Source organism: Leuciscus leuciscus, assembly GCF_965113295.1.
Source record: "Leuciscus leuciscus genome assembly, chromosome: 4".
NCBI lineage: Eukaryota > Metazoa > Chordata > Actinopteri > Cypriniformes > Leuciscidae > Leuciscus > Leuciscus leuciscus.
This window is the reverse complement of record NC_138728.1, coordinates 14,740,348-14,862,243: the sequence shown is the minus strand read 5'-3', so window position 1 is coordinate 14,862,243 and position 121,896 is coordinate 14,740,348. Positions and strand designations below refer to the sequence as shown.

At 38.2% G+C, this 121,896-nt stretch overlaps 6 protein-coding genes and 1 long non-coding RNA gene across 7 annotated transcripts in view; 3 read left to right on the top strand and 4 right to left on the bottom strand.

Moving 5' to 3' along the window:
- Positions 1–7,225: 7,225 nt before the first annotated feature.
- LOC309497547 (plexin-C1-like) lies at positions 7,226–20,846 on the bottom strand. The gene is made up of 15 exons (XM_082167809.1): positions 18,983–20,846; positions 18,651–18,776; positions 15,555–15,686; positions 15,023–15,123; positions 14,773–14,884; positions 14,518–14,677; positions 12,428–12,539; positions 12,236–12,329; positions 11,666–11,704; positions 11,340–11,473; positions 11,064–11,243; positions 10,776–10,884; positions 10,345–10,515; positions 9,989–10,158; positions 7,226–9,808 (listed from the first exon to the last, which is right to left on the bottom strand). Exons 1-15 carry the CDS (start codon positions 19,892–19,894, stop codon positions 9,676–9,678), a joined length of 2,685 nt encoding a protein of 894 aa, XP_082023935.1. The 5' UTR covers positions 19,895–20,846; the 3' UTR covers positions 7,226–9,675.
- A 570-nt stretch (positions 20,847–21,416) lies between these two features.
- Positions 21,417–70,853, bottom strand: LOC309497532 (uncharacterized protein). The gene is made up of 29 exons (XM_082167772.1): positions 69,831–70,853; positions 69,481–69,606; positions 69,220–69,354; positions 69,020–69,120; positions 68,721–68,829; positions 68,468–68,627; positions 40,232–40,340; positions 40,046–40,139; positions 39,814–39,852; positions 39,277–39,410; positions 39,010–39,189; positions 36,563–36,671; positions 36,286–36,450; positions 36,039–36,200; positions 35,793–35,873; positions 27,232–27,357; positions 26,969–27,103; positions 26,769–26,869; positions 26,466–26,574; positions 26,213–26,372; positions 25,997–26,105; positions 25,804–25,897; positions 25,584–25,622; positions 24,006–24,139; positions 23,730–23,909; positions 22,837–22,945; positions 22,560–22,724; positions 22,313–22,474; positions 21,417–22,148 (listed from the first exon to the last, which is right to left on the bottom strand). Exons 1-29 carry the CDS (start codon positions 70,743–70,745, stop codon positions 22,062–22,064), a joined length of 4,329 nt encoding a protein of 1,442 aa, XP_082023898.1. The 5' UTR covers positions 70,746–70,853; the 3' UTR covers positions 21,417–22,061.
- LOC309497571 (plexin-C1-like) lies at positions 44,443–49,456 on the bottom strand. The gene is made up of 3 exons (XM_082167851.1): positions 48,821–49,456; positions 44,897–45,247; positions 44,443–44,671 (listed from the first exon to the last, which is right to left on the bottom strand). Exons 1-3 carry the CDS (start codon positions 49,376–49,378, stop codon positions 44,477–44,479), a joined length of 1,104 nt encoding a protein of 367 aa, XP_082023977.1. The 5' UTR covers positions 49,379–49,456; the 3' UTR covers positions 44,443–44,476.
- On the bottom strand, positions 63,077–68,452 carry LOC309496353 (plexin-C1; the record flags this gene model as incomplete). Its single annotated transcript, XM_082166347.1, has 10 exons — positions 63,077–64,764; positions 64,929–65,090; positions 65,176–65,340; positions 65,453–65,561; positions 66,451–66,630; positions 66,727–66,860; positions 67,820–67,858; positions 68,054–68,147; positions 68,251–68,296; positions 68,413–68,452. 10 exons carry the CDS (start codon positions 68,450–68,452, stop codon positions 64,678–64,680), a joined length of 1,056 nt encoding a protein of 351 aa, XP_082022473.1. The 3' UTR covers positions 63,077–64,677.
- Positions 70,854–72,684: 1,831 nt separating the features above from the next.
- Positions 72,685–74,915, top strand: LOC309497566 (uncharacterized protein). Its single transcript, XM_082167846.1, has 5 exons — positions 72,685–73,797; positions 73,898–74,023; positions 74,150–74,284; positions 74,398–74,780; positions 74,877–74,915. The coding sequence occupies exons 1-4, from the start codon at positions 72,889–72,891 to the stop codon at positions 74,500–74,502; spliced, it is 1,275 nt and encodes a 424-aa protein (XP_082023972.1). The 5' UTR covers positions 72,685–72,888; the 3' UTR covers positions 74,503–74,780; positions 74,877–74,915.
- A 4,218-nt stretch (positions 74,916–79,133) lies between these two features.
- The window catches only part of plxnc1 (plexin C1), a 57,340-nt gene continuing 14,577 nt past the window's right edge, over positions 79,134–121,896 (top strand). Inside the window, 31 exon segments of the mRNA XM_082166468.1 lie at positions 79,134–79,235; positions 82,562–83,539; positions 83,541–83,619; positions 83,713–83,838; positions 83,965–83,979; positions 83,981–84,100; positions 84,214–84,314; positions 84,488–84,596; positions 84,693–84,852; positions 84,962–85,070; positions 85,164–85,257; positions 85,442–85,480; positions 85,910–86,043; positions 86,140–86,319; positions 87,450–87,552; positions 108,913–109,080; positions 109,266–109,481; positions 109,683–109,724; positions 109,845–109,947; positions 110,028–110,130; positions 111,942–113,004; positions 113,098–113,223; positions 113,356–113,490; positions 113,604–113,704; positions 113,876–113,984; positions 114,081–114,240; positions 114,348–114,456; positions 114,550–114,643; positions 120,013–120,051; positions 120,481–120,614; positions 120,711–120,890. Coding sequence (XP_082022594.1) covers positions 79,228–79,235; positions 82,562–83,539; positions 83,541–83,619; positions 83,713–83,838; positions 83,965–83,979; positions 83,981–84,100; positions 84,214–84,314; positions 84,488–84,596; positions 84,693–84,852; positions 84,962–85,070; positions 85,164–85,257; positions 85,442–85,480; positions 85,910–86,043; positions 86,140–86,319; positions 87,450–87,552; positions 108,913–109,080; positions 109,266–109,481; positions 109,683–109,724; positions 109,845–109,947; positions 110,028–110,130; positions 111,942–113,004; positions 113,098–113,223; positions 113,356–113,490; positions 113,604–113,704; positions 113,876–113,984; positions 114,081–114,240; positions 114,348–114,456; positions 114,550–114,643; positions 120,013–120,051; positions 120,481–120,614; positions 120,711–120,890 — 5,237 coding nt within the window. The 5' untranslated portion in view covers positions 79,134–79,227.
- On the top strand, positions 91,313–94,655 carry LOC309497610. Its single transcript, XR_014205634.1, has 2 exons — positions 91,313–91,429; positions 93,092–94,655. It is a non-coding gene; the product is annotated as an uncharacterized lncRNA (long non-coding RNA).

The following is a 121,896-nucleotide window of genomic DNA, read 5'->3' as shown; positions in this document are numbered from 1 at the left end:
GGAAGAACATTTAAACCTGTGCATCATTCATCTCTAGTCAAATGTGTACAGGAGACACTTTATCAGAACAAACCATCACAGCTCCACACCTTCAAATCCAGATACCTCTCTTATCGTTTCCTGATCCTGTGTTTGTATGGCTTAACGGTTCTATTCATGAATAAAGCATAAAGATTAGTGATAAAGGTCACAGTCTCTCGTCTGATGGCTGGATCACAGTCTATAGCATCCTCCGGTGACCTTCGGAAGAAGTCTTGCTTATCTCTTTGTATGGATTAACACTGTGTTCCCATAATATGAGAAAAGCATCAGACTGTCTTATCAGGATCAATGCAAAATGTTCAGTTTAGCTGATGTTTACTTTTCAGAAATGCCACTGTCTAACTTGTTTTAAGAGAATACTGGTTCCAATTACCTTGCAATTTTTCCCCCTAGGTTTACCTGGAGAAATCATCTGAAGAAAGCTACCTGTTAGTATTCCTATGCATCTCATTAGAGTTTGATCATCTGGAGCAGGACTCTTCTGAAAGTAAGTGAAATTTGCTATCTCTGCTGGGATATTGGAACTTTTTAAGTCATGAAATAATGTGTGAAAAATGTTGCTACTCCAAAAATGTAGCTAGCTAAACCATATATAGGATACTGTGTCTGTGTCCAAAAGTCGTAAATAAGTCGTAAATACTTGACAAATGCATTCCCAACCACTATGTTATTGAACTTTAATACATAAAGTAATACATCCTTTCCATTCAACTTTTGGCCCTCAACAATAGAATAATAACAAACAAATAAAGTCGGCATGAAACGGAAGTGCTATAGTCTTTTCTTCCCTATTGTAACGTATCTGAGTGAAACGGCTTCTCGAAAAGCCGTTTAACTCGGATATACACAACAAAAGGGAAGAAAAGACTGTCACAACTTAATTCATGCCAAGTTGCCAACTCTATTTTCTATTCTCTAACTCTATTTAGTACAACACATACTACAATTTTTAGTTTATTGTTTTTGATGCTAATTAGAGGTAAGTTTAAGAAGCAAATTTTCTGGACATGCTTGGTAAGTACATGGTGGTATTAATATCTGATAGCACCACTGTATTTTTTTTTATGGACAGAACAACAGAAAGTACGTCAGTCAGTGCGACTTACTTTTCTAGCTGCCAGTGAGATCAGACTCAGCTTGTCCAACATTATGCTGCTCTATTACAGCCTATAGCCTTAAAGCCAGACTAACAGCTGCAGTGAATGAATGCAGGAACAAAGAGTTGTGTCTGAGCTTTAGATTTAGCCTGGCATACCCCAGTCATCTGACTCTGTGCATTACCGTGGTAATGAGCTCACCCCTGCGTTCGGCAGTGTAGTGTTTCAGGCCACACAGTGTTTGCACACAGATGTCAGTTTCAATGACATATAAAGCTCTGGTAAAGGGGGATTGTGTGTCTGTGTGAGACTGTGTGGAGGCAATCTGATTAGAATATGTAGGGAGACGTTTGTATTTAGAAAATAGGAAAAAATGTGTTTCTCTTGTACCATATTGAGTCATGAGGGTCGTTTGGGTTAGTTGTAATCTATTTTGTGATTTGACTTACAAAAATGGATAATCCTTATCAGAGCCAAAACATGCTTTCAAAAGGAGCCATCACAAAGCAGGCATACACTGTATACTAAATAAAGTGATAAACAATCACTGGGATTTGAATGTACATGTGTTGTGCAATCAGCTGTTATGCCCATGTGTGACATGCTAAACAAGGAAAATAATCCTCTTGAGATTTGTAAATAAGCCGAGAACGCTGTAGGCATTGAGCCTAAAACACTACAGAGATGTTTCTCAGAAATGCTCATGAATAACATGCCTACAAAATGCATAATTTTGCATAGCATTATGTCTACTGTAGTATATAAATAGCATACTGTGCTACTTATATACTACAGTAGACACAATGCTCATCTCATCATACTATAAGCATTACTATACATATGTGTAGTTTACATATAATTATCTACATATAACTATCTATTCATGTATAAAAAAATAAAATTCATACAAACATATACAGGGAATAAAATGATGAATATAGAAATAAAGCTAAAATGTCTGGTATAACCATTCAAATGTTGTCATAAAGAATAAAAAGCCGAATTGCAAGGCTGAAATTCTATTTAAAAAAGTTTATTTAATTATTTTGGCAAAATTATTATTCATTTTATTATATATTTTAAAGAGTAAGCAGTGAATCAGTCTGTTTCTAAATATTATACATTTGTGGCATAGTCAGTGGTACAACCAAAATCCAAGAAGTCAATTTGCTCTTATGTGACTATAAATCATGAAACAGGAAATTACATCACCAAGAGGACCCCTGAAGACCCCTTATTAGGGTGTGTCGAGGTTAAGTCTTTATAATATCAGATAATATGTCATTTGTTGGGCAAGGGTATAGGTTGTCAAATATTATAACATCCTAGAAAACATCATAAACAACATCTACAAATGTGTTATATATTATACATTTTATTTTGTCACTAGTCACACACTTGATATTTTTTATAGCAAATCTTGATTAAATTAATAATAATAAAACAAATATATATATATATATATACAAACCAACCTAAACACAAAGATTAGTTTGGCAGCTGCATTAAAAACTAGATTTGAAAAATATTTTTTTCCCTCATCCTGCTGAATGCTTGATGTTTTTAAATTTCAATTCAATAAAAAAAATGTTTCCCCTGTGTTGGTCTAGACTGCTGAACCTCCCTTGTTTCCTTACAGTTGTGTTCACAGTTTCTGATTCCTCCCTTTAATTCACGTCCTGTTATTCTTAAGCTGTGGTTGTTTTTGCTTGCACAGTAATGAGCGGGTGGGGTCTCTGCGTTCATATCCTTTGCGTGTGTGTTTGTGTCTGTGAATGTGTGAGAAAGAGACATTAGCTTTAACGCTAGGGGTCAATGTGGCCACTGTGAGCTCTGGGTGTTTGTGTGTAGGGAACGGTGTGTTTTCCAGTGAGACTGTATTCCAAAACCTCAACATTTTGTGTGAATGTTTGGCCCATAACTTGCCCCCAAATGAGAGGTGTCTCTCCCTATCCTGCCTGTTTCTTTGTCTGTCTAGAGGGGCCTACAATTATGATTGTTGGGTACTGTAATCCAACCTAGTAAATCATGTTTTACTGCAGTTCCAATTTTGCTGATCTAGGTATTTGAATGTGTCAGGGTTTAGGGTTGAGGAGATGAGGCGAGGACTCAAGTGCAGGAAACAAGGGCTTTTTTATTATTAATAAAAATAAAACAAAATACCAACAAAAACTACCCCAAGGAGAAAACAACACTTGATTGACTTGACTTGACTTGGAAACACAGGAGGAACATAACAGGGTAGAATTACGACGTACATATGACGTGCAAGCCATGTGCTCACAACAAACATAACTAGAACACAAGCACATGGCCAGTAAAACAAATCACAAGCCACGTGCTCACACAAAACGAGACATGAGCACGCAGCTAATGAGAACACTCATAAGCCACGTGTTCACGCAAAACATGACAACATGAAAGCACACAGCTAGTGTAAAACACAAACATGACATGACATGAAACCACAAAACACACAGACAGAAGAGCACACGAGAATGCGCAAATGCGCTCACGACAGAAGACAAACACTCAGAGCATGAATGTCCGAAACCCGACACAGAACCGATACCAAACATGACATGAGTGCCGGAATCCGAACACCATGCTCCGAACATGAAACCAGGCACACAGACAGACAAGGAAATACAAGTCTCAGGGCTCTGTCACAAAACCAGGAACAACCTAGACCGAAGAGACAGAACCCTGACAGAATGCTACAGAAATGGCAGATTCAGTTACACTACGAAGGGTTGACCGTTGAGAATCACATATTAATATAACATAATTCGTACACATCATGTTCGTACAGTCTGACAAGCAATAATCGTAAAGGACTTTTATAAATTGCAGTGTGCGCCCTGCTTAACAGTGCATTTTTCATTTGTGTGTCCTGAGATTGACAGTTGTTTATTAGATTTTCTTTTATCTCAGTACACTAAGTGCACTACAGGGCACTGTGTTCTCACACCCATGGGGACAGACATGCAACACAGATAATAAATAAAGCGCCATATGTGAGAGACAGATTTGAGTGAGCCTGCCCTGGCCTGAGCCACACGTTTATTCAGACGCAAGTAGATCCATATGGCTCTCGGCATATATGATGAAGGCAAAAACACAGCACTGATTCTGCAAACTGGTGGGTCTGCGCTGGGCTTGATGATAATGCACAGCAGTTAACCTTTAGCAGCTATTTTTAACTAAAAGTGCAGAAAAGGAGAGTGCAATGAGTGGAGGTTGGAGTGTGAGGAGACAGACTTTCATAACAGCTCTAACACATAGTTGTATGGCTTAACCAGCGTCACTCTCTCTGTCGCTCACTCACCCACTCACTCACTCTCTCACACACTCCTTAAAGGGATAGTTCGAGCAAAAATTTACATTCTGTCATCATTTAATCACCATCATGCACCATCATCATAACCTTTAACATCCATGGAACCTTTCAATTGCACAAAAGATTCTTTATAGTGGAAGAAAGTTCTTTAGATTTGTTTAAATGACAACCAGTAATAATAATTTAAAAAATGGTTCTTTTAAGAACTGTTCACTGAAAGGTTCTTTGGAGAACCAAAAATGGTTCTTCAATCATGGCATCTCTATAGTTTTAAAAGTGTGTCATTCCAAACTGTTATGATTTTCTGTCTTCTGTGGAAATCCAAAAGAAATATTTTAAGGAATATGTTCGTTGCTCTTTTCTATGCAATTGCATTAAATTGGTACTGAAGTCTTCAAGCTTTAAAAAAGCCACACGAGCATAATAAAAGTATTGTAAAAGTAGTCTATGCATTAGCTTTGGGTCATTATTCACTGAAAATATTCATGAGAGAAAATTTTTAGTTTTAGTGCTTTAGTTTTACTATCTGTTCAATTGGACAAAAAAAGTTGATGTCTGAGTGAAAGCCATAAGAGGATGATCAAACAGAACGCGTTTTTGCTCTTAAAAACACGAGACATGCATAATAGTATGAATGGAAAAGAAGGCTGGGTCTCGAGCGCGACACGTTGAAAGAGCTGGGAGATGTGGTGCAACGGTCAAAGATGATCATCTAACGTATATTTGAATAGAAAAACTATAAAACAGCGCTGAGTAATCACCTCATCTTCATAGTCTTTTTGATTGGCCCAAAGCAGACTTCTTTCGTAAGCGTGTTATGAGTCTGATGTTGTATGTGATCATACCTGTAATCTTCATTCTGCGTTCTCACAGAGCACATTACCGGTAAATAATCGGTAATGTTACAACTTCCCTTACGGTAATGTTATAACTTCCCTTACTGGTAAATTACTGAAACCAATTTACCAGTATTTTTGAAAAGGTCCAGTAAGTTCACACATGATCTCTTACCGGTGTAAAGACTGAATGTGTGAAAGGGGCTAATGTCTGGTTTGTGAACAAATCATTCTTTTGACACAAATTTTTTTTAATCAGCTGGTTGATTTGATTCACAGAACCGGTGTGAACGATTTGTTCACAAATGTCAAGAATTCTTATGAAACTTAAGTCTGTTTCTCAACCATCAATGACTTTATAAGAATGAAAAAACTCATGAATCATATTTATGATTATTTTGCATCCCTTTTGAAGCTTGAAAGCTCCAGTCTCCATTTACTGTAACAAAAAACAAAAAACAAAAAAAAACAGCAACCAGGACATAATTCAAAAATTTCTGCTTTTGTGCTCCATGAATAAAAGAAACAAATTCAAACAGATTTGAAACAACATGAGAGTGAGTAAATTATGACCGTATTTATATTTTTCTTCCTGTCAGTCAATATCCATCACACTAATAGGTTTGGTTGTGTACATAGATTTTTTTTTCTCATTTCTCTCTTTCTCTTTCTTTCTCTCTTTGAATCCGCATCACTGTGCTCAACTGGAGCCATAGATGGAACATAATGAGTGAAAAACTTCTTCTCTTTTCTCTCCTGAAACGCTTTTCTGGCTACCAGCAACAAAAGATGTGTTCCCAGAAGGGCATCTGCCTTCCTGGTAGCAGCGCGCGTGTACACACACACACACACACACACACACACACACACACACACACACACACGTAACCTTGATGTGTTGAATGATGGAAGGAGAGTGTCGTCTTTCATGGTCTAAGGAGATGAGAGATGAGAGGAATTTCTCTGGGATTACCTACAGTACAGCAGGCTTCCCAGAATTCCACACACCAGGAAATGGATTTCTAGGAAGTGGTGATTAGAACAAAGTGGCAGAACGCCAGAAAAGTAGGATCACCCATCAGGAGCTCCTCCCCTTCTGATGCATACTCTCTCTCTTTCTCTCGCTCTTTTCTCTTCTCTCTCTCTCAAAGTGCCCTAACTCAAGGACAGTACTAATGCGGCTAATATCTTTGTATTATCAGTATCATCCTGATTGCATTGTCCCAACATGCATTGCAGATAATACTTGAATACAGTTAACGCTTGAATGAGAATGTCTGGATATTACAATCATTGAGAGATTTCTCAGAAAAACACCAGATCATCATGCCCCAAATCACAATAAATGACATACAGTAAATTTGATTAATGGCACAAGGTTTGGTGCTGTATTGGTGTAACATAATTTACTCGTTTTAATGGTGAAATAAGTGCCTGGTTTCAAAGCCTTTGAGTTCAAACATTCACACAAGTAAACAGCTATTCCTCTTTTTGTTACCTTATTCAGTTGTTATATTCACAGTTTTTATGAGTTTTGTTTTATTTTATCTTTAAAGAGACTAATTATCAAATTGATAATGAATGTGAAGCATTTTTTTCCCTCATATTCAAATTAATTAAGGTGAGACATTTTATTTCTAAATCATGGCTGGAGCTTGAATTATTTCTTTTGTATTTTACTTAATGGAAAAAGACTAATAATTATCAAATTGTTAATTAATGTGAATCATTTAATAAAAAAAATTCTCATTCATGGCTGGAGCAGATATTATTTTGTTTTATTTTGTTATTTTATATATTTATTGAAATAGACAGTAATGATTATCAAATTGTAAATGAATGTGAAGCATTTATTGTTTTCTCACTCATGTCTGTAGCATGAATGATGAATGTTTTGTTTTTGTATTTATTTGATACATTTCCCTTGTTAAGGTACTTTTTTTTTTTATCAAAGAAGATCAGTGTTTTAACTGTTTCTTCCTGTCTGTCTTGCTTTCTTTCTTTCTTTCAGTCTTTCGCTTCAGCTCACCTTGTCACATGAGATTTACTGAGTCTAAATTAGTGTTGGGAAAGCCGGTTTGTTTGCCTTGCAGTTTAGTCTCTCTCTGATTACAGTCTTCACGTGCTTTTGGCACTTTTATTTAGTCAGGCAGAAAGAATCGACTATAAACACTGAACTGGACCTAACTGAATCGCTGCAATAGAGTTCAATCTAATTTGTGGAATTTACCTCACAAAATTGTCATATCTAATGGTAATTCCAGGAATGTTTGCTCACAGATTGTTTAATGGCTCTATAAAGAGTTGAAAAGAATACCTTTGCACAGAGCTGTCACCTGTCGTGTTAGCCAGAGGGTGAATAGGCCACCTGTGTGAAATGGCTGTTAGGTTTTATGACCCTTCTCTCTCTCACACACACACACACACACACACACAAACACACACATGCATACACATGATATTATTGGGATCAAATATCCCTACAAAAAAACATTGTGTGGAGTTCCCATGAGAAAAAAACGCAGGAAGGTTTATGTGACAGGTTTAAGAATATGAGATAAAAAATACAATTTGCTCAGTATAAAAATGAAAGGAAATGAATGGAAGAAATGTGAAAATATGTTACTTTAATAAGATGTCTTTCTTCAACGAGCTCATTAATACTTGCACAGTCCTCCCAACAAAAACTGAACACCTCGTCCTCTGCCGTCACAAGTTCTGTTTGGTCGGGTTTATAAAACATATTTCCGCTCGTTCCATAATTATTTTCAGTTTTATACATTTTTCCATATTTCTATTCATTCCTGCACGTAAATTTCATTGGGTCGCCTCAGGGACGTGGTGACAGCCTGTGGCGCTCCTTCAGCGAGTCGGATCTGTGAGGGGAGGTTCAGACGAGGATTCTGAGAAATCTCCATACCCCTGAATGTGCAGATAACAAGTATTAACCAGGGCTTATTGGAAGCAGATGCCCTTTTCCCAAAAGCCTCAGTAGGGTTAATTTCTGAGAGTTCGGGACTGTGTGTTTCTCTGCTGTGGTCCAGGGGAGCATTCGTGTGTGTGTGTGTGTGTGAGTGTGAGCACAATGCGTCTGTGAATGATGTTCTAATTCCTTGAAGGGCTTGCTGATGCGTTTCTCTTGCTGATGTGAAACCTGAATACGTTTACAAATTGATGTAATCATAGTAGTGGCCAAAAGTGATGTCCAGCCTAGGAAAATTGGCATCTTCACCCTTTATTTAAAAATTATTAAAAATTTGGCAAAGATTTTGTAAGCATATTCCACAGTTGTGCTTGGAGTCTATTGTTTTATTTATGATAACGCAATGAAACATGCCAGATTGTGTGGACATAATTTTTGAGAGAGAACCAACTAAATATTATTAGCTGATTTTGTTGTAGTCAATGTATGCTTTCTCCTGTGAGCTTTTTGTTTTTCTATGCATTTTATTTTTTGCAAAGTAAAATAAAACCTGTGGCTGTAGTTTGCTTTTATTTTCGGCAAACCATTTAGTCAGATAAATACCTTAACCAAGTTTAGTATTTTTGTTCTTACCTCATATTTAAAATATTTAAAACATACAAAATATTTTCTCCATATTTTGAGTCTAATAGTTTATTTCAACTTGTAGGGTCATTAAAAACGAATATCTTCTCTGGACATTACTTTATATATATAGGTGAATTAATTTACCCTCTCAGACTCCCCATCTAACTCTAAATTATCTGTTTAAATAAATAAATAAACACACATAACAAAAATATGAAGAAGTGGCTTTCCTAGAAGATAAGCTATTGATCATTCCACAAGCGAAGAGCTCAGGAATACGGCTCGTCTTGTTGCTATAGTCCATACCTTTATTTGTATCACTGTCTGATGGATTGTGTCTCAAAGCATGTGCTGTAATTGTATGAGTGTGTTTCTCTGTGTAAAATGTTTATTTGTTATTAAACTGTGTTTTTCAGTATACTTATTACATCTATAAAATATAAGATTAACAAGAGAACAATGCAATTGTGTGGGTACAATGAAATGATACAATGAAAAAAAAAACACTCAAAGCCTTCTACTACAAAATAATAAATAGCTGACTTGTCCTCTCCGTAGGAACTTTGAATGACGGTGTATTATAATAAGTGAGTGTAAAGCGCCACCTGCTGTCTGGAGAACAGCTCCACAGTAAGGATCTGACAAGATCAGAAGGGTGAGAAATGAGATAAGAATAATATTACTGTGGTGATCTCTGACTTATAGGTATAAACAAGACTTTACTGCATCATTTTAATTATAAAGTCTGTGTGTTTGTGTGTATCTGAATTGCAGTGGCCATTGAATAGAACAAACAGATTGGATAGTGTTTTACACTCGAAAAATAGATAACAAAATGCAAAAGATAAGAATAAAGAATAAGCATATTAAAGAAAATACTATAGAAAAAAACACCAAATACTCTGGACGTTCTCCCGTCATGAGATCACCAGAATCCCCAACTCTGATCTGAAATTACAATGTAATAAATTATCTATAATATCTATCATAAAATATCTCATGAAGTTTACTAAGATTTATATTAAACTTAACAGTCAAACTATGAGATCCCCCCCCACCCCACCCCACATAATTAATTAAGAGGCAACATTACAGTTACCATATGCATGAAAATATCAAAAACAGACGTACAGTTATTGAGTCCACTGCTGTGACGGCTCCTGATTCTCCTTTAATCTTACAGATGATGGCCTTGGACTCAATCTTGTCCAAAACACACTGATACTGCTGATCTCCCTGTAGACCCGTCACTTTCACCTCACTCACACTCAAGTTCAATGCATCTGCCTTTTTCTGAGAAAGAGAGGTAGAAGAGTGTGGAGGTTGTGAGATTCACATGCTGATGTGCAAAAACACTGACTGCTCACAATAATATATTTTCTGAGAGTTTTTAACACCAGGGCCTGGAAAAAATAGGCATGCGTGCCAAAACTTGCAGACTGTACATTGATCTCAAACTCACTGTAATGCTAAACTCACCTTAATGTTGACCTGTAGGTCGCTGGCCACCTGTAAGATGCTGAATCCAGTGAATTCTGGATCACGCTCGTAGGACAAATGCTTACAGTCCACAGTGGAGTTTCCAACATTCAACCTAAATGAACCTCTGGTATCATATCTATAACCATTTGGTGAGAGAAACCACATGTCCTGAGAAAGAGAGACAATTAAAATGTGACTAAATGAAGCTACATATAAGCTGGGAATACTAAAAATAATGTTTTACAATTATACTAGCAGTAAATAATGAAACAACCTGACAAAGTTCTCATGCACTATTGTGTGAAAAATGGCTGTTTGACTGTTGATCTCCATATATCACATAAAGTGTTGTAAGCTGCTTGACTGGATGTTTTTTTAGGGTAATAGCTCACTTTTAGCCCAATGCAAGCATAATAAGCACTTCTTACCCCTGCGCTTCGGTTGTAATGTGTTTGGAACACTTTCTCAGGATCTTGGAAAATAACTGATTCCACAAATTCCATATTGCTCCCTTCAACATAAATCTTCCTTCCACCACTGAATGAAGAGACATTTAAAACAATTTAATCACAAAGCAGACTTCAGAGCAGATATATATACTCCCTGGGCTTGGTCCTGATTATAATAAAATTAACAGAAAGTCAACAGAAAGTCCCCACAATAACACAAACGCCTGTATGTGGAAGCTGTTCTGCCAGTGGTCTGAAAGCTCTTACCTATACCAGGAGACTGTGGGCTGTATTCCTGTGCAGCTGGGCTGGGAACTGTAAGTGATGATACTGTTACCATGACAACGGTCGTCAGGAGTAACAACACACACTTTCACTGTTCCTTTAGTTCCACTGGAAGGAATGTGGAACTTTAAAGTGTCACTGGAGCGATTAAACACTGGAGATCTGAGGGGAAACATTCATGCACAGATATACAATATCATTTATCTCAATCTACACACATTCATAAATATGACTAAACACAAACACACAGAGTCTCACTCTTTAGGAATACACTCCAGATCCCCTTGAAAATGGATTTTTGTGACAGATTCCAAGTTCCTTCCTCTTAGTAAAACATTGTTTCTGCCATGGAAAGAAACCTTGTTGGGCTCCAGAGAGAGAATCTCTGGCTTCTGCAGGACACAAATGGTGGGCTCATTGAAAACATCATACAGACAAAGACATGGAAAAAATCCATAGTAAAGCACAGTATATAAGTAATTGAACGTTTTGTTTTGAGATGCAACAAAGTATTTTAAAGAACATTTTACATGGCCTATGGTGCTTATAAAAAAATAAAAAAATCCTCAACACATGACACTTACTTTGTAGTCCATGTCAGAGATTAGATCTTTACATGCATCCTAAAAAGTAGAAAAAGAGGGAGAACTCTGAGCGGTACATTTACTTCCTGACTTCGCTTCAGTCAACACAATGATATTTCTGCTATCAACAATAAATTAAGAGCAAATAGCCTGCCTTCTTGGCAAAGGCCATTTATACTAACTCTGGCCACCATTTTCTGGTTGAGCCAGACAAAATTACCAAAAACAATTGTGCTGATAACAGAAGTAGTGGTGCCTTTTTTCTGAACTCATTCTTCTCCCTTTTCCCATTGCATATTAGGTCGGAGCGGCATTTATTTTAAATAAAAATCAAGAAAATATTAAAAAAGTGTTATTGTATACTTTTTTATATGAACTACAATACACTGAGGTGCAAATAGTATCTACCACTATTTGCACTATAAGTATAATTAGCATCTAACTACTATTTTCACTTAGTGCAAATAGCTGCTGCCATAAATTAATCATCTTGACTTTTTCTGAAGATAATTGTTATTTCTCAATAAACAAATATACTGCATTGAATAGTTTGGTTAAACATGGTCTCGCCTGTATGAGTAACTGCGGTCCAGGTCCATGTTTCCAATCACAACGCTGAGAGGAAGAGGACCACTGACACCCAGATGAGACACACTGCACACACCTGCATTTATTTAATGTCAAATGTGACTGAAATGTGTTGAAACACTTTATGGCATTTTGAAGAATGAGAGATTCTCTTTTAGGCGGTGCAGTTCTTACTGTGTATATGAAGGATTTGGTGAATTATTTGTGATATTCAAGCAGTTCCTCAGTGTCAGCGTCTCTGTGATCTGATCCTTATGAACAGCAACTATAGCTGAGACATTTAAATCTGAATGGATTACAAAAAAATCATAATGAGATTTTAAAAATGATTACGTGGCTTTCTGGATAGTTAGTTATCACACAAAAAACAAAAACAAAAAACAGAAGTTTGATCAGGACTCAGGATTCTCACATTTATATTTACTGTATACATTTACCAGACATTAGAATCCAAAGTGGCTTACATTGCATGCAAGATATACTATATTTGATCAGCTCAGTCTTGTCTCTTTTTTCTTTTTTGCGGCTTCAGAGGTGTCATGACTTGAGGCTTACTACCATGGTTACGGTTGCTGAGAAAGTGAGAGGAAATAACTCATGGAAATAAGACATTTCTTGTGCGGTTGCTCTGTGGTCAAACAGTTTAGACAGAACTTTCCTCCCTACAGCCGAACAGACACACATATTACTGAATCAATGTTACAAGTCCCTGAGTTAAAAAAAAAAAAAAAAAAAAACACAAACACAGATTATAGGAAAAAGGACTAGAAAAAAATTATGTTAATTACTGTAGTAGTGAAGGCAATTTCGGAATACGGCACATTTTATGTACAGTATGTCATCATAACTTATGTATTGCTGATTTGGGTTTGATGTTGTGTATTTACACTTTCTTGATCTGTTATTTGGAAATCCTTTGTGCTAATTGTCTTTTATCCACCTTATTTTAATCTAGCAGAAACGGCCATTTTTAACTTTGAACGTGCTTGGCTTCTGATGTCATACGCTTCCTTAGTTGTACAAAAACAGTCCGTTATGCTTGATATTGCAAAATATCTTGATATTGTAAACTGGAATTTGTTATAACATTATCTTAATTTATTATTGTAATCATATACTCACTGGTTTGTTGCACAAATAGTTTAACCATTTCCTGAACTTTGTTACTCTTCCAGTTAATTACCTTTAGCAGCTAATGAAACCGCTTAATTCTACATTTAAAAAATAAGATTGACTACTTATTATAGAAATATACTTGTGTGCAAAACTGCAAACTAAATATAATGTTTTCAGACATTAATTGCATGTTATTTACACTTAAATGAAAATATTTGTTTTAATTAAATTTATATTAAATGCAATTAAAATTACTTTTAACATAAAGGGATAGTTCACCCAAAAATGTAAATGCTGTCATCCTTTACTCACCCTCAAGTTGTTCCAAACCTGTATAAATTGTAAACACACTGTATAAACACAAAAGATGATATTTTGAAGATATGGTTACCCAAACAGTTGATGGACCCCATTGACTTCCATAGTATGGAGAAATAAAATACTATGGAAATCAAGGGGAAATCATTTTTTATTTTTGGGTGCACTATCCCTTTAAGTATACATAATGTCATACTCCTATTGTCTGAAATATGCTAAACTAAAAAGTTACACTGTAAAAAAAATGACATCCCCAAGTCAAAATTTTCTAGTGACTGGTTACATCTACATTTTTCAATTAGTCTGACGTATTATTTCTCATTATTTCCCATTGAGCCAATGTTAACAGACTATTGCAACAAGAATTGCACTTGGGCCAATTTAAAATTTTAGATGTTATCAGTCACTAGAAAATTTTGACTTGGAGAGGCTAGAAATTTTTTACACTGTATGTTATGTAGCTCTTTAAATATATTTGTAATTATGCATTTGAAATTATGAGGTTGCAATTAAGTACTCATATATACTAAAATATATCAACGCATTGAATGACACTACAGTTCAAATTTAAATCAAGTACTTGACTTATTAAAACAAAGATTTAAAATATACTTTAAAGTAATTTTTTTTATTTGAAATTATAAAGTGTACTCTCGTTAATACATATATATATATATATATATATATATATATATATATATATATATATATTTTTTTTTTTTTTTTTTTTTTTTATATATACTTTTATAATATGAAGTACACTACAAGTGCACATTCAGTACAATTAAGCAAACAACTACACCAATCCATTGCACTGACAGAGAACCAACCTCCAGTATAAAGTATGTGGTCAGGAAAACTACACTTGCAGTTTGGGAAAACTGCCGTCAGATCAGACCCGTCACACAGATTCACACTTCCTCTGGTGAAGGAACATGAGAAAGCGGGATTTCCCGTGCTCTCCAGACTCAAGGCAAGATGTAGAGTAATCTGTGTAGGAGAGGGTATTGATATGTCAATAGGAATTGCTAATATGTTGTCAAAGGAATGAAAAATAGTTATATTTCAAACAAATATAATAATACCTTTCTGGAAGATTTGTCATCCCAAGCCTGAAAAGAAACCAGACGTTCCTGAAGTGAGTCTTTTGGGGTGGACATCCATGGAGATTTTGAACAATCGTCCTGGTTGGAGCATCTAGACAAGCAGAAATATATCATTTAGAGTTGTTATGCTAGGTTGCATCATGTTGGCCATGTTACTGATTTTTTTTAAAAAGTAGCTAGCATATATACTTAATAAAAACTTCACAAGTGCAACAGATATGAATCTGACCTCTGTGTGTTCACACACCAGCCGCAGAGAGGATCCAGAGCAGCTCTGCAGTCTTTCAGAGAGCTGTATTTAGCACACTGAACCACAGACACTCTTCTGAGCTACATCAAAAACATGAGCAGAAAGCAAGTAAACATCCACTATTGCGTTCCCATTGCTTTTTAAAATGAGAAATAAAACCCCAGATAGGTTGATTACAGCAGTCAGAAGAAATGTGTTGTCAGTTACAGTTGTTCCCTCCGCAGCTCTTGTAAAACCCATTGCAGCAGTGTTAGATAGTTTCTTAATTTATCGTCAGGATAATATAACGTAAGGTATGATGATATAAATGTACATTACACTTGATTTTTTTTTTAAATGGCTATATTTACAGTTAATAATTGTGTAAATGCAGCATCATTAAAATCATGAAAAGGTGCAAAAGTCTAAATGCTTCACAAATATTGTCAAGCATGATAAAACAACAGGTTAAAAAAATATATTTTAAATGTTGAGTATCACTTTTTATTAACTGTACAGTTTTAAACCTCACCTCTTTCCTCAGAGCGATGAAGATATGTTTGGAATCTGTATCAAAGTGCATTCTGGGAAGCACTGCTCGTTCATCATCAGATTTGTACAGCACTATTGGACAGCCTGGTGTGAGTTTCTCATCCAACATAAGCTAAAAATACAAACTGCATCATTATCCACACTTTACTCAAATCAAATCATTATATGATTGTGCTTTATTCATGTAATTTATTCGTGTCACTAAGATATCGAGTACCTATATTGTATGATTATTCAAAGATTCTACAAAAGTGCCCAAGTTTCTCAGAAATGCAGAAAGTTAAAAACTATAAAAAAGATCTAACAGAAACTAAAACAGACTGTTAATATAAAGGCATGGCAAGTTTATTTATATAGCACTTTTCATACACAATGGTAATTCAAAGTGCTTTACATAGAAGAAATTAAAATAATAAAAAGAAATAAGAATAATTAAAACAGTTTAGAAAAATAAAATAAAATACAGTACTTTAAAAAAAAATAAAAAAGAATATTATTATAGATCTTTCCTTCAAAGGATTCCCTTAAGCACTTTCACATTATCACTTTCTTTTACACCTTCTGAGTGGACATTTACAGTTACGGGCTAAATGCCCTGCTGACATAGGAGAAATTAAAATAATTAAAAGAAATAAGAATAATTAAAACAGTTTAGAAAAATAAAATAAAATACAGTACAGTACAAACAGTCGGACGAACAGCGGCACAGTGCTCATTCAGTAAATGCACAGCTAAACAGAAGTGTTTTGAGTCTGGATTTGAATGTGACCACTGTAGGAGCACATCTGATCTCTTCTGGAAGCTGGTTCCAGCTGCGGCTGGCATAATAGCTAAAAGCAGACTCGCCATGTTTAGAGTGAACCCTTGGTATTTCTAGCTGATATGATCCTAATGATCTGAGTGATCTGTTGGGTTTATATTCAGTGAGCATATCTGCAATGTATTGAGGTCCTAGGCCATTGAATGATTTATATACCAGTAATAATACTTTAAAATCAATCCTAAATCTAACTGGGAGCCAGTGTAAAGACCTGAGGACTGGTGTGATATGTTCATATTTTCTGGTTCTGCTCAGAATCCTGGCGGCAGCGTTCTGTATGAGCTGCAACTGTCTTATGGTCTTTTTGGGAAGGCCAGTGAGGAGTCCATTACAATAATCTACCCTGCTGGTGATGAAAGCATGCACAAGTTTCTCTAAGTCTTGTCTGGAAACAAAGCATCTAATTCTTGCAATATTTTTCAGATGATAGTATGCTGATTTAGTTATTGCTTTGACATGACTACTGAAACTAAGGTCTGACTCTAGTGTCACACCAAGATTCCTGACTTGATGTTTAGTTGTTTGACCCCTAGAGTGAAGGTATGCGTTCACCTTGAGAACTTCATCTTTGTTTCCAAACACAATAACTTCAAAAAAAATTTGTCTTTGTTTAATTGAAGAAAGTTTTGACACATCCAACTGTTGACTTCGTCAATGCATCGGCACAGGGAGTCAATGGGGCTGTAATCATTAGGCGATAGGGCTAAGTACAGCTGTGTGTCGTCTGCATAGCTGTGGTAAGCAATTTGGTTATTTCTCATTATTTGGCTCATTGGGAGCATATACAGGTTGAACAGGAGTGGCGCAAGAATTGAGCCTTGAGGGACTCCGCATGTCATGGATGTCCACTCAGACTTATGGTCTCCTATACTAACATAATAACCTCTCCCATCTAAGTATGACCTGAACCATTTTAGGACTATCCCAGAAAGCCCCACCCAGTTTTCCAGCCTGTCAAGAAGTATGTTATGATCGACAGTGTCAAATGCAGCACTGAGGTCGAGTAGTACCAGCACTGATAATTTGCCTGAATCAGTATTTAAGCGAATATCGTTTATTATCTTTATGAGCGCTGTCTCTGTGCTGTGGTGCGGTCGGAAACCAGATTGAAAATTGTCAAAGTATCCATTCGAGCTTAAGAATTTGTTCAGCTGATTGAAGACAACTTTTTCAATGATCTTGCCTATGAAAGGAAGATTTGAGATCGGTCAATAGTTTATATAGTTTATAAAGACACAAAAAGAGAGTCAGAGTGAAAATATGAGCAATTTATGAAGCACATTATTAGTCATTGCTTATAATTATTCATTTATTTTTCCCAAGTGTCTGTGTGTAGGTCTTATTTAAATTTTTTCGATAATCCCCCCCCCCCCCCCCCCCCCCATATAGATACCTCATTTTCTTAACTTTTATTCACTTTTGCGCATTGTTTTGTTTACATTGATTTTATTGCAACTAAATAAAGGTTTAATATATGGATAGTTGGCATGAAATTTAAAGCACTATTTATCTAATTGTATAATAAAATGATTATACATGTTGTTTTATGATGTCATATTAATCACCAGGACCGTTGCCAGAACATATATAATTAAATATATAATATAATTTAAAACAAAAACAAAACACAATATAGTCCAGCATACAACTAAACTAAAATCCCATTTGCATTTTGCCTAAAGTCACAAAAACTCTTCAATTCCACCAACAACACAATAATAATAAAATAATAATCTGTTTTGTGTAATAATGAATTTCAACTCACCATTGAAATAGTTGAAAGTGATGGGTCTCAGTATTATAAATATATAATTATGTTTTATTATATTCATTATGTTTCAAGTTCTGTTTTGTGTAATAATGAATTAAATGTGAGTTTTCCAAATCTGATTCATATTTCTGAAGATAATGTGTGTTTTTTTAAAATCAAGTTACCATTATAGAGATTAGTGTTCCTTTGAGCTAAAAGCTGGTTAAGATGTTTAGTTATGGAATATGTGAATAGCCAAATCCATGCACAGATCTAATATTATTTTTGCTCTCAATAGTAAGTTTGGGAAAGAAACCACTTGTTGTGTTTTCAGTAGTTATAGGCCTATCATTTTAATGTCATGACCATTTTTAAACCTATAGAGTTCATTTTCATGACCACGTGAATAACATAAATGACACGATAACATAAAACTTACTTACTTACAGCTTTATTCTGTCTACAGAGAAGACAGTGAAAAGTGAAAAATGAGATATGAGACAGACCTTTATCAGTTGTCCATCACTGGTTCCTATGAACAACACAATCCAGGATCCACTTCTAACTGCTGCCACTGATGACATTGAGCTGTACTTGAACACCACAGAGAGCGGCTGAAGGTTACTACCACTCTGCAACACAAAGAACAAGAATATTATGACTTTGGTGAATACTGAAATTAAGTTTTGTTATGCAACATATTATATATTCTATTACAACTATTATACATAACTCAAATCAGTAGAACAACTAAACATTAGTAAAAAATATATATATATATATATAAAATAAATTAAAAAAGCATCTATAGTGAGCACATAAATGCTGATTTTCCAACCTCAGAATCACATTTTTCACCAGTAGTGCAGAAACCCTTCACTCGGCCTCGAACTGTACTGATGTTGTACAGAGCCAGCGCGGTGTTCTCCGGATCCTGCTGATTCTGCGCACTGAACACTCCTGCCCAAATAACACCGTTCCCTGAGGGAATAACGGTGGAGGAGACGAGCACTGGACGAGCTTTATCATTGCAGCACTCTATCGTTGCAGCCTGTAGGGATTTGAAGATGTCTGACTTTTTTCTGTTATTGCTGTCCATCCACAGGACGTGCACTTTCCTCTCCGAGTCAGTCTCTGCGTTGAGAAATAAGTAGGACTCTGAGGGAGAAACTCTCTGGAATCCGTCAACAAACTCCACATCTCTAGCGGTGCTCTGGATGAAGGGGGTTAATCCGTCCTCTATGTCGTTGAAAATCCCACCAGTTTGAGACTGTAAAGTGTTCCACAATTTAACAACAGGATACGGATCTCGAGGTTTTGTTTGTTCGTCATTTTTCCCAACCAAAAGGTACCTACTGGTACTTGGACCTGCTATGAACGCAACAGATTTCTCATTCTGTTTCGGTCCTACCAATAAACCATTTTTAAAGTAAATACTCTTTGTAATGTCATTCAGATCAAGAACTTGGCAGTATCCATCTCTAAAGGTCCCACAGGTTATCAGGGTGTCGTTGTCGTCAAAAGGCACTAGAATGTTGACTCTATTTTGATGAGTGGCATTAGTGATGTCCTTCCTCTTCTCCTCAGAAAGATCGAGTCTCATCTGATGTAGTCGATGGTCAGTAAGAACGAACAACTTACTTTTACCAACTACAAAGTCCTTGATGTCTCCATCAAAGTTCTTCACATCACCGCAAATGCAATGTTTCAAAAGTGGGACCACAAGTATTGCAAGTAAGTATCCTCTCATCTTGCATATCTGAGAGATCAGTTAAAGTTTCGAGATCTTGTCACAGAGATCAACTGCGCTCAGATGCGTCCACGGCTGAAGTGGATAGAAGTGAAAGCAGCGGCTCTGAAGATGCCTGATGACTTCCTGACTTGTTTTGTAAGTTATACCATTTCATGATGTGACACTTTTCATAATCCTACATAAAATAAGAGTAAAAGGAACAAGTATGTAGGCGACTCTCTCTTGAAATAATTTTATTGACAGCAGACTTTATATTTATTATAATCTTAAATAACTCTTATCTTAAATATCTGAACGAGCAGTTGGACAGGCCTACTTTTGTAAGAGACAGTTGGACAGGCCTTCTTTTGTGAGATCTTGTTACAGTGATCTTTCTGCTCTCAGATGTGTAGGGCAAGCCCGGATTACTCAATGGGCATTATGGGAACGGGCCGAGGAGCCCATGCGCACTTGGGGCCCAAGCGAGGGGAAGAATTTTCTTTACATTTCAGATAATGACACCATGTACTGTATAACCAATAGGGCTGTAACGATACACCAAACCAACGATTCGGTTCGTATCACAATTTTTGACCCACGATTCGATACAAAAACACAGTGTCAGTGTCGGCTGCAAAGATGAAGTTGACGATGCTGACTCGCGATCTTCGCAGTAGTGAACGTGCCAGAGAGAAGGGGGCCCTACAAGACATTGTGCCCAGGGGCCTCTGAATTCTTAATCCGAGCCTGTCCGCGGGTGAAGTGAGTGGAAGTGAAAGCAGTGCTGTGAGAGGAGGGTGGGGTGTTTTAAATATACAGAGAAATTGTAGCTTACTTTCTGAAACATTTATCTATCCAAAAAGTTACTTTAGTGAAATGTAATAAAAATAAATAAATAAATAAAAGATCAGCGTTCCTTGTATACCGAAGCACACAATTAAAAAGTTGAATAGGCCTAAACATTTTAGAAATTATCTGATGACATCAACAGGAAGGGGTTTTTATGAAGTACAGTCAGGGGTTTTTATGTCCTGACTGTAAGGCTCTGAAAATCAATATGAAACAAATATCGTACTGGACACAAATATCACACACTTCGCAGAAGATAGAAAAAGCATAGGTCTACATTTGTAGCCTATAGTATATGCAGAAAGAAAGTAGTTTAAGAACCTAATTCTTTACATTGAAAATCATTATTTAACTTATCGGTTCATCTGGCATAATAATGATGATTATAATAACAACAAAAACAGCCTAATAATAATATTAGCTCAGCTGAACTAGGCTGATATTTGCACACTTTTGTATATGTTATGTTATTGAATGTATGAAATATAAAGGCACTACAATGAAATATTACAATTTTATGCACAGCTGGTATGTTTGTTAAAAATGTAGAATCTTTAGTATACAACTTAGTACATGTGATGATGATACATACAGAACAATTCAGATCTGTGTTTAGAAGATCTTTTAGTGTTCTTAAGATATTTAAAGTTTATATCATGATAGAGATATTGACTAATTATATTATATTATATTATATTTTAGAGTAACCACGCTGTGCTCTGAAATGTGTGCTGGTGACTTGCAGAACTAAAGCATGTTTCTGTGAGTTCATGTGTGCTTGTTAATTTAAATCAGACCAGACTCTTTTTTAAAGGATTTTATGTTTGGCATGTTTATTAGTAAGTATGAGGTGTAAGGCAGTATAATGATAACATACATTATCAGATTAATAACAAAAAATAACAGAAACATTTTGTAGGTGTTCGATGAAAAAGAATCAATGAAAGCATTCTCCTACAAAATAACTGTAAATAACAAACCAGTCCTGACTTCGTTTTTGACTTGTGATTAGTAGATAGGTGGAGGGTGGAGCATCAGGCCAAAACACAACATGACAACATCAACATCAGTTGAGGGCTGCAACTTCACTTTTAAATGACAATATCCTGGCCGGACTTCTGTTGTCAGTGATGTAAGTATTTGAAATGAACATGATTTCTTAATGTCTATATCAGGGCCATTTTATGATTAATTGAAATACATTTCTTACATACGGTTCCTTTAAAGTTGAATCATTAATTGATACGTTAATTAATGAAATGTATATATACAGAAAATTCAAACCGCAATGATTTTAAGCCTTTTTCAAAGAAATTTCTCAGTTTTCATTGCTCTTTCATACTTGGCCAGGTGTGTTCTGTGGACTGAGGCAGAACAAATGCTTTGGATTCCCCATCCTGAGAACATAATTCCCAATCGTGATCTAAATGACAATGAAAAGCAATGTCTTTTAATCTCATAAAGTTGATTTAATAAGATTTAAATTAAACTTAACACAGCACTGTTAACAGCAATTATCAAGTCAAATTATGAACTTCCATGTTTATAGATTTACCAAAGAATTGCAAATATCAAAAACAGACGTACAGTTATTGAGTCCACATCTGTGACGGCTCCTGATTCTCCTTTAATCTTACAGATGATGGCATTGGACTCAAACACCTCCAAAACACACTGACACTGCTGATCTCCCCGTAGACCCGTCACTTTCACCTCACTCATACTCAAGGTCAATGCATCTGCCTTTTTCTGAGAAATAGAGATCCACAAGATGAATTTGTGTTAACTCAAATTATAAAGTTCAGGTCTTGCTCAGTTTTTAGCAATTCTTTACCTGAATGTTCACCAGTAGGTCGTTGGCCACCTGTAAGGTAGTGAATGTGAATTCTGGATCAGGCTCGTAGGACAAATACCCACAGTCAATAGTGGAGTTCACAACTTTCAATAATAAGCTTAACAGTCCACTGCCATAATAACGGGGGGAATGAAACCAAAAGCCCTGAGAAAAGAGAGACAATGAAAATATGACTCCAATATGACTTTAATTAAAGATTTTATCCCCTTTATTCATTGACATAATTCGCCCTTTGACCTCTGTGTGTCAGTCTTACCCCTGAGCTTCTGCTGTATTGTGTTTGAAGCTCTTTATTAGAGTGACGGACAATAACTGATTCCACAGATTCCATATTGCTCCCCTGAACATGAATCTTCCTTCCACCACTGAATAAAGAGATATTCAAACCAATTTCAGTCAATAATGAATAATAAACAATGTTAAAGTAAAAGTACAATATTAACATTTTAATTCCTCCCACTAACTTTCCTGAATGTGTATTTCACACACACAAACACACAGACACAAAATTCAAGATATTTCAGCAACCAATGGAAGTAAAACCTGCCGAAAACATGAAAACAGTCTGGCTGTTACGAAGCAGTTTGCTCTTACTAAACTAACGACTAGTCTTGGTCACACATGAGTCAGTAAACTTTGTAACACAAAGTTGAGATGTTGTTGCCCAGAGAGAAAAACAACATGTGGTGTCGGAGGAAAAGAGGCATGAGAGATGAGAGATGCGTATTTTCCCCGGGTTTAATAAAATGACTTAAACGTCACACTCATCCGCATACGATTGAGTGAGAAAAAGCATACAAATAAACATTCAACTCCGGTCACAAGTAGAAAGGGAAATAAAGGACAGTTTACAAAAGTCGGAAGAGTGGTTATCTCTTCTCCTGCTCACCTTTCACATCTATTACAGACACACACTCTACGCACATGTGCAGTTCTCATTCTACCTCAAATTACCGTAAGTGCACAAAGAGTAACTCTGCAGATCATTACACTGCAAATATTATTTTCCCACATTAACAGAATTCTTGCAAATTCTGTGTCTAAAATGGGCTGTATGACATTTGATTAAGCATTTAAAATGTGCAGTTTTTATCTCAAGGCACTGATGGGATATGGAAGCTGTTCTGCCAGTGGTCTGAAAGCTCTTACCTCCTCCAGGAGACTGTGGGCTGTATTCCTGTGCAGCTGGGCTGGGAACTGTAAGTGATGATACTGTTACCATGACAACGGTCGTCAGGAGTAACAACACACACTTTCACTGTTCCTTTAGTTCTACTGGGAGGAATGTGGAACCTTAAAGTGTCACTGGAGCGATCAAACACTGGAGATCTGAGGGGAAACATTCATGCACAGATATACAATATCATTTATCTCAATCTACACACATTCATAAATACGACTAAACACAAACACACATAATCTCACTCTTTAGGAATACACTCCAGATCCCCTTGAATATGGATTTTAATGACAGATTCCAGGTTCCTTCCTCTTAGTGAAACGTTGTTTCTGCCATGGAAAGAAACCTTGTTGGGCTCCAGAGAGAGAATCTCTGGCTCCTGCAGGACACAAAATGTTGCACTCAGTAAAGAAAGGGCGTACAGGAAAGGAAAAAAAATTATAATAATAATAAATCCATATAATTTAATATGACCACAACATTTTTAATGAACAGAAGTTAAAACTATTTTTTAGAATAAAAATTACATAATTAGATAATAAAAAATGATAATATATAATTGGAAATATAAATAATATCCATCCATCCATCTTCTTCCGCTTATCCGGGGCCGGGTCGCGGGGGCAGCAGTCTAAGCAGGGATGCCCAGACTTCCCTCTCCCTAGACACTTCCTCCAGCTCTTCCGGGGGGACACCGAGGCGTTCCCAGGCCAGCCGGGAGACATAGTCCCTCCAGCGTGTCCTAGGTCCTCCCCGGGGTCTCCTCCCGGTGGGACATGCCTTCCCGGGAAGGCGTCCAGGAGGCATCCGGAAAAGATGCCCGAGCCACCTCAGCTGGCCCCTCTCGATGTGGAGGAGCAGCGGCTCTACTCTGAGCTCCTCCCGAGTGACTGAGCTTCTCACCCTATCTCTAAGGGATCGCCCAGCCACCCTGCGGAGAAAGCTCATTTCGGCCGCCTGTATCCGGGATCTTGTCCTTTCGGTCATAACCCACAGCTCATGACCATAGGTGAGAGTAGGAACGTAGATTGACCGGTAAATCGAGAGCTTCGCCTTACGGCTCAGCTCCTTCTTCACCACGACAGACCGGTACATCGACCGCATTACTGCAGAAGCTGCACCGATCCGTCTGTCAATCTCCCGTTCCATCCTTCCCTCACTCGTGAACAAGACCCCAAGATACTTGAACTCCTCCACTTGAGGCAGGAATTATATTATATATAATTTAAAAAGCATGATGATTGACAGATTGTTTGCTGCTGATGTACAAGAAAACTACTGTTGTTTTAAAGGGTTAGTTCACCCAAATATTTAAATTCTGTCATTAATTACTCACCCTTGTGTCATACCAAACCCGTAAGACATTCGTTCATCTTCGGAACACAAATGAACATATTTTTTTAATGAAATTGACAGATTTCTGTCCCTCCACTGACAGCAACGCAACTACCACTTTGACGCTTCAAAAAAATAAATAAAGAGATTGTAAAACTAATATGAATAGGATGTCAGTGGAGGGATAGAAATCTCTCTGATTACAAATATCTTCATTTGGGTATCAAAGATTAAGAAAAGTTTTACAGGTTTGAAACAACATGAGGGTGAGTAAATGATGACAGAATTTTCATTTTTGGATAAATTTTCCCTTTAAGAGAAGATTATGAGCAAATTATTCCTAAGAAAAAGTAAAAGCAAAACAAAATACTCAGACACTTGTAAAGTCATATTCATAAGTTAAGTCATATTAATTTGAAATAGGAACAAACTGAAAAAACAACATCCCTATTCTGTGAAGTTGGGTTCATAATGAGTATGACACTTACACTGTAGATAATCTCAGGGCGTAGATCTTTACATGCATCCTAAAAAGTAGAAAAAGAGAGAGAACTGAGCGGTTCATTTACTTCCTGAGTTTTCTTCAGTCGACACAATGATATTTAAGCTATTATCAATGAATTAATATAATCTTGAATCTTTTTAAAGGTTACCTATTTCCCAATACATATAATGAAGCACTGGATTGTAGAATACAGTATGTCTCACCTGTATGAGTAACTGTGGTCCAGTTCCATGAGTCCAATCACAACGCTGAGAAGAAGAGGACCACTGACACCCAGATGAGACACACTGCACACACCTGCATTCATGCACACATGATGTATTAATATAATCTATAAAGCTCTGTGTTATCATTACTGCACTATGCAATTTTTCACACTGAATTTAATTTTCTCACTCTGTATAAGGAGCATTTGTGTTTTCTGTGATACTGGAGCAGTTCCTCAGTGTCAGTGTCTCTGTGATCTTCTGATCCTTAATGGTAACAGTAGCAGAGACTTCTGAAACTGAATAGATTATCAAAAATGTTTATGGTTATAAAGAAAATTATATTCTGACTACAAAAAGGCACTGTATAATAGCGCACATACAACTTCATTAATAGAAAACTAACCTCCAGTATAAAGTATGTGGTCAGGAAAAGTACAGGAGCAGTTTGGGAAAACTGCAGTCAGATCAGACCCGTCACACAGATTCACACTTCCTGTGGTGAAGGAACATGAGAAGGCGGGATTTCCTGTGCTCTCCAGACTCAAGGCAAGATGTAGAGTAATCTGTGTAGGAGAGGGCAATGTTTGTTCTTATAAACTATTTCTTAAATATGTTCCCTAAATGATGATAAATATTTTAAGATTATGACCCTCTACCTTTCTAGAAGAATTCTCTGTCATCTGAAAAGAAAGCAGCTGTGTCTTAAGAGAGTTTTTTGGGATGGACACCCATGAAGTTTTTGAGCATTCATCTTGAGTAGAACATCTAGATAAAAACATCATCAATATATCACGTACAGATCTGTTTGCACACAGCTCACCATGTCCATATAGATGGTAAGAACTTAAAAGACTGTTCAACAGTGAACCATTAGGCATATTATTGTTAGGTGATGATGCAGCCTAGAGCAGATATCATGTGTGATGTGTGAAAAGTCACATGTGATAAAGGCAGATCACCTCTGTGTGTCCACACACCAGCCGCAGAGAGGATCCAGAGCAGCTCTGCAGTCTTTCAGAGAGCTGTATTTAGCACACTGAACCACAGACACTCTTCTGAGCTACATCAAAAACATGAGCAGAAAGAGATAAGTGTGATGATTCAATGTACTGTAACACACATGTAAAGTAATTGCAATTTCTAAATTTCTAAACCTCACCTCTTTCCTCACAGCGATGTAGATATATTTGAAATCTACTGGATCAAAGTGCATTCTGGGAAGCACTGCTCGTTCATCATCAGATTTGTACAGCACTATTGGACAGCCTGGTGTGAATTTCTCATCCAAAACCAGCTAGAACAACAAACAGAAATATAAATCATAAATTGTGATTGTATAGTAATTCAAATGCAGAGGTAAACAACAGATTAAATGGAGGGCAGGAATTTAGAAATGAAAACTTATTGAGAGGTGAAGGAGACCTTTATCAGTTGTCCATCACTGGTTCCTATGAACAACACAATCCAGGATCCACTTCTAACTGCTGCCACTGATGACATTGAGCTGTACCTGAACACCACAGAGAGCGGCTGAAGGTTACTACCACTCTGCAACACAAAGAACAAAAATATTATGACTCTGGTGAATAGTGAAATTAAGTTTTGTCATGCAACATATCCTATATTCTATTACAATTATTATACATAGGTTAACTCAAATCGGTACAACTACTAGGCCTAAACATAAAAAAATAAAATAATAATAATAAAAATAAAAAAATAATAATAAAAAAACATGTAGGTTATAGTGAGCACATAAATGCTGATTTTCCAACCTCAGATTCACATTTTTCACCAGTAGCGCAGAAACCCTTCACTCGGCCTTGAACTGTACTGATGTCATACAGAGCCAGCGCGGTGTTCTCCGGATCCTGCTGATTCTGCGCACTGAACACTCCTGCCCAAATAACACCGTTCCCTGAGGGAATAACGGTGGAGGAGACGAGCACTGGACGAACTTTATCATTGCAGCACTCTATCGTTGCAGCCTGTAGGGATTTGAATATCTCTTTCTTTTTTCTTCTATTGCTGTCCATCCGCAGGACGTGCACTTTCCACTCCGAGTCAGTCTTTGCGTTGAGAAATAAGTAGGACTCTGAGGGAGAAACTCTCTGGAATCCGTCAACAAACTCCACATCTCTAGCGGTGCTCAGGATGGAGGGGGATAATCCGTCCTCTATGTCGTTGAAAATCCCACCAGTTTGAGACTGTAAAGTGTTCCACAATTTAACAACAGGATACGGATCTTGAGGTTTTGTTTGTTCGTCCTTTTTCCCAACCAAAAGGTACCTATCGGTACTTGGACCTGCAATGAACGCAACAGATTTCTCATTCTGTCTCGGTCCTACCAATATATGTTCATCGTAAATACTCTTTGTAATGTCATTTATATCAAGAACTTCACAATATCCATCTCTAAAGGTCCCACAGGTTATCAGGGTGTCGTTGTCGTCAAAAGGCACTAGAATGTTGACTCTATTTTGATGAGTGGCATTAGTGATGTCCTTCCTCTTCTCCTCAGAAAGATCGAGTCTCATCCGATGTAGTCGATGGTCAGTAAGAACGAACAACTTACTTTTACCAACTACAAAGTCCTTGATGTCTCCATCAAAGTTCACCAGATCACTGCAAATGCAATGTTTCAAAAGTGGGACCACAAGTATTGCAAGTAAGTATCCTTTCATCTTGCATATCTGAGAGATCAGATAAAGTTTCGAGATCTTGTCACAGAGATCAACTGCGCTCAGATGCGTCCACGGCTGAAGTGGATAGAAGTGAAAGCAGCGGCTCTGAAGATGCCTGATGACTTCCTGCCTTGTTTTGGATGTTATACCATTTCATAATGAGACACTTTTCATAATCCTACATAAAATAAAGAGTAAAAGGAACAAGTATGTAGGCGACTCTCTCTTGAAATCATTTTATTGACAGCAGACTTTATATTTATTATCTTTATCTTTAAGTTCTACAATCCTTTGTTTACTGCTGCACCTTTGTGGTATAAAAACAGCTTCATATTTAGAATAAAATATGATGAAGCAGGGAAAAATATATATTTCTTGATTATGTTTTATCATTTGCTTATGTTTTATCATTTAATCATTTATTTTAGATCTTAAAAATCATTTATTTTAAGAAATCATTAATATCATCATGTTTCTCATTAGTATCATTTGAAATGTATATTAAATGCTTTTCTTTTATTCATATATTTATGCCTCAAATGTAGCTGATTGACTTTGGGTGAACTTTTGTAAGCTATAGCTGTTTAAATGAGGTCAAGAGTCTATAAGTTTCCAACAGACAGACAAAGAATGTTCGAATATCTCAGAATAAAGTGATAAACGAATGTTATCTTAGCTGAACATCTTGCAGAAGAGACATGTGCAGTAGTTCTGTATTGTGTATTGTATTAAGATTAACAACTTTCTGACACATGGGGTACGAGTGTGTCCGCCTCAGTGTGTGAAACCACAAAAGAAAGATATGTCTTTGTCTTTCATGTTTGCTCGAATGAGATCGGAAAGAGGAAGTTAGCCCTGTGCTGATAAGCATCTGCAGAAGTATTTTCTGTTCTGGTCAGTCTACCTTGGACTCAGACCTTGCTCCTTCGCAACCTTTTCAAAGAGAGATCTCTCAACCAAATTGAATACTATTGGCTAAGAATATTATACTCAGAGTGTTTTAATTATATTTTACTTGAAAATAGAAGTGATTTTAACTGTTCTGATTATTGATGAATTATCAGATGAATTATTTGACTGTCTGCTGTTAAGAAATAAAAATTGGCATTAATCATCTGACTGGATCTCCTCCCTGCATCAGAATATAATTTATTGCCACTTAGATCTAAGTGGTTTGAGTAATTAATAATTAGTAGCCTAACCAGGCGAAAAAAAAATGTATCATCACTAATGCCACTCATCAAAATAAAGTCAACATTCTAGTGCCTTTTGACGACAACGACACCCTGATAACCTGTGGGACCTTTAGAGATGGATACTGCGAAGTTCTTGATCTGAATGACATTACAAAGAGTATTTAGCCTACTATGAAAGTATATCGGTAGGACCGACGAGACAGAATGAGACATCTGTTGCGCTCATAGCAGGTCCAAGTACCAGTAGCCTAAGTACCTTTTGGTTGGTAAAAAGGACGAACCAACAAAACCTCAAGATCCGTATCCTGTTGTTAAATTGTGGAACACTAGTAGTAACAATGATGGACCTCCTGTCAAAAAATGATTGATTGACAGGTGCCCTGCCCCTTCCGGTGACAGGTGCCCGCCCCTTTTGGCATAGGATCAAAGGGATCATCAGAGAACAAAGGGAGATCAAAGATATCAAAGGGTTAACCTTTGACCCGGTTAGCCCTTGATCATGTTTTGACTTTTGATTGACAGTTTCGGGTTTTGATGCCTTTTGGTATTGACAGAAGGTTTTGAAGCCTTTTGATATTGACAGAAGGTTTTAATCGTTTGAAGTTTTGATCGTTTGAAGTTGGTATAATAATAATACGTCATGGCTATGACAGAAAGTTCTGGGTTTTGAAGCCTTTTGAAGTTGGTAGGCTATCACAGGATACTCCTACATATTCCTGAGTGTATCTGGGCTGTCATGTAAAAACTGATAAGTGTAATAAGGATCCACTGGAGGCAAGTTGATAGATGAGAACCCATGTGCAGTTTATTAACTAAAACAAAACATGACGTGGCATGAAAACAAAAACCAAAGCATGAACTTGCATAACAGCAGACTACAGGAAACAATACTTGACCAAGACACATGGCAAACATGAGGGCTTAAATACACAGACTAAATGACAAAACAAGGGACACCTGTGAACAATGATCAGACAATTAACAAATGACAAGACATGGCAGGATCACATGACAAACAGGGAATCACATGACAGACATGGAAACAAGGCATGACACAGAAACATGACAAGAACAAACCTAAAATGTGACAGAATCCCCCCCTCTAAGGGCGTCTCCCGACGCCCAACAAAACCAAAACACAAGATAAGACCAGGAGGGTGGTGGAGTGGAGGAGGTCATGGGGGAGGGATGGTGGGCCAGGCCCGTGCAGGGGGACAGGACATGGGACGTGGCATGGCGTGGGCGGGCCTGGGTCGTGGCATGGCGTGGGCGGACCTGGGCCGTGGCAAGGCGTGGGCGGACCTGGGCCGTGGCAAGGCGTGCGGACCTGGGCCGTGGCAAGGCGTGGGCGGACCTGGGCCTTGGCATGGCGTGGGCGGACCTGGGCCGTGGCATGGCGTGGGCGGACCTGGGCCGTGGCACGGCGTGGGCGGACCTGGGCCGTGGCACGGCGTGGGCGGACCTGGGCCGTGGCACGGCGTGGGCGGACCTGGGCCGTGGCACGGCGTGGGCGGACCTGGGCCGTGGCAAGGCGTGGGCGGACCTGGACCGTGGCAAGGCGTGGGCGGACCTGGACCGTGGCGAAGCCAGGGCGGATCCGGCAGTGCAGGAAGCCAGGGCGGATCCGGCAGTGCAGGAAGCCAGGGCGGATCCGGCAGTGCAGGAAGCCAGGGCGGATCCGGCAGTGCAGGAAGCCAGGGCGGATCCGGCAGTGCAGGAAGCCAGGGCGGATCCGGCAGTGCAGGAAGCCAGGGCGGATCCGGCAGTGCAGGAAGCCAGGGCGGATCCGGCAGTGCAGGAAGCCAGGGCGGATCCGGCAGTGCAGGAAGCCAGGGCGGATCCGGCAGTGCAGGAAGCCAGGGCGGATCCGGCAGTGCAGGAAGCCAGGGCGGATCCGGCAGTGCAGGAAGCCAGGGCGGATCCGGCAGTGCAGGAAGCCAGGGCGGATCCGGCAGTGCAGGAAGCCAGGGCGGATCCGGCAGTGCAGGAAGCCAGGGCGGATCCGGCAGTGCAGGAAGCCAGGGCGGATCCGGCAGTGCAGGAAGCCAGGGCGGATCCGGCAGTGCAGGAAGCCAGGGCGGATCCGGCAGTGCAGGAAGCCAGGGCGGATCCGGCAGTGCAGGAAGCCAGGGCGGATCCGGCAGTGCAGGAAGCCAGGGCGGATCCGGCAGTGCTGGAGGCCAGGGCGGATCCGGCAGTGCTGGAGGCCAGGGTGGACCAGACAGTTCAGGTGGCCAAGGTGGACCAGACAGTTCAGGTGGCCAAGGTGGACCAGACAGTTCAGGTGGCCATGGCGGCGCGGCCTCCATGGTCCTATCAAGGACCCTACTGCCCCCCCCCCAAAATTTTCTTGGGGACAGCTATGGGGTTATGGGCTGGAACAGACAACGACTCCAGAACAGAAATGACGTGAAAAGTCTCAGCAGTCGTGACGTGAACAGAATCTGGCTCGGCAGACGTGACGTGAACAGGCTCTGGCTCGGCAGACGTGACGTGAACAGGCTTTGGCTCGGCAGACGTGACGTGAACAGGCTTTGGCTCGGCAGACGTGACGTGAAGCTCAGGCTCTGGCTCGGCAGACGTGACGTGAAGCTCAGGCTCTGGCTCGGCAGACGTGACGTGAAGCTCAGGCTCTGGCTCGGCAGACGTGACGTGAAGCTCAGGCTCTGGCTCGGCAGACGTGACGTGAAGCTCAGGCTCTGGCTCGGCAGACGTGACGTGAAGCTCAGGCTCTGGCTCGGCAGACGTGACGTGAAGCTCAGGCTCGGCAGATGTGACGTGAAGCTCAGGCTCAGCAGACGTGACGTGAAGCTCAGGCTCAGCAGACGTGACGTGAAGCTCAGGCTCTGGCTCGGCAGACGTGACGTGAAGCTCAGGCTCGGCAGATGTGACGTGAAGCTCAGGCTCTGGCTCGGCAGACGTGACGTGAAGCTCAGGCTCAGCAGACGTGACGTGAAGCTCAGGCTCTGGCTCGGCAGACGTGACGTGAAGCTCAGGCTCTGGATCGGCAGACGTGACGTGAACTTCAAATGTGTGCACCGACCACACACACCATATGGCTGTGGCCATAATTGTTAGTGTAGCCATAACTGATGGCTCAGGTTCAGGCGTGGCGGCGGCCATCTTGTCAGGAGACACAGGCTCGGTGGCAGCCATCTTGTCAGGAGACACCGGCTCAGCGGCCAACGTGGCGTGAACAGACTCGGACTTGGCAGGCGTGACGTGAAGAGATTCAGGCTTGGCAGACATGACATGAAGAGATTCAGGCTTGGCAGACATGACGTGAAGAGATTCAGGCTTGGCAGACATGACGTGAAGAGATTCAGGCTTGGCAGACATGACGTGAAGAAATTCAGGCTTGGCAGGCTTGGCAGACATGACGTGAAGTGGCTCAGGCTTGGCAGGCATGACGTGAAGTGGCTCAGGCTTGGCAGATACTGTGGGTTTGTGGGGCTTCTCAAAACCTACAGTAAATGAGGAACCGCTTAATAATAGGGCATAGTCAATATATTGGGCCAAGGACCAGTGGATTTTTCCCCCAGGAAGCTGGGAGCGAATGGGCTCATTTAGACTCACCCTAAATATGTCCTTGAGGGCCACGTCATTAAAATCCAACTGGCAACACAGCCCACAAAATTTCTCCACATACGTTTCCAGGGGAAGATTCCCCTGGCATAGGTTTAGGAGGGCAACCGCTGGGTTCATTGTAGGAGGTCAAGTATTCTGTAATAAGGATCCACTGGAGGCAAGTTGATAGATGAGAACCCATGTGCAGTTTATTAACTAAAACAAAACATGAAACAAAACATGACGTGGCATGAAAACAAAAACCAAAGCATGAACTTGCATAACAGCAGACTACAGGAAACAATACTTGACCAAGACACATGGCAAACATGAGGGCTTAAATACACAGACTAATGACAAAACAAGGGACACCTGTGAACAATGATCAGACAATTAACAAATGACAAGACATGGCAGGATCACATGACAAACAGGGAATCACATGACAGACATGGAAACAAGGCATGACACAGAAACATGACAAGAACAAACCTAAAACGTGACAATAAGGGAAAAACTGTGGAAGTGTATCTCACACAAAAATGTTGAAAAACCATTCAGTTCTTTTAAAAGAATATAAATGAAATGTTTATAAAGATCTTACTAAAACCTCACACAAAAAGTTTAAATAAAATAGAGTTAGAAAAAATTGCAATGAGTCTCTCAAAGCACCACCGTCTCAAAACATAGGGAGCGCGCTTGTGTCTCTCTCTGTGTGTGTGTGTGTCACGGGATTCCCCTCTCTGACATCTGAAACGTGCTGTTCAGACACTGTGATTAAACAATGTCATACAAAAACATTCTATTCATTAAAATAATGATCGTGCCAATTAAACTAAAGTTGAAAAAAAAAAAACATACTGTTCTCATGCTAATTTAACTACGGTTGAAAAAACTGTGGAAGTTTATCTCACACAAACGTTGAAAAACCATTCAGTTCTTTATAAGTATATAAATGAAAATCTACCTCACAAAAGTTTGATGATTACATGTTTAGAGAGTTGAAGAAACATACAGCTTATGAATGGGTCCCAAAAATTGCACCAAGTTAAATGTTTAGAGAGCTGAAGAAAAAGAAAAACATGCAGCATGTGAAAATAGGGTCACAAAAATGCAATGATTTTAAAGTTGTAAATACAAAAGATACCAGAGTGTTTACTGAAGCGCCTCTCACACCAGCGTTTGACAGTCTCTGACTCAGAGGGTCCCTCACAACCTCCGCATTCCTGAGCGCATTGGGGGCTTTCCATAGCCATAATGATTTTTGTACCATAACTGCATATTCGATCATGTACACCTAAACACGACCATCACAGAAAACTATAAAATAAATAAATAATTTAAGATCATTTCTAAGCTGTATTGCACGCGCGCACACACGGTTCTAAAAAATGAACTAATCTCTATGTACATCATGTCACAGCGTTTGTAATGTTAGTCTGCTAACGCCTTTCCAGAGCCAAAGTTTTGTTCACACTAAATTTATTTCAAAGCATAATCGTAAAAGTTTAAATATGATCTTTTAAAAATGAAAGATTGTTTAAATAAAATCTTTAAAGTTTGAATACATTCATATCTTCTATTTATCTTTTAGAAGATTACTGTGTCCTAAAGTATAATTGTTATTAAACAATGTCTGTTGAAAAACTGTACTTAGTCGTCTTAAAAGATTCAATCAGCATTTTTTGTCCATGCTGGGGTTTCAATTTTTATGGTGGGGACTTTCCATAGCCATAATGATTTTTGTACCGTAACTGCATATTCTATCCCGTACACCTAAACACGACCATCACAGAGAACTACATTTGTACATTTTCAAAAATGAAATAAATATATAAATAATGTAATATCATTTCTAAGCTGTTTTGCGCGCACACAACTAATCTCTATTCTAAATTATTATTAATAAAATATATAACCAATGAATAATAACATATGTTACTAAAATGTATTTAAAAAATGTAAAAGCATAACCTTAAAAGTTTAAATGAGATATTTTAAAATTAAAAGACTGTTTAAATCAAATCTTTAAAGTTTTATTAAAATCATATCTTCAATTTATCTTCTCGCCACAAATTCTTCTTAACATAAATTATCAGATTAATAACAAAAAAATAACAGAAGAATTTTGTAGGTGTTCGATGAAAAAGAATCAATGAAAGCGTTCTCCTACAAAATAACTGTAAATAACAAACCAGTCCTCTGCAGGAACTTTGAATTGATTGTAAGTATATAGCGCCACCTGATGTTCAGTCTCAGGATTGCTCTCACAGGATATTTGAACGCAGAGGTTGATGAATAGTTAAAGCAATGACAAAATATATATTTTTTTATGTCAAGTTGAATAATTAACTTATATGTTAATTAATGAACTAATATATATATATATATATATATATATATATATATATATATATATATATATATATATATCGCAAATAATGATTTTAAGCCTTTTTCAAAAATAATTAATTTTTATTTTATTTTTGAAAATATATATATTTTTTCTGTGAGTGTTTTCATTGCTCTTTCATACTTGGCCAGGTGTGTTCTGTGGACTGAGGCAGAACAAATGCTTTGGATTCCCCATCCTGAGAACATAATTCCCAATCGTGATCTAAATGACAATGAAAAGCAATGTCTTTTAATCTCATAAAGTTGATTTAATAAGATTTAAATTAAACTTAACACAGCACTGTTAACAGCAATTATCAAGTCAAATTATGAACTTCCATGTTTATAGATTTACCAAAGAATTGCAAATATCAAAAACCAGACGTACAGTTATTGAGTCCACATCTGTGACGGCTCCTGATTCTCCTTTAATCTTACAGATGATGGCATTGGACTCAAACACCTCCAAAACACACTGACACTGCTGATCTCCCTGTAGACCCGTCACTTTCACCTCACTCATACTCAAGGTCAATGCATCTGCCTCTTTCTGAGAAATAGAGATCCACAAGATGAATTTGTGTTAACTCAAATTATAAAGTTCAGGTCTTGCTCAGTTTTTAGCAATTCTTTACCTGAATGTTCACCAGTAGGTCGTTGGCCACCTGTAAGGTGGTGAATGTGAATTCTGGATCAGGCTCGTAGGACAAATACCCACAGTCAATAGTGGAGTTCACAACTTTCAATAATAAGCTTAACAGTCCACTGCCATAATAACGGGGGGAATGAAACCAAAAGCCCTGAGAAAAGAGAGACAATTAAAATATGACTCCAATATGACTTTAATTAAAGATGTTATCCCCTTAATTCTTTGACATAATTCGCCCTTTGACCTCTGTGTGTCAGTCTTACCCCTGAGCTTCTGCTGTATTGTGTTTGAAGCTCTTTATTAGAGTGACGGACAATAACTGATTCCACAGATTCCATATTGCTCCCCTGAACATGAATCTTCCTTCCACCACTGAATAAAGAGATATTCAAACCAATTTCAGTCAATAATGCATAATAAACAATGTTAAAGTAAAAGTTAAGTATTGACATTTTAATTCCTCCCATTAACTTTCCTGAATGTGTATTTCACACACACAAACACAAAGACACAAAATTCAAGATATTTCAGCAACCAATGGAGGTAAAACATGCCGAAAACATGAAAACAGTCTGGCTGTTAGGAAGCAGTTTGCTCTTACTAAACTAACGACTAGTCTTGGTCACACATGAGTCAGTAAACTTTGTAACACAAAGTTGAGATGTTGTTGCCCAGAGAGAAAAACAACATGTGGTGTCGGAGGAAAAGAGGCATGAGAGATGAGAGATGCGTATTTTCCCCGGGTTTAATAAAATGACTTAAACGTCACACTCATCCGCATACGATTGAGTGAGAAAAAGCATACAAATAAACATTCAACTCCGGTCACAAGTAGAAAGGGAAATAAAGGAAAGTGTACAAAAGTCGGGAGAGTGGTTATCTCTTCTCCTGCTCACCTTTCACATATATTACAGACACACACTCTACGCACATGTGCAGTTCTCATTCTATCTCAAATTACCGTAAGTGCACAAAGTGACTGTTACAAACTGCAGCTCTCAGAACAAAGACAAAACATGGAAATGACCTGACCTTTCTTACATATGAGTGGGTTTTTTATTTGATTTATTTTTTCATCAAGAGTAACTCTGCAGATCATTACACTGCAAATTGGAAAATACCAATCTGGCTTCAAGAAAGGACATTCAACTGAGACTGCATTACTGTCAGTCACAGAAGCCCTACGGATCGCAAAAGCTGCTTCCAAATCTTCAGTCCTCATTCTCCTGGATCTGTCTGCTGCCTTCGACACGGTGAATCATCAGATCCTTATGTCCACCCTCTCATCACTGGGCATCACAGGAACTTCACTCCACTGGTTTGAGTCCTATCTCACAGGTAGGTCCTTCAAGGTCGCATGGAGAGGTGAGGTATCCAGAGCACATCAGCTGACCACAGGGGTTCCCCAGGGTTCAGTTCTTGGTCCCCTCCTCTTCTCCATCTACACCACATCACTGGGACACATCATACAGGCACATGGTTTTTCCTACCACTGCTATGCTGATGACACGCAGCTCTTCCTCTCCTTTCAACCAGATGATCCCACAGTAGCTGCACGGGTCTCAAGCTGTCTGGCGGACATCTCCACATGGATGAAGGAACATCACCTGCAGCTCAACCTGGCAAAGACTGAGCTTCTCGTCCTCCCTGCCAATCCGTCTCTACAGCACGACTTCACCATCCAGCTAGAGTCATCATTAATCACCCCATCAAGATCGGTCAGAAATCTTGGAGTAACGTTTGATGACCAGCTGACCTTCACAGATCACATTTCAAAGACAGCTCGATCATGCAGGTTTGCACTGCACAACATCAGGAAAATCAGGCCTTTCCTAACTGAGCATGCAACACAACTCATCGTCCAGGCCCTGGTCATCTCTAGGCTTGACTACTGCAATGCTCTTCTGGCTGGACTTCCAGCATGTGCAACCAAAACCCTACAGATGATCCAGAATGCTGCAGCTCGTCTTGTCTTCAACGAGCCCAAGAGGGCCCACGTCACTCCTCTGTTCATCTCTCTGCACTGGCTACCTCTCGCTGCTCGCATCAAGTTCAAGGCACTGACGCTTGCTTACAGAACTATCACGGGCTCAGCTCCCTCCTACTTTCACTCACTCCTACGAGTCTACATCCCTACCAGACACCTACGATCGGTCAACGAGCGACGTCTCGTGGTTCCATCACAGAAAGCCACAAAATCACTTTCCAGAACATTCTCATTCACAGTTCCATGCTGGTGGAACGTTCTCCCCACCCTCATCCGGAATGCAGAATCCCTGACAACATTCAAAAGACAGCTGAAAACCAATCTCTTCCGTGAGCACTTAACCTTATAGGAAAAAAAAAAAAAAAAAAAAAAAGTTTTCCTTTCCCTTTGTAACATCACTTATCAGGCTTATGCTACTCTGAATAATACCTGAACTTCGTACTTTGAGCACTTCTTGTGTTGTTGTTGTTTTTGCCTCTTTATGATGACTCGCTGAATTTTGTCCTAATTTGTAAGTCGCTTTGGAGAAAGGCGTCTGCTAAATGACTAAATGTAAATGTAAATGTGCAAATATTATTTTTTCCACATTAACAGCATTCTTGCAAATTCTGTGTCTAAAATGGGCTGTATGACATTTGATTAAGTATTTAAAATGAGCAGTTTTCATCTCAAGGCACTGATGGGATATGGAAGCTGTTCTGCCAGTGGTCTGAAAGCTCTTACCTATACCAGGAGACATTGGGCTGTATTCCTGTGCAGCTGGGCTGGGAACTGTAAGTGATGATACTGTTACCATGACAACGGTCGTCAGGAGTAACAACACACACTTTCACTGTTCCTTTAGTTCCACTGGGAGGAATGTGGAACCTTAAAGTGTCACTGGAGCGATCAAACACTGGAGATCTGAGGGGAAACATTCATGCACAGATATACAATATCATTTATCTCAATCTACACACATTGACTAAACACAAACACACATAATCTCACTCTTTAGGAATACACTCCAGATCCCCTTGAATATGGATTTTATTGACAGATTCCAGGTTCTTTCCTCTTAGTGAAACGCTGTTTCTGCCATGGAAAGAAATCTTGTTGGGCTCCAGAGAGAGAATCTCTGGCACCTGCAGGACACAAAATGTTGCACTCAGTAAAGAAAGGCCATAAAAAGAAATGGAATAAGGAAGAAAAAGAAAATCCATATCCACTTAATATGACCAAAGCATTCGTTAATAAACAACAGAAATAAAAGTAAATTTTATTACATACATTTTATAAATGATAATAATATGCAGTAATTAAATATAATTGTAAATATGCATAATGATTGTGATAAATTATTTATTGCTTATATTATATAGAAGAAAGCAACTTTTGTTTTAAAATCATTTTAAAAGCAAATAGTTCCACAAAAATCAAACAAAATCCTCAGACTCTTGTAAAGTCACATCTATTTGAAATAAGAACAAACTGAAAAAACAACATCTCTATTCTGTGAAATTAGGTTCATAATAGTATGACACTTACACTGTAGAGAATCTCAGGGCGTAGATCTTTACATGCATCCTAAAAAGTAGAAAAAGAGAGAGAACTGAGCGGTTCATTTACTTCCTGAGTTTTCTTCAATCGACACAATGATATTCAAGCTATTACCAATGAATTAATATAATCTTGAATCTTTATAAAGGTTACATATACATATTTCCCAATAAGTATACGTATAATGAAGCACTGGATTGTAGAATACAGTATGTCTCACCTGTATGAGTAACTGCGGTCCAGTTCCATGTGTCCAATCACAACGCTGAGAGGAAGAGGACCACTGACACCCAGATGAGACACACTGCACACACCTGCATTTATGATATGATTTATTAATATAATAAAGCTCTGTGTTGTCATTTCTGTACTATGCAATTTTTCACACTGAATTTCATTTTCTCACTGTGTATAAGAAGCATTTGTGTTTTCTGTGATACTGGAGCAGTTCCTCAGTGTCAGTGTCTCTGTGATCTTCTGATCCTTAATGGTAACAGTAGCAGAGACTTCTGAAACTGAATAGATTATCAAAAATGTTTATGGTTATATAAAAAATATATATTCTGACTACAAAATTGTACAGTATAATAACGCACAAGTAGTTCATATGAAGTAGCTTATGTCAAAAAATGATTTATGACCCTTGATTTATGGTCATGGCTTATGTTTATGGCAGGAAGTCCTTATATGGGTGTTTTATGATGCCCCTATGGTATGTGAAATTTGATGCATGTGTGGTTCCGGGGTTTTTTGTGTGACTGTAAGCTGCTTGGTGTGACAAGGAAGTGAATGTTTTTTGCAGGGATGTTTTTATTATTGGTGGAATTAATAATAAAGTCCACAGATTGGTGAAATTATGAACATGAAGAAATCTCTCATGGATTTGTTTTCAGATGACGAAGCAGCGTCCATAATGTCTGTGGGGAGAATAAAAACGGGGTGAATGAAATTAAGAAATAGCATTGACAAATTAAAAAGCATATAAAATAACAGATAAGTGAAATAAGATGAAATTTATTTAAGCATAACTATTTCTAAAAGTAAGTTTTAACCTTTTAAACACCACATTATATGAGTTAAGAACCCATTGTTTTGTTTACATTGATTTTATTGCAACTAAATAAAGGTTTAACCCTCTGGCCTTCTTCGTAAATGGGTTACACTTAGCTTCCTCCCTCCCGAAAACGGACAAAGCCTTAACATTTTACTTTACTTTTTCCCAGGATAACCAATCAAATAAATTTTTGTTCTATAATGTTTTCTGATTATTATTTAGAATTTTTAGAATTTTTTATGATACTTTGCATTAATTATATAATTTTTATGAGCAATTTTTCCATTAGAATTAATATATATATTTTTATTTTATTTTATTTTTCAATAAATGCAACATTTCACATCAAAATAGAGTGCAGGCCTAAAAAAAAAAAATTCAAGTGAGAAGAGCGCCATCTAGTGGCTTCAAAATGTATTAATTTGTGTCATGTCCTATAACCGCCTATAGGCGGCCTATAGCTTTTTTATTTATTTATTTGATTTATTCCCATTCGGAAAGAAACAAATTAATTACTAAGCAACCACTGAATGGAACAACACAAATTATATATCATTTTAAAGCTTAGGATCTCAGCTTTTTAATGCATCTAATTACATGTATTAACTCCTAACGAGTGCTGAGTAATCCCTCTAAAACCGAGTGTACCACCAGCAGGCGCCACCTAGCTGCGAACATATTAATTACCATATTTTTCAAAAATCTTGCCTTGATTAACACAAAGTTGATGTCATTTGAAAGCTTAGAGTTTGAACTTTACAGTGAATGTATCCACTTTGAAAAACTCTTAAGTATTGCTGAGTTATTTGCTGATAAATATAAAAAATAATTTCATAATCTATAAAATAATGTACTGCAATGTGTCAAAAACATCATACAGCTCATGAAACATTCTCAGATAATTGAAAATGGCACTTCATTTTTTACAGCATATTATTACAATTAAAATGAGCCCAAAATTAACATAATCTATTGCTTTTATGACAAGATATTCTTCATGGAGAAAAAATTGCCCATGAGGGGGTGTCAAAGACTGTACAAAAAGGCTGTCTCTTTTCCAAATGCTGTAACTTTTGATTCCTTTATCCAAATTTTTTTATTTTTTTATCCAGATGCAGCTAACATGTAGGGGGACTTCACTAAAAAAAGAATTTTCCTCCTACCTTATTTCCTTCCTGAGTTATTCCATGACAAATAAGAAAGATATGCAAAATCATAATAAAAATTATATACCGGTATATATATTGTCTTTTATCCGCCGTTTCTTGGCAGGACAATGTCCAAATGTAATGTAATTTATATTTTCAAAAAATTTAAAAAGAGTTCTTTCAAACGATACCTAACTTTTGACTCTCCTTGCTATAGTTTTGGAGTTATTATGATTATATAATTTTTATATAGTTTGGGGCAAAATTTGCTGTTTCAGTCTTACCAGTTCATTTCTCTGTGTGTGTGTGTGTGTGTGTGTTTGTGTGTGTGGGTGTGTGTGTGTGGGGGGGGAGGGTGTCTTATTTGCACTCTTGATGTTTTAGAGTGTCACCCCTTCATTGCTGTACACTTTTTTTCAGCACAGTTGCTGATCTGTAGCTTGTACCACCAAAAGTTTCTCTGAGTTTTCCTATTTTTTCGTATTTCCCATTCATTTCCTATGTCGCCCGTTTTCGGGCGGGAGGAAGCTAAGTGTGACTTTTTTTTTTTACGACCCTTTAACATATCAGAATCATCTCCTTGATTTTTTTGTGTGTTCATATAGGCAATACAACAAAAGTCACCAAGTTTCACCCCCATCCGATGAAGCAAAAAAAATTTAACAATTCGAAACGTTCAAGTTTTCGGGCGAAGAAGCCCAGAGGTATATGGGTACTTGGCATGAAATTTAAAGCACTATTTATCTAATTGTATAATAAAATGATTATACATGTTGTTTTATGATGTCATATTAAAGGCACAATATGTTTGTTTTTTTATTTAAAAATATAAAAAATCACTATATCTATGTTATATATATTTTTAAAGTTGTGTATTTACATTATCCCGACAGTTCCAATTAACTTCTAAATCCAGAGAAATTAATATTTTAATTCGAAGACACGGACCGTGTCTTTATTTCCGTTTTGTCGCCGTCAATGCCGTCATATCCGTGTTGTCTCTGGTTTCCGCTCGTGCTGCCATGGCAACCAGAGCTATGAACCAGAGCCCTCTGATAGTAACCAAACTGACGCGGACAACTGTGTAGTTCGCAATGTCTATTTGCACGCTGTTGTTGTTTCGTTCAAACATTATGGACAATGGCAAGCAGACTTTGGATAAAAAAGGAGAACTAAACCGAGAATCAATATCAGCGCGGTGTTTTCGAGATGTCGAGAGCTCCCACGGACACTATATAAACGAGAGCTCCACGTCCGAGACTTCGACAACTCCTACATGTACTTTATTAAACAGGTGAGCACATTTACATAAAACTAATCAAGGTTATATAGTTCAACAATGATAAAATGTTAGAATATGATCTGTGTTATTCTAATGTTGATATAGCTAGCTTACTGCTGGTCTCATACAGACAAACTAACGTTAACACATACATTTCAACACATTCAAATGCAGTTTAGAGTGATAGTGTAATGTTAGACCAAGTGAAACAGCGCTGCGTTACCTCTCAAGTTTAATTTGTCTAATAAACTGACCTGTGAGTAGTAATTCTGCGTGTAGTTCGGTAGAATGAAATGTCCATATTCCTTTTATATCCGCGGGACTCGCATCGCGTTTGGAGCTGATAGCTGTCTCTTAGCAATCCCGAACTGCTTCATATCACAGTCATGATAAAAGCATCAATGTATTCAGTAATCCATATACATTATTAGATCGGTCGGCTTGACGTTGACGACAAAATCCATAATTCATAGCAAATGTTGCGTCATCAATCTACGCCTTTGTTATTGTAAATAGGTTAGCGACCCCTAGTGGAGAAAAAAATCCCATACTGTACGTTTAATCAGCAGAACATATATAATTAAATATATAATATAATTTAAAACAATACCAAAACACAATATAGTTCAGCATACAACTACACTAAAAATCCATTTGCATTTTGCCTAAACACTTGGTAAACACGAGTCACAAAAACTCTTCAATTCCACCAACAACACAATAATAATAAAAACAATACATACAAAATAGCAATAAATGTACGTCTAGTAAATTGAAGTGTACCAAAGACTTTGAGTGTAGGCTACTCACCATTGAAATAGTTGAAAGTGATGGGTCTCAGTATTATAAATATATAATTATGTTTTATTATATTAATTATGTTTCAAGTTCTGTTTTGTGTATTAATGCACAAATCTGATTCATAATGTTGTAGTTTTTTTTATCAAGTTACCATTATAGAGATTAGTGTTCCTTTGAGCTAAAAGCTGGTTAAGACGTTTCATAATGGAATATGTGAATGGCCAAATCCACAGATCTAATATTATTTTTGCTCTCAATAGTAATAGTTATAGGCCTATCATTTTAATGCCATTACCTTTTTTAAACCTAGAGCCCATTTTCATGACCACGTCAATAACATAAATGACACAATAACATAAAACTTACTTACAGCCTTATTCTTTCTACAGAGGAGGATTTTTCAGAAATTAGTGAAAGATAAGAAATGAGACAGACCTTTATCAGTTGTCCATCACTGGTTCCTATGAACAACACAATCCAGGATCCACTTCTAACTGCTGCCACTGATGACATTGAGCTGTACTTGAACACCACAGAGAGCGGCTGAAGGTTACTACCACTCTGCAACACAAAGAACAAGAATATTATGACTTTGGTAAGTTTTGTCATGCAACATATTATATATTCTATTACAACTATTATACATTACGCAAATCGGTAGAACAACTAAACATTTGTAAAAAAAACAACAAAAAAAACAACATTTGTTTATAACAATTAACAATACATTTAAAAAAAAAAAAAATCTATATTGAGCAATGAGCACATAAATGCTGATTTTCCAACCTTAGAATCACATTTTTCACCAGTAGTGCAGAAACCCTTCACTCGGCCTTGAACTGTACTGATGTCATACAGAGCCAGCGCGGTGTTCTCCGGATCCTGCTGATTCTGCGCACTGAACACTCCTGCCCAAATAACACCGTTCCCTGAGGGAATAACAGTGGAGGAGACGAGCACTGGACGAACTTTATCATTGCAGCACTCTATCGTTGCAGCCTGTAGGGATTTGAAGATCTCTTTCTTTTTTCTTTTATTGCTGTCCATCCGCAGGACGTGCACTTTCCTCTCCGAGTCAGTCTTTGCACTGAGAAATAAGTAGGACTCTGAGGGAGAAACTCTCTGGAATCCGTCAACTAGAGGTCTTCACAGTGAACCCGAGACCCGTCGACCCGGGTCCCGACCCGGGACCCGTACGGGTTCGGGTCTGTATTTTAAATGATCAGCCGGGTCCGGGTCGGGTCCGCATCTATTACTTCGGTTCCCGGGTCTGTTTAACATTGTGTGTAATACCCGTGCGATCGGAGTCAGATCAGACTCGGAGAAAACCCGGCCGTGATTAGACACTGCTTGTGTTTTTTTGTAACTTGCAACTTGTAAAATTAGGAAAAGAAAAGTGTGAGCTGTACCTGTGAGTACAAGGCGATCTCTCTCTCTCTCTCTCTCTGCCGTTAGAAGCAGAGTGCGCAGACTCAGAGTTAATGCAAGTGCACGCACGGTAATAATGGATACCTTCATGAGCGATGTGCGAAAAAAGCTAAAAAACAACGAGTATAAAGAGGTAAAACCTACGGGCACCTCTTCTGTCTGGGCATCCTTCATGCATATTGTAGACGAACATCAGAAAAAAGTAAGTGCAGTTAAGTGTAAAACGTGTGACGCACTGTTGAAGTTTGATTCCACAAAAACTGGCACATCGCATCTTTTAAAGCACACCAGGTCGTGTGGTAAAACTGTTTTGACCCAATCTTCAGTGGCGCCTTTTCTTAGATTGGGTGTAGTTCCAAAAAAAGCAAAGGATGCGATTTTGGAAAAATGCACTAAAGTCTGCGCAAAGGATTTAAGGGCCTTTAGCGTGTTTGAAACTCCCGCGTTCACCGACTTGGCGCAGACAATATTAGACACAGGAGCAACACATGGCCAGTGTAATGTGAAGGACTTACTTCCTTCTGGTGTGACAGTATCTCGTTTCACACAGAAAAAATACGAAAGTCTCAGAGCAGAGCTCCTGCCAACAGTTAGGAAAGCCATAGCTGAGGGACTGGCATGCGGAGCATCCACAGATATGTGGACAGATGACCATAGGAAGGTCAGTTACACCTGCATCACACTGCATTATATAGATGATGCCTGGGAGTTTAATACCAGGATCATATGTACATGTGCATTTCCATCCGGGGCAAAGAAAACAGCTTTAAACCTGAAGACAGAACTGCTCAAGCAACTAGGTGAATTTGGTCTGGTCCCAGATGAGATCGACAAACTTGTGTTTGTCAGTGACCAAGGTGCAAATGTGCAGGCAGCACTCTCCCGATGGGTGCACAAAAGCTGTATAGCACACGTACTGAATACAGTGCTGAAGCACACCTTTAAGAAGTCTAAGGAAGGTGATGAAGAGCATGATGGAGATGAGGAAGAACTGCAAGTAGTAAGAAGTTGCATTGAGAAATGCAAGACCCTGACAACATTTTTTAAACACTCTGGATTACAACTACGACTTAAGCAGTCTTTGAAACAAGAATGTGAAACAAGATGGAATACTAAACTGGAGATGGTCAAATCTGTGCTTAATGCATTTGAAGATATTCAGTCCATTCTGCTTGAACGAGGAGAGATGCATCGCATGAGTCACATATCCAAAGACATTCTTCAGATGCTTGTCCAATTCCTGCAGCCTTTTAAGCAGGCAACTGAAGAGCTCAGTGGCTCAAAATATTGTACAATTAACTTAGTGGCCCTCTGGAAAACCACGCTGATGACACACTGCCAAATATCACAGTCCCAAGCTGATCCAGTGCCGCTCAGGATACTGAAACACAGGTAGGTGTCTAATAATTACTCTTCCAATTTTTTTAACAGATTGCCTGCATATGTACATGTGCTAAAATAAAAATAAAAATTATTATTATTATTATGCATTTAATTTTTTCACTGTTTGCTATATTTTTTTGTGTGTTTTTTGATGGATTATTCAACTAATTCTATTCTATTTAATAGGTGCATGGGACTTTTGGCTGAACGGATAGTTCTGGGACACCATGAAAAGCTTGCCGTGCTGCTCTGGCCAAAATTCAAGCAGCTTCGGATGTTCACCGCAAAAGAGAGGGAGGAAATATATGAAAGTGCACGTGGAGAGTTGGCCAGCTTCCCTAAAAGAGCTACAACGGAGGTGCATGCCCAGCAGATGCAAGAGGAGGATACAGAGGAGATGGCTGGGCCAGCACCAGGACCAGGACCAGTGCAACACTTTAGCCAGTGGGCTGACGTCGAGGATGCTGAACTGGATACCGGGGTTGATGAACTAGAACAATATTTAAAGCACAAACCCACAATGGAAAATGATAGAGACATTCTTAGTTTTTGGAAACACAACCAAAATATGTTTCCATCAATGGCACAACTGGCAAGAAAAATACTCTGTGTGCCTGCATCTAGTGTGAGTTGTGAGTCAGCCTTCAGCATCTCTGGTCGCACGTTGGAGAATCGTCGGACCTGCCTCAGCACTGCTAGTGTAAATGCTTTGCTGTTTCTGAATAGCAACATGTAGGCCAAAAAACATGAAAATTAAAGCAGCCCTACTAGACCTCTGTCTATACACCACTTTATTAAAGATAAGACAAGCACAGCTTAGAGAGCTGATGTTTTTTTTTGTTGCATTGCATATTAGCATTGAAAATTTAATTTAAATTTTTTTTAGGGCAAGGCTTCAAGAACATTTATGTTGAATATAAATATATACTCGCAAGCAAATTATTGAATGCACATTGATTGCACAGAATGCACAGTTGCACACTTCAAGATGTTTTATGTTTGTTTAATTAAGTCATATAGCCAATGGTTTGTTGCAATGCATAGTTTTGTGTGCAGTGGGAAAGTTTATTTTATTTATATGTTTTATTCTTGGCAGTAATTATTGACATATGTACTAGGCTACTACTATGTAGCTAAGTGTCATTTTGAGTTTCTGTTCCCATTACATGACATAGTAGTAAATAAAAGTTCAAATCTCAAAAATGCTTGCAGATTTGAGTCTTGACACACTCATATTTAATATATTTCAAATCAGCAACATATCTTAGGTGAACTGTCACATTAATATTTACTTTGAAGCTCAAAATAAATTGCGTTAAAAAGCATATTTTAGGTTGATCCAGCTAGCGCGCATGTGCAGTCTCAAGCGCGTGTCATGTTTCTATGGCAACCAGTTACCAGAGCTTCAGTGAAGGACCGCCAAACAGCGCTTTAGATTTTACAATAAATTAACCGTCTTGTTTATAACTTTGACTGTTTGCCCTTTTGAACTATAATAACGATTGCTCGTACTTCGGTGCCATGGCATGGCCGCTGACGTTATTTATTTGCTATCATCTCCGTGCTCTGCTCTGCAGCGAGTCTGAATCTGACAAACTAAAGGTAAGACAAAAAGTTGTATTTTTCGCAACAGGTTTATTGACTTGTAATAGCAGTTTAAGGTGGAATATGTGACCATCGGGTCCAGTCGGGTCTGTGTCTTCCCGGCGGTTTCGGGTCCAGCTTTCAAATAATAGACGGGTCCGGGTCGGGTCCGGTTAGGCATTCTCGGTTCTGCACGGGTCCGGGTCCAGCTTTTGAAATAATAGACGGGTCCGGGTCGGTTCGGTGTAGCACATTACGGGTCTCTTTCGGGTTCGGGCATGAATTTTTGGACCCGTGAAGACCTCTACCGTCAACAAACTCCACATCTCTAGCGGTGCTCTGGATGAAGGGGGTTAATCCGTCCTCTATGTAGTTGAAAATCCCACCAATTTGAGACTGTAAAGTGTTCCACAATTTAACAACAGGATACGGATCTTGAGGTTTTGTTTGTTCGTCCTTTTTCCCAACCAAAAGGTACCTACTGGTACTTGGACCTGCTATGAATGCAACAGATTTCTCATTCTGTCTCGGTCCTACCGATATACTTTCATAGTAAATACTCTTTGTAATGTCATTCAGATCAAGAACTTCGCAATATCCATCTCCAAAGGTCCCACAGGTTATCAGGTTGTTGTTGTCGTCAAAAGGCACTAGAATGTTGACTCTATTTTGATGAGTGGCATTAGTGATGTCCTTCCTCTTCTCCTCAGAAAGATTGAGTGTCATCTGATGTAGTCGATGGTCAGTAAGGACGAAAAACTTACTTTTACCAACTACAAAGTCCTTGATGTCTCCATCAAAGTTCACCAGATCACTGCAAATGCAATGTTTCAAAAGTGGGACCACAAGTATTGCAAGTAAGTATCCTCTCATCTTGCATATCTGAAAGATCAGCTGAAGTTTTGAGATCTTGTCACAGAGATCAACTGCGCTCAGATGCGCGCGCCCACGGCTGAAGTGGATGGAAGTGAAATCAGCGGCTCTGAAAATGCCTGATGACTTCCTGACTTGTTTTGTAAGTTATACCATTTCATGATGAGACACTTTTCATAATCCTACATAAAAGAAGAGTAAAAGGAACTCTCTCTTGAAATCATTTTATTGACAGCAGACTTTATATTTATTATAATCTTAAATAACTATTACAGTGGGTACGGAAAGTATTCAGACCCCCTTACATTTTTCACTCTTTGTTATATTGCAGCCATTTGCTAAAATCATTTAAGTTCGTTTTTTTTCCTCATTATTGTACACACAGCACCCCATATTGACAGAAAAACACAGAATTGTTGACATTTTTGCACATTTATTAAAAAAGAAAAACTGAAATATCACATGGTCCTAAGTATTCAGACCCTTTGCTCAGTATTTAGTAGAAGCACCCTTTTGATCTAATACAGCCATGAGTCTTTTTGGGAAAGATGCAACAAGTTTTTCACACCTGGATTTGGGTATCCTCTGCCATTACTCCTTGTAGATCCTCTCCAGTTCTGTCAGATTGGATGGTAAATGTTGGTGGACAGCCATTTTCAGGTCTCTCCAGAGATGCGCAATTGGGTTTAAGTCAGGGCTCTGGCTGGGCCATTCAAGAACAGTCACAGAGTTGTTGTGAAGCCACTCCTTCGTTATTTTAGCTGTGTGCTTAGGGTCATTGTCTTGTTGGAAGGTGAACCTTCGGCCCAGTCTGAGGTCCAGAGCACTCTGGAGAAGGTTTTCGTCCAGGATATCCCTGTACTTGGCCGCATTCATCTTTCCCTCGATTGCAACCAGTCGTCCTGTCCCTGCAGCTGAAAAACACCCCCACAGCATGATGCTGCCACCACCATGCTTCACTGTTGAGACTGTATTGGACAGGTGATGAGCAGTGCCTGGTTTTCTCCACACATACCGCTTAGAATTAAAGCCAAAAAGTTCTATCTTGGTCTCATCAGACCAGAGAATCTTATTTATCACCATCTTGGAGTCCTTCAGGTGTGCTTTCATGTGTCTTGCACTGAGGAGAGGCTTCCGTCGGGCCACTCTGCCATAAAGCCCCGACTGGTGGATGGCTGCAGTGATGGTTGACTTACTACAACTTTCTCCCATCTCCCGACTGCATCTCTGGAGCTCAGCCACAGTGATCTTTGGGTTCTTCTTTACCTCTCTCACCAAGGCTCTTCTCCCCGATAGCTCAGTTTGGCCGGACGGCCAGCTCTAGGAAGGGTTCTGGTCGTCCCAAACGTCTTCCATTTAAGTATTATGGAGGCCACTGTGCAGCAGAATTTTTTTTGTAACCTTGACCAGATCTGTGCCTTGCCACAATTCTGTCTTTGAGCTCTTCAGGCAATTCCTTTGACCTCATGATTCTCATTTGCTCTGACATGCACTGTGAGCTGTAAGGTCTTATATAGACAGGTGTGTGGCTTTCCTAATCAAGTCCAATCAGTATAATCAAACACAGCTGGACTCAAATGAAGGTGTAGAACCATCTCAAGGATGATCAGAAGAAATGGACAGCACCTGAGTTAAATATATGAGTGTCACAGCAAAGGGTCTGAATACTTAGGACCATGTGATATTTCAGTTTTTCTTTTTTAATAAATGTGCAAAAATGTCAACAATTCTGTGTTTTTCTGTCAATATGGGGTGCTGTGTGTATGATTTTAGCAAATGGCTGCAATATAACAAAGAGTGAAAAATGTAAGGGGGTCTGAATACTTTCCGTACCCACTGTATCTTAAAGATTCGGTTCGTATCACGATGTTTTCTTTCGTTTTTAATTGTTTTGTTTAAAAGTACACATTTTAAACTTTCTATAGATATATTTCTCAGGTCTGTGAGGCAAGTAGGCTACCGTATAGGCTTAGTTTCGATTCATTTATGAGACGAGCTCCAGTTCACGCGCCGGCGCCTCCATGTCGTGATTATCTATTGTCTGCTAAATTTACTTCTTATTTATTAAATCCAGGCAATTGGTTGATGCAACATTGATTAAAATGATTTTTCCACCTAAAAGTTAAAAAAAAAATTGTGTCATGTCCGTTATGGACATAACGACACAGCTGTGTATTTGCAGCTGTGTAAATACTGTAATATATATAAATCTTAATAGGCTGCTGCCACCACCTTTAATTATTTTAGCCAGTATGGTCTGGCAACAGAGGACAACACACCACCACAACTTCATTCAAAATATGCAATTTTATTAACAGAGGGGACTACAAGGTCAGGCTAAACACAACCTGGAAAGCCGTAGAACTACACCGAGCACTACGTGAATTTCATTCACTTCATTGGTGACAACACCCAGAATCAATTACATTGGCACTTCAAACTCATTTAAAACCTCAACTTCATGCAGGTGCAAAATGGTACTCATGGCTGTTCCCTAAACCTTCCCAGTTTCAGTTCCACCCACCCTTACTATCACCCTCTATTGTTATGAAGCACAACTTTATTAAATACATCAGTTTAATTTAAAACCAGAAGCAATCTTAAAAGAACACTTAACTCGCCCATCGCGACGTTGCCCCTCCCACTTTCCGGTTTCCACACCGTTCCGTGAAGGGAAATGTGAGCGGTGTCGTCACGGTGTGTCGTCACTTAAAACACTCAGAACATTGACAGTCTCAGTCACACAAGGGGAAATCCCACCATAGATCAGTTCCAAAAGGGCAAAGTCCAGCCGGGCTTTTGCAGTTCAATAGCATCAGCATTCAGCACAGTAACGACGGCACTCCTAACTTCCCATCTCTATACTCTCTCCCCGCACCCGCTCTCTATCTATCTTCATCGCCGGCGGCCCTAACCGACCGCGAACGACACCCCCCTCCCAAAAAAAAGGTGAGTACCGCCGTATTATCGTTAACAATGTAACTGGAACCGAGCCCGCTTCCATTGCCTTTTGCGCTCCATTTAAACCTTTTTCCACCCCCAGTCTCCCAATACACAGCTCCCGCCCCGGTGTTTCTCATTTCTCAATCAGTCTCATTAATTAGTTGCCAAGACAATATCCCAAAACGCAACACACATTACACTATCCCCTCCCCCAATGGCACAGACTCGTCCCAGAGTCATACTGAATCCATCTCATAGTCCCGTGTCCACCCAAGTTGACATCGCTCTCGTAGTGGGCGTTGCAACTTTGGCTGATGTATCACCACCGTAGAGCCATACTGCAGTCTGTCCGGGTCCTTTTGTTGTATATTCGGCTCCTGGACAGGCTGTTGTACAGGACCAGCAGCCACTGATGCTGACCCTTCCTTTGGACCTTCCAAATTACGAGGGAGCACAGGTGCTCTTTGATGAACCCAACTGGCCCCCAAAGGGACATCCAACTGGCTGGCCACCCTCCGACTTGAGCACTGGGACTCAGTTCCCTCTTGCGGAAGGACCAAGGGTACAGTGGTCTCTGAGAGAGAAGAAAGAACATATGGTTTAAGTCTGTTAAAATGCACCACTATCTCCGGCCCCCCCTCTCCTAACACCACGCGATACAATACATCAGAGATGCGTTCCACAACTTTATAAGGGCCCCGGTAACGCCTTTGAAATTTTGGGCAAATGCCTATTTTCTTTGCCTTATTCCGTACCCACACCAATTCCCCTATAAAATAGAACTGCAAATTAGCCCGAAGATCAAATTACCCCTTCTGCTGCATGGAGGCTTTAGCCTGATGTCTCTTTACTGCCTCTACCACTGTGGATAATGTGTCTGCCAACCCAGTCACATACTCACTGGTGGACACAAACTTCTCATGATGACCTACATTCAGCATCACGTCCAGAGGAAGAACAATTTCCTGTCCAAACAAGATCTTGTAAGGTGTAAACCCTGTACTGGCATGGACACTACTTCGATAAGCCATCAACACGTATGGCAACAGACAGTCCCAGTTGGACTGATTCTCATCAACAAACAAACTCAACATCGACAGTAACGTACGGTTAAATCGCTCCACCAACCCATTAGATTGTGGATGATATGGGGAGCTACGCGTCTTACTCATATCCAACAGTCGGCACAATTCTTAAAACAGGGCAGACTCAAAATTTCGCCCCTGATCAGAATGAATACTGCGAGGAGTGCCAAAGCGACATATCCACTCCTCAACCAGGACACAAGCAACTGACTGTGCCTCCTGGTTGAGAAGGGGAAATGACTCAGTCCATTTAGAAAAGTAATCACTCACGACAAGGATATACCTATACTTTCTAGGCTTCTCAGGTAGAGGCCCCAAAATGTCCAAAGCAATATGTTCATGAGGACGAGATGTAACTGAATAATTCATTGGAGCACAGGGGGCCTTCCCATGTGTCTTTCGAGAAGCACAGTCAACACATTGCCTACACCACTGTCTTACATCTGCAAACCACCCTGGCCAATAGAAACGATCTCTTACTTTCTCTTGCAATTTTTGAATACCCAAAGGGCCTCCCGTCACCGAACTGGTCTTGCAACCGTAATTGGCCCCAAACGGGACCATACTTCTTCAGGTTAGCATTCAGCAGCATTATCATCTGGATCCTGCCTGAGATTAATTAAAAGGGCCAATTCTGGATCATCTCGCTGGGCCTGTGCCAAATCATCATCCACCCCAACATTTGTTTTCTTCTGCACCACCTGGGGGCCCTCCTTAACAGCACACACTGATATAGCTAGCCCCTGAATAGGGCTGATGGGACCTTCTTGCTCCTCGGCTTTCACGTAAGCTGGTAGCCGCGACAAGGCATCTGCATTGCCATGCTGCTTTCCAGGACGATGTACAATTTTGTAGTGAAAACTTGCCAATTGCTCCACCCATCGAGCTAGCTGCCCCTCTAAGCCCTGAAAGTTATGCAACCATCTCAATGAGTTATGGTCTGTGCACAACACAAACTCTTTACCGAGCAAAAAATGCTTAAAGTACTTTGTGAAGGTTATCATCGCTAACAACTCTTTCTTTGTAGTTGCATACTTGCGTTCCACTTTAGTAAGGGCCCGACTGGCATAAGCTATAACTCGTTCCAAACCACCCTCCTCTTGCGAAAGCACAGCTCCCACCCCCACATCACTAGCATCAGTGTCCAATATAAAGATTTTATTGGGGTCAGGATAAGCGAGCACAGGGGAAGTAATTAACCTAGCCTTCAACTGATTGAAGGCTACCTGACACTCCTCACCCCACCTAAATCTCCTCCCCTTCTCAGTCAGCTGATGTAATGGACGTGCTATGTCTGCAAACCCCCTTACAAACCGTCTGTAATAGGAGGCCAAACCTAAAAAGGCTCCTCACTTCAGTCTGCGTCCTAGGGATGGGCTATTTCCTCACTGCTTCCACCTTTACAGGGTCGGCCATAATTCCTTCCGCAGAAATGGTATGCCCTAAATACTTGACACGAGAGGAAAACAAATCACACTTAGAAGGTTTTACCTTCAGATTTGCCACCTTCAACTTAGCCAATACTTCCCCCAATCTCGATAAATGCTCCTGAAATGAACGACCAAAAACTATAATGTCGTCCAAATAAACTAAACACGTAGTCCATTGCAAGTCAGCTAAAACCAAATCCATTAAACGCTGAAATGTACTAGGTGAGTTACAAAGGCCAAAACTTAAAACGTTAAATTCAAATAACCCATGTCTTGTGGAAAAAGCAGTCTTGCACTTATCTTTAGCATCTACCTCAACCTGCCAATAACCACTGGCAAGATCCAGGGTGGAAAATAGCTTTGCATTAGTCAAACTATCCAGGGCATCATCTATTCGGGGAAGGGGATAGGCATCTTTAGCTGTAACATCATTCAGCTTCCGGTAGTCTACGCAAAAGCGCAAACTACCATCCTTCTTTCTTACTGGGACAATCGGTGCAGCCCATGGACTACATGAGGGCTGTATAATCCCATTTTCTTGCATTTGCTTAATATGATTATGTACCTCTTGTTGCAAATGCAACGGAACCCGACGTGGGGGTATCTTAATTGGCTTTGCATCCCCTGTATTAATCTGATGCAAGGTCAGGTGGGTTCGCCCTAGATCATTATCCCCAGTGCTAAACACTGAAGCATACTGCCCCAACAACTCACGGATGGCCTGCGTTTCAACCATAGACAGCCCCTTTTGATCTAACCCCAGCTGCATTAAGAGAGCATCCACAGACCACCCTACGGGCACCTCCAACTCATTCTATTGGCTGAAAGCCACTGCTTCAGGACCAACTACTACGTCTGTAGACAAGGTCCCAATCTTCATCCCCTGCCTAAGGGTGAGAGGATTATCCGTTACATTAATCACTCTAACAGGAATAACCCCTTGCCCCACATTACAAATGACTCGAGCCACTAAAAGGTCACAGTGTTTTGATAAAGAGGAGGAGGGTTCCACCATCCCAGCCATCTGTCCTGCAAGGAGCCCTTCTACTACCCCAGAAATAATAGCTTCACTACGCGGCTGTACTATTGAGTCTATTTGAACAGTGACAGCCTTAGGCTGACAAGCATCCACTGATAAAATTAAGGGGAACTTCCTACCTATGACTGAACAGCACTTTTCCCTCAAATCAATGATTGCCCCGCACTTCAGTAGAAATCCATCCACAACAAAATATCAGGGGTAGATATGTCAGCTACAAGAAACTCATTTATTAACGCTAGGGAACCAAACTGACAGATAGTTTGCCACCGGCCTAGAATGTACATAGTACCCCCATTAGCTGCAGAAGCTTCCCCCACATAATCGGACAACTGACACCCCCCATCTGTTAACTGTAACCACACATGTTTAGGGATAATTGAGGCCTGCGTCCCTGTATCCAATAACAAATGTACATCAGACCCACCTATTTTAGCATTGTGATACACTCCAGAGCTGGGTTGATTACACAGGGCCAATCTCGTGGACTTCCCTAATGAGGGGGCAAGCATTTGGCCCTCTGTGCCTGCCCCCTCTAGTTTCCCTGAAAATAGGGACAGTTTCGACATAAAAGACGGCTACACCCCAACAAGCCTCTCGATCACGTGATGACCGGTCCATAGCCCACCCTATCTGTCCCTGAGTCTCAAAGGAACCATTTTGCCTCCCAGATGGTGGCATCTCAACACAAGCCTGTAGTGACTGAACTGTCTGCTGCAAAGTTTTTACTTCCTGTCTCAACTCTTCTACCACTCCCAAAAGTGTCTCCATTTGTTTATCTATAATACTTTCAGACACCACCTGAACTTTAGTATCTGCAACAGAACAGTTTCGCTCCAAACTTCGAATTAATTCTAATTCAGAAGCTAACAGCCTCTTCTAAGGTAGATGATTTTGCACTGCGAAGTTGGACACGCAAATCCCCACTCCCCACATGTTCTATAAAATGGTCACGAGCAAATAGATCACGTGTATTATTATCAGCGGAGGGGTAAGCCTTAGTAATCAAACGACGCAAAGCATTCCCAAATTCCCTCGCAGTCTCACTATGCAATCGCCGACGGGATAAAAAACTGGCGCGGTTCCAATCATCACTATCACACGGCTCCAAACACCTTCCTAATGATGCTTTTAATACTACATAACTGCTTCGGGACTCAGTGGATAATCCACAATAAATGTCTCGAGCCCTACCAGATAACAATAAGGAGAGAAACTTCAACTTCAAGCTGTCGTCCCAGCCATTATCCTCAGCGGCCATTTCAAATTGTCCTATCCAATCTGACCAATCACGATTAACTCCTGTAAAAGTTTCAGGCATAAAAACTGGTCGTGTTGTCGCCATCCTAGACACTGAACCTTGTCCTGTTAGCACCCTATCAAAAGAAGCTGATGGTGTGTTATCCCCCTCTGGGTCCAACATAATGGCCCCTAATTTCCCACCGCTACCAACAGTGTAATCTATATAAATCTTAATAGGCTGCTGCCACCACCTTTAATTATTTTAGCCAGTATGGTCTGGCAACAGAGGACAACACACCACCACAACTTCATTCAAAATATGCAATTTTATTAACAGAGGGGACTACAAGGTCAGGCTAAACACAACCTGGAAAGCCATAGAACTACACAGAGCACTACGTGAATTCACTCACTTCATTGGTGACAACACCCAGAATTAATTACAGTGGCTCTTCAAACTCATTTAAAACCTCAACTTCATGCAGGTGCAAAATGGTAGGCTACTCATGTTCCCTAAACCTTCCCAGTTTCAGTTCCACCCACCCTTACTATCACCCTCTATTGTTACAAAGCACAACTTTACTAAATACATCAGTTTAATTTAAAACCAGAAGCAATCTTAAAAGAACACTTAACTCGCCCACCGCAACGTTGCCCCTCCCACTTTCCGGGGGTTCCACACCGTTCCGTGAAGGGAAATGTGAGCGGTGTCGTCACGGTGTGTCGTCACTTAAAACACTCACATTGACAGTCTCAGTCACACAAGGGGAAATCCCACCATAGATCAGTTTCAAAAGGGCAAAGTCCAGCCGGGCTTTTGCAGTTCAATAGCATCAGCATTCAGCACAGTAACTATGGAGGGATCATTGGGTCAGATTGAAAACTAAAAGTCTAAAACTAAAAGTCTTAAACGAAAACTAAAAGTCTAAATTTGAAACTAAAAGTCTAAATCGAAAACTAAAAGTCTAAGTCGAAAATGAATTTGGTATTTAGGATTGGGCATTTGGTATTTAGGATTGGGCATTTTGTATTTAGGATTGGGCATTTTGTATTTAGGATTGGGCATTTGGTCATTTAGCCATTTAGGATTGGGCATATAGGGATTTAGGATTGGGAATTTAATCATTTAGCCATTTAGGATTTAGGATTGGGAATTTGGGGATTTAGAATTGGGCATTTGAGGATTGAGGATTGAGGAGTGTATGCAAATAAGGAGGCGTGGCCCAAATACTGGAGGCTGGGTTTGAAATGGCTGGTGCGCAGAGGCATTTTATGGACAGCAGAGGGAGCTCCCAGTGCTAAGGAGCACACTGTAATGAAACCAAACAGAGTGAGTACTGTACTTTATAATGTGATAACTTCAACTTAATGACAGCATTGTAACATTTATGTGGCCTCACACACAAAGTCACCAGTGAAAGGAGTGCTATCGGTCTGACGACGAGAAAGCAGCAGACAGTGCAGCAGGTAAGATGCTAACATTAGCTACTAGTTATATTAGCTGATATTGCTAACATGCTTTAGTAGGCTATTGTTATACGCTGTTTTTTTTTTACTACGGTTAACCCCACTGACAGGAGTAGATACACTCCTTTCACATTGCCTGTAGATGTGCTTGTTTCTGTTTTTTTGCTATATAGCCTATACAGTATATATATATATATATATATATGTTTTTTTTTTTTTTTTTAAGCAACGCATCAGAAAAAACAAGGTTAGGAAACAGTAACTGTACGTTCACACCGCCGCCGACTTGAGCTGCAAAGAAGCTCTGGCCGCCCTGTCAAGGACGCTTGTCAAAAAGTATGGGGAAACTTGTTGACGCTTGTTGACAATGACAATGACAACGCTTGTTGACAGTGAGTGCGCGCGCGCAGATCTATTGTAACAGTACACAGTGATATTGTGAAAGCCGTGGCAAGAGACAAGCAGCTTCTTTATTACTATACCTGTGTGCTGTCTATTACAACTTCTGCTTAAACAGGTGGTTCCTATCATCATCGGATTAATTGCACAGTTTAACCATCATAGAGTGAAAGTTTATCATTTGCATGTCAGTTTAACAAGGGCGCGCTTGACAGGCATATATAAGAACGAGCAGAGAGAGAGAGAGAGCCCTGGCCGCGCACTCACTATTAATAATAATAATAATAGCTAATTATTCTTTTTTTCCCGACCAAATGTGACCAAAACGGTTATAAAAATGCTGTCATTATAAAAGGTTTCTAGTGTCAATGTATACTGTAGCTTGTTTTTTCTGTTTACATTTCATGGTGTGACACAGACTTCAGAGCGGCCAAAGCATCAACAAGCTTCCCCGTACTTTTTGACAAGCGTCCTTGACAGGGCGGCCAGAGCTTCTTTGCAGCTCAAGTCGGCGGTGGTGTGAACGTACAGTTACTGTTTCCTAACCTTGTTTTTTCTGATGCGTTGCGTTAAAATATATTCAGTGGGTACGGAAAGTATTCAGACCCCCTTACATTTTTTACTCTTTGTTATATTGCAGCCATTTGCTAAAATCATTTAAGTTCATTTTTTCCCCTCATTATTGTACACACAGCACCCCATATTGACAGAAAAACACAGAATTGTTGACATTTTTGCACATTTATTAAAAAAGAAAAACTGAAATATCACATGGTCCTAAGTATTCAGACCCTTTGCTCAGTATTTAGTAGAAGCACCCTTTTGATCTACAGTAATACAGCCATGAGTCTTTTGGGGAAAGATGCAACAAGTTTTTCACACCTGGATTTGGGTATCCTCTGCCATTCCTCCTTGCAGATCCTCTCCAGTTCTGTCAGATTGGATGGTAAACGTTGGTGGACAGCCATTTTGAGGTCTCTCCAGAGATGCTCAATTGGGTTTAAGTCAGGGCTCTGGCTGGGCCATTCAAGAACAGTCACGGAGTTGTTGTGAAGCCACTCCTTCGTTATTTTAGCTGTGTGCTTAGGGTCATTGTCTTGTTGGAAGGTGAACCTTCGGCCCAGTCTGAGGTCCAGAGCAGTCTGGAGAAGGTTTTCATCCAGGATATCCCTGTACTTGGCCACATTCATCTTTCCCTCGATTGCAACCAGTCGTCCTGACCCTGCAGCTGAAAAACACCCCCACAACATGATGCTGCCACCACCATGCTTCACTGTTGAGACTGTATTGGACAGGTGATGAGCAGTGCCTGGTTTTCTCCACACATACCACTTAGAATTAAGGCCAAAAAGTTCTATCTTGGTCTCATCAGACCAGAATCTTATTTATCACCATCTTGGAGTCCTTCAGGTGTGCTTTCATGTGTCTTGCACTGAGGAGAGGCTTCCGTCGGGCCACTCTGCCATAAAGCCCCGACTGGTGGATGGCTGCAGTGATGGTTGACTTACTACAACTTTCTCCCATCTCCCGACTGCATCTCTGGAGCTCAGCCACAGTGATCTTTGGGTTCTTCTTTACCTCTCTCACCAAGGCTCTTCTCCCCGATAGCTCAGTTTGGCCGGACGGCCAGCTCTAGGAAGGGTTCTGGTCGTCCCAAACGTCTTCTATTTAAGGATTATGGAGACCACTGTGCTCTTAGGAACCTTAAGTGCAGCAGAATTTTTTTTGTAACCTTGGCCAGATCTGTGCCTTGCCACAATTCTGTCTCTGAGCTCTTCAGGCAGTTCCTTTGACCTCATGATTCTCATATGCTCTGACATGCACTGTGAGCTGTAAGGTCTTATATAGACAGGTGTGTGGCTTTCCTAATCAAGTCCAATCAGTATAATCACATATAAAACACAGCTGGACTCAAATGAAGGTGTAGAACCATCTCAAGGATGATCAGAAGAAATGGACAGCACCTGAGTTAAATATATGAGTGTCACAGCAAAGGGTCTGAATACTTAGGACCATGTGATATTTCAGTTTTTCTTTTTTAATAAATGTGCAAAAATGTCAACAATTCTGTGTTTTTCTGTCAATATGGGGTGCTGTGTGTACAATAATGAAAAAAAAAAAAGAACTTAAATGATTTTAGCAAATGGCTGCAATATAACAAAGAGTGAAAAATGTAAGGGGGTCTGAATACTTTCCGTACCCACTGTATATATAGGCTATATAGCAAAAAAACAGAAACAAGCACATCTACAGGCAATGTGAAAGGAGTGTACAGTATCTACTCTTGTCAGTGGGGTTAACCGTAGTAAAAAAATTAATAAAATAAAAAACGGCGTGTAACAATAGCCTACTAAAGCATGTTAGCAATATCAGCTAATATAACTAGTAGCTAATGTTAGCATCTTACCTGCTGCACTGTCTGCTGCTTTCTCGTCGTCAGACCGATAGCACTCCTTTCACTGGTGACTTTGTGTGTGAGGCCACATAAATGTTACAACGCTGTCATTAAGTTGAAGTTATCACATTATAAAGTACAGTACTCGCTCTGTTTGGCTTCATTACAGTGTGCTCCTTAGCACTGGGAGCTCCCTCTGCTGTCCATAAGGTGCCTCTGCGCACCAGCCATTTCAAACCCAGCCTTCAGTATTTGGGCCACGCCTCCTTATTTGCATACACTCCCCAATCCTCAAATGCCCAATCCTAAATCCCCAAATTCCCAATCCTAAATCCCCAAATCCCCAATCCTAAATCCTAAATGGCTAAATGATTAAATGCCCAATCCTAAATACCAAATTCCCAATCCTAAATCCCTAAATGCTAAATGACCAAATGCCCAATCCTAAATACCAAATGCCCAATCCTAAATTCCAAATGCCCAATCCTAAATACCAAATATTTTCGACTTAGACTTTTAGTTTTCGACTTAGACTTTTAGTTTTCGTTTAAGACTTTTAGTTTTAGACTTTTAGTTTTCAATCTGACCCAATAATCCCTCCATAAGTAACGACGGCCCTCCCAACTTCCCATCTCTATACTCTCTCCCCGCACCCGCTCTCTATCTATCTTCATCGCCGGCGGCCCTAACCGACCGCGAACGACACACCCCCATCCCCCAAAAAAGGTGAGTACCGCCGTATTGTCGTTAACAATGTAACTGGAACCGAGCTCGCTTCCATCGCCTTTTGCGCTCCATTTAAACCTTTTTCCACACCCAGTCTCCCAATACACAGCTCCCGTTTCTCTCATTTCTCAATCAGTCTCATTAATTAGTCGCCAAGACAATATCCCAAAACGCAACACACATTACAATACACAGCGTTACGCATGTGTATTTCCCTCATATTTAAATATAAAACGCATGTGTAGACTCAGACTGATATTTTTCTAATGTCTGGACACCTTTATTAAGGGAGTATATGGACATATAAACAGACGTTTCAATATATTAGTAGGAAATGCATTTTCTGAGAATTTATATTTCAAGTTTTGACTGCAGACGTGATCCATAAAGCTGGAATTTCCCAATTTTTAAAGAATTTATCCTCAACTAGTTTTTTTGGTGTAGGTCTACGTATTTTATAATGTTAACTTCAAATAATACGCCACTACTAATAGTAATTTAAAGATGTGGTAGCATTAGATCTGGACGGGAAGATAACTCTGGGTTGGAAGGGGTGTTTCGCGATTCTGCCTTCTCACACCGGCACCGCGACACAGGTTCGTGGATCTGAGTGTCAGATTTCGGTTTCATATCGCATATCGTTACAGCCCTAATAACCGCGCTGAATTGAATTTTGAAATTCAAAAGCTTGATTGTCTGTGTGTGGGGAGGGGGGCCCTACAAGACATGAAGTGAAAGCAGTGTTGTGAGAGGAGGGTGGGGTGTTTTAAATACAGAGAAATTGTAGCTTACTTTCTGAAACATTTATCTATCCAAAAAGTTACTTTAGTGAAATGTAATAATAAAAAAATAATAATAAAAAAAAGATCTGCGTTCCTTGTATACCGAAGCATACAATTAAAAAGTAGAATAGGCCTAAACGTTTTTAGAAATTATCTGATGACATCAAGAGGAAGGTTTTTTTTAATGAAGTTCCACGTAGTTTGTATAACAACTTGTTTAATAATAACATTCGTATTAGTGTCCTGACTGTAAGGCTCTGAAAATCAATATGAAACAAATATCGTACTGGACACAAATATCACACACTTCGCAGAAGATAGAAAAAGCATAGGTCTACATTTGTAGCCTATAGTATATGCAGAAAGAAAGTAGTTTAAGAACATAATTCTTTACATTGAAAATCATTATTTAACTCATCGGTTCATCTGGCATAATAATGATGATTATAATAACAACAAAAACAGCCTAATAATAATATTAGCTTAGCTGAACTATATGATATTTGCACACTTTTGTATATGTTATGTTATTGAATGTATGAAATATAAAGGCACTACTACAATGAAATATAAAAATTTTATGCACAGCTGGTATGTTTGTTAAAAATGTGGAATCTTTAGTATACAACATAGTACATGTGATGATGATACATACAGAACAATTCAGATCTGTGTTTAGAAGATCTTTTAGTGTTCTTAAGATATTTAAGGTTTATATCATGTTAGAGATATAGACAAATTCTATTCTATTCTATTTTATTTTAGAGTAACCACGCTGACCAGACTCTTTTTTTAAAGGATTTTATGTTCGGCATGTTTATTAGTAAGTATGAGGTGTAAGGCAGTATAATGATAACATAAATTATCAGATTAATGACAAAAAATACCAGAAACATTTTGTAGGTGTTCGATGAAAAAGAATCAATGAAAGCATTCTCCTACAAAATAACTGTAAATAACAAACCAGTCCTCTGCAGGAACTTTGAATTGCTTGTAAGTATATAGCGCCACCTGATGTTCAGTCTCAGGATTGCTCTCACAGGATATTTGAGCGCACGTTGTTGAATAGTTAAAGCAATGACAAAACATTTTTATTTATTTAAAGGAACCGTATGTAAGGTTGTGGCCAAAACTGGTACTGCAACCACTTTGAAATTACTGTAGAGCGGTGTATCCCCTCCCCCTCCCCCTGACTGGAGGTTGCCAGTTAGGCTGCAGGATCCAGCAGGAACGTAGGCTGCTACAAGGAGCTTCCAATGGCAAGTGACGAGTCCTACACAGTAAGTTTTTTTTCTGTTAATTATGTTTATGCTTCATGAGAGATGTTTTGCGAAGTAATTATGTATAATTTTTTATTCGACACGTTTGTAGCTGCAGCTGTGGTAACTAGAGCAGAGCTGGCAACCCGGATGCCGAAACACTACTGACATTGTGATTGGTAGATAGGTGGAGGGTGGAGCATCAAGCCAAAACACAACATGACAACATCAACATCAGTTGAGGGCTGCAACTTCACTTTTAAATGACAATATCCTGGTCGGACTTCTGTTGTCAGTGATGTAAGTATTTGAAATGAACATGATTTCTTAATGTCTAGTGACATATCAGGGCCATTTTATGATTAATTGAAATACATTTCTTACATACGGTTCCTTTAAAGTTGAATAATTAACTGATACGTTAATTAATGAAATGTGTATATATATATATATATATATATACAGAAAATTCAAACCGCACATAATGATTTTAAGCCTTTTTCAAAGAAATTTCTCAGTTTTCATTGCTCTTTCATACTTGGCCAGGTGTGTTCTGTGGACTGAGGCAGAACAAATGCTTTGGATTCCCCATCCTGAGAACATAATTCCCATTCGTGATCTAAATGACAATGAAAAGCAATGTCTTTTAATCTCATAAAGTTGATTTAATAAGATTTAAATTAAACTTAACACAGCACTGTTAACAGCAATTATCAAGTCAAATTATGAACTTCCATGTTTACAGATTTACCAAAGAATTGAAAATATCAAAAACAGACGTACAGTTATTGAGTCCACATCTGTGACGGCTCCTGATTCTCCTTTAATCTTACAGATGATGGCATTGGACTCAAACACCTCCAAAACACACTGACACTGCTGATCTCCCTGTAGACCCGTCACTTTCACCTCACTCATACTCAAGGTCAATGCATCTGCCTCTTTCTGAGAAATAGAGATCCACAAGATGAATTTGTGTTAACTCAAATTATAAAGTTCAGGTCTTGCTCAGTTTTTAGCAATTCTTTACCTGAATGTTCACCAGTAGGTCGTTGGCCACCTGTAAGGTGGTGAATGTGAATTCTGGATCAGGCTCGTAGGACAAATACCCACAGTCAATAGTGGAGTTCACAACTTTCAATAATAAGCTTAACAGTCCACTGCCATAATAACGGGGGGAATGAAACCACACGTCCTGAGAAAAGAGAGACAATGAAAATATGACTCCAATATGACTTTAATTAAAATTTTTATCCCCTTGATTTTTTGACATAAGCCGCTCTTTGACCTCTGTGTGTCAGTCTTACCCCTGAGCTTCTGCTGTATTGTGTTTGAAGCTCTTTATTAGAGTGACGGACAATAACTGATTCCACAGATTCCATATTGCTCCCCTGAACATGAATCTTCCTTCCACCACTGAATAAAGAGATATTCAAACCAATTTCAGTCAATAATGCATAATAAACAATGTTAAAGTAAAAGTAAAGTATTGACATTTTAATTCCTCCCATTAACTTTCCTGAATGTGTATTTCACACACACAAACACAAAGACACAAAATTCAAGATATTTCAGCAACCAATGGAGGTAAAACATGCCGAAAACATGAAAACAGTCTGGCTGTTAGGAAGCAGTTTGCTCTTACTAAACTAACGACTAGTCTTGGTCACACATGAGTCAGTAAACTTTGTAACACAAAGTTGAGATGTTGTTGCCCAGAGAGAAAAACAACATGTGGTGTCGGAGGAAAAGAGGCATGAGAGATGAGAGATGCGTATTTTCCCCGGGTTTAATAAAATGACTTAAACGTCACACTCATCCGCATACGATTGAGTGAGAAAAAGCATACAAATAAACATTCAACTCCGGTCACAAGTAGAAAGGGAAATAAAGGAAAGTGTACAAAAGTCGGGAGAGTGGTTATCTCTTCTCCTGCTCACCTTTCACATATATTACAGACACACACTCTACGCACATGTGCAGTTCTCATTCTATCTCAAATTACCGTAAGTGCACAAAGTGACTGTTACAAACTGCAGCTCTCAGAACAAAGACAAAACATGGAAATGACCTGACCTTTCTTACATATGAGTGGGTTTTTTATTTGATTTATTTTTTCATCAAGAGTAACTCTGCAGATCATTACACTGCAAATATTATTTTCCCACATTAACAGCATTCTTGCAAATTCTGTGTCTAAAATGGGCTGTATGACATTTGATTAAGCATTTAAAATGTGCAGTTTTCATCTCAAGGCACTGATGGGATATGGAAGCTGTTCTGCCAGTGGTCTGAAAGCTCTTACCTCCTCCAGGAGACTGTGGGCTGTATTCCTGTGCAGCTGGGCTGGGAACTGTAAGTGATGATACTGTTACCATGACAACGGTCGTCAGGAGTAACAACACACACTTTCACTGTTCCTTTAGTTCCACTGGGAGGAATGTGGAACTTTAAAGTGTCACTGGAGCGATTAAACACTGGAGATCTGAGGGGAAACATTCATGCACAGATATACAATATCATTTATCTCAATCTACACACATTCATAAATACGACTAAACACAAACACACAGAGTCTCACTCTTTAGGAATACACTTCAGATCCCCTTGAAAATGGATTTTTGTGACAGATTCCAGGTTCTTTCCTCTTAGTAAAATGTTGTTTCTGCCATGGAAAGAAACCTTGTTGGGCTCCAGAGAGAGAATCTCTGGCTTCTGCAGGACACAAAATGTTGCACTCAGTAAAGAAAGGGTGTACAGGGAAAAAAATACAAATACAAATAAAAATAAAATCTATATCATTTAATATGACCACGACATTTTTAATGAACAAAAGTTAAAAATATTTTTTTGAATAAAAATTACATAAATTATAATAGCCTATATAATTGTAAATATAAAAAATATATTATACATAATTTAAAAAGCATGATGATTGACAGATTGTTTGTTGCTGATGTACAAGAAAACTACTGTTGTTTTAAAGGGTTAGTTCACCCAAATATTTAAATTGTCATTAATTACTCACCCTCAAGTCATACCAAACCCGTAAGACATTCGTTCATCTTCGGAACACAAATGAACATATTTTTTTAATGAAATCTGACAGATTTCTGTCCCTCCATTGACAGCTACGCAACTACCACTTTGATGCTTCAAAAAGTTCATAAAGAGATTGTAAAACTAATATGAATTGAGTGGTTTGGTCCAAATTTTAGGTAGACACTTGATCGCTTTATATAAAATCCTAAAATTAAATCTGTCAGAAAATTTTTAATAAACCACTCAATCCATATGGATTAGTTTTAAAAACTCTTTATGAACATTTTGAAACATCAAAGTAATAGTTGCGTAGAATGTCAATGGAGGGATAGAAATCTCTCTGATTACAAATATCTTCATTTGGGTATCAAAGATTAACAAAAGTTTTACAGGTTTGAAACAACATGAGGGTGAGTAAATGATGACAGAATTTTCATTTTTGGATACATTTTCCCTTTAAGAGAAGATTATGAGCAAATTATTCCTAAGAAAAAGTAAAAGCAAAACAAAATACTCAGACACTTGTAAAGTCATATTCATAAGTTAAGTCATATTAATTTGAAATAGGAACAAACTGAAAAAACAACATCCCTATTCTGTGAAGTTGGGTTCATAGTCAGTATGACACTTACTCTGTAGATAATCTCAGGGCGTAGATCTTTACATGCATCCTAAAAAGTAGAAAAAGAGAGAGAACTGAGCGGTTCATTTACTTCCTGAGTTTTTCTTCAGTCGACACAATGATATTTAAGCTATTAACAATTAATTAATATCATATTGAATCTTTACAAAGGTTACATAGTACGTATTTCTCAATACGTATACGTATAATGAAGCACTGGATTGTAGAATACAGTATGTCTCACCTGTATGAGTAACTGCGGTCCAGTTCCGTGTGTCCAATCACAACGCTGAGAGGAAGAGGACCACTGACACCCAGATGAGACACACTGCACACACCTGCATTCATGATTCATGATATGATTTATTAATATAACCTATAAAGCTCTGTGTTATCATTTCTGAACTATGCAATTTTTCACACTGAATTTCATTTTCTCACTGTGTATAAGGAGGATTTGTGTTTTCTGTGATAACTGGAGCAGTTCCTCATTGTCAGTGTCTCTGTGATATTCTGATCCTTAATGGTAACATTAGCAGAGACTTCTGAAACTGAATAGATTATCAAAAATGTTTATGGTTATAAAGAAAATCATATTCTGACTACAAAAATGCACTGTATAATAGCGCACATACAACTTCATTAATAGAAAACTAACCTCCAGTATAAAGTATGTGGTCAGGAAAACTACAGGAGCAGTTTGGGAAAACTGCAGTCAGATCAGACCCGTCACACAGATTCACACTTCCTCTGGTGAAGGAACATGAGAAGGTGGGATTTCCTGTGCTCTCCAGACTCAAGGCAAGATGTAGAGTAATCTGTGTAGGAGAGGGCAATGTTTGTTCTTATAAACTATTTCTTAAATATATTCCCTAAATTATGATAAATATTTTAAGATTATGACCCTCTACCTTTCTAGAAGAATTCTCTGTCATCTGAAAAGAAAGCAGCTGTGTCTTAAGAGAGTTTTTTGGGATGGACACCCATGAAGTATTTGAGCATTCATCTTGAGTAGAACATCTGGATAAAAACATCATCAATATATCACGTGCAGATCTGTTTGCACACAGCTCATCATGTCCATATAGATGATAAGAACTTAAAAGACTGTTCAACAGTGAACCATTAGGCATATTACTGGTGATGATGCAGCCTAGAGCAGATATCATGTGTGATGTGTGACAAGTCACATGTGATAAAGGCAGATCACCTCTGTGTGTCCACACACCAGCCGCAGAGAGGATCCAGAGCAGCTCTGCAGTCTTTCAGAGAGCTGTATTTAGCACACTGAACCACAGACACTCTTCTGAGCTACATCAAAAACATGAGCAGAAAGAGATAAGTGTGATGATTCAATGTACTGTAACACATGAGTAAAGTAATTGCAATTTCTAAATTTATAAACCTCACCTCTTTCCTCACAGCGATGTAGATATATTTGAAATCTACTGGATCAAAGTGCATTCTGGGAAGCACTGCTCGTTCATCATCAGATTTGTACAGCACTATTGGACAGCCTGGTGTGAATTTCTCATCCAAAACCAGCTAACAACAAACAGAAATATAAATCATAAATTGTGATTGTATAGTAGTTCAAATGCAGAGGTAAACAACAGATTAAATGGAGGGCAGGAATTTAGAAATGAAAACTTATTGAGAGGTGAAGGAGACCTTTATCAGTTGTCCATCACTGGTTCCTATGAACAACACAATCCAGGATCCACTTCTAACTGCTGCCACTGATGACATTGAGCTGTACCTGAACACCACAGAGAGCGGCTGAAGGTTACTACCACTCTGCAACACAAAGAACAAAACTATTATGACTTTGGTGAATAGTGAAATTAAGTTTTCTCATGCAACATATTATATATTCTATTACAATTATTATACATAGGGTAACTCAAATCGGTACAACTACTAGGCCTAAACATTTGTAAAAAAAAAAAAAAAAAGCAATAATAAAAAAAAAAAAAAAAACATGTAGGCTATATTGAGCACTTAAATGCTGATTTTCCAACCTCAGAATCACATTTTTCACCAGTAGTGCAGAAACCCTTCACTCCGCCTTGAACTGTACTGATGTCGTACAGAGCCAGCGCGGTGTTCTCCGGATCCTGCTGATTCTGCGCACTGAACACTCCTGCCCAAATAACACCGTTCCCTGAGGGAATAACGGTGGAGGAGACGAGCACTGGACGAGCTTTATCATTGCAGCACTCTATCGTTGCAGCCTGTAGGGATTTGAAGATCTCTTTCTTTTTTCTTTTATTGCTGTCCATCCACAGGACGTGCACTTTCCTCTCCGAGTCAGTCTTTGCGTTGAGAAATAAGTAGGACTCTGAGGGAGAAACTCTCTGGAATCCGTCAACAAACTCCACATCTCTAGTGGTGCTCTGGATGAAGGGGTGTATTCCTTCTTCTATGTTGTTGAAAATACCCTTATACTGAGACTGTAAAGTATTCCACAATTTAACAACAGGATACTGGGAATCTTGAGTTATTGTGTGTTCGTCATTTTTCCCAACCAAAAGGTACCTACTGGTACTTGGACCTGCTATGAATGCAACAGATTTCTCATTCTGTCTCGATCCTACCACTAAACCACTTTCATAGTAAATACTCTTTGTAATGTCATTCAGATCAAGAACTTCAAAATATCCATTTGTAAAGGTCCCACAGGTTATCAGGGTGTCGTTGTCGTCAAAAGGCACTAGAATGTTGACTCTATTTTGATGAGTGGCATTAGTGATGTCCTTCCTCTTCTCCTCAGAAAGATCGAGTCTCATCTGATGTAGTCGATGGTCAGTAAGAACGAACAACTTACTTTTACCAACTACAAAGTCCTTGATGTCTCCATCAAAGTTCACCAGATCACTGCAAATGCAATGTTTCAAAAGTGGGACCACAAGTATTGCAAGTAAGTATCCTTTCATCTTGCATATCTGAGAGATCAGCTGAAGTTTCGAGATCTTGTCACAGAGATCAACTGCGCTCAGATGCGTCCACGGCTGAAGTGGATAGAAGTGAAAGCAGCGGTCCTGGAGATGCCTGATGACTTCCTGACTTGTTTTGTATGTTATACCATTTCATGATGAGACACTTTTCATAATCCTACATAAAATAAGAGTAAAAGGAACAAGTATGTAGGCGACTCTCTCTTGAAATCATTTTATTGACAGCAGACTTTATATTTATTATCTTTATCTTTAAGTTCTACAATCCTTTGGTTACTGCTGCACCTTTGTGGTGTAAAAACAGCTTCATATTTAGAATAAAATATGATGAAGCAGGGAAAAATATATATTTCTTGATTATGTTTTACCATTTGCTTATGTTTTATCATTTAATCATTTAGATCCTAAAAATCATTTATTTTAAGAAATCATTAATATCATGTTGTTGTGTTTCTCATTAGTATTATCATTTGATGTGTTTACCATTAGTATCATTTGAAATGTATGTTAAATGCTTTTCTTTTATTCATATTTATGCCTCAAATGTAGCTGATTGACTTTGGGTGAACTTTTGTAAGCTATAGCTGTTTAAATGAGGTCAAGAGTCTATAAGTTTCCAATAGACAGACAAACAATGCTCGAATATCTCAGAATAAAGTGATAAACGAATGTTATCTTAGCTGAACATCTTGCAGAAGAGACATGTGCAGTATAGTTCTGTATTGTGAATTGTATTAAGGTTAACAACTTTCTGACACATGGGGTACGAGTGTGTCCGCCTCAATGTGTGAAACCACAAAAGAAAGATATGTCTTTGTCTTTCGGGTTTGCTCGAATGAGATCGGAAAGAGGAAGTTAGCCCTGTGCTGATAAGCATCTGCAGAAGTATTTTCTGTTCTGGTCAGTCTATCTTGGACTCAGACCTTGCTCCTTCGCAACCTTTTCAAAGAGAGATCTCTCAACCAAATTTAATTATCTTTAGGCTAAGATATTATACTCAGAGTGTTTTAATTATATTTTACTTGGAAATATTAGAAGTGATTTTAACTGTTCTGATTATTGATGAATTATCAAATGAATTATTTGATTGCCTGCTGTTCAGAAATAAAAATTGGCCTTAATCATCTGACTGGATCTCCTCCCTGCATCAGAATATAATTTATTGCCACTTAGATCTAAGTGGTATGAGTGATTAATAATCAGTAGCCTAACCTGGCGAAACAATATTTATTACATTTTATTGAAATGAGGATTTTAACTGTGACAAGAAGACAGGATGTAATTAGCCTACATTTCTGACAAGCTATTGCCATATATATTTATATATGTCTGACTACCATATAAATATTTTATATATAACTTAAGTAACAGTTGTAATCAATCAGTAGGCATACATGTAGTTTTTTTTCAGTGGCTCTTTAGCCTACAGTTGAATTACGCCTGTAGATGGAGACAAGTGACAATATTATCACTTGTAAATTATGTTTGTAAATTCTGAAGCGCTAACCTCTACAGCAATATCAGCTACGCATTAACAAATAATATTTGTAGTGTCTATGTATAAGTAAATTATGATACTAGTTCACTAAAGATTATAATAAAATGTGTTAAAAATTCAGTTCAAGGAAATGGAACAAGTAGTGACAATAGATAGAATATAGATGTTTCACCAAAATTCACCAAATCTCACAATTTGATCTAAGTGGTAATACATTATATTCCGTTCTGTTCTGTTCTATTTTATTCTATTCTATTCTAAATATTAAGCTGTTTTTACACCACAAGGGTGCAGCAGTAACCAAAGGATTGCAGAACTTTGAAAATTAAAATATTAAATGTAAAGTTTCCTGTCAATAAAATGAATTCAAGAGAGAGTAGGCTACATAATTGTTCCTGTCCCGTATATTGTGTAGGATCATGAAAAGTGGAAATGGTATAACTTGCGAAACATCTAAATGTCGCAATCAGGGCTACAGATTTGTTGGCGTGTTGCGCGGAAGTCATCAGGCATCTTCAGAGCCGCTGCTTTCACTTCTATCCACTTCAGCCGTGGACGCATCTGAGCGCAGTTGATCTCTGTGACAAGATCTCGAAACTTCAGCTGATCTCTCAGATATGCAAGATGAGAGGATACTTACTTTCAATACTTGTGGTCCCACTTTTGAAACATTGCATTTGCAGTGATCTGGTGAACTTTGATGGAGACATCAAGGACTTTGTAGTTGGTAAAAGTAAGTTGTTCGTTCTTACTGACCATCGACTACATCAGATGAGACTCGATCTTTCTGAGGAGAAGAGGAAGGACATCACTAATGCCACTCATCAAAATAGAGTCAACATTCTAGTGCCTTTTGACGACAACGACACCCTGATAACCTGTGGGACCTTTCCAAATGGATATTTTGAAGTTCTTGATCTGAATGACATTACAAAGAGTATTTACTATGAAAGTATATTAGTAGGACCGAAACAGAATGAGAAATCTGTTGCGTTCATTGCAGGTCCAAGTACTGGTAGGTACCTTTTGGTTGGGAAAAAGGACGAACAAACAAAACCTCCAGATCCGTATCCTGTTGTTAAATTGTGGAACACTTTACAGTCTCAAAGTGGTGGGATTTTCAACGACATAGACGACGGATTAACCCCCTCCATCCAGAGCACCGCTAGAGATGTGGAGTTTGTTGACGGATTCCAGAGAGTTTCTCCCTCAGAGTCCTACTTATTTCTCAACGCAAAGACTGACTCGGAGAGGAAAGTGCACGTCCTGTGGATGGACAGCAATAAAAGAAAAAAGACAGAGATCTTCAAATCCCTACAGGCTGCAACGATAGAGTGCTGCAATGATAAAGCTCGTCCAGTGCTCGTCTCCTCCACCGTTATTTCCTCAGGGAACGGTGTTATTTGGGCAGGAGTGTTCAGTGCGCAGAATCAGCAGGATCCGGAGAACACCGCGCTGGCTCTGTACGACATCAGTACAGTTCGAGGCCGAGTGAAGGGTTTCTGCGCTACTGTTCAAAAATGTGAATCTGAGGTTGGAAAATCAGCATTATGTAGATATGTTGCATGAGAAAACTTAATCACCAAAGTCACTATTCACCAAAGTCATAATATTTTTGTTCTTTGTGTTGCAGAGTGGTAGTAACCTTCAGCCGCTCTCTGTGGTGTTCAAGTACAGCTCAATGTCATCAGTGGCAGCAGTTAGAAGTGGATCCTGGATTGTGTTGTTCATAGGAACCAGTGATGGACAACTGATAAAGGTCTCCTTCACTTCTCAATAAGTTTTCATTTCTAAATTCCTGCCCTCCATTTAATCTGTTGTTTACCTCTGCATTTGAACGACTATACAATCACAGTTTATGATTTGTATTTCTGTTTGTTGTTAGCTGGTTGTGGATGAGAAATTCACACCAGGCTGTCCAATAGTGCTGTACAAATCTGATGACGAACGAGCAGTGCTTCCCAGAATGCACTTTGATCCAGTAGATTTCAAATATATCTACATCGCTGTGAGGAAAGAGGTGAGGTTTAGAAATGTGCTATTAACAAACAAACCATTGGCAGTATGTCTGTACTCAACTGTGTTACATTGAATCATCATACTTGTCTCTTTCTGCTCATGTTTTTGATGTAGCTCAGAAGACTGTCTGTGGTTCAGTGTGCTAAATACAGATCTCTGAAAGACTGCAGAGCTGCTCTGGATCCTCTCTGCGGCTGGTGTGTGGACACACAGAGGTGATCTGCCTTTATCACATGTGACTTGTCACACATCACACATGATATCTGCTTATCATCACTTAAAATGGTTCCTTGTAGAACAGTCTTTTAAATTCTTATCATCTATATGGTCATGGTGAGCAGTGTGCAAACAGATCTGTACGTGATATATTGATGATGTTTTTATCCAGATGTTCTACTCAAGATGAATGCTCAAATACTTCATGGGTGTCCATCCCAAAAAACTCTATTAAGACACAGCTGCTTTCTTTTCAGATGACAGAGAATTCTTCTAGAAAGGTAGAGGGTCATAATCTGAAAGTATTTATCATAATTTAGGGAATATATTTAATAAATAATTTATATGACTACCAAACATTGCCCTCTCCTACACAGATTACTCTACATCTTGCCTTGAGTCTGGAGAGCACAGGAAATCCCGCCTTCTCATGTTCCTTCACCACAGGAAGTGTGAATCTGTGTGACGGGTCTGATCTGACTGCAGTTTTCCCAAACTGCTCCTGTACTTTTCCTGATCACATACTTTACACTGGAGGTTGGCTTTCTTTTAATGAAGTTGTATGTGCACTATTATACAGTACATTTTTTGTAGTCAGAATATGATTTTTTAAATAACCATAAACCTTTTTGATAATCTATTCAGTTTCAGAAGTCTCTGCTACTGTTACCATTAAGGATCAGAAGATCACAGAGACACTGACACTGAGGAACTGCTCCAGTATCACAGAAAACACAAATGCTTCTTATACACAGTGAGAAAATGAAATTCAGTGTGAAAAATTGCATAGTGCAGTAATGATAACACAGAGCTTTATAGATTATATTAATACATCATATGAATGCAGGTGTGTGCAGTGTGTCTCATCTGGGTGTCAGTGGTCCTCTTCCTCTCAGCGTTGTGATTGGACACACGGAACTGGACCGCAGTTACTCATACAGGTGAGACATACTGTATTCTACAACCCAGTGCTTCATTATACGTACTGGGAAATACGTAACCTTTAAAAAGATTCAAGATTATATTAATTAATTGTTAATAGCTTAAATATCATTGTGTCGACTGAAGAAAACTCAGGAAGTAAATGAACCGCTCAGTTCTCTCTTTTTCTACTTTTTAGGATGCATGTAAAGATCTACGCCCTGAGATTCTCTACAGAGTAAGTGTCATACTGATTATGAACCCAATTTCACAGAATAGAGATGTTGTTTTTTCAGTTTGTTCCTATTTCAAATAAATGTGACTTTACAAGAGTCTGAGGATTTTGTTTGATTTTTGTGGAACTATTTGCTTTTAAAATTCTTTTAAAACAAAAGTTGCTTTCTTCTATATAATATAAGCAATAAATGATTTATCACAATCATTATGCTTTTAAATAAATAAAATATTACTGATCCATATTTACAATTATATTTAATTACTGCACATTATTATTAGTATTATCATTTATAAAATGTTTGTAATAAAATTTACATTTATGTCTGTTGTTTATTAAATAATGCTTTGGGTCATATATTAAGTGGATATGGAAATTGTAAAAAAAAATTCTTCCTGTACGCCCTTTCTTTACTGAGTGCAACATTTTGTGTCCTGCAGAAGCCAGAGATTCTCTCTCTGGAGCCCAACAAGGTTTCTTTCCATGGCAGAAACAATGTTTTACTAAGAGGAAGGAACTTGGAATCTGTCATTAAAATCCATATTCAAGGGGATCTGGAGTGTATTTCTAAAGAGTGAGATTATGTGTGTTTGTGTTTAGTCGTATTTATGAATGTGTGTAGATTGAGATAAATGATATTGTATATCTGTGCATGAATGTTTCCCCTCAGATCTCCAGTGTTTGATCGCTCCAGAGACACTTTAAGGTTCCACATTCCTTCCAGTGGAACTAAAGGAACAGTGAAAGTGTGTGTTGTTACTCCTGACGACCGTTGTCATGGTAACAGTATCATCACTTACAGTTCCCAGCCCAGCTGCACAGGAATACAGCCCACAGTCTCCTGGAGGAGGTAAGAGCTTTCAGACCACTGGCAGAACAGCTTCCATATCCCATCAGTGCCTTGAGATGAAAACTGCTCATTTTGAATGTCATGCTCTTTGTAATCTAATGGCATTTTAATCCTGAAATATGCAAGAATACTGTTTATATGGAAAATGAAGGTTTGCAAAGTAATAATCTGCTGAGATACTGTGGAAAAACACATATATGTGAGATTGAAAGAAATGAAATCAGAAGTTGGAGTCATTAAGTAATTTCCTGTATGTCTCATAATTCTGAGAGCTGCAGTTTACTGACTCACATGTGACCTTAGGCTAGTATTGTTTACATTTTTAGAGGTTCAGAAAGAGCAACCTGTTTGCTGACAGCAAGACCGTTCTTAATATTCCGTATTACTGGCTGAAATGGTTAAAGGGGTGGTATAATGCCCTTTTCACAAGATGTAAAATAAGTATTTGATGTCCACAGAGTGTGTATGTGAAGTTTTAGCTCAAAATACCCCAAAATATATTTTGATATAGCTTGTTAAAATGGTCACTTTTTGAGGGTCAGCAAAAACGCACCGTTTTTGTGTCTGTACCTTTAAATGCAAATGAGCTACTGCTTCCGTCACAGAGGGCGGAGCTACAACAGCACATGTCCTTTTCCTCACATAGACGTGCACTGAAAATTTCGAAACTTTTAGCCTTTTATGTTCAAACAATGATGGAGAGACTCAAGAAGAAGTGACAACATGTAGAAAGGTTCATTTCTGAATGGTTAGTTGAAGAATTTATGCAGCTGATGTGGAGCTAACTATCTTCTAGTCATTGATTAGCATATTCTGTCATGATAATCTATAAATAGTGTTCCGGGGGCGGGGTTTATGTAAATGTTAGTGTTCCTGATGTCACTAATCCAGGAGGAATGTCATGAAGTCCCTACTAGCCTTTTGTTGTAGTCCTTAAAAAGCGATTTCTTTAAAAGCAAATATCTCCCTTTGCTTTGAACTTTGAGCATTGGAACTTTGCAGATGTTGTTTATGCTCAAACAGCAACATTACACACTAACTAAAGTTAGAAAAGTGAAATCATAATCAACCACCCCTTTAATATCTCTATTATAAATATTTTAATTCATATTTTAATATCTCTTCATTCAGTGGTGGAAGGAAGATTGATCTTCAGGGGAGCAATATGGAATTTGTGGAATCTGTCAATGTCCGTCACTCTAAGGTTCAAACACAATACAACAGAAGCTCAGGGGTAAGACGTGTGTTTATTACTCCTGCAATAACTCACAGCACTTTATCTGATACACAGAGGTCAGCTATTTATAACTTCAGTGAGTTTTCAAACAGCCCAGATTCACACATGCACTGCATGAGGTCTTATTTAAGAAATGTCATTTATCTGCTCATATAATTGTTAAAAGCACTTCAGTGACTCTAAATATGTAATTTATTATTAAAAAAGGGGTTACTTTTATTTTAAGGCCTTGGATTATCCCTAACAAACGTGTGTGTGTGTGTGTGTGTGTGTGTGTGTGTGTGTGTGTGTGTGTGTGTGTGCGTGCGTGCGTGTATATAAAGTCTTGAACTATATTCTATATATATACGTATATATACCATAACATGCACAAATAATATATATATATATATATATTTTTTTTTTTTTTTTACTAAATCTTTTTGAATTTTAAAATTGTTTGTCAGTTACCACCCATAAAATAATTAGCAGTTTGTCTGTGTCAGCTCATGCAATTTTGTTGTGTTTTATTGCTGACACGGAGCTTCACGTGTCACATGTATTGGAGTCATATCTTCATTGTCTCTCTTTTCTCAGGATGTGTGGTTTCTTTCCCCCCGTTATGATGGCAGTGGACTGTTAAGCTTGTCAATGAATGTTGGAAATGCCACTGTGGACTGTAAGAATTTTTCCTACAAGCCTGATCCAGAATTCACTGGATTCACCATCTTACAGGTGGCCGACGACCTACAGGTCAACATTAAGGTGAGTTTAGCATTACAGTGAGTTTAAGATCAATGTACAGTCTGCATGTTTTGGCACGCATGCCTATTTTTCCAGGCCCTGGTGTTAAAAACTCTCAGAAAATATATTATTGTGAGCAGTCAGTGTTTTTGCACATCAGCATGTGAATCTCACAACCTCCACACTCTTCTACCTCTCTTTCTCAGAAAAACACAGATTCATTGACCTTGAGTATGAGTGAGGTGAATGTGACGGGTCTACAGGGAGATCAGCAGTACCAGTGTGTTTTGGACAAGATTGAGTCCAATGCCATCATCTGTAAGATTAAAGGACCAGGAGCCGTCACAGCAGTGGACTCAATCATTGTGAGTCTAAATAATAAATATTAAATAAACATGTCTTTATGCAACATTTCTTGTTAATTAATTATTGACCCTTGCCTATTTAAAATACAAAAATCTCCTTTATTTTACTATAATTTTCAGATAAATTATGGGTATTTGACTAAAACCCTTGAGTCTCAAAATCCTTTGATGTACTTATACATCCTTGTCGCAGTGATTCTGCTCTTAGTTCTAGCTGCTGTTGGTAAGTGATTTCAGATTTACGTCACATATTTTAACATTAGTCCTGCAGGGATTAATATGTGGTTTTGCACATCTGTCTAGTTGGAGTCATTGCTCACCGTAAGAGCCAGAGAAAAATTAATGAGAAAATGAACAAACAACTGGAAATGCTGGAAAGCAACATCAGAAGGGATATATGACGAGGTCGGTCATTTTTGAAATGCTGGTCTGTGTAGTGGTGTTTGTAAAGGCAAGTGTCATTGTTTCTATTGCTCATACTGAAGGTTAGTGATTTGAACAAACAACTAAATCCTAAATACTGCATTAAACTTAATACAAATAACTTGTGCCTTTGTGCTACGGACACAAATTATATGAATTGGTTAAAACATAAAATTTGTGAATAAATCACCATTTCCATACCATGTGTTATCTGTAATATAATATGGAAGGATCATCTCTGCTCGTACTTCTTGGAAAATCTGCGCATTTTGTTGGTTTTTCGATCAAGACTCTTTTTCAAAAAGGTATCATTAGTATCATTTGAAATGTATGTTAAATGCTTTTCTTTTATTCATATTTATGCCTCAAATGTAGCTGATTGACTTTGGGTGAACTTTTGTAAGCTATAGCTGTTTAAATGAGGTCAAGAGTCTATAAGTTTCCAACAGACAGACAAAGAATGTTCGAATATCTCAGAATAAAGTGATAAACGAATGTTATCTTAGCTGAACATCTTGCAGAAGAGACATGTGCAGTATAGTTCTGTATTGTGAATTGTATTAAGGTTAACAACTTTCTGACACATGGGGTACGAGTGTGTCCGCCTCAATGTGTGAAACCACAAAAGAAAGATATGTCTTTGTCTTTCGGGTTTGCTCGAATGAGATCGGAAAGAGGAAGTTAGCCCTGTGCTGATAAGCATCTGCAGAAGTATTTTCTGTTCTGGTCAGTCTATCTTGGACTCAGACCTTGCTCCTTCGCAACCTTTTCAAAGAGAGATCTCTCAACCAAATTTAATTATCTTTAGGCTAAGATATTATACTCAGAGTGTTTTAATTATATTTTACTTGGAAATATTAGAAGTGATTTTAACTGTTCTGATTATTGATGAATTATCAAATGAATTATTTGATTGCCTGCTGTTCAGAAATAAAAATTGGCCTTAATCATCTGACTGGATCTCCTCCCTGCATCAGAATATAATTTATTGCCACTTAGATCTAAGTGGTATGAGTGATTAATAATCAGTAGCCTAACCTGGCGAAACAATATTTATTAAATTTTATTGAAATGAGGATTTTAACTGTGACAAGAAGACAGGATGTAACTAGCCTACATTTCTGACAAACTATATTTATATATGTCTGACTACCAAATAAATATTTTTATATATAACTTAAGTAACAGTTGTAATCAATCAGTATGCATATACATGTAGTTTTTTTTCAGTGGCTCTTTAGCCTACAGTTGAATTACGCCTGTAGATGGAGACAAGTGACATATTATTATCACTTGTAAATTATGTTTGTAAATTATGAAGCGCTAACCTCTACAGCAATATCAGCTACGCATTAACAAATAATATTTGTAGTGTCTATGTATAAGTAAATTATGATACTAGTTCACTAAAGATTATAATAAAATGTGTTAAACATTCAGTTCAAGGAAATGGAACAAGTAGTGACAATAGATAGAATATAGATGTTTCACCAAAAATCATCAAATCTCACAATTTGATATAAGTGGTATTCAGGGGCGATTCTAGGATTTTCATTTTAGGGGGGCTCAGCCCCCAATGAGGGTATGATTTAAAAAAAAAAAAAAATTAGTTTATGGTCTAATGCTCATTATTAACTAGTTTCATTCATTCATCCAGTAACATGCATATGGCACGGTTTTATAATCACTGAGGTACCGAATGTGAGGTATTTAGGGGGGTTCGGGGGCATGTTTCCCCGAGAAAATTTTAATTTCTCTGATCTACATATGTGCAGTTTAAGATGTTTTGAAGGCCAAAAAAATTGGATAATAGCTTAAAAACCATGTGCGGGCAGCTGTTTTTTTCTCACCTCATCAGCATCACACTCTTTTTCTCTTTGTTTTTATCTTGCTCTGTCTTTTCCCCTCCTAAAGCTGAGCTTAGACTGATATAGGCTTTTCATTTTTGTCTGTCAGTGAAGAAAGTAAACATAGGGTCAACTGATTTTTCAGACAAAGCTACCAGGAAAGCTAGGTAACTAAGTCCATCTACAATGAAATATAAATTATTTTATTTTTTAAGCTTTTTAGCCTTCATAATCAACAATACGGTTGGTTATTCATCAAGTCACCCCGTGAAAATTTATTTAATTTCAAATAATTTAACTAACCAGCTAATATTCATTAAGAATATAGACAAAACATGTATTAATGTAATTGTCTATTGGCAATATGATTAATCTGTTCTATATTTATTTATATTTATTAAAAATAACATGAATTATCAATTTGCCACTTCTATAAATCAAGTACTTAAAAGAAAATCACAAATCCCTTTACTCTACTCTTACTCTATGTATCATGATACACTCCTCCTGATTCATTATTACTTAACTATATTTATTAATACAAAACAAAATAACTCCACATGATGTTTCTCTCTCTGGGCCATCTAGTGCTTTCAGACAATGATGTGTCTTTAATCATTTCTGTGCATGGCTGCATAATGTAATGCCGAAATACATAATAATATGTTTTAAATTTTAAAAAGTAAATTAAAATAAATCATGATCGTTTTCTAAAGAAAGTTTTCATGGGTGTTAATCGCTTCATTTTCGTTGGAAGAAAAAACAACTATCACACTGTGATAAGGGCTGAAGGTGAACGCAGCGAAACGTATTGGTATTGGATGAGAAACCGAACCGTCCTGTGTTGCTCCCAATGCTCCAGTAACATTACATTATGTAAACTGCAATGCATTTATGACAAAGAACTGCACCGATGCAGATGTAATATCATAGCAATCTATCAATAAATGCACTCACGACACACCTTGTACTCTCTGATGTTCGCTCTGCTCGGCGCCCCTGCAGATTGAAAAATGCGCTAAATCCAAGCAGACTCAGATAAGGGGAGGAGCCGAAACTTGACGCAGCTTGCCGCAAGTTTTTTTAAAGGGGACTGAAGCGATCAAAAATGTATTCATCAAATATTTTTTAGGGGGGCTGGGCAGAAGTTTAGGGGGGCTGAAGCCCCCCTAAAAAGGGCCTAGTGACGCCCCTGAGTGGTAATACATTATATTCTGTTCTGTTCTATTTTATTCTATTCTATTCTAAATATTAAGCTGTTTTTACACCACAAGGGTGCAGCAGTAACCAAAGGATTGCAGAACTTTGAACATTAAAATATTAAATGTAAAGTTTCCTGTCAATAAAATGAATTCAAGAGAGAGTGCATACTTGTTCCTGTCCCGTATATTGTGTAGGATCATGGAAAGTGTTTAATCAGGAAATGGTATAACTTGCGAAACATCTAAATGTCGCAATCAGGGCTACAGATTTGTTGGCGTGTTGCGCGGAAGTCATCAGGCATCTCCAGATCCGCTGCTTTCACTTCTATCCACTTCAGCCGTGGACGCATCTGAGCGCAGTTGATCTCTGTTACAAGATCTCGAAACTTCAGCTGATCTCTCAGATATGCAAGATGAGAGGATACTTACTTGCAATACCTGTGGTCCCACTTTTGAAACATTGCATTTGCAGTGATCTGGTGAACTTTGATGGAGACATCAAGGACTTTGTAGTTGGTAAACGTAAGTTGTTCGTTCTTACTGACCATCGACTACATCAGATTAGACTCGATCTTTCTGAGGAGAAGAGGAAGGACATCACTAATGCCACTCATCAAAATAGAGTCAACATTCTAGTGCCTTTTGACGACAACGACACCCTGATAACCTGTGGGACCTTTAGAGATGGATATTGTGAAGTTCTTGATATAAATGACATTACAAAGAGTATAGATGAACATATATTGGTAGGACCGAGACAGAATGAGAAATCTGTTGCGTTCATTGCAGGTCCAAGCACCAGTAGGTACCTTTTGGTTGGGAAAAAGGACGAACAAACAAAACCTCAAGATCCGTATCCTGTTATTAAATTGTGGAACACTTTACAGTCTCAAACTGGTGGGATTTTCAACGACATAGAGGACGGATTAACCCCCTACATCCTGAGCACCGCTAGAGATGTGGAGTTTGTTGACGGATTCCAGAGAGTTTCTCCCTCAGAGTCCTACTTATTTCTCAACGCAAAGACTGACTCGGAGAGGAAAGTGCACGTCCTGTGGATGGACAGCAATAAAAGAAAAAAGAAAGAGATCTTCAAATCCCTACAGGCTGCAACGATAGAGTGCTGCAATGATAAAGTTCGTCCAGTGCTCGTCTCCTCCACCGTTATTTCCTCAGGGAACGGTGTTATTTGGGCAGGAGTGTTCAGTGCGCAGAATCAGCAGGATCCGGAGAACACCGCTGGCTCTGTATGACATCAGTACAGTTCAAGGCCGAGTGAAGGGTTTCTGCACTACTGTTCAAAAATGTGAATCTGAGGTTGGAAAATCAGCATTATGTAGATATGTTGCATGAGAAAACTTAATTTCACTATTCACCAGAATCATAATATTTTTGTTCTTTGTGTTGCAGAGTGGTAGTAACCTTCAGCCGCTCTCTGTGGTGTTCAAGTACAGCTCAATGTCTTCAGTGGCAGCAGTTAGAAGTGGATCCTGGATTGTGTTGTTCATAGGAACCAGTGATGGACAACTGATAAAGGTCTCCTTCACCTCTCAATAAGTTTTCGTTTCTAAATTCCTGCCCTCCATTTAATCTGTTGTTTACCTCTGCATTTGAACAACTATACAATCACAATTTATGATTTATATTTCTGTTTGTTGTTAGCTGGTTTTGGATGAGTAAATTCACACCAGGCTGTCCAATAGTGCTGTACAAATCTGATGACGAACGAGCAGTGCTTCCCAGAATGCACTTTTATCCAGTAGATTTCAAATATATCTACATCGCTGTGAGGAAAGAGGTGAGGTTTAGAAATGTGCAATTAACAAACAAACCATTGGCAGTATGTCTGTACTCAACTGTGTTACATTGAATCATCATACTTGTCTCTTTCTGCTCATGTTTTTGATGTAGCTCAGAAGACTGTCTGTGGTTCAGTGTGCTAAATACAGATCTCTGAAAGACTGCAGAGCTGCTCTGGATCCTCTCTGCGGCTGGTGTGTGGACACACAGAGGTGATCTGCCTTTATCACATGTGACTTGTCACACATCACACATGATATCTGCTTATCATCACTTAAAATGGTTCCTTGTAGAACAGTCTTTTAAGTTCTTATCATCTATATGGACATGGTGAGCTGTGTGCAAACAGATCTGCACGTGATATATTGATGATGTTTTTATCCAGATGTTCTACTCAAGATGAATGCTCAAATACTTCATGGGTGTCCATCCCAAAAAACTCTCTTAAGACACAGCTGCTTTCTTTTCAGATGACAGAGAATTCTTCTAGAAAGGTAGAGGGTCATAATCTGAAAGTATTTATCATAATTTAGGGAATATATTTAATAAATAATTTATATGACTACCAAACATTGCCCTCTCCTACACAGATTACTCTACATCTTGCCTTGAGTCTGGAGAGCACAGGAAATCCCTCCTTCTCATGTTCCTTCACCACAGGAAGTGTGAATCTGTGTGACGGGTCTGATCTGACTGTAGTTTTCCCAAACTGCTCCTGTACTTTTCCTGACCACATACTTTACACTGGAGGTTAGTTTTCTATTAATGAAGTTGTATGTGCGCTATTATACAGTGCATTTTTTGTAGTCAGAATATGATATTTTTTAATAACCATAAACATTTTTGATAATCTATTCAGTTTCAGAAGTCTCTGCTAATGTTACCATTAAGGATCAGAAGATCACAGAGACACTGACAATGAGGAACTGCTCCAGTATCACAGAAAACACAAATGCTTCTTATACACAGTGAGAAAATGAAATTCAGTGTGAAAAATTGCATAGTGCAGTAATGATAACACAGAGCTTTATAGATTAAATTAATACATCATATGAATGCAGGTGTGTGCAGTGTGTCTCATCTGGGTGTCAGTGGTCCTCTTCCTCTCAGCGTTGTGATTGGACACATGGAACTGGACCACAGTTACTCATACAGGTGAGACATACTGTATTCTACAATCAGTGCTTCAATATACGTATTGGGAAATAGGCCTACGTAACCTTTAAAAAGATTCAAGATTATATTAATTAATTGTTAATAGCTTAAATATCATTGTGTCGATTGAAGAAAACTCAGGAAGTAAATGAACCGCTCAGTTCTCTCTTTTTATACTTTTTAGGATGCATGTAAAGATCTACGCCCTGAGATTCTCTACAGTGTAAGTGTCATACTGATTATGAACCCAACTTCACAGAATAGAGATGTTGTTTTTTCAGTTTGTTCCTATTTCAAATAGATGTGACTTTACTAGAGTCTGAGGATTTTGTTTGATTTTTGTGGAACTATTTGCTTTTAAAATGATTTAAAAACAAAAGTTGCTTTCTTCTATATAATATAAGCAATAAATAATTTATCACAATCATTATGCTTTTAAATAAAATATTATTCATCCATATTTACAATTATATTTAATTACTGCACATTATTATTATTATCATTTATAAAATGTATGTAATAAAATTTACATTTATTTCTGTTGTTTATTAAATAATGCTTTGGGTCATATATTAAGTGGATATGGATTTATTTATTTATTTTCTTCCTGTACGCCCTTTCTTTACTGAGTGCAACATTTTGTGTCCTGCAGAAGCCAGAGATTCTCTCTCTGGAGCCCAACAAGATTTCTTTCCATGGCAGAAACAGCGTTTTACTAAGAGGAAAGAACCTGGAATCTGTCAATAAAATCCATATTCAAGGGGATCTGGAGTGTATTTCTAAAGAGTGAGATTATGTGTGTTTGTGTTTAGTCGTATTTATGAATGTGTGTAGATTGAGATAAATTATATTGTATATCTGTGCATGAATGTTTCCCCTCAGATCTCCAGTGTTTGATCGCTCCAGTGACACTTTAAAGTTCCACATTCCTCCCAGTGGAACTAAAGGAACAGTGAAAGTGTGTGTTGTTACTCCTGACAACCGTTGTCATGGTAACAGTATCATCACTTACAGTTCCCAGCCCAGCTGCACAGGAATACAGCCCACAGTCTCCTGGAGGAGGTAAGAGCTTTCAGACCACTGGCAGAACAGCTTCCATATCCCATCAGTGCCTTGAGATGAAAACTGCTAATTTTAAATGTCATGCTCTTGGTAATCTAATGGCATTTTAATCACGAAATATGCAAGAATACTGTTTATATGGAAAATGAAGGTTTGCAAAGTAATAATCTGCTGAGATACTGTGGAAAAACACATATATGTGAGATTGAAAGAAATGAAATCAGAAGTTAGAGTCATTAAGTAATTTCCTGTATGTCTCATAATTCTGAGAGCTGCAGTTTACTGACTCACATGTGACCTTAGGCTAGTATTGTTTACATTTTTAGAGGTTCAGAAAGAGCAACCTGTTTGCTGACAGCAAGACCGTTCTTAATATTCCGTATTACTGGCTGAAATGGTTAAAGGGGTGGTATAATGCCCTTTTCACAAGATGTAAAATAAGTCTTTGATGTCCACAGAGTGTGTATGTGAAGTTTTAGCTCAAAATACCCCAAATATATTTTGATATAGCTTGTTAAAATGGTCACTTTTTAAGGGTCAGCAAAAACGCACCGTTTTTGTGTCTGTACCTTTAAATGCAAATGAGCTACTGCTTCCGTCACAGAGGGCGGAGCTACAACAGCACATGTCCTTTTCCTCACATAGACGTGCACTGAAAATTTCGAAACTTTTAGCCTTTTATGTTCAAACAATGATGGAGAGACTCAAGAAGAAGTGACAACATGTAGAAAGGTTCATTTCTGAATGGTTAGTTGAAGAATTTATGCAGCTGATGTGGAGCTAACTATCTTCTAGTCATTGATTAGCATATTCTGTCATGATAATCTATAAATAGTGTACCGGGGGCGGGGTTTATGTAAATGTTAGTGTTCCTGATGTCACTAATCCAGGAGGAATGTCATGAAGTCCCTACTAGCCTTTTGTTGTAGTCCTTAAAAAGCGATTTCTTTAAAAGCAAATATCTCCCTTTGCTTCGAACTTTGAGCATTGGAACTTTGCAGATGTTGTTTATGCTCAAACAGCAACATTACACACTAACTAAAGTTAGAAAAGTGAAATCATAATCAACCACCCCTTTAATATCTCTATTATAAACATTTTAATTCATATTTTAATATCTCTTCATTCAGTGGTGGAAGGAAGATTGATCTTCAGGGGAGCAATATGGAATTTGTGGAATCTGTCAATGTCAGTCACTCTAAGGTTCAAACACAATACAACAGAAGCTCAGGGGTAAGACGTGTGTTTATTACTCCTGCAATAACTCACAGCACTTTATCTGATACACAGAGGTCAGCTATTTATAACTTCAGTGAGTCTTCAAACAGCCCAGATTCACACATGCACTGCATGAGGTCTTATTTAAGAAATGTCATTTATCTGCTCATATAATTGTTAAAAGCACTTCAGTGACTAAATATGTAAATTATTATTTTAAAGGGGTTACTTTTATTTAAGGCTTCGGATTATCCCTCACTCACAAACGTGTGTGCATGTGTGTGTATATAAAGTCTTGAACTATATACAATATATATATATATATATATATATATATATATATATATATATGTATATTTACTAAATCTTTTTGAATTTAAAATTTGCTTGTCAGTTACCACCCATAACATGAAAATAATTAGCAGTTTGTCTGTGAGTAGTTGATACCCTACACCACCTGTCAAAAAATGATTGATCGACAGGTGCCACGGCCCTTCCGGTGACAGGTCCCGCCCCTTCCGGTGACATGCTCCGCCCCTTCCGGTGTCCCGCCCCTTCCGGTGACAGGTGTCCCGCCCCTTTTGACTTTTGATTGACAGTTTGACAGCTAGTTTTGACTTTTGATTGACAGGTTGACAGTTAGTATGACTTTTAATCATGTTTTGACAGCTAGTTTTGACTTTTGATGTCTTTTGAAGTCTTTTGAAGGCTTTTGAAGTCTTTTGATATTGACAGAAAGTGTTATAACAATATGTCATGGTATCTGACAGCTAGTTTGATGCCTTTTGAACATGACAGTTAGTGTTTTTGAAGCCTTTTGATCGTTTGAAGACACTGTGATTAAATAATACGTCATGGCTATATGACAGCTAGTTTTAATTGTTTGAAGCCTATTGAAGCCTTTTGAACATGACAGTTAGTGTCTGTGTGTGTGTTTTTGAAGTTGGTATCACACACACGATCCTCCCTACATATTCCTGAGCGTATCCGGGACTGTACTGTGAAACTGATAAGAAAAAACTGTGGAAGTTTATCTCACACAAATGTTGAAAAACCATTCAGTTCTTTTAAAAGAATATAAATTATTATAAACAAATAATATAAAATAAAGATCTTACTAAAACCTCACTCAAAAAGTTTAAATAAAATGGAATCACAAAAACAATTGCAATCAGTTAAATGTTTATAGAGTTAAAAAAACAAAACAAAAAAAAAACATACAGGTTATGAAACAATCAGTTAAATGTTTAGAGAGTTGAAGAAAAAACATATAGCTTATGAAACAACGCAATAAATGAAACGGGTTCACGAAAAAAAATAAAATCATCTCACATGTTTAGATAACTAAAGCGCCTCTCCAGCACAGCCCCGGCCTGAGTGGTGCGCGCGCCCTCCGCATTCTGACATCCCCCTCCTTCTGCTCCTCCACATTCCAGAGCACAGTGATAGTGAGAAACAGAGATTTTATAAAATAATGTATATTTCACACAAATAATATAATATACAATAATATAAAATAGCATCTTACTGAAACCAATTCTTTCAGTTTTAGATAAACAAAAGAATAAAAAATCATCTTACATAAAACATTCTGTTCTTTAAAAGAATATAAATGATTATAAATAAATAATATAAAATAAAGATCTTACTAAAACCTCACACAAAAAGTTGAAATAAATGTAAAACTATCCAGTTTAAATAAAATGGATTCACAAAAAAATTGCAATGAGTTAAATGTTTATAGAGTTGAAAAAAAAAATCCATAGGCCTACATGTTATGAAACAATCAGTTAAATGTTTAGAGAGCTGAAGAAAAAACATACAGCTCATGAAACAACGTAATGTATGAAACGGGTTCACGAAAATAAAAAATGATCTTACATGTTTAGAAATCAGGGCCCTCTGGCCTCTCTTTCTACCAGCGTTTGACCTGCGGAGCTTTCAAAAAGCACCAGCCAAAGTGTGTGTGTGTGTGTGTGTGTGTGTCTGTGTCTGTGTCTGTGTCTGTGTGTGTGTCAGAGAGTCACACAAATTCAGTGATCACAGGATATCAGGTGCTGAGTTTATAAGTATAATCTTAAAAGTTTAAATGATATCTTTTAAAAATAAAAGATTGTTTAAATGAAATCTTTAAAGTTTGTATAAATACACATCTTCTATTTATCTTTTAGAAGATTACTGTAATGATTTTGTTTAACGGTTATTAAACAATGTCTGTTCAAAAACTGTACTTAGTCGTCTTAAATCTCATTTATATGAAAAGATTCAATCAGCATTTTTTTGTCCATGCAGGGTTTACATTTTTATGGTGGGGGTCTTCCATAGCCATAATGATTTTTGTACTGTAACTGCATATTCGATCATGTACACCTAAACACGACCATCACAGAAAACTACATTTGTACATTTTCAAAAATGAAATAAATAAATAAATAAATAATTTAAGATCATTTCTAAGCTGTATTGCACGCGCGCACACACACACGGTTCTAAAAAATTAACTAATCTCTATGTACATCATGTCACAGCGTATGTAATGTTAGTCTACTAACGCCTTTCCAGAGCCAAAGTTTTGTTCACACTAAATTCATTTAAAAGCATAATCTTAAAAGTTTAAATGATATCTTTTAAAAATAAAAGATTGTTTAAATAAAATCTTTAAAGTTTGAATACATTCATATCTTCTATTTATCTTTTAGAAGATTACTGTAATGATTTTGTTTAAATTGAACCTAAGGTATAACTGTTATTAAACAATGTCTGTTCAAAAACTTTAGATGGTTGAAAAACTGTACTTAGTCGTCTTATATCTCATTTATATGAAAAGATTTAATCAGCATTTTTTGTCCATGCGGAGTTTCAATTTTTATGGCTTTCCATAGCCATAATGATTTTTGTACTGTAACTGCATATTCTATCCCTTACACCTAAACACGCTGATCTTTCTGAATCTATTTCAAAGCATAATCGTAAAAGTTTAAATATGATCTTTTAAAAAATGAAAGGTTGTTTTAGTTTGAAGTTCTTAACTTTCTTTCTTAAAAAAATCTTTAAAGTTTGAATACATTCATATCTTCTATTTATCTTTTAGAAGATTACTGAAATGATTTTGTTTAACGGTGACCCTAAAGTATAATTGTTATAATGTGAGACAATGTCTGTTCAAAAACTTTCGATGGTTGAAAAACTGCACTTAGTCGTCTTATATCTCATTTATATGAAAAGATTCGATCATAATTTTTTGTCCATGCGGAGTTTAAATTTTTATGGCTTTCCATAGCCATAATGATTTTTGTACCGTAACTGCATATTCTATCCCTTACACCTAAACACGACCATCACAGAAAACTACATTTGTACATTTTCACAAATTAAATAAATAAATAAATAATTTAATAAAATTAAGCTAAATAAATATATAAATAAAAACACCTTACATTTCCAGAGAGGTGAAGTAGTTCGTTATGCAACAATCCAAAAAGCAAATAGTTTAGGTTGTCAAACAAAACAGCCCCAGATCCTTCAGAGATAAACTACAGTGTGAAATAAATCATTTAAAAGCATAACCTTAAAAGTTTCAATAAGACATTTTAAAACTAAAAGACTGTTTAAATCAAATCTTTAAAGTTTTATTAAAATCATATCTTCTTAGAAGACTTATGTATGATGTAAATGATTTTGCTTAAATTTAACCTAAGGTATAATTGTTACTAAACAGCGTCTGTTCAAAAACTTTAGATGGTTGAAAAACTGTGCTTAGGCGTCTTAGATCTTATTTATACAAAAATATTTCAAACAGTATTTTTGTCCATACAACATGTTGTCAAAGTTTGTCACAGTGTTTTTTGTTGTTGTTGTTGTTGTTGTTGTTGTTTTGTTTTAAAGGGACTATGTGTAGCTTTTTAGGTATTTTATTATCTAAAATCAGTATTTTTATTCATAAATATGCCCTCAATGGTGTACAAATACCTATGCCAATGATCAGACTAATCCTCGTAAACGAAGAATTTATTATCTTTATATACATGGGACCGGTAAGTCCACGGAGGCTTCCATGTAGTTCCGCCATCTTGAAAAACTATAATAGCAGAGAGGGACAAAAAGTACTAGGCCAACGCGTTTCCACAACGCGTTTTCGTTCAGAACCAGCGTCACGTGACTGAAGCCAGCAGAAGCGGAGGAGTAGAGCAGTGAGAGGCGCTTGTCACTGCCGCGGCAAGTTTAAAAGGCTGCACTGCACGGTTATTTATACACCGTTCATTCATACATATGCTGAGTCACAGGATAAGGAGTCCTCGTCGTCGAAAAAGTTCAAAATAGACCGTAAAAGGAAACGTGACCGGAGATTACAAAAACAAGGGTTAATGTCGGGATAGCTAACGCAGGAGAAAGCTTTCAAAAGAGACGCTGAAGTTTCCTGCTTTCTTCTCGACAGGTAAGTCAATGTTACGGCCTTAATTACAAGCTTTTTTTTCATTGCTTGGTTGTGTACTTTATCGCGAAGCAAAGAGGACATGGAGACTGACAGAGTAGACAGAGCAGGTTACTTATGATATAAAAAAATCTCAGCTCTCAGATTCTGTCACTTTTATTACGAAATTCAAACAATATATACTGTTTTTGGCGCTTGTAAATGTGACGCGAGTTACGACGGATCCCTAGCGGCACGTGAACCGATCATCTCTAGCTAGTAAATAAACACAAATGAACAATGTTGAAAGATACAGTACAACTTACCGAAATGTATATTCCTCATACATTATATCGACCAATCAATCAAACAAATGGTAAACAGCTGGAGAACAATTATGTATGTCACAACATTTACCTCAGGAAAGCCATTTAATGACCATAATAAAGGCTAGCAGTTAGTTGGCTAGAAAAAAAGAGCTATAAAGAGTATTTTGCTAAATATGTGTACTATATTACATATTTATTATATTTGTATTTATATCATTAAATAAAGTTATTATAATAATAAAAAAACGCATTATGTATCTTTCTGTATGTTTACAGCATTAGGTGAGTTGTTTTTTTCTTGAGAAAAATTAATGCCTATCTTGTGTAGATATCCCCCCCACCCCCCGCTCCTCCATAAATCTCACTCCAAGCAAAACTCAAAAGTTGGCAGCTATGTTATATAGACAGTAGAACATTTATAGTTAAAAGTTAAACGGACTCTTTGATGAATAGCAGCTATTGAGTAAAGTAACGTTAGAGAAGGCTCTGATGATGATGATATCTAACAATGCACGTACTTCAAAAAATATAACGAGTAAAGAAGGCATTACTACTAATTACCATAGTTAATGTTTTTCACAGTCAGTAATTGATAACTAACAATCTTTTTTTCGTTGTTTCAAGTTTCAGTTTCACCAAGAAAAACTCGAAGTGCTATTATAAGACATCCTGTCATAGCTTTTTGGTACATAACAGCTACCGTAGATGCAACGCGCATTTGAAAAAGTGAGGCGCTGGAGAGCATTATTCATTTGAATGCAAAATACAATTTCACCACTAGATGGGAGAAATTCCTACACAGTGTCCCTTTAAGAAATCCGAGGACTCTACATTGCTCTTATTTAGATTAAGTTGTATCTTTTAGAAAATCACCACACATTTTTCAGAGATGCTGGTGGTCCGTGGCGCCACTGGCGTGGCATAGGTAAAGTTTGTCTTGAGCGAATATTTAATTTTACCCGTCTTAATTAAAATCATGACCTTACTTGTAGCTATGATCTTTTACACGTATAAGATCATTTTTACTTGTATCTCCCGAACTATCCTTAATCAGTGTGGAAACACACAGGGTGAAACCCTTTACTGAGAATATACTATCGGTTATCTACTCAAAATATATGTAGAAGTTTAAAATGTTAGCATTTGTTGCGCTTACATTTACACGAAGGACATGTATTTAAGAATAATCTTTATTTAAACTCTTATTTTGTTATTCACATTCATTTGTTTCAGTATAATGATGGATTATAAGAACCACACAAAACAATATTAATTATTTATTGTTAGGTTTTCATATGTTTACATTTACAGCACATTTTTATATACATTGTTACTGATTTGAAGTGCACACAAATTAGTTACGTTGTAAATGTTACTTATATTTGTTTCTATTTTGAGTTTAAGTTTACAGTGATGAACTTCAGACATGGTCCGCTGCAGGATTAGAGTCCGGACAGGACCAACATTTTAGCATTATTGGTTCTGCCCGGACATACCATTTGCTGGGAATTGCACGGGGGAGGAAGAAATGTTAATGTCTTTATTTAGTTGTACATTTATGATACTTGACTACATTTTACTGTCCTTATCTTTATTTACTATATACCTCTGTTTGATTTGATTTATTTAATGTTATAAATATAACATAACAGATTAATATATCCTGTTAATATAAATATACAGTTTAATAACAGTAAAATATAATATAACAGTTATAAATTACAAAATACCATTTTTCAACCGAGTGAATCTAGGCCTTCAGAAGTCATAACTTCAGGGGTCAACGGTTTAGGTCAGTTGGCGAAAACACTGCGTGTTTAAAAATCAAATACTGTATTATAGGGGTGTGCATTGACACTGCCCTCACAATTCGATTCGATTACGATTCACCAGGTAACGATTCGATACAATTCGATTCTACGATGCATCGCGATGCATCAAAATTCTACTGCACACAACAAGGCAAATTTTTTCATCAGTCATGAGGCAATACAAGCAGTCAGATATTGAACAACAGATTTTATTGGCTGCTATGTGTGTATTATCACTCTCCTGTATCTTTGACATAAATGTCATTAAATAAAATAAAATTGAATGGTACAGGGTATTGGATATGGCATTTTCAAACCTGAAAAAGAAAACATAAATCACTGCTTTCAGTGCTTTGAATGAGAAATGTTTCTCTTCTCTCTGCTTGAGAACCATTTGAAATTAAATTTCAACTTTATTGTCCAACTCGAGGCCAGAAAATAAACAGTGTAGGGGTGTAACGGTTCACAAAATTCACGGTTCGGTTCAATACGATACACTTGTGTCACGATTCGGTACGTTTTCGATACAGCAAAAAGAAAGAAATGCCAGAGAAATTTCCTTGATTTTTTTTTATTTTTTATTTTATTTATTAAAACTAACATCATAAAGTATGATATTTTTTACTTTGAGCAATGATGGAGCTATAATTGACTCTTCTTATGAGCATATAAAACAAAACAGCTCCTTGGAAAAAATGAAATGTAATATTTTGTGCTTATAAACAAATGTTTATTTTAATTCAGATTAACATTTGAGGGCAGCAATGTTATTCATAATGTCGAAATAAATCCGACACACCGTTACTTGAAAGCATTATAGCCTACTATTCCTGCCAAACTTCCATGGTTGCAGTTAGTGTTACTACAGTAAATCCATGGTGAATGTTGCTGATCTGTGGACACTGGATAGTTCATTCATGTCACAATGTTTCTTCCTGGTTTCCACGTCAGCGCTGTTTGATCCGTTAATAACGGTGAAATGTGAATGTTTCTCACTAGATCTTGCAGCGATATTATTACTTTAGTGGCGAGTTCAAATGCTTTCTTTACTGGATCTCTTAGCGCTGTGTAGTATTAGATCGGCTCGCGCTGCTTTGGTCCAAACTGATAAACAGTCCGTCACGAGTAGCTCAGTTTCGTTCCGCTTACATTGCGTTTGCCATTTGATGTTGTGGTCGCGCCAGCGTCTACTATGAGCGCGCTCGCGATGCGCTTACATTTGAAATAACCGTTCGGTTTGAAAATACGTGCCTTGTACCGAACGGTTTAATACGAATACGCGTACCGTTACACCCCTAAAACAGTGACATAATCGATTATGGCACTTTGCCGCATCGATGCTGAATCGTGCATGCCCCGCATTGCGATGCATCGCCGAATCGATTATTGTTGGCACCACTGCCGTATTACACTTTTCAAAGGATAATCTAGCTATAAAGTTAGAATAAAAAGTTAAAAACCAAACATATCTTCATACCTGTTGTGTTCTGACACAAGGCCATTAACTTGTTCTTTTTGTTTTATAAATGTATTTTGCTTATTTCTACAAATATCAACCTGATAAATATGGTAAACAAGATAATCATGCTACCCAATAAGTCTGACACAACATCTTAAGAAAAACAGTGTTTTAAAATACAACTAAACCATGATAACAGATGATTTTTTGACAGTCCTACATAAATGCATGTTGATTGCTAAGTTTCAGGCATAGTGCAAGCATGCAATGTTTGAGAAATCTAATATTGGTGTAATCTTTGCGAGGTCTCACCCCCAACGCACAACTTTGTGTTGGGTGATCCAGGCATACTTTTACTAAATAAAATATCATGGAAGTCATTTTCAAACTGTAATTATACCATATTTTATTTATTATTAATATTATGGCTTCATGATGATTTAAAGTTTTTGTTTGTTTGTTATTAACTAATACCTTTATCTTTTAACTAACACTTCAACATCCAGCACAAAATTAAAGAGATATATGAGCTAAGGATGTCCTCTGACCCCAAATAAATTGATAGTGGAATGTTCACAATCTACAATATACAGTTAGATATTCTCCTACTTAGTATGTGTGTAAATAGTTGTGCCTAAATCTTTGGGTGTATTTTTACACACCATAGTGATGCAAAGTTCCACATCCTATGAACTAACTTTAAAACATCATCTTATTCTTTATCTTTAAGATTCAAAAGACCAAATCACTAAGAAAAGCTCCGTTTATAATAACAAGTTTCCAAATTATGGTTTTATTACTTCGCTAGATTTAGTCATCTTGTTCAGACGACACTGTTTCACATTTTGTATGTTGGACTGTATGTGTTTTAGGTGAAGACGTTTCTTTGAGAGCCGTCAACATTCAGTGTTTATAGAAAAAAATGACCATTAAGAATTTAAGTGATAGTCTTTCTGTTTGACTAAATTGATACTTCATTTAGTGCATGCTGTTTTACAACAGAATCACATCCGACTATGGCACCGAGAGAGGCATATTCATCAAAGCTTGAGGCTGTTAAACAAAGTTCCACACTTTGGTAAAACCTGCTGATAAAATTGCACAAAAGTAAATTCTAGAGGTCAACTGGGTTAAAAGTAAATGAGCCATTTAAAACAAATACAGAAAAGCCACTATAGTGATCAGTTTTAGCTTTTGAATGTCTGTAATTGATCTTGTTTTTGTACAGTTTGCAAAAAGTATAAAAGTCTCCGAGCGTGGTCAAACATGTTCATATAGGAATGTATGAAAAACATGAACAAATATTGCATAAAGAGAATTAAATGACGGTCCTTCTACATGAGAGTGTTTAAGACTAAACAAAATATATTTATTTTAGAACATCTTTCTACGAAACATCGACGTCAAAGATGAGTATTACACTTCAAACTCGTCTAACTATTACACTTGTGCATTTCGCAGCACAGTCATAGATACACAGTTATGAATACTGTCGTATATGAACAAAGAGAAGACATAGAGTTCACTAACATTACAACTAACTGTAGGAAACAGATATCCGGGGGAAAGAGTAAAGAAAAAGCCATACAAAACATTACAATCCGGCAATACGATAAGTGTTACGCTAGTGATGTTAAAAATTGTTAAACAATTTCAAAACAGGTTGTTTCAGAAGAAATGCAAACAAAATCAAAGATGCCTAAAAACAAAGGTGTCCAAAATGTTACGTGCTAATATTGGGTCTTGTTTCAGAGTCGATATGCTCCGGTGAAAACTATGTGAACTTTGATGATGCCGAGAACAATAGCACTGTTAAACATGCGGTTCAATAACAATGTTCAATATAAACAAGAATCCAACTCTAATGCGACTGAGCTTGTTTCACATATAACTTTTGATTGTTAGATATAATAGTTAGATGATTTATCTAACCATTGAAACTTACGATATGTTAAAATATTGCCGATGAGGCCAAAAACTGCTTACCACGTTTTCATAAAAAGAAGAACAATTATTAAGACATAAAACACAACGTCTGTTTTCTGGATCGGGCCAAAAACTCGGGTGTGGACAGAATAAAAAATGAATTGGTTTGATTTGATAAAATTATGGTTTAAACCATCATCTTCATGTGAGACATTATATTATTATACCGTCCTAGTTTTTAAATAGCGCTAAAATTTATATTTTATATTTGAACCTTTATGCGGATATAGAATACCGCACAAAGGTTCTCTGACATATCTTATCGTGTAAAACATCTATGTAGATCTAGCTATGTTTTTAAAAATACCGCGTATCAACTGTGATTCATTAGCTTAACTGTTGTTTAGTGACACACAAAATAACTGTGTATCTATGACTGTGCTGCGAAATGCACAAGTGTAATAGTTAGACGAGTTTGAAGTGTAATACTCATCTTTGACGTCGATGTTTCGTAGAAAGATGTTCTAAAATAAATATATTTTGTTTAGTCTTAAACACTCTCATGTAGAAGGACCGTCATTTAATTCTCTTTATGCAATATTTGTTCATGTTTTTCATACATTCCTATATGAACATGTTTGACCACGCTCGGAGACTTTTATACTTTTTGCAAACTGTACAAAAACAAGATCAATTACAGACATTCAAAAGCTAAAACTGATCACTATAGTGGCTTTTCTGTATTTGTTTTAAATGGCTCATTTACTTTTAACCCAGTTGACCTCTAGAATTTACTTTTGTGCAATTTTATCAGCAGGTTTTACCAAAGTGTGGAACTTTGTTTAACAGCCTCAAGCTTTGATGAATATGCCTCTCTCGGTGCCATAGTCGGATGTGATTCTGTTGTAAAACAGCATGCACTAAATGAAGTATCAATTTAGTCAAACAGAAAGACTATCACTTAAATTCTTAATGGTCATTTTTTTCTATAAACACTGAATGTTGACGGCTCTCAAAGAAACGTCTTCACCTAAAACACATACAGTCCAACATACAAAATGTGAAACAGTGTCGTCTGAACAAGATGACTAAATCTAGCGAAGTAATAAAACCATAATTTGGAAACTTGTTATTATAAACGGAGCTTTTCTTAGTGATTTGGTCTTTTGAATCTTAAAGATAAAGAATAAGATGATGTTTTAAAGTTAGTTCATAGGATGTGGAACTTTGCATCACTATGGTGTGTAAAAATACACCCAAAGATTTAGGCACAACTATTTACACACATACTAAGTAGGAGAATATCTAACTGTATATTGTAGATTGTGAACATTCCACTATCAATTTATTTGGGGTCAGAGGACATCCTTAGCTCATATATCTCTTTAATTTTGTGCTGGATGTTGAAGTATTAGTTAAAAGATAAAGGTATTAGTTAATAACAAACAAACAAAAACTTTAAATCATCATGAAGCCATAATATTAATAATAAATAAAATATGGTATAATTACAGTTTGAAAATGACTTCCATGATATTTTATTTAGTAAAAGTATGCCTGGATCACCCAACACAAAGTTGTGCGTTGGGGTGAGACCTCGCAAAGATTACACCAATATTAGATTTCTCAAACATTGCATGCTTGCACTATGCCTGAAACTTAGCAATCAACATGCATTTATGTAGGACTGTCAAAAAATCATCTGTTATCATGGTTTAGTTGTATTTTAAAACACTGTTTTTCTTAAGATGTTGTGTCAGACTTATTGGGTAGCATGATTATCTTGTTTACCATATTTATCAGGTTGATATTTGTAGAAATAAGCAAAATACATTTATAAAACAAAAAGAACAAGTTAATGGCCTTGTGTCAGAACACAACAGGTATGAAGATATGTTTGGTTTTTAACTTTTTATTCTAACTTTATAGCTAGATTATCCTTTGAAAAGTGTAATACGGCAGTGGTGCCAACAATAATCGATTCGGCGATGCATCGCAATGCGGGGCATGCACGATTCAGCATCGATGCGGCAAAGTGCCATAATCGATTATGTCACTGTTTTAGGGGTGTAACGGTACGCGTATTCGTATTAAACCGTTCGGTACAAGGCACGCATTTTCAAACCGAACGGTTATTTCAAATGTAAGCGCATCGCGAGCGCGCTCATAGTACACTGTAAAAACTAAAGGAGCCTCAAATATCCTGTCGGATACTCAAGGAACTTCAAAATGTAATTTAAGTGCCTCAAAGCTCTTTCTCCTATAGTAGGGTTACTGGAGGAGCATTGACAATCTTTGAGGTTCTTGCTGGAACTTATGGGATCCTTTAAGCACTTTGTATTTAGTTCAGAGGTTCTGGAGTCACCTTTTCATTACTATGAGACCTCGAAGTGCTTTGGGGGAAAATAGAGGAACTTGAATGCGATAAAAGGGTTATTGGAAGATCTTTTAACATTTAAGTGGTTCCTGGAAGATCTCTTATGTTAAAGCCAGCATCTGGAGGAACCCAATGGTTCAGTGAGGCCAGAATAAGATTATTATTATCCTATTATTATTGTTATTATTATAGGCTACTTAAGTTTGATTCAGTATACATACCCAGGTGAAAAAGACGTACTATTAAAAATGTACTTGAGTGTGTTTTTAGTAGGCCTACAATACAAATATACTTTAATACATTTTTAATACATTTAACAGTGGCCTACGTTTTTATCACCTGGGTAGCTTACATTTATTTAGTATCTATAGGCCTATTTTATTGATTAATTTAAACCTTAAACAATAACACTAAATTATAATAATATTAATAATAAGAATTAATTAATTATTATAGAATAAATAATAGTAATAAAATAATAATTTTACCTACTTCTTCATAAATTATTATTATTTGAAGAAGAACCAGGAGGAGAAAAGTTTTATTCTGTCACGAAACTGCTGCTATTCCTCTGCTGTCGTCGCTTCAGTGATCCTCGCGCTGCTCGCGCGCAACAAAGCTCAGCTGATCCACGTCATCGGGTAACGGCTCCGTCCTCTCATCAAAGCTTCCGCCGTTTGTTCGGCTCTCCGTTACAAGGTTTGTAAACTCGCCAAATAAATATAAATACAGAGTCTACTCACTATATATTGAAACACACACATATATACTAAATTTATTATACATTACTACTTTTTTACAGTGTTTACCACTCGTTTATTGCACAGTATCTGGTATGAATGTTTTAGCCGCGATGCTAACTAACGTTAAATGGAAATTATTGACTTATTGTCTTAGATTGATTTAGTCATTCAATTCAGCATATTCTGTAAAACTGTGTCTTCAAATTGCCGATATAGCCTAACTAATTTAGCTGATTCCTGCTGTTGTCATTGGCGTTTGTTATGAATAACAAAAGCAGGTTAATAGTTTGGTCTGTTTTTGTTTAACATTAGCCTAACTTTACTTACTACATGTGCCGTCATTCTCTCAAATACCATTTTAAAGCCATTTACTGGTCAATAAATATTATGTTGTGAATAATCAGCTTTGTTCTTTTGTTTCCCCAGAACAACCAGTACATTTCTATAATAATCTGAACATTTCAGAGGCAACATTGAATTACAGTAAGTTACCTATACACCACATGCAAGTACTTTATTACTATGAACTTTCTCTGTGTGAAATTGTATTGTTTGACTGTGTACTTGTGTTTTTTAATCAGTTATTCTCTGAAAATCTTCCCTCATGCTCTCAAATCTCATTCATGTTACTCAGAAAAATAATATCACAGGTTTGGAGCCAATAATGCTATGCATTTTTATAGGCTATACCTTAATCATATGCATTTGAATATAAGACATTTGAACCCTGAATTATAACTTCAAGTTTAGTCTTTTTCGAATAAAAAAAAGAAAGGAAAAAGCTATTATATGGCTTCATAAGACTTACAACTCAACCCATAACACATGAGTTGTGAACTCATTGATTATTTTTAGGATCTTTTCTGGGACATTTTTGGAGCTTAGCCATTTTTACATAAATCGTTGCATTGAATTGAACTAGACAAGTGTACATAAGAATAGTTTCATGAATGAATTACACAATTTTTTTCTGCTTGTGTTTCATGCAGTGATATTGAATGGTGACGGGTTGCATGATGCCTGAGATCTGCTTTTGGGTTCCACAGACAGAAAGTCAAACAGGTTTGGAACGTCACAAGGCTGAGGAAATTATTTAAATTTCACAACTATCACTTTAATAACCTTACTAACAGTACATTTTGTACTTTGCAGGGATCTCGGTAAGCTGAAATGCAAGTTTGAACAAGATAAAAATCCTCCTAGACCTGAAAATCACTGAAGTGCCTGGACCATCCACCAGAAAAGAGGAAAAACAAACAGGAAAATGAAGCTGATGCACCTTTTCACTTTTCTAACTCGTTAAGTACCTCACGTGTCCCTTGTGAAGATTTTATAATTGATTGCATTTTATGTTGCAGTGAGTAAAGGTGCATCACATTTGTGAATTTCGTGAAATTACGCAGGCAAAAATGTCCATTGACCATTGTCAGCAGTGTAGTGACGTAATGTATGAAGCACCACACAAAATTGCTGATCGTGTGGATTCTTATTGAAATTAGTGAATTCACCAGTGAACATTCACAGAACAACAAATAATTTTACTGCACCTTAACTCTGTTAAAATGGAAAATGTTTTCTGCTTGTTGTGACATAAGGAATACTGTTTCCGGGTCGAAGCCTCTACTTCTACTTCCTCTATCTTGTTTCTAGATATTGAGAATACTCAACAACCATTTATGAACTGTTGATTCAAGTCACACATTTAAGCTTTTCAAAAGCCATAGTGTACATTACAGTCTCCAGTCTCACGGCATCCCAGACTTCAACATTTTATGATTCAAAATAGCTGAATAACTAAACCATCTGAGATTTCGGAATAGAGATAAAGGTTAGGATCCTAATTTTCAGGAATATTACAGCACAATGAGTGTATATCAGCACTGTTTGTTGTTTGTTTTTGGCATCTGATAGAGCTTTTGGACTTGGAAACAGGGACGTCAGACTTAACAAGCGGACTGAAACATGTTTTAAAATTAAGTGAAGATGGACATTTTTAATTAGTCAAAATTGTTATTTTTTACATTGATTTATTACTTGGAACATGTTTTTTCCATGCATTTTGTTGAGATGTCTTTTCTTGTGTAGCTTATTGTATACACATGGTTGATTATTCATGTTACTTATGTATTATACTTTTTTTTTTTGTGTGTGTATTCATTGATATTAATCTATTACTAGCTTTTTTTCCAAGTGCATGGAAGTGTATGTATTAAAATGGATCTAAAATATGTAATAAACAATTCTTATTTTGTATTTGGTTCAGTTTGTTTATTATAATAGAAGTTAATGGTGGTAACCATAGTAACAACATGAAATTAATTTAATACAAATAAAATAAAATTGAAATTTGGTTCCTGGAGGCACCCACAGTGGTTCCACACAGTGCCTTATATAAGAGTTCCTCTGGAAACCTGTGTGGTTCCACAGAGAACCAGCCCTTTTTAAAGGGTGCCTAGAGGATCTACAGACGGTTCCGCCGGTGTGGCAAAGTGAAGAACCCCAAAAGGTTCCTCCAGGCACCTTTTATTTTTACAGTGTAGACGCTGGCGCGACCACAACATCAAATGGCAAACGCAATGTAAGCGGAACGAAACTGAGCTACTCGTGACGGACTGTTTATCAGTTTGGACCAAAGCAGCGCGAGCCGATCTAATACTACACAGCGCTAAGAGATCCAGTAAAGAAAGCATTTGAACTCGCCACTAAAGTAATAATATCGCTGCAAGATCTAGTGAGAAACATTCACATTTCACCGTTATTAACGGATCAAACAGCGCTGACGTGGAAACCAGGAAGAAACATTGTGACATGAATGAACTATCCAGTGTCCACAGATCAGCAACATTCACCATGGATTTACTGTAGTAACACTAACTGCAACCATGGAAGTTTGGCAGGAATAGTAGGCTATAATGCTTTCAAGTAACTGTGTGTCGGATTTATTTCGACATTATGAATAACATTGCTGCCCTCAAATGTTAATCTGAATTAAAATAAACATTTGTTTATAAGCACAAAATATTACATTTCATTTTTTCCAAGGAGCTGTTTTGTTTTATATGCTCATAAGAAGAGTCAATTATAGCTCCATCATTGCTCAAAGTAAAAAATATCATACTTTATGATGTTAGTTTTAATAAATAAAATAATAAAAAAAAAAAAATCAAGGAAATTTCTCTGGCATTTCTTTCTTTTTGCTGTATCGAAAACGTACCGAATCGTGACACAAGTGTATCGTATTGAACCGAACCGTGAATTTTGTGAACCGTTACACCCCTACACTGTTTATTTTCTGGCCTCGAGTTGGACAATAAAGTTGAAATTTAATTTCAAATGGTTCTCAAGCAGAGAGAAGAGAAACATTTCTCATTCAAAGCACTGAAAGCAGTGATTTATGTTTTCTTTTTCAGGTTTGAAAATGCCATATCCAATACCCTGTACCATTCAATTTTATTTTATTTAATGACATTTATGTCAAAGATACAGGAGAGTGATAATACACACATAGCAGCCAATAAAATCTGTTGTTCAATATCTGACTGCTTGTATTGCCTCATGACTGATGAAAAAATTTGCCTTGTTGTGTGCAGTAGAATTTTGATGCATCGCGATGCATCGTAGAATCGAATTGTATCGAATCGTTACCTGGTGAATCGTAATCGAATCGAATTGTGAGGGCAGTGTCAATGCACACCCCTATAATACAGTATTTGATTTTTAAACACGCAGTGTTTTCGCCAACTGACCTAAACCGTTGACCCCTGAAGTTATGACTTCTGAAGGCCTAGATTCACTCGGTTGAAAAATGGTATTTTGTAATTTATAACTGTTATATTATATTTTACTGTTATTAAACTGTATATTTATATTAACAGGATATATTAATCTGTTATGTTATATTTATAACATTAAATAAATCAAATCAAACAGAGGTATATAGTAAATAAAGATAAGGACAGTAAAATGTAGTCAAGTATCATAAATGTACAACTAAATAAAGACATTAACATTTCTTCCTCCCCCGTGCAATTCCCAGCAAATGGTATGTCCGGGCAGAACCAATAATGCTAAAATGTTGGTCCTGTCCGGACTCTAATCCTGCAGCGGACCATGTCTGAAGTTCATCACTGTAAACTTAAACTCAAAATAGAAACAAATATAAGTAACATTTACAACGTAACTAATTTGTGTGCACTTCAAATCAGTAACAATGTATATAAAAATGTGCTGTAAATGTAAACATATGAAAACCTAACAATAAATAATTAATATTGTTTTGTGTGGTTCTTATAATCCATCATTATACTGAAACAAATGAATGTGAATAACAAAATAAGAGTTTAAATAAAGATTATTCTTAAATACATGTCCTTCGTGTAAATGTAAGCGCAACAAATGCTAACATTTTAAACTTCTACATATATTTTGAGTAGATAACCGATAGTATATTCTCAGTAAAGGGTTTCACCCTGTGTGTTTCCACACTGATTAAGGATAGTTCGGGAGATACAAGTAAAAATGATCTTATACGTGTAAAAGATCATAGCTACAAGTAAGGTCATGATTTTAATTAAGACGGGTAAAATTAAATATTCGCTCAAGACAAACTTTACCTATGCCACGCCAGTGGCGCCACGGACCACCAGCATCTCTGAAAAATGTGTGGTGATTTTCTAAAAGATACAACTTAATCTAAATAAGAGCAATGTAGAGTCCTCGGATTTCTTAAAACAAAACAACAACAACAACAACAAAAAACATTGTGACAAACTTTGACAACATGTTGTATGGACAAAAATACTGTTTGAAATATTTTTGTATAAATAAGATCTAAGACGCCTAAGCACAGTTTTTCAACCATCTAAAGTTTTTGAACAGACGCTGTTTAGTAACAATTATACCTTAGGTTAAATTTAAGCAAAATCATTTACATCATACATAAGTCTTCTAAGAAGATATGATTTTAATAAAACTTTAAAGATTTGATTTAAACAGTCTTTTAGTTTTAAAATGTCTTATTGAAACTTTTAAGGTTATGCTTTTAAATGATTTATTTCACACTGTAGTTTATCTCTGAAGGATCTGGGGCTGTTTTGTTTGACAACCTAAACTATTTGCTTTTTGGATTGTTGCATAACGAACTACTTCACCTCTCTGGAAATGTAAGGTGTTTTTATTTATATATTTATTTAGCTTAATTTTATTAAATTATTTATTTATTTATTTAATTTGTGAAAATGTACAAATGTAGTTTTCTGTGATGGTCGTGTTTAGGTGTAAGGGATAGAATATGCAGTTACGGTACAAAAATCATTATGGCTATGGAAAGCCATAAAAATTTAAACTCCGCATGGACAAAAAATTATGATCGAATCTTTTCATATAAATGAGATATAAGACGACTAAGTGCAGTTTTTCAACCATCGAAAGTTTTTGAACAGACATTGTCTCACATTATAACAATTATACTTTAGGGTCACCGTTAAACAAAATCATTTCAGTAATCTTCTAAAAGATAAATAGAAGATATGAATGTATTCAAACTTTAAAGATTTTTTTAAGAAAGAAAGTTAAGAACTTCAAACTAAAACAACCTTTCATTTTTTAAAAGATCATATTTAAACTTTTACGATTATGCTTTGAAATAGATTCAGAAAGATCAGCGTGTTTAGGTGTAAGGGATAGAATATGCAGTTACAGTACAAAAATCATTATGGCTATGGAAAGCCATAAAAATTGAAACTCCGCATGGACAAAAAATGCTGATTAAATCTTTTCATATAAATGAGATATAAGACGACTAAGTACAGTTTTTCAACCATCTAAAGTTTTTGAACAGACATTGTTTAATAACAGTTATACCTTAGGTTCAATTTAAACAAAATCATTACAGTAATCTTCTAAAAGATAAATAGAAGATATGAATGTATTCAAACTTTAAAGATTTTATTTAAACAATCTTTTATTTTTAAAAGATATCATTTAAACTTTTAAGATTATGCTTTTAAATGAATTTAGTGTGAACAAAACTTTGGCTCTGGAAAGGCGTTAGTAGACTAACATTACATACGCTGTGACATGATGTACATAGAGATTAGTTAATTTTTTAGAACCGTGTGTGTGTGCGCGCGTGCAATACAGCTTAGAAATGATCTTAAATTATTTATTTATTTATTTATTTCATTTTTGAAAATGTACAAATGTAGTTTTCTGTGATGGTCGTGTTTAGGTGTACATGATCGAATATGCAGTTACAGTACAAAAATCATTATGGCTATGGAAGACCCCCACCATAAAAATGTAAACCCTGCATGGACAAAAAAATGCTGATTGAATCTTTTCATATAAATGAGATTTAAGACGACTAAGTACAGTTTTTGAACAGACATTGTTTAATAACCGTTAAACAAAATCATTACAGTAATCTTCTAAAAGATAAATAGAAGATGTGTATTTATTCAAACTTTAAAGATTTCATTTAAACAATCTTTTATTTTTAAAAGATATCATTTAAACTTTTAAGATTATACTTATAAACTCAGCACCTGATATCCTGTGATCACTGAATTTGTGTGACTCTCTGACACACACACAGACACAGACACAGACACAGACACAGACACACACACACACACACACACACACTTTGGCTGGTGCTTTTTGAAAGCTCCGCAGGTCAAACGCTGGTAGAAAGAGAGGCCAGAGGGCCCTGATTTCTAAACATGTAAGATCATTTTTTATTTTCGTGAACCCGTTTCATACATTACGTTGTTTCATGAGCTGTATGTTTTTTCTTCAGCTCTCTAAACATTTAACTGATTGTTTCATAACATGTAGGCCTATGGATTTTTTTTTTCAACTCTATAAACATTTAACTCATTGCAATTTTTTTGTGAATCCATTTTATTTAAACTGGATAGTTTTACATTTATTTCAACTTTTTGTGTGAGGTTTTAGTAAGATCTTTATTTTATATTATTTATTTATGATCATTTATATTCTTTTAAAGAACAGAATGTTTTATGTAAGATGATTTTTTATTCTTTTGTTTATCTAAAACTGAAAGAATTGGTTTCAGTAAGATGCTATTTTATATTATTGTATATTATATTATTTGTGTGAAATATACATTATTTTATAAAATCTCTGTTTCTCACTATCACTGTGCTCTGGAATGTGGAGGAGCAGAAGGAGGGGGATGTCAGAATGCGGAGGGCGCGCGCACCACTCAGGCCGGGGCTGTGCTGGAGAGGCGCTTTAGTTATCTAAACATGTGAGATGATTTTATTTTTTTTCGTGAACCCGTTTCATTTATTGCGTTGTTTCATAAGCTATATGTTTTTTCTTCAACTCTCTAAACATTTAACTGATTGTTTCATAACCTGTATGTTTTTTGTTTTTTTTGTTTTTTTAACTCTATAAACATTTAACTGATTGCAATTGTTTTTGTGATTCCATTTTATTTAAACTTTTTGAGTGAGGTTTTAGTAAGATCTTTATTTTATATTATTTGTTTATAATAATTTATATTCTTTTAAAAGAACTGAATGGTTTTTCAACATTTGTGTGAGATAAACTTCCACAGTTTTTTCTTATCAGTTTCACAGTACAGTCCCGGATACGCTCAGGAATATGTAGGGAGGATCGTGTGTGTGATACCAACTTCAAAAACACACACACAGACACTAACTGTCATGTTCAAAAGGCTTCAATAGGCTTCAAACAATTAAAACTAACTGTCATATAGCCATGACGTATTATTTAATCACAGTGTCTTCAAACGATCAAAAGGCTTCAAAAACACTAACTGTCATGTTCAAAAGGCATCAAACTAGCTGTCAGATACCATGACATATTGTTATAACACTTTCTGTCAATATCAAAAGACTTCAAAAGACTTCAAAAGCCTTCAAAAGACTTCAAAAGACATCAAAAGTCAAAACTAGCTGTCAAAACATGATCAAAAGCTGTCAAACTGTCAATCAAAAGTCAAAACTAGCTGTCAAAACATGATTAAAAGTCATACTAACTGTCAACCTGTCAATCAAAAGTCAAAACTAGCTGTCAAACTGTCAATCAAAAGTCAAAAAGGGCGGGACACCTGTCACCGGAAGGGGCGGGACACCTGTCACCGGAAGGGGCGGGACCTGTCACCGGAAGGGGCGTGGCACCTGTCAATCAATCATTTTTTGACAGGTGGTGTAGGGTATCAACTACTTCTGTGTCAGCTCATGCAATTTTGTTGTGTTTTATTGCTGACACGGAGCTTCACGTGTCACATGTATTGGAGTCATATCTTCATTGTCTCTCTTTTCTCAGGATGTGTGGTTTCTTTCCCCCGATTATGATGGCAGTGGACTGTTAAGCTTGTCAATGAAAGTTGGAAACTCCACTGTGGACTGTAAGAATTTTTCCTACAAGCCTGATCCAGAATTCACTGGATTCACCATCTTACAGGTGGCCGACGACCTACAGGTCAACATTAAGGTGAGTTTAGCATTACAGTGAGTTTAAGATCAATGTACAGTCTGCATGTTTTGGCACGCATGCCTATTTTTCCAGGCCCTGGTGTTAAAAACTCTCAGAAAATATATTATTGTGAGCAGTCAGTGTTTTTGCACATCAGCATGTGAATCTCACAACCTCCACACTCTTCTACCTCTCTTTCTCAGAAAAACACAGATTCATTGACCTTGAGTATGAGTGAGGTGAATGTGACGGGTCTACAGGGAGATCAGCAGTACCAGTGTGTTTTGGAGAAGATTGAGTCCAATGCCATCATCTGTAAAGGCCTATTTATACTTCTGCGTCGAACTGCCGCCGTAGCTACGTCGTCGGCTGTGTGTACCGCGCGTACCCTACGGCGTACCCTGACGTGCACCTCTCCAAAAATGTAACAACGCGTCAATTCTACGCGGACGCAAGCGCTGTGATTGGTCTGCCAGAACCCCTCCCTCGGGGTTTCACATGCTCCCTAGGTGCGTGTCAACGCAGACAACAACGCAGAAGTATAAATTAAAACCAACACGTTGCCTACGGCGTATAGGCTCCGGCGTAGGTCCGACGCAGAAGTATAATGAGGCCTTTAGATTAAAGGACCAGGAGCCGTCACAGCAGTGGACTCAATCATTGTGAGTCTAAATAATAAATATTAAATAAACATGTCTTTATGCAACATTTCTTGTTAATTAATTATTGACCCTTGCCTATTTAAAATACAAAAATCTCCTTTATTTTACTATAATTTTCAGATAAATTATGGGTATTTGACTAAAAGCCTTGAGTCTCAAAATCCTTTGATGTACTTATACATCCTTGTCGCAGTGATTCTGCTCTTAGTTCTAGCTGCTGTTGGTAAGTGATTTCAGATTTACGTCACATATTTTAACATTAGTCCTGCAGGGATTAATATGTGGTTTTGCACATCTGTCTAGTTGGAGTCATTGCTCACCGTAAGAGCCAGAGAAAAATTAATGAGAAAAATGAACAAACAACTGGAAATGCTGGAAAGCAACATCAGAAGGGATATACGACAAGGTCGTCATTTTTGAAATGCTGGTCTGTGTAGTGGTGTTTGTAAAGGCAAGTGTCATTGTTTCTATTGCTCATACTGAAGGTTAGTGATTTGAACAAACAACTAAATCCTAAATACTACATTAAACTTAATACAAATAACTTGTGCCTTTGTGCTACGGACACAAATTATATGAATTGGTTAAAACATAAAATTTGTGAATAAATCACCATTTCCATACCATGTGTTATCTGTAATATAATATGGAAGGATCATCTCTGCTCGTACTTCTTGGAAAATCTGCGCATTTTGTTGGTTTTTCGATCAAGACTCTTTTTCAAAAAGGTATCATTAGTATCATTTGAAATGTATGTTAAATGCTTTTCTTTTATTCATATTTATGCCTCAAATGTAGCTGATTGACTTTGGGTGAACTTTTGTAAGCTATAGCTGTTTAAATGAGGTCAAGAGTCTATAAGTTTCCAATAGACAGACAAACAATGCTCGAATATCTCAGAATAAAGTGATAAACGAATGTTATCTTAGCTGAACATCTTGCAGAAGAGACATGTGCAGTATAGTTCTGTATTGTGAATTGTATTAAGGTTAACAACTTTCTGACACATGGGGTACGAGTGTGTCTGCCTCAATGTGTGAAACCACAAAAGAAAGATATGTCTTTGTCTTTCGGGTTTGCTCGAATGAGATCGGAAAGAGGAAGTTAGCCCTGTGCTGATAAGCATCTGCAGAAGTATTTTCTGTTCTGGTCAGTCTATCTTGGACTCAGACCTTGCTCCTTCGCAACCTTTTCAAAGAGAGATCTCTCAACCAAATTTAATTATCTTTAGGCTAAGATATTATACTCAGAGTGTTTTAATTATATTTTACTTGGAAATATTAGAAGTGATTTTAACTGTTCTGATTATTGATGAATTATCAAATGAATTATTTGATTGCCTGCTGTTCAGAAATAAAAATTGGCCTTAATCATCTGACTGGATCTCCTCCCTGCATCAGAATATAATTTATTGCCACTTAGATCTAAGTGGTATGAGTGATTAATAATCAGTAGCCTAACCTGGCGAAACAATATTTATAAAATTTTATTGAAATGAGGATTTTAACTGTGACAAGAAGACAGGATGTAACTAGCCTACATTTCTGACAAACTATATTTATATATGTCTGACTACCAAATAAATATTTTTATATATAACTTGAGTAACAGTTGTAATCAATCAGTATGCATACATGTAGTTTTTTTTCAGTGGCTCTTTAGCCTACAGTTACGCCTGTAGATGGAGACAAGTGACATATTATTATCACTTGTAAATTATGTTTGTAAATTATGAAGCGCTAACCTCTACAGCAATATCAGCTACGCATTAACAAATAATATTTGTAGTGTCTATGTATAAGTAAATTATGATACTAGTTCACTAAAGATTATAATAAAATGTGTTAAAAATTCAGTTCAAGGAAATGGAACAAGTAGTGACAATAGATAGAATATAGATGTTTCACCAAAATTCACCAAATCTCACAATTTGATATAAGTGGTAATACATTATATTCCGTTCTGTTCTGTTCTATTTTATTCTATTCTATTCTAAATATTAAGCTGTTTTTACACCACAAGGGTGCAGCAGTAACCAAATGATTGCAGAACTTTGAAAATTAGAATATTAAATGTAAAGTTTCCTGTCAATAAAATGAATTCAAGAGAGAGTAGGCTACATAATTGTTCCTGTCCTGTATATTGTGTAGGATCATGAAAATTGGAAATGGTATAACTTTAACTAACTATTAAGAAACATCTAAATGTCGCAATCAGGGCTACAGATTTGTTGGCGTGTTGCGCGGAAGTCATCAGGCATCTCCAGATCCGCTGCTTTCACTTCTATCCACTTCAGCCGTGGACGCATCTGAGCGCAGTTGATCTCTGTTACAAGATCTCGAAACTTCAGCTGATCTCTCAGATATGCAAGATGAGAGGATACTTACTTGCAATACTTGTGGTCCCACTTTTGAAACATTGCATTTGCAGTGATCTGGTGAACTTTGATGGAGACATCAAGGACTTTGTAGTTGGTAAACGTAAGTTGTTCGTTCTTACTGACCATCGACTACATCAGATTAGACTCGATCTTTCTGAGGAGAAGAGGAAGGACATCACTAATGCCACTCATCAAAATAGAGTCAACATTCTAGTGCCTTTTGACGACAACGACACCCTGATAACCTGTGGGACCTTTCCAAATGGATATTTTGAAGTTCTTGATCTGAATGACATTACAAAGAGTATTTACTATGAAAGTATATTAGTAGGACCGAAACAGAATGAGACATCTGTTGCGTTCATAGCAGGTCCAAGCACCAGTAGGTACCTTTTGGTTGGGAAAAAGGACGAACAAACAAAACCTCAAGATCCGTATCCTGTTGTTAAATTGTGGAACACTTTACAGTCTCAAAGTGGTGGGATTTTCAACGACATAGACGACGGATTAACCCCCTCCATCCAGAGCACCGCTAGAGATGTGGAGTTTGTTGATGGATTCCAGAGAGTTTCTCCCTCAGAGTCCTACTTATTTCTCAACGCAAAGACTGACTCGGAGAGGAAAGTGCACGTCCTGTGGATGGACAGCAATAAAAGAAAAAAGTCAGACATCTTTAAATCCCTACAGGCTGCAACGATAGAGTGCTGCAATGATAAAGCTCGTCCAGTGCTCGTCTCCTCCACCGTTATTCCCTCAGGGAACGGTGTTATTTGGGCAGGAGTGTTCAGTGCGCAGAATCAGCAGGATCCGGAGAACACCGCGCTGGCTCTGTATGACATCAGTACAGTTCAAGGCCGAGTGAAGGGTTTCTGCGCTACTGTTCAAAAATGTGAATCTGAGGTTGGAAAATCAGCATTATGTAGATATGTTGCATGAGAAAACTTAATTTCACTATTCACCAAAGTCATAATATTCTTGTTCTTTGTGTTGCAGAGTGGTAGTAACCTTCAGCCGCTCTCTGTGGTGTTCAAGTACAGCTCAATGTCATCAGTGGCAGCAGTTAGAAGTGGATCCTGGATTGTGTTGTTCATAGGAACCAGTGATGGACAACTGATAAAGGTTTCCTTCACCTCTCAATAAGTTTTCATTTCTAAATTCCTGCCCTCCATTTAATCTGTTGTTTACCTCTGCATTGGAACTACTATACAATCACAATCACAATTTATGATTTATATTTCTGTTTGTTGTTAGCTGGTTTTGGGTGAGAAATTCACACCAGGCTGTCCAATAGTGCTGTACAAATCTGATGATGAACGAGCAGTGCTTCCCAGAATGCACTTTGATCCAGTAGATTTCAAATATATCTACATCGCTGTGAGGAAAGAGGTGAGGTTTAGAAATGTGCTATTAACAAACAAACCATTGGCAGTATGTCTGTACTCAACTGTGTTACATTGAATCATCATACTTGTCTCTTTCTGCTCATGTTTTTGATGTAGCTCAGAAGAGTGTCTGTGGTTCAGTGTGCTAAATACAGCTCTCTGAAAGACTGCAGAGCTGCTCTGGATCCTCTCTGCGGCTGGTGTGTGGACACACAGAGGTGATCTGCCTTTATCACATGTGACTTGTCACACATCACACATGATATCTGCTTATCATCACTTAAAATGGTTCCTTGTAGAACAGTCTTTTAAATTCTTATCATCTTTATGGACATGGTGAGCTGTGTGCAAACAGATCTGCACGTGATATTGATAATGTTTTTATCCAGATGTTCTACTCAAGATGAATGCTCAAATACTTCATGGGTGTCCATCCCAAAAAACTCTCTTAAGACACAGCTGCTTTCTTTTCAGATGACAGAGAACTCTTCTAGAAAGGTAGAGGGTCATAATCTGAAAGTATTTATCATAATTTAGGGAATATATTTAATAAATCATTTATATGACTACCAAACATTGCCCTCTCCTACACAGATTACTCTACATCTTGCCTTGAGTCTGGAGAGCACAGGAAATCCCGCCTTCTCATGTTCCTTCACCAGAGGAAGTGTGAATCTGTGTGACGGGTCTGATCTGACTGCAGTTTTCCCAAACTGCTCCTGTACTTTTCCTGACCACATACTTTATACTGGAGGTTAGTTTTCTATTAATGCAGTTGTATGTGCGCTATTATACAGTGCATTTTTGTAGTCAGAATATGATTTTTTTAATAACCATAAACATTTTTGATAATCTATTCAGTTTCAGAAGTCTCTGCTAATGTTACCATTAAGGATCAGAAGATCACAGAGACACTGACAATGAGGAACTGCTCCAGTATCACAGATAACACAAATGCTTCTTATACACAGTGAGAAAATGAAATTCAGTGTGAAAAATTGCATAGTGCAGTAATGATAACACAGAGCTTTATAGATTATATTAATACATCATATGAATGCAGGTGTGTGCAGTGTGTCTCATCTGGGTGTCAGTGGTCCTCTTCCTCTCAGCGTTGTGATTGGACACATGGAACTGGACCGCAGTTACTCATACAGGTGAGACATTCTGTATTCTACAATCAGTGCTTCATCATACGTATTGGGAAATAGGCCTAGGTAACCTTTAAAAAGATTCAAGATTATATTAATTAATTGTTGTTAATAGCTTAAATATCATTGTGTCGATTGAAGAAAACTTAGGAAGTAAATGAACCGCTCAGTTCCCTCGCGTTGCGTCGAATTGACGCTATGGGGAACGCTTTGCGTGATGACATCTTGAAGCACATGTAAAATCAGTCCAATGGTGTGGCGGAACGTCAGAGGCGGGTGACGTCACGTACCAGGAAGCTATGAAAGCCGGCCCGAAACAGAAAACGAAAGCTTTCTGAGTCTTCAGTTGCGCTCTGTGTGAAATCTGTCTGTAAATTTGGTGTTGTCTGTCTATATCATATATATATATATTCAGTATGGCGAGCAAGCAGCAGTTTAGAGTGTGTGTCCATCCCTGCCCGCGTTATTTAACGGGAGGTGATACTCACGCTCTTTGTGTTGTTTGTTTGGGTGAGGAGCATGCCCAGTCAGCACTCGAGGGTGGTGACTGTGTGCATTGCGACGCGCTTCCATTGCGTTCGCTCCGATCCCGCTTGGCTCGGTTCAATCCCGATCGCGTTCCCCAGGGCTCTGGTCCCGCCGCTGCCGAGGCACGGCGGCAATCACAGACCTGGGGTTCGCAAATGGATCTATCAGTGGATGTTGAGACGGGCTCTGCCTTATCTCAGCCTCCTTCTGATAGATCCAGTGCCTCTCATCAGGGTGTGGAAGCACGCGTTGCGGTTTCTTCCCCCCCGATGGAGGCACCAATACTGCAATTGTCCAGCTCTGAGGAGTTGGACGTTGTTAGTATTGACGCTGAGTCTGAGGATTCGCCACCTCAGTCTCATGCGTTTGAAGAATTGCTTGATGTTATCACTAGAGCTGTCGAGCGATTATCTATTGAGTGGCCAGAAGATAGGCAGGGCGCTCGTTCGAAAAGCAAGCTCGACGAACGTTTCCTGCCATCTCGTGCACAGCCTCAGTGCAGAAGCCTTCCGTTTTTTTATGAACCAGGGAAGATGTAACTTTTAAACCAGTGTCATATCGAGTGTATACTGCACAAACATCACACTATTCATCCATTCACAATTATAAAGAGCATGGTTATGGGGAGATGCCGAAGGTGGAAGAGACGCTCGCGAGCTATCTCTCTCCAGCAACGGCATCTTCTCTGAAGGCTCCTGCACTTCCATCCAAGCCAGTAAAAGTTACATCTTCCCTGGTTCATAAAGCTTATGCCGCCGCCGGTCAAGCTGCAGCGTGTTTACATACAATGTCCATAATGCAGGCTTACCAGGCTGAGTTATTGGGTGATTCTGAGGATGGCGGGGGTATTAGTGCTGATACGGTGTCTGAACTGCGTAGAGCCACAGATTTGTCTCTCAGGGCCACCAAGGAGACGGCTAAATCCATCGGCCGCTCTATGGCAGCCCTGGTGGCCACTGAGAGGCATCTGTGGCTCAACTTAAGTGACATAAAGGACAAAGAAAAACATGTTCTTTTAGATGCACCAGTATCCACGCAAGGGTTATTTGGAGACGCAGTTAATAGTGCTGTAGCGAAGTCACAAGAAGCTTCAAAACAGGCAGCTGCACTTCAGAAACTTCTCCCCCGCCGTTCTTTCTATGAGGCTGCTGAGCGGGAGCAGCCCCACTCCTCTAAAAAGAGCGCTGAGCACCGCGCCACTCAGAAACAGAGCGTTTCCTCCCGTGCTCCCCCACAAAAATCTCGGGGACACGGAGGGCGCTCTCAAACCCAGCAGTCTTCGAGGGGTAAAACGGATCTGCGGACCGTTATTACCGCCAAGAAGGCTGCTGGGAAAAAGTCCTGATGTCTGAGGGCTCAGGACAAATGAGGGTAGTCCCCCCGAAGCAGAGCGGTTAACACCTCTTTTCACGGTGCCCGTCTCTCTTCGGTGCCCTCAGGGGACCGTTCTGCCAACCCTGCCGCCTCCGGTGTTACAGGGCGCAGCGGTCTTCGGCGAGCACATATCTCAAGGTCCACCCGGAAACGTAGTGGCCTCGGGATGCCCGCCCCCTCTGAGGAGGGTGCTAGAGCAGTCTGTTCGGTCGTTCCCTGCCGGTGCGCCGTTACAGGGCGACGAACCGACTACTCAACAGCAGGAGAAAAATACGGTGCCGTCTCTCTTCGGTGCCCTCAGGGGACCGTTCTGCCAACCCTGCCGCCTCCGGTGTTACAGGGCGCAGCGGTCTCCGGCGAGCACATATCTCAATGTCCACCCGGAAACGTAGTGGCCTCGGGATGCCCGCCCCCTCTGAGGAGGGTGCTAGAGCAGTCTGTTCGGTCGTTCCCTGCCGGTGCGCCGTTACAGGGCGACGAACCGACTACTCAACAGCAACACAATCCAGAAACCAGTCTCGAGAGGCTGGTACCTCTAGTAGAATCTTTGACAGCGTGGAAGCTACTGTCTAATGTTTCTCGTTGGGTCCTGCAGACCGTGGCAAAAGGGTATCAGATACATTTCTAGAAACGCCCAACTCGGTTTATGGGGGTCCTGCCCACAGTGGTGGGCCCCGAGCAGGTTCTGGTTATGGAACAGGAAGTAAACACTCTGTTAGAGAAAGGGGCCATAGAATATGTACCTCCCTCCGACAGGGAAACCGGGTTTTACAGCCGGTACTTCATAGTTCCAAAGAAGGACGGGGGATTGCGTCCCATTTTAGATCTTCGAGTTCTGAACGAGTCATTCATTCAGCTCAAGTTCAAAATGTTAACATTGAGACAAATCGTGTCACAGATCAGGTCCGAGGACTGGTTTGTCACGATAGACCTCAAGGACGCATATTTCTGTCCTTGTCATTGGAAGTTCCTGAGGTTTGCTTTCGGGGGCAAAGCATACCAATATCGAGTTCTTCCATTCGGCCTGGCTTTATCACCCCGCACTTTCACCAAATGCGTGGATGCAGCTCTGGCGCCTCTGCGCCTCCAGGGTGTTCGCATCATGAACTACATCGACGATTGGTTGATTTTAGCTCAGTCGCATCAGATGGCGGTTCAACATCGAGATGTTGGTCTCGCCCATAGGAAAGAGTTGGGGTTACGGCTGAACGCCGAGAAGAGTGTGCTTTCTCCATTTTAGAGGACCACTTTTTTAGGCGTGGTTTGGGATTCAGTGTCGATGCAGGCGCGCCTGTCACCGCCACGCATAGATTCCATCCTTGCAGCTGTGAAAAGTGTAAAGCTAGGCCAGCTACTCACTGTCAAACAGTTCCAGAGACTGTTGGGTCTCATGGCAGCAGCTTCCAACGGGATACCTTTTGGACTACTGCACATGAGACCCCTGCAGTGGTGGCTCAGGACCAGAGGGTTTTTCCCCGAGGGGCAACCCATTTCGCACAATCAAGGTCACGCGGCGATGCCTACGTGCCTTGGTTATGTGGAAGAAACCTTGGTTCCTGTCCCAGGGCCCAGTGCTGGGAGCTCCTTGTCGTCGCAAACTGCTAACGACGGATGCTTCCCTCACGGGTTGGGGAGCGATCCTGAGGGTCGCTCATCTCAAGGTCTGTGGGAAGACCATCATCGTTCCTGGCATTCTATAGCCTAGAGATGTTAGCTGTCTTCCGGGCTCTGAGGAGCTTTATCACAGGTCTCAGGGGACACCATGTGTTAGTACATACGGACAACACGTCGGTAGTTGCCTATATCAACCACCAAGGGGGTTTGCGCTCGCGCCCATTATCCGATCTGGCACGCCATATCCTCTTGTGGTCCCAGGGGAAGTTGCTGTCACTCAGGGCAGCCTACCTCCCCGGGGTTCAGAATATAGGAGCAGACACTCTGTCGAGACAGGGGCCGAGGCCCGGGGAATGGAGGCTCCACCCCGAGGTGGTGGAGCTGATATGGAGGGACTTTGGTCTCCCTCACGCATCCAGCTCCTCTGGACTGGATGCTATGGTACAGACGTGGCCGAGGCTACGTCTGTACGCTTTTCCCCCAGTGGCTCTGCTCCCGGGAGTTCTGGAGAGAGTTCGCAGGGACCGGGTTTGCCTGCTTCTTTTAGCCCCGCGCTGGCCGGGCAGAGTATGGTTTCCCGATCTTGTGTCCCTCCTCGACGGGCATCCTCTGGAGCTTCCTGTCAGGAGGGACCTTCTGTCCCAAGCAGGGGGCTCAATATTTCACCCCCGCCAAAACTGTGGAACCTGTGGGCTTGGCCTCTGAGGGGGCCCAGTTCATAGAGTCAGGTCTCTCAACTGAGGTTGCTGAGACCATTCTACAGTCCAGAGCTCCCTCCACGAGGAAACTTTATGCCCGGAAGTGGAGAGTATTCACTTCTTTGTGTAGTGACCGTCGGTTGGATCCAGTCAACTGCCCAATTGGTACAGTTCTGGAGTTCCTGCAGGACCGGTTCACTGCAGGTCTTACCCCGTCCACTTTAAAGGTTTATGTGGCGGCCGTAGGTGCTTACCACAGTCCTTTGGGTGGAATGTCTGTGGGGAAAGACCCTTTGGTATCTCGTTTCCCTCGTGGCACTTGGAGGCCTTCTGTCCTCCTCCCTTTCGAAATCGGACCAGGAGGCGAATAATTTGCTTTGCCCTGTTCGGGCGTTAGACGCATATGTCCACAGAGCTGCCCTGTGGCGTAAAAGTGATTAATTGCTCCCCTAACAAGGGAGGTCCAGTGTCTAAGCAAAGGATGAGCAAGTGGGTGGTTGAGACTATCTCACTTGCTTATGGGGCGGCTGGGCAGCCTTCTCCTTGGGCTGTCCGGTCGCACTCTACTAGGAGTATGGCGGCCTCTAAGGCCCTTATATCAGGAGTATCTTTACAGGACGTTTGTGATGCGGCAGGCGGGTCCTTACCGCACACCTTCGTCAGGTTCTACTCTTTAGACCTAGACTCTACTCCAGGGTCTCAGGTTTTGTCTTCCTAGTGCTGCGCAATTGATTTCACACAGGACAGACATTTGTAGCTATGGTGGCGTTGGTATAGACGTTCCCCATAGCGTCAATTCGACGCAACGCGAGTTCCCTTGAAAGGGAACGCCTCGGTTACGACTGTAACCTCAGTTCCCTGAAGAGGGAACGAGCGTTGCGTCACCTTGCCATATCTCCTTCATGCCTGTCAGCACGACTTCAGACTCTACGAAGCTTTCGTTTTCTGTTTCGGGCCGGCTTTTATAGCTTCCTGGTACGTGACGTCACCCGCCTCTGACGTTCCGCCACACCATTGGACTGATTTTACATGTGCTTCAAGACGTCATCACGCAAAGCGTTCCCCATAGCGTCAATTCGACGCAACGCTCGTTCCCTCTTCAGGGAACCGAGGTTACAGTCGTAACCGAGGCGTTCTCTCTCTTTTTTTTCTACTTTTTAGGATGTATGTAAAGATCTACGCCCTGAGATTATCTACAGTGTAAGTGTCATACTGATTATGAACCCAACTTCACAGAATAGAGATGTTGTTTTTTCAGTTTGTTCCTATTTCAAATAGATGTGACTTTACAAGAGTCTGAGGATTTTGTTTGATTTTTGTGGAACTATTTGCTTTTAAAATTCTTTTAAAACAAAAGTTGCTTTCTTCTATATAATATAAGCAATACATCATTTATCACAATCATTATGCTTTTAAATAAAATATTATTGATCCATATTTACAATTATATTTAATTACTGCACATTATTATTATTATCATTTATAAAATGTATGTAATAAAATTTACATTTATTTCTGTTGTTTATTAAATAATGCTTTGGGTCATATATTAAGTGGATATGGATTTATTTATTTATTTTCTTCCTGCATGGCCTTTCTTTACTGAGTGCAACATTTTGTGTCCTGCAGAAGCCAGAGATTCTCTCTCTGGAGCCCAACAAGATTTCTTTCCATGGCAGAAACAGCGTTTTACTAAGAGGAAAGAACCTGGAATCTGTCATTAAAATCCATATTCAAGGGGATCTGGAGTGTATTCCTAAAGAGTGAGATTCTGTGTGTTTGTGTTTAGTCGTATTTATGAATGTGTGTAGATTAAGATAAATTATATTGTATATCTGTGCATGAATGTTTCCCCTCAGATCTCCAGTGTTTGATCGCTCCAGCGACACTTTAAGGTTCCACATTCCTCCCAGTGGAACTAAAGGAACAGTGAAAGTGTGTGTTGTTACTCCTGACGACCGTTGTCATGGTAACAGTATCATCACTTACAGTTCCCAGCCCAGCTGCACAGGAATACAGCCCAATGTCTCCTGGTATAGGTAAGAGCTTTCAGACCACTGGCAGAACAGCTTCCATATCCCATCAGTGCCTTGAGATGAAAACTGCTCATTTTGAATGTCATGCTCTTTGTAATCTAATGGCATTTTAATCCTGAAATATGCAAGAATACTGTTTATATGGAAAATGAAGGTTTGCAAAGTAATAATCTGCTGAGATACTGTGGAAAAACACATATATGTGAGATTGAAAGAAATGAAATCAGAAGTTAGAGTCATTAAGTAATTTCCTGTATGTTTTATAATTCTGAGAGCTGCAGTTTACTGACTCACATGTGACCTTAGGCTAGTATTGTTTAAATTTTTTGAGGTTCAGAAAGAGCAACCTGTTTGCTGACAGCAAGACCGTTCTTAATATTCCGTATTACTGGCTGAAATGGTTAAAGGGGTGGTATAATGCCCTTTTCACAAGCTGTAAAATAAGTATGATGTCCACAGAGTGTGTATGTGAAGTTTTAGCTCAAAATACCCCAAAATATATTTTTATATAGCTTGTTAAAATGGTCACTTTTTGAGGGTCAGCAAAAACGCACAGTTTTTGTGTCTGTACCTTTAAATGCAAATGAGCTACTGCTTCCGTCACAGAAGGCAGAGCTACAACAGCACATGTCCTTTTCCTCACATAGACGTGCACTGAAAATTTCGAAACTTTTAGCCTTTTATGTTCAAACAATGATGGAGAGACTCAAGAAGAAGTGACAACATGTAGAAAGGTTCATTTCTGAATGGTTAGTTGAAGAATTTATGCAGCTGATGTGGAGCTAACTATCTTCTAGTCATTGATTAGCATATTCTGTCATGATAATCTATAAATAGTGTTCCGGGGGCGGGGTTTATGTAAATGTTAGTGTTCCTGATGTCACTAATCCAGGAGGAATGTCATGAAGTCCCTACTAGCCTTTTGTTGTAGTCCTTAAAAAGCGATTTCTTTAGAAGCAAATATCTCCCTTTGCTTATAACTTTGAGCATTGGAACTTTGCAGATGTTG

Excerpts from the sequence above, each read along its gene's own strand:
- LOC309497547 (XM_082167809.1), bottom strand. The coding sequence starts at position 19,894 with ATGAGAGGATACTTACTTGCAATACTTGTGGTCCCACTTTTGAAACAT. Across the intron at positions 12,540-14,517 it reads CCACATACTTTATACTGGAG|ATTTAAATGTCTCAGCTATA; the intron begins GTTGGTTCTCTG and ends TAATCCATTCAG. Across the intron at positions 12,330-12,427 it reads CCAAATCCTTCATATACACA|GTGTGTGCAGTGTGTCTCAT; the intron begins GTAAGAACTGCA and ends AAATAAATGCAG.
- LOC309497566 (XM_082167846.1), top strand. The coding sequence starts at position 72,889 with ATGAGAGGATACTTACTTTCAATACTTGTGGTCCCACTTTTGAAACAT. Across the intron at positions 73,798-73,897 it reads TTCAAAAATGTGAATCTGAG|AGTGGTAGTAACCTTCAGCC; the intron begins GTTGGAAAATCA and ends TTTGTGTTGCAG. Across the intron at positions 74,285-74,397 it reads ACATCGCTGTGAGGAAAGAG|CTCAGAAGACTGTCTGTGGT; the intron begins GTGAGGTTTAGA and ends TTTTTGATGTAG.
- LOC309497532 (XM_082167772.1), bottom strand. The coding sequence starts at position 70,745 with ATGAAAGGATACTTACTTGCAATACTTGTGGTCCCACTTTTGAAACAT. Across the intron at positions 68,628-68,720 it reads CAGAGAATTCTTCTAGAAAG|ATTACTCTACATCTTGCCTT; the intron begins GTAGAGGGTCAT and ends TCTCCTACACAG. Across the intron at positions 22,475-22,559 it reads ACCTACTGGTGAACATTCAG|AAAAAGGCAGATGCATTGAC; the intron begins GTAAAGAATTGC and ends TCTATTTCTCAG.
- LOC309497571 (XM_082167851.1), bottom strand. The coding sequence starts at position 49,378 with ATGAGAGGATACTTACTTGCAATACTTGTGGTCCCACTTTTGAAACAT. Across the intron at positions 45,248-48,820 it reads CCGCTAGAGATGTGGAGTTT|GTTGACGGATTCCAGAGAGT; the intron begins GTTGACGGTAGA and ends TGAAGACCTCTA. Across the intron at positions 44,672-44,896 it reads GTGAAAAATGTGATTCTAAG|AGTGGTAGTAACCTTCAGCC; the intron begins GTTGGAAAATCA and ends TTTGTGTTGCAG.